Source organism: Cervus elaphus, chromosome 23, assembly GCF_910594005.1.
Source record: "Cervus elaphus chromosome 23, mCerEla1.1, whole genome shotgun sequence".
Classification (NCBI taxonomy): Eukaryota; Metazoa; Chordata; class Mammalia; order Artiodactyla; family Cervidae; genus Cervus; species Cervus elaphus.
The window spans coordinates 63,854,615-63,963,554 of NC_057837.1; the positions used below are offsets into that span (position 1 = coordinate 63,854,615).

The 108,940-nt window shown below is 44.4% G+C and overlaps 2 protein-coding genes and 1 non-coding gene across 6 annotated transcripts; 1 reads left to right on the plus strand and 2 right to left on the minus strand.

Moving 5' to 3' along the window:
* Window positions 1-469: 469 nt before the first annotated feature.
* On the plus strand, window positions 470-24,859 carry MYH7B (myosin heavy chain 7B). Of its 3 annotated transcripts, XM_043882868.1 has the most exons (41): window positions 470-834; window positions 2,088-2,194; window positions 2,351-2,494; window positions 2,971-3,127; window positions 3,435-3,462; window positions 4,736-4,832; window positions 7,073-7,096; window positions 7,244-7,336; window positions 7,475-7,538; window positions 8,648-8,746; window positions 9,419-9,522; window positions 9,610-9,748; window positions 10,041-10,159; window positions 10,252-10,401; window positions 10,584-10,754; window positions 11,878-12,057; window positions 12,152-12,284; window positions 12,369-12,445; window positions 12,914-13,001; window positions 13,171-13,288; window positions 14,931-15,054; window positions 15,156-15,292; window positions 16,297-16,552; window positions 17,506-17,748; window positions 18,428-18,604; window positions 18,694-18,839; window positions 19,154-19,244; window positions 19,322-19,711; window positions 20,560-20,686; window positions 20,777-20,895; window positions 20,979-21,175; window positions 21,291-21,640; window positions 21,810-21,934; window positions 22,035-22,150; window positions 22,611-23,007; window positions 23,086-23,211; window positions 23,297-23,467; window positions 23,567-23,671; window positions 23,753-23,848; window positions 24,316-24,453; window positions 24,527-24,859. In XM_043882868.1, exons 1-41 carry the CDS (start codon window positions 744-746, stop codon window positions 24,536-24,538), a joined length of 5,826 nt encoding a protein of 1,941 aa, XP_043738803.1. In that variant the 5' UTR covers window positions 470-743; the 3' UTR covers window positions 24,539-24,859. The 3 variants fall into 3 exon arrangements, with proteins under 3 accessions (XP_043738803.1, XP_043738801.1, XP_043738802.1); XM_043882866.1 differs by lacking the exons at window positions 470-834; window positions 2,088-2,194; window positions 2,351-2,494; window positions 4,736-4,832 and having other exon boundaries at window positions 3,039-3,127; XM_043882867.1 differs by lacking the exons at window positions 470-834; window positions 2,088-2,194; window positions 2,351-2,494; window positions 2,971-3,127; window positions 4,736-4,832 and adding an exon at window positions 3,153-3,301.
* Window positions 24,860-24,870: 11 nt separating this feature from the next.
* LOC122681144 (transient receptor potential cation channel subfamily C member 4 associated protein) lies at window positions 24,871-93,229 on the minus strand. 2 transcript variants are annotated; one of them, XM_043882870.1, is made up of 19 exons: window positions 93,023-93,229; window positions 79,396-79,524; window positions 76,942-77,058; window positions 68,594-68,651; window positions 66,538-66,593; window positions 62,173-62,301; window positions 57,129-57,336; window positions 49,952-50,137; window positions 37,746-37,888; window positions 35,395-35,526; window positions 33,800-33,858; window positions 32,137-32,238; window positions 30,692-30,775; window positions 29,582-29,672; window positions 28,444-28,584; window positions 27,751-27,859; window positions 27,025-27,137; window positions 25,953-26,159; window positions 24,871-25,788 (listed from the first exon to the last, which is right to left on the minus strand). In XM_043882870.1, exons 1-19 carry the CDS (start codon window positions 93,188-93,190, stop codon window positions 25,651-25,653), a joined length of 2,370 nt encoding a protein of 789 aa, XP_043738805.1. In that variant the 5' UTR covers window positions 93,191-93,229; the 3' UTR covers window positions 24,871-25,650. The 2 variants fall into 2 exon arrangements, with proteins under 2 accessions (XP_043738805.1, XP_043738804.1); XM_043882869.1 differs by having other exon boundaries at window positions 37,746-37,912; window positions 93,023-93,228.
* A 6,672-nt stretch (window positions 93,230-99,901) lies between these two features.
* On the minus strand, window positions 99,902-99,973 carry TRNAW-CCA. Its single transcript has one exon. It is a non-coding gene; the product is annotated as a tRNA-Trp (tRNA).
* Window positions 99,974-108,940: the final 8,967 nt, after the last annotated feature.

Sequence of the window (108,940 nt, forward strand, 5' to 3'; positions counted from 1 at the left end):
TCCTGTGGTTCCCGCTCTCTGAGTTTCCTTGCTCTTCATTTCTGAGCGTGTGGACATATTTCTGGGTACACCAGACTCCCTGAGACTTGGTTTCTCTCCCCCAGCACCTCTGTCTTCCAAATCTCCCCCTGCCTTGCCCCTGCCCCTGTCAGTCTGAATCTCAACCTCCCAGTCTCTGAGTGGAGTGAGTGTCTCTCTCCGCCTTTGTGATCCCTTGACAATGGGAGGTAAAAATAGCCCAGGGGCCGAGCTGGTGGAGATAAAAGGGAATTTGCCTTTTGTGTCCTGTGGCCAGGCTGGGGGGGCTGTGACACGTGGAGATTGCTGACATAGCTCTCCTCCGCTGACCTTGACGGCGGCAATAAAAGGGGGAGCTCAGCTCCCAGCCCTCACCGTGGTGCCGAGGTGGGTGATCAGGGCTGGAGTGGGAGCCCAAGGGAGGGCAGCCAGGCTGGTGGGTGAGGGTGCTTGTGGGTTGGCACAAGTCTCTCCATTTCTGTGGGAGAGGATGCTCTGGTGTCTGAGAGGGTGTGTGCGTGTGTTGGGGGCTCACCAGGGAGCCTGAGGGGGGACTCCAAAGAAGGACCTACTATTAGGTCTTGGGGGTTGGTTGATCACACCCCAGTTTGGGGCCCCTGCCTCCAGTCCCCTCTCCGGGCCAACTTCCAGTGCCTGCTGCCTTGGACCACCTTGAACCTCCAAGATCTCTGCTGCTGCATCCTCTGCCTCTCAGTGCCACTACCATGATGGATGTGAGTGAACTTGGGGAGTCTGCACGCTACCTCCGCCAGGGCTACCACGAGCAGATGAAGGTGCACACCGTCCTGTGGGATGGTAAGTGAGGGCAGAGGTGGGCAGAGCCACAGAGAGGCCCTTATGGACTCAGAACAGGAGTGGGGAGGGGCGGCACTCCGCTCGGGTCTGAAGGAGCACTCTGGCCTGACAGCTTTAGCCCCAGAAAGAAAATCCCAGGGACCTAGTACACCTCACTTGTGTGCCTGTGAGCAAGCCTTGGTTTGCTCCTCTGTAAAATGGGACAGCATCACCTGCCTCCTGTGACTGCAGTCTGTGGCCGGAGCCTGAGGCTTCTGAGATGAGAGTGACTGGTGTGTGTGCAGGCTGCCTCCACGTGTCCATAAAACCTGTGCTGGAGTTATTTTTAGTGCTTTCCCTAGAGCCAAACCCTCTGTTTATTAGGGACAGGAATAAAGGCAACTATTTATGACCCGGTTTGCTCATAGGACAATAATAACAATAGGCAATGTGTATCAAGCGCTTATTGTGCGCCAGGCCCAGAGCAGATGACTTTCCATGCATCATTGCAACAACCTGGGGAGGTGGTGACCAGGGCCAGGGCCAGCTTTGTGGGTGTGTGACCTCTGCAGCTGCCCTGGGGGCCTTTAACTCTTTGCTATCACCATCTTGAAATTTTAAATGATTTCTTAACAAGAGGACTTGCATTTTAACATTGGAGCCTGAAAGTTATGTAGTTGGTCCTAAGGCACTTGGCTAGTAGGTGACAGGATACCTGAGTCTTTAACTTTCATGATGCCTTTAACTACCATGAAATATGGGCTCCCTGGAGCTCTGGGACCAGCTGCCCGGGGAGGAAGGAGCATAAGACAGACATACAAGATGCAGGGCTTGAGTCTTGGGTGAAATAGGGAAGACAGAACCCACTAATATTAAGTGCCTGACTCTGAGTGTTGCTCCAGAGGAGAACTAAGGAGATGCTCACAATGTTTTGCCTTTAAGGGACAGGCCCAGAGAGAATGAGGGATTTTCCACAGGTTGCAGGGCAAATACAAGAGAAGCATGGATCTGAACCGAAGTGTGTAATCCAGGGCTGTGGGGGACCCTTACTTCAGTCAGAGGATCCTTTGAGGAGATCTCTAGGGAAACCTCCCAGTGCTGCCTTTCCAGGAAACAGGATCTGGAGGGATCTTTCCTGGGTACTCCTGTGTCCTGATAGAGGGGCTCCTGGAAGGTACATAGCTCTAGGGACAAGACAGGGGAACCCAGCTGGGCCCCCAACCCCTGGATGCATCAGCCTCTTTCAAAGCCCCAATGCTCTCCCGGAAACCCAGGGAAGAAGCGGGTCTGGGTACCTGATGAACAGGATGCGTACGTGGAGGCTGAGGTCAAGTCGGAAGCCACTGGGGGCAGAGTCAACGTGGAGACCAAAGACCAGAAGGTTTGACTCCCCCCTTTTCCTGGAATTAGCTCCTCTGCCTCCCCGAGGTGTAGCTCCTGGACGGCATGCTCTGTATGAAAGGGGGTCTGGGGGCGTACAGGGGTGAGAGACTGAGGTCACTTGGTTCCTGCCCCCACGATATGGCCTTCCTGGCAGGTGCTGACGGTTCGCGAGGCTGAGCTGCAGCCCATGAACCCGCCCCGCTTCGACTTGCTGGAGGACATGGCCATGATGACGCACCTCAACGAGGCATCCGTACTGCACAACCTGCGCCAGCGTTATGCTCGCTGGATGATCTATGTGAGCCCGGGACCGAGGAGGGGCCACGGGTGGGATGGGGCCGTGCGTGGTGGGGGCGGGGCCGTAGCATCAGGGGCGGGGCTAGAGCGAGAGCCACAGCTCGGCGGGGTTGGGACCGTGGGGAGGGGGCGGGGCTGTGTGCGGTGGGGGAGCAGGGCTAGAGGTAAGGTAGGGTGACGTCATGGGGCTGAGGGGCGGGGCCACCGGCTGGTGGGCGGGGCTGGAGGTTTGGTTACGGGACTATAGGGGCGGACCGGCAGCCTCCGAGTCGCTGGGCAATGGGCTGTGGAGGTGGGGCCACGGGCTGAGGGCGGGAGTGAGGGCTAGGGTGGGGCCAGGACGGCCACAGAGGTGTGGCGTCGCACCTTAGGCAGCTCCTTTTGGGGAATTTTTGCAAAGATCATAGTTTTGCGAGGGCTAGAGCTTGAGGATGGGAACTTGGCCTCCAATAACCCATCTATACTCTCTCTCCCCAGACATACTCGGGCCTCTTCTGTGTCACCATCAACCCCTACAAATGGCTCCCGGTCTATACAGCCTCCGTGGTAGCCGCTTACAAGGGAAAGCGCCGCTCGGAGGCCCCGCCCCACATATACGCGGTGGCGGATAACGCCTACAATGACATGCTGCGCAGTAAGGGCTGCCTTGACTCCTCTCCCCTTCCTGAGTCCTCTCTCCCTCCTGAGACCCCTCCCCCGGCTCCCGGATCCCCTTGCATCCACTCGCACTGCCCTCTTTTCGATCCCGCTGGACATTGAAACATAGTCGTTCTGTCTGTTCAAGTGGGAGCTGGCCTGCAGTCTGAAGGTTCCCACCTGGTCCTTCCCATTTCTGGCCCTGGGCGGAGGGGCTGTCCCAGCGCCAAGGATACCCCAGGTGTTCCACCTGTGGCTGGTCCCTCACTTTGGCTAACTTCTCTGTCTCCTCCCCTTTCTTCCAGACCGAGAGAACCAGTCCATGCTGATCACGTGAGTGTGGGGCTCTGAGGAGGGGGTGGGAAATGCTGGACATTTGGCAGGGAGGGAGGGAACTAAAATCATTTCCCGAGATTGAATAATTGAATACAAAGTGCTAAGGGCAGGGGTTTTACCACCTAGAGCCAGTGTCCCAGGTGAAGCTAAATTATAGCGTCTTCTCTGCCCCTGTTCTGAGCAGATAGGCAGAAAAAGGATGCCAGACTGATCGCCAGCCCTCATATCCCCTGTTCCTAGGGCCTGGAATCTTTCACCTTGATCTTTTGGGAGTTCTGATTCTGGCTCAAGGAGGGAGGAGGAGATCCCCTTCCCTTTCCTCTTTATTGTTGTTATTGTTAGGTCGCTCCGTCATGTCTGATTCTGCGACCCCATGGACTGTAGCCCACCACGCTCCTCAGTCCATAGGATTTCCCAGGCAAGAATACTACAGTGGGTTTCCATTTCCTCCTGCAGGAGGTTTTCCTGACCCAGGGATTGAACCCCTATCTCTTGCACTGCAGGAGTCTTCTTTACCACTGAGCCACCAAGGAAACCTTTCCTTTTTATTACCAGCTTCTTATTTCTGAATCTTATTTATAACCCTTTGTTTGCCTCCTTGGGAAAGTGGTAGAATTCTTACATACCAAGTTTAGGTCCAGCCAAGCCAATATGGACATCGGTTGCGCGTGAGTGTGTGTATGTGTGTGAGTGTGCAGCCTGCTGGTTAAGAGTAAGGCCTTTGAAACCAGAAAGACCTGGATTCAAGTTCTCATGGGTCCACTTCCTGGTGGTGCCCTTGGTCCTCTGAATCTCATCAGTAAAAACAGGACAGTCCTGCTTACCTACCGCAGAGCTATAGGAGTCAGCTGGTGAATGTTTGCATCTGGCACCCAGCAGAAACAGCTACATGACCTCTCTGAGCCACATCCCCTTCTCTATCAAAAGAGGGTGATGATGGCACCTGCCTTACAGGGTTCCTGAGGCCTCAATGAACCAGTTCAGGTGAAGCACTTGGCCCAGGGCCTGGCAGTAAGTTAGAGCTCAGTAAACAATGGCATCATCTGTTTTCTCATCTCACTGGGATGATCTATGCTGGTTTGTTTTGTAAACAATTCAACGCCTCTGGGAGTTGACCCATCTCTGAGGAGTTTTGGGTTGAGGGGCTCCTGAGATGGGACCTGGGTGTGGGGAGGGCAGAGGCACCCTGCTGGAGAAGTAGGGTGCTGGGGGGTGGGAGGAATTAGAGTAGCCAGATGGACATTGGTGACTCATGTTTGTGTCGTCCAAGGGGAGAATCGGGGGCCGGTAAGACCGTTAACACCAAGCGGGTCATTCAGTACTTTGCCATCGTCGCTGCCCTGGGAGACGGGCCGGGCAAGAAGGCCGTAAGACTTGCCCATGCGGGCACTGCTCCCTGCTGCTTCTCACTGTTTTTCTTTTCTTTTTTTTTTCTCCTTTTCTTCTTCTTCTTCTTTTTTTAAAGTTGATTCCCCAGAGCCTCTAGCCCTGCCTGAGCCTCCCACCCTGGTGGCAGACTCTGGCCCGAGCAAGGCTTGACCAGAGAGGCTGCGGCCATTCTCTGCCATGTGACGTAGTTCCAGGCTTGTCTCACTGCTCCCACCCCTAACACAGAGGGGCAGGACCACATTGCTAGTCCTCAACATTTCATGTAATTTTTCCCTTTCATATTTTCACGACCTTCATATTTTAGAAGTTTACCAAGCAGGCTGCTTTTACCAAGGAGTAATAATCGGTTTCTTGGTTTTCATGCTCCAGTTACCTGCTGTCAATCAAACAAGGCAGGTTCAGCCAGAGCCAAGGGCACTTGGCCTTCTCAACAGCCAAGATTATGGGTCAGTTTTATACCCTATGATTTCTTTATGGTTTTTGAAATTTTCTGAAACAACAGGGGACCAGTATTTTGGGGTTTTTTTAAATTTGTTTTCGAGGTACAGTTTTCCTTCCTAGCCCTATGGCCAGATGTTTAGAGATGTGTGGGCACCCCACACCCACCACCAAATGGATTGACTTTTCTTTCCAGAAGCCTAAGGCCTCCACCCACCCAGCCCTCACTCCTGGTCTTGTTGAGCCTTGCTTTTATTCTGGGGCATTTTTCTTTCTTCTTTTTCTTATCTTTTTTTTCCATTTAAAGTTTTTTTTTCTTTTTCTTTTTGCCTTTTCCTGTTTTCCCATTTGATTTTCTTGTTTTTTTTTGTTTTTTTTAATTTCAGTTTTGGTTTTTTGTTGTGGTGGTTGTTTTTCTTGTTTGGTTTTGTTTTTGCTGTTGACTTTTTTGATACTTTCCTCCCTCCCCTCCACCTCATTTTCCCAACTCCCAAAATGTCTCTGAGGATGCTACAGAAAGTTGGGGCTTGGTCCAGAAATAGAAATGGAGGGCGGGAGCTGATGGGGATGCAGCCAGAATGGGTGGGACTAGGGGGCACTTGGGCAGAAAGGAGCCCTGTATTGTGGATTTGAGGTTTGGGGGAGCTGTCAGGCAAGGGAGGTAGAGAGAAAGGCTGGTCCACAGGGGCCCTGGGTGTTGTAGCTTAAAGAACTTATCAACCTGCCTCCCCTCTGCCCCAAATTTGACCACATCTATCAGAGGGAGCCCTGTTTAAAAGCCCTGGAGCTGAATGTGTGGGGCGGAGCTCAGGGGAGGGCTCCTGCCATCTTCCTCTTGTTCCTGTCTCTCCAGCAATAGCTCAGGGGGATTTTTAAGTCTTGGGCTCCCTGGAGGTGAGTGAATCACCAAAATCTCGTGGCATGGGACAGATGGCATGGCACCTGTCACTCCAGAATCCATGCCTTCCTTTCCCCCTCTTTTTTCCCCAGGCTGCTGGGATCCATGGCAGGGAAGAGATAGAAAGGGAGATGGAGGGAAGATGAGGCTAGGAGAGCAAGTGGGGAAGAGTCCTTCAGTTCAGCAAGTCCCTCTAAATGAAACAGGTGGCTTTGGGTGTCGTGGGAAGCAGGATGCCTGGACTCAGCATCTGCCCTGCCCCTGATTTATTGTGTCATCTTGAGCAGATCACTTTCCAGCTCTGAGTCTTAGGTTCCTCATTTGCAAAGTAGGGCTAATAATATGCACCTGGTGGGGCTATTTTGAATAATACTCGATGTACAGTTGTACAGTGAAAATGCACCCAATCACAATACAAAGAAATGTGAAGAAGGGCCGTCACAGAGGGAGGTGAAAGGTCAGAAGGTTTGGGCAGGAAGAGTCTCTTCCAGCCTCAGAGAATCAGAGAAGACTTCCTAGAGGAGGGGGCTTTTGAGTTGGGCTCTAAAGGGGAGTAGACTGTAGTCAGGAACTTCTGGGACTTGGAACAGGGTCAATTCCGGGGGTGTGGGAAATGAAGGGATATGGAGGAGGCCAGAGACAGCTTTGGGGCACTGTGGGTAGGAGACACCCAGACGCAGCCCCTGCCTCAAGCACCTCCCTGACTAGAGCTCTGCCTGCTCCATTTCTTGCATTTCTCCATCTAACAGTCCCTGGAGGGTCAGGCATAGGGAGTGGGTGACTAACATTCAATGTCCTGCTAACTCACCCCACTCCCCCACCTCCACACCCCTTCCTGGTGAGACCTCACATCCTCTAACATTGTCTTCCTTCTCCTCCCAGCAATTTCTGGCCACGAAGACTGGGGTAGGTATGGGGCTGGTGTGAGTGGGGCAGGCAATAATTATGAAGTCCTGGGGACCCTCCCTCCCCTTCCCCTTCCCAAGCAGAGGTGGTCTGGGATGGGCTAAGACCCAGGACCACTGGGTGAGAGACCCCTCATCCTGCCACCAGGGCACCCTCGAGGATCAGATCATCGAGGCTAACCCTGCCATGGAGGCTTTCGGCAATGCCAAGACCCTGCGCAATGACAACTCGTCCCGCTTTGTGAGTGGCTGCGGTGGGAGACCAGGTGGGGTTGGGGCAGGAGGGCGGGGAGGCGGGGAGACACAAGGTCTGGGGAGCCCTGGGTGGATGGAGCAGCACTGCCCGGGCCCCTGACTGAGGCTGCTTCTCTGCCCACAGGGCAAGTTCATCCGCATTCACTTTGGTCCCTCTGGGAAGCTGGCATCCGCGGATATTGACAGCTGTGAGTCCAGGAGAGAGGGTGGGGAAGGAGGAGGATGGGGAGAGGCCCAGGCCTGCACCTTCCCACTCGGATTGAGCAAATTTCATCAAGTCCTTGGGGCTCCCACCTGTCCCAGATGCTGCTCTTCGTGCCCAGGCCACTGCCCAACTCATGCCACCTCACCTCTCACCTGGAACTTACCCACTGCCTCCACGCGGTCTCCCAACCTCCATTCCTCTGCCTGATCTTCTTTCAGCCAAAGTGATCTTTTTTTGGCTACTAATCTGACCACTTCTCATTCCTGCCTAAAAACCTTCTCCAGATCCCATCATCTTAAGATGGAGACCCCCACCCTTACCCCACGATGACCCCAGTCTTTTCTCTGGCCCTCCGTCTGGTGGACCTGTGCCCCTCCTGCCCGGTCTCATCTCTGTGCACCTTGAAACCCTGTCCTTCCAGGAAGGTCTCCCCCAGTGTGTCTCTGGGGTCATCACCCATCCCTCCTGACCCAGCCCTGCTATGCAGACACTGGGTGCCCAGGTCACATGCACAGAGGGACCCCCCGACATTGACTGCTCCCCATCTTGGGATGCAGGGCCAGATCCTGACGGACAAGCATAGGCAGGTGGTGATGGGAGGAAACATCGTCATTTACACCCTGACGGGCCCGTGTGCAAACACACGGAGGCTCTGCTCTCTGCACACAGTGACACACCAGCACTGCTCTGGGGGGAAGGAGCGGTCTGTGGGTGGAGGAATGACAGTCTAGATGAAAGAACAAACCAAGATCCACACACAGGGCATTCCCTGGCGGTCCAGTTAGGACAGTGAAGACGTGGCACTCGGTGCCAAGGGCCCGGGTTCAGTCCCTGGTCAGGGAGCTAAAATCCCACAAGTCACGTGGCCAGAAAGGAGACCCCCTACACAGACACCCACATTAATACACACGCACTGGTGTACAGACACACACATTCCCACACTGTGGCACATGTGCCAATGGGGAGACCTCCTGCAGCACATGCCGGGGTGTGTGCAGACACCCTTGCCCCCGGCCGGCCCCTTCCCCTGCTCCTCAGCCCTAGTGGGGTGACTCACTCAGGACAGTAGGCCAGCTCCTCCCTTTCCCCCAGATCTCCTGGAGAAGTCACGGGTGATCTTCCAGCTGCCCGGCGAGCGAGGCTACCACGTCTACTACCAGATCCTTTCAGGGAAGAAGCCAGAGCTGCAGGGTGAGGCCCAGCAGCCCAGTGGGGTGGGAGCCAGAGCGCGCAGGTCTGGGTGGCAGTGGGGCTGCCCCGCCCTGTCCCGGGCCCCCTCAGACCAGGCCCTGGGCTGCCTGTTCCCCCACTGCTCTGGGGTCTGTGACATCCCTTCTTCCCTGGAGACCCAGCATTCCTTCTATCCACCCACCCCGTTCCTGAGATTTCTGGTTCCTGCCGAGCCCGCTCCTCCTCGTGCTGGAGAACGGGCCCCTCAGCACCACTGCCCTGGCTAGGTTGTCTCTCCTGCTGTCCTGAGATTAGAGAGGTTCTCCCCAGCACCAAGCGGGGAGCAAGGGCTCCATCTGGGCCTGGCTCACCTCTCTGTCAAGCCCCTCGAGGGCCGAATCTGATCCTCCCTGGACCCGAGCACCCAGCACGGGGTCTGGGTCAGAGGGGTGGCTGTGAGCAAGGGTCAAAAGGTGAGTGAGATGTAGGGACCATGGCTCTTTCCCCAGACTCATAAAGAAAGAGAAGCCTTGGGCATAGGAGTGGAGGAGAGAAACTCCAGGTACAAAGTCTAGAGAGGTCTCTAGAGTCTCCTGCTGGACGAGCCCCCAGGACCCACCACACTGGGATCAGGGGAAGGAGGAGAGCTGGTGAACTCAGCCGACCCCCCCCTTCTCGGCCCGTGTCCCCCAGACATGCTGCTTCTGTCTATGAACCCCTACGACTACCACTTCTGCAGCCAGGGCGTCATCACCGTGGACAACATGGATGACGGGGAGGAGCTCATGGCCACTGATGTACGTCTGGTGCGAGGGGAGCAGATCCCTTGGCTCCACTGGACCCTGAGGAGCCCAGAGTTCTCTGAGTCTTCCCCTCCCCCACAGCACGCCATGGACATCCTGGGCTTCAGCGTGGAGGAGAAGTGCGCCTGCTATAAGATCGTGGGGGCCCTCCTGCACTTCGGCAACATGAAATTCAAGCAGAAGCAGCGGGAGGAGCAGGCTGAGGCCGACGGCACCGAGAGTGAGGCGCCCTGACCCTGACCTGACCTGACCCAGTCATTCTCTTGACCCTGATCCCAACCTCCAGTCCGTGACCATTATCCCTAAGCCTTGTCCACAACCTTTGACCTCAGTCTGGCCCTGATTGTAAAGCGTAACTTCTCCAGACCCTCACCCTTCTAAGCTGTACAGTTTGCTGACCTTGAACTTGACCTCGGCCAACCTCCCTCTCCTAACCCTAAGTTGAGACCAGTAGAACCCCCAAGAACCCCTATTCTTGGCCCCCTCCTCATCTCACCTGTGTGTCCTGCCAGGTGCTGACAAGGCTGCCTACCTGATGGGAGTCAGCAGCGGGGACCTCCTCAAAGGCCTTCTGCACCCCCGAGTGCGTGTGGGGAATGAGTATGTGACCAAGGGTCAGAGCGTGGAGCAGGTGAGCTGCTGGCAGGCTGGGGCCCACCTGGGGATGGCCGGGACAGGGTCGGCTTCTTGCCGGGTCCCAGCCCAGCCTCCCCACAACTCCAGGTGGTGTTTGCTGTGGGGGCTCTGGCCAAGGCCACCTACGACCGGCTGTTCCGCTGGCTGGTGTCTCGGATCAACCAGACTCTGGACACCAAGCTGCCGCGTCAGTTCTTCATCGGCGTCCTGGACATTGCGGGTTTTGAGATCTTTGAGGTGCGGGCAGGCCCACGCCCCTAGGCTCTGTTCTCTCTGGGGTGGAGGACCGTGGGGGTGGGTGCAGGAACCCTGGGGGTTTGCCTGGAAGCGGGGTGAAGTCCTGCACATCCCTGTTCTCTGTGGGCCTCCCTGTCCCAGTCTATAAGGAGGCCAGCTGAGCTGGGCGCTGCTCTCTACAGTTTAACAGCTTCGAACAGCTGTGTATCAACTTCACCAATGAGAAGCTGCAGCAGTTCTTCAACCAGCACATGTTTGTGCTGGAGCAGGAGGAGTACAAGCGGGAAGGCATTGACTGGGTCTTCATTGACTTCGGCCTGGACCTGCAGCCCTGCATTGACCTCATCGAGAAGGTGGGGCCTGGGGCCAGGTCACTCCAGGAAGGGAGTGCCTGTGTGCTTGTGTGTGATTGAGCATGTGCAGGCATGCATGTGCATGTGCATTGAAGTGAGCATGGGTATATGAGCATGGCTGTGAGCGTGTGTGTGTAATGTGTATATGAACAGAAATGTGTGCCGGTGTGTGACTAGGTGTATGAGCAGGGTGCATGTGTGTGTTGGTGAGCAGGGCGCATGTGTGAACATGCATCCCTGTTGCACTGCTGACAATAAGCCCTATTGCAGCCACAGTTTCATTGGACCCTCAAAACTGTCCAGAACTACAGGGCAGGGTAGGGTGTGTTTGTTTATTTGTTTATAAGACATTACACATATTTCCCTATGGTACAAAGACTAGAAGGAAAGAAAAATCAAAGAAAAATGGACAAATCAGAAATAGAGGGGAAAAATATTTCCCCCAATCCTACTACAGCGTGTATCCTTTCCATCCTTTATCCTTGGCATCTCTTTTCTCTAATGTACACAGACTGACTTCTCATCCTACCTTTTCTCTGAAAGTATATTCTGGGTGTGGTACTTTGTTGAAGAGGGCACAGTGGCTCACACAGCAGATGATGTCCATGCATTTCTGTAATCTCCTACCTGTGAACATTCAGGTGGTCAACAATTCTTTGCTGTTATGGCAGCAATGAAAGTATTTGTGTCCCCATTTTGCAGGTTAGAAAACTGAGGCTTAGAGAGGTCTAAGGGCCCCATAACCACTCAGTGAGGAAGCCAGAGTTTGACATCAACTGCATTTTTTTGACTGCACCATGTGGGAGAGTGTGAGACCACAAACGTCGGGGGTGTGTGGGTGCAGGGGTGCTGGTTTGAATTTGCACACTTCTTATAAGCAAAGAGAACAACTCAGAGCTGCGAATTGGTCAGAAGCGGGTTGAAAGCCAAGCCACAAACTTTCTTTCTTAGAAGACAGGGCTCCTGGTTGCAGATCCATTCTGCCTCCCTCTGGGCAGATGGTGGCTGAGGTTGGGGGGTGTGGGGAAGCTCCCAGAGAGAGGGGCTCCAGGAAGTGGGGGTCCAGCCCAGCCTGGATGGACTGGCTTGATGGAGACCCTTCACGCTTGTGCCCTGTCCCCAGCCGCTGGGCATCCTGTCCATCCTGGAGGAGGAGTGCATGTTCCCCAAGGCCTCAGATGCCAGCTTCCGGGCCAAGCTCTATGATAACCATGCGGGGAAGTCGCCCAATTTCCAGCAGCCACGGCCTGACAAGAAGCGCAAGTACCAGGCCCACTTTGAGGTGGTCCACTATGCAGGCGTGGTAAGTGCCTGTTGAAAGCCCTGCTCTTGACCTCTCTCCCCCGTTCCTGGGGTTCCCCCACCCCTCAGGTCAGCACCTGTCTGGTCTCTGGCAGGTGCCTTACAGCATCGTGGGCTGGCTGGAGAAAAACAAGGATCCGCTGAATGAGACGGTGGTCCCCATCTTCCAGAAGTCGCAGAACAAGCTCTTGGCTACTCTGTATGAGAACTACGCTGGCTCCTGCTCTAGTGAGTACCAAGCAGTGCAGATCTGCAGGGAACTCATGGAGGGATGTTCTCTGCAGTGAGTGACTAGCTCCATGTCTATCCTAGCTGAGCCCCCCAAGTCCGGGGTGAAAGAGAAGCGTAAGAAGGCAGCATCATTCCAGACGGTGTCCCAGCTGCACAAGGTGAGGCCCCGTCTAGGCCCCGTGCAGGCCCCTACCCTGCTGCCTTCACCCGGTCCTGGCTCCTTGCTCTGTCCCCTGCACCCGGGGCGGGCGGCCGTTAAGACTTGCAGTGATGTTTAACTCCTCTCCACGTGAACATCACAGCAAGTCTGTGCTGCTTCCCGTCCCCATGCTGCCTGGGCAGGGTTTAGGGGGGATGGGGTGGGAGCCACGGGGCCTGTGGGAGGGCTGAGGATCGGTTGGGGGACCCGCCTGGTCAAATGGAAGAGGGCCAAGGGTCACAAGGAGAGTCAAAGGGTGGCGCTGCAGAGACCTAGCACTGAGGTGCCCAGTTCTTAGCAGGCTGGTCCATCTTTGGCGGGCTGGTCCATCCTTGGCGGGCTGGTCCATCCTTGGCGGGCTGGTCCACTGCGGCTTCCAATCCTGCTTCTCTGCCCTCTTGTGCTTTCTCCCCTCTCCCTCCCCCAGGAGAACCTCAACAAGCTGATGACCAATCTGCGGGCCACGCAGCCCCATTTTGTCCGTTGCATCGTCCCCAATGAGAACAAGACCCCAGGTAGTCACCCCAGGGTGGAGGCTGCTTCCCCATGGGGGGACATGGGAGGGAGGGGATGGGGTGGACCAGAAGCTGGGTCATCCCTCTCCACAGGGCCTGCATGGCCTCGAATTCATGAAGGTGTGTCCCCTGACCGCTAGTCTTTTCCTTTAACCTCCACCGTGCCCAGGGGTCATGGACGCCTTCCTGGTGCTGCACCAGTTGCGCTGCAATGGGGTGCTGGAGGGGATCCGGATCTGCCGACAGGGGTTCCCCAACAGGCTGCTCTACACTGACTTCCGGCAGCGGTGGGTATCTCCGGGACCCAGCCTTGGCTTCTCCTCAGCTCCCCCGCCAGCCACCTTCCCTCTTACCTTCTTCCCAGGTGGAGGCTGAAGGCTGGCTGGGGGTGGGAAGGGCACCGAGGAGGATGCAGGGGGGTGGGGAGGGGGCTGGGGGGCATCCCAGTGGGAAATGCTAGTTGGTGAGACCTGAGGGAATGGGCTGGGGAAGAAGTGAACAGGCTCGGGGTAAATATTGCAGGTGCAGCCAGCAGGGTTTGCTAATGTACTAGAAGTGGAAAGAGAATGAAAAAGACAGAGGTGACTTCCAGGTGTTTGGCCTATCAACTGGGGAGTTGGTGGTAGATGTACTAAGAAACCAAGATAGATCTTTAAACTTTTGGTAGGGGGAGGTAGGTGGACAGTGGGTTGAACTCTCCTTGGAACATGTCAGATTTGAAATGTCTCCGGCAGGAAGCCCAGGAGGGAAGTCGGGCAGGCAGAGCCAGGTGTGGATTTGGGAGTTGAATGAGAGTTCACATGGACTAGGCTTTATGTAATGCCTGGCAACGAGCGCTCGGTCAGTGCTGTAGCCTCTCTGCCTTCCCTTTATAGGTTTGATTTTTGTCTGGCTGCAATTGTCCATGGGCCCCTCCCCCTTCAGAAGTAACTGGGGCCATCCATGCTGACCATTATACATGTGTGTTTGTAGAAATACTTTGCACATGGGTGCACACACACACATGCGCACACACACATATGAGAGCACACACACATGTGTTCTCTCTGTTTTTTCCCTGTAACCATATGTCTTGGGGATTGTTCCTTATTAATAGACATCAGTCTGCATCATCACCCTTTTTTAAAAAAATTAAGATTTTTTTTAACAGCAGTTTAAGGTTTGCAGCAGAATTGAGGGGAAGATACAGAACATTCCCACAGACCCGCTGCCCCCGCACATGCGCAGCCCCCCCCCCATTATCAGTGAACCCACCAGAGCGGGGCATCTGTTACGGTGGCCTCGTAATCACTGTCTATAGTCACCATCACCGTCCACTCTCGGTATTGTGCCTTCTAGGACTCCGGATAAATGTAATGACATGTAGCATCATCCATTTTGTTATGGAGTGAAGTATTCTGTAATCTAGTGACCTGTGCTTTGTTCATCAGTCCCTTAGTGAGGGGCCTTTTGTGTTTCCCGGGTTTTGCCTTCACAGTGTGGTCACTGCAACCTGACCCACACGGCCCTGTACACACGTGCAAGCATGTTCCTTTAGAAGTGGGTGTGCTGGAACCCTTGCTCTTGTTGATCACAATTCTCTCCCAATGCTTCTTCAGTTTGTGATATGCTGTAACGCATCACCTTCTTTATTTTTTTTTTTGCCGTCTCAAAAAACTGATAAATTATTAAAAATTATGTTAAAACTTTTAACAGTGCCATAGGCCTTCTGTAAATATGGCCGCCTCTTAAAGAACTACTGAAGCCATTTAAACATTACCTGAGCTTTTAAAGCAGAGTGTGCCCACTTTCCCAGTATCACGAGATTGTCAAGTGTCACTCGCCAGCTTGTTCCGTGGAGCCTCCACTCTAGCCTCCGAGACGCCAGCCTCTCCAGTCCTCTTCTCCCCGCCTAGCACCCTCCTTACCAACCCTTCCCCACCTGCTCAGGTACCGCATCCTGAACCCCAGTGCCATCCCGGACGACACCTTCATGGACAGCAGGAAGGCTACAGAGAAGCTGCTGGGCTCGCTGGACATCGACCACACCCAGTACCAGTTTGGCCACACCAAGGTCGGGGCACTAGGGAGTTAGGGTCCTGACGTGGTGTGAGCAGGTGCTCTGCAAGGGCTCATGCAGATGATTGAAGGTTATACCTACCGTGCCCACCCCAGGTGTTCTTCAAGGCTGGGCTCCTAGGCGTCTTGGAGGAGCTTCGCGACCAGCGTCTGGCCAAGGTCCTGACGCTGCTGCAGGCACGGAGCCGGGGCCGCCTGATGCGCCTGGAGTACCAGCGCCTGCTTGGAGGCAGGTGGGTGCGAGGAGAGGAGTGGGACACAGGGTCGGGGTACAGCCACTTGTCCCCCAGCTCACAGAACCTCTAGGCTCTCTGAACCTGGTCGTACTGTCCTAGAGGTCAGATTTTGCGTATGGCTGGTTGAGTGTCTCTGAAGGGGCAAGGCTCTGTCTGCTCTGTGCCCTTCAGCCCCCAGCTACCTACCACTTCCTCCCCTCAGAAGGTGGGGAAAGAGAGTCCATCTCTATGCCAGGCCATCCCAGAGTGTGGTCCTGAGTGGGAATAAAGGCAACTAGTGTTTTCGAAGAGTGTTATGTGCCAAGCCCTGGGAGAGATATTTTGTTTGAATTTATCTTAGTTAAGGTACAGGATGGGCTTCTCATGTGCCTCTGGTAAAGAGTCTGCCTGCCAATGCAGGAGATACAGGAGACACGGGTTTGGTCCCTGGGTTGGGAAGATCCCCTGGAGAAGGAAATGGCAACCCACTCCAGTATTCTTGCCTAGAGAATCCCATGGACAGAAGAGCCTTGTGGGCCACAGTCCATGGGGTCACAAAGAGGTGGAATCGACTGAGCACACATGCAAAGTACAGGACAGTCCTAAGAGGCAGATGACCGTCTCTGCTCACCAGAGGGGGTGTCTGAGCAGAGAGAGAGGCGTCAGCTGGCTCATGGCGGGAGGTGGGAGGCTGGGATGGGAGCCTAGGCTGTCTGACCTTATATGACAGTCGGTGGCTTAACCATCCCTGGTGTCCTGTCCTCAGGACCCTTGCAGGGACCACCAGACCATTCAGAGTTTGTGAGCTCCAGCCCTGGAGGCAGTCCTGCATGCCCTGGGCCTCTCCCTAAACCTCGTCTATAAAGCAGAGGATTAGGACCTATTTGAGAGGCTGTTGGAAAGGTTAATGTGATCGACCACACACTGAAGTGTTTAGTGCAATGTCCGGCCCAGGGGAGGTACTAGGGAGCTTCGGGGCTGTACGAAGGGGCAGCTGTGAGCCTGCGGCCACCCCTCCCCAGGGATGCCCTGTTCACCATCCAGTGGAACATCCGTGCCTTCAACGCTGTCAAGAATTGGTCATGGATGAAGCTCTTTTTCAAGATGAAGCCGCTGCTCCGCTCGGCGCAGGCTGAGGAGGAGCTGGCAGCCTTGCGGGCAGAGCTGCGGGGGCTGCGGGGGGCCCTGGCCACCGCCGAGGCCAAGCGCCAGGAGCTGGAGGAGACACACGTCAGCGTCACCCAGGAGAAGAACGACCTGGCCCTGCAGCTGCAGGCGGTGAGGCGGGGAGGGGCGGGCTTTCTTTCTACAACCTGGTGCCCCCACCCCCGGGCATCCTCAGGGAACCCCAGGCCGCTCTGAGGAAATAGCACAAGCAGAAACCCCCTCCACCCCGGGCCAAGGCCGACCTGGCATGTGCTGCGTGCTCAGGCTTCACCTGGGTCCTTCTTGCTCTTCTGGAGGCTCATGGGCTCACACCTGCATGCGGCCTCCTAGTACCCAACCTCCCCGCCCAGTCTGCGCACGTGCCCCAGTGCTCCCACACCCTGGGCCCCCATGGCTTCCTGCTAAAGCCTCCATGGAGCCCCATCTCCCCAGCTCTCTCCTCCTCTCCCTCCCTGAGACAGTGCCAGGCTCCCTTCTCTGGTTAAGGGTCACAGGAACCCAGGCAGCAGGTAACAGTAACAACCAGAGGGCAGAGATCAAGGGTCCCGATCTTCCCCCAAGTCCTAGAGCTGTTCCTTCCGCAAACACCTTGAGTGTCAGGCCCCACAGAAGCTCTGGAGACACATTGCTGGGAAGACAGACAGACCAGTGCTCACAAACCCACCTGCTAGAGCAGGAGATGGTTATCTGGTCAGGTGGTGAGGAAACAGCACGGTGGCCAAGAATCTGACCTTTTGGCCGCACAGGACCCTCCCCACCCCGACTTCAGTGAGGGCGGACGTGACCGTTGGCTTCTCTCCTTGAGCCCTTGTTTGGGCCTTTCTCTGGGTCGCCCCCCAGCTTAAGGTTCCCCTCTTGCCTCCCCAGGTTCACCCCTCCGCTTGCACCCTCATCCCACCACACCTGATTGCCTTCAGGGCCAAGGTCATCAGCATGGCATTCCTTGGTCCCAGAACCCAACTGAGCTTGTGTCAGGCCTTGGCACGGAGAAGTGAGCTTTCTATCCAGGACCTGGCCTGGGGTCTCTCAGCTGTCCTGACTCTGATTCCCATGTCCCCCTCCAGGAGCAGGAAAACCTGGCGGATGCCGAGGAGCGCTGCCACTTGCTCATCAAGTCCAAGGTGCAGCTGGAGGCGAAGGTGAAGGAGCTGAGCGAGCGGCTGGAGGATGAGGAGGAAGTGAATGCAGACCTGGCTGCCCGCCGCCGCAAGCTGGAGGACGAATGCACGGAGCTCAAGAAGGACATCGATGACCTGGAGCTGACGCTGGCCAAGGCCGAGAAGGAGAAGCAAGCCACGGAGAATAAGGTGTGGGTGTGGGCTGGTGTGGGCTGGGCTGGGCTGGGCTGGGCTGGGGTGGGGCAGAGCTGTGGGGCCAGGCACCTGCAAGTCCCACACCTGTGTGGCCCTGGGCAGGTCTCATCCACTCTGTGAGCCTCAGTTTCCTCCTCTGTCAAATGGGGCTAATAGCAGCACTTCCCTAATTAGGGCGGGTGAGGATTCAGTGTGCGAGCATTCGCCACCTAGCCTCGCACGTAGTAGGTGCTCAGCAGATGCTAGTGATTGTCATCCACCAGCTCCATGTACCCCAGGTGCCTTCCCTCACTGAACCTCCCAAGAGCCCGTGTGGTTCACACTCTGGGGGAACTGACTCCATTATACAGGAGGGGATAGTGAGGCTCTGGGGGAGGGTGAGCTTCTTATTCAGGTTCTCACAGGTGCTCCCTGAGGAAGCCAGGACTAGGGAACAGCTGCTTAAACACCCATGAATCCCCAAAGAGCTGGCATCTGTTGATCTCTCAGTGCTGGCCAGACACTGGGGAAGGGCTCAGTAATCCCTTGAGGACGACGCTACAACCATCCCTTAAGGATGAAGAAATTGAGGCTCAGGATGAACTGACTCGCCTAAGGTTCTCTGGCTGGAAAGGGCAGCTGCTCAGGCCAGAGTTGGGGGAGGCAGCCCCACGGTGACCTTGGCCCGACACAGGTGAAGAACTTGACGGAGGAGATGGCAGCGCTGGACGAGTCTGTGGTCCGGCTGACCAAGGAGAAGAAGGCCTTGCAGGAGGCCCACCAGCAGGCCCTGGGTGACCTGCAGGCTGAGGAGGATCGTGTGAGTGCGCTGGCCAAGGCCAAGGTCCGGCTGGAGCAGCAGGTGGAAGACGTGAGTTGGGGCCACAGCAGGGGGCTGCACAGAGGGGCTGGGCCAGCCAGGACAGGGGAGGAGCCCACACACCCTGTCCTGCCCCGCAGCTGGAGTGCTCCCTGGAGCAAGAGAAGAAGCTGCGCATGGACACGGAGCGGGCCAAACGCAAGCTCGAGGGGGACCTGAAGCTGACGCAGGAGTCAGTGGCAGACGCTGCCCAGGACAAGCAACAGCTGGAGGAGAAGCTCAAGAAGTAAGAGTGGGGAGGGCCCAGCCCGGACCTCCTGGCCCCGGGGGCCTCCTGAGCCTGCAGCCCGCTTCTCGTAGCCCCCAGGACTCCAGTCAGTGTTGCATCACAGCAGAGCTTGAACCGTAGGGTGAAGAGGGGTCACCTAGGGCCAGGCTCTAGGGCCAGCGCTTGAGAGGGAACATAGGGGAGGTCTCCAGGGCTACTCCTGGCAGCATGCCTCACAGGATAGCGTGTGTGCTGGGGGTGGTACCCAGGTGCCCCCAGCAGGTTGGCGGCAGTTAGGACCTGGGCCGGCTCATGCCCACCCTCTCTTCCAGGAAGGACTCGGAGCTGAGTCAGCTGAACCTGCGGGTGGAGGATGAGCAGCTCCTTGGAGCCCAGCTGCAGAAGAAGATCAAGGAGCTGCAGGTGTGTGAGGGATGGGGTCAGGCAGGGACCCGGGTCAGGGGCCCACGGAGGTGACCCTGCCGCCTGCCCATCCCCAGGCTCGGGCCGAGGAGCTGGAAGAGGAGCTGGAGGCCGAGCGGGCGGCCCGGGCCCGCGTGGAGAAGCAGCGGGCAGAGGCGGCCCGGGAGCTGGAGGAGCTGAGCGAACGGCTGGAGGAGGCGGGCGGCGCGTCGGCTGGGCAGCGCGAGGGCTGCCGGAAGCGCGAGGCCGAGCTGGGCCGGCTGCGGCGGGAGCTGGAGGAGGCAGCCCTGCGGCATGAGGCCACGGTGGCGGCCCTGCGGCGCAAGCAGGCAGACAGCACGGCCGAGCTGGGCGAGCAGGTGGACAGCCTGCAGCGGGTGCGGCAGAAGCTGGAAAAGGAGAAGAGCGAGCTCCGAATGGAGGTGGATGATCTGAGCGCCAACGTGGAGACCCTGGCCCGCGGCAAGGTGTCAGCCTCCTTCCTGACTCCGACCTCTGACCCGCCACTAGCAGCCCACCCTCACCAAACCCCTCCTGACTGCAACAGCTGACCCCACCCTCTGAGCCCCGAGCACCCCCTGCCTATCTGACACCACACTAGTGCTGACCCTGTACCCGATCCTGATCCCCGGCCCATTCACCGAGCACCAGCCCGAAACCCCCCATCAAGGTCCCGCCTTGATGCCAGAGGATTTTGACCCAGCATCCAGTTTCAACTTCTCAGTCTTTGACCTCTGAATTCTGACCTCATCCCTATCCTGTTTTGGCTTCCCTGGTGGCTCAGATGGTAAATAATCTGCATGCAATGCAGGAGACCTGGGTTTGATCCCTGGGTCGGGAAGATCCCTTGGAGGATGGAATAGCAACCCAGTCCAGTATTCTTGCCTGAAGAATCGCCGTGGACAGAGGAGCCTGGTGGGCTACAGTCCATGGGGTCGCAAAGAATCGGACATGACTGAGCAAATAACACAGACGTGTCCTGAATCCCAGCACCCAACCCTGACCCTTGACCTTTGCACCACCTAATCTTAACAACTGACCTGTGACCGCTGTCCCCTGCTGACTTCAGACTCTGGTATCCTAACCTCACCTTGACCCACTGGCCTTAGGACTGGTTCAGCCCACTCACTTCTGACACCCACGTTTTAAGCCATAGTCCAGCACTAGAACCTGTGACCCTGAACTTGGGGTTCTGTTCTCCCTTTGATTCCTTGGCACACACCTAGCTTTCCAGTTCTGGGCTCCAGTCTCTGATTGGCGGCCCTAGATCTTGCCTTGTGGCTGACTTGTTCTGATCTCTGACCCCGGCTCCCAGGCCAGTGCAGAGAAGCTGTGCCGGGCATATGAGGATCAGCTGAGCGAGGCCAAGATCAAGGTGGAGGAGCTACAGCGGCAGCTGGCAGATGCGAGCACCCAGCGTGGGCGGCTGCAAACCGAGAGTGGTGAGGCGCCGGGCTCGGCTGGGCCACGGCGGGGCCTCCGTGCTGCCCACCTGCCTTCCCCTGACTTGCTGGCTCCCCTTTGGCCTGCAGGGGAGCTGAGCCGCCTGCTGGAAGAGAAGGAGTCTCTGATTAGCCAGCTGAGCCGCGGGAAGGCCTTGGCCACCCAGAGCCTGGAGGAACTGCGGCGGCAGCTGGAGGAAGAGAGCAAGGTGGGCTGGCCGTGGGCAGCCACGGAATGGCGGGGGCGGGGCCACAGGGCAGCCCCACGCTGAGGTCACTGGGCTCTCTGCAGGCCAAGAGTGCGCTGGCTCACGCCGTGCAGGCTTTGCGGCACGACTGTGACCTCCTGCGGGAGCAACACGAGGAGGAGGCCGAGGCCCAGGCAGAGCTGCAGAGGCTGCTGTCCAAGGCCAACGCCGAGGTGGCCCAGTGGAGGAGCAAGTATGAGGCGGATGCCATCCAGAGGACTGAGGAACTGGAGGAGGCCAAGTGAGTACCCTGCTGGCCCGGCCAGCACCACCTGGGGGGAGGGGGCAGGGCAGGGTGGGGTGGGGGATGCGGGGCTCAGCTATGCGCCCACATCCCATCTGCTCCCGGGGCCCAGAAAGAAGCTGGCGCTGCGACTGCAGGAGGCAGAGGAGGGGGTTGAGGCCGCTCACGCCAAGTGCTCATCGCTGGAGAAGGCCAAGCTGCGGCTGCAGACTGAGTCGGAGGACGTGACCCTGGAGCTGGAGCGGGCGACCTCGGCGGCCGCGGCGCTGGACAAGAAGCAGCGGCACTTGGAGCGGGCGCTGGAGGAGCGGCGGCGGCAGGAGGAGGAGATGCAGCGGGAGCTGGAGGCGGCCCAGAGGGAGGCCCGCAGCCTGGGCACCGAGCTCTTCCGGCTGAGGCACAGCCACGAGGAGGCCCTGGAGGCCCTGGAAACGCTCCGGCGGGAGAACAAGAACCTGCAGGGTATGGCCCGGCCCGGGGCCAGCGCCGCCCTGGGGCTCACTGGGAGTTCCCTCTGAGTCACAAGGGCAGGATGCCCTTGCAGGGGCAGCCTGGAATTACGGGTGGGTGAAGTGATGTGGCTGCAGCATGAGCAGTGGGGTGGCCCCACGGTGCCCTGTTCTCTCTGCAGAGGAGATCAGTGACCTCACAGACCAGGTCGGCCTCAGTGGGAAGAGCGTCCAGGAGCTGGAGAAAGCCAAGAAGGCGCTGGAAGGAGAGAAGAGTGAGCTCCAGGCGGCGCTGGAGGAGGCCGAGGTCAGGGTCGGGGCAGACGCTGACCCACTGGCTTCCCCAGCCTCCCCCCTCAACACATGTTCACGGACCCCCTGGCTCAATGGCTTGCTCCGTACCCCAGGGGGCCCTGGAGCTGGAGGAGACCAAGACTCTGCGGATCCAGCTGGAGCTTTCCCAGGTCAAGGCTGAGGTGGACCGGAAGCTGGCAGAGAAAGACGAGGAGTGTACTAACCTGAGGTGCGGGGAGGGGGCTGGCCCTCCTCTCCAGGCTGACAGCCTCTCCCATCCCAACTGCATAAGAGCAGAGGGCAGGAGGTGTTGGCTGAGTCCCAGCGTGCACACAGACTGGCGTGACACCTAGTCCTCCCTCCCCAGGACTTTCTCGGCGGGGGGATTATTGTCCACAGTTCAGAGGTGAACCTAGGAGAGGCCAGAGGACTTGCCCAAGGTTACACAGTGGAGGCAGAGCCAGCGTTCAGTCCGTGTCTGTCTGCTCCAGAGCCTCACTCTTGTCTGTGAAGTTGCTCTGATGGGCGACAGGCAGGCATGAAGGGCTTGAAACCAGGGAGGGACGGGTCCCTTAGTCCGCAACGGGTTTACGTCTCCAGCGTTCCTTTTGCGTCTGTCAGCAGGTGTGGTGCCCTGGCCCCTGCTCCTCGCAGGTCACCATGCCTCTTTCTGTCCCTCCCGACCACAGGCGCAACCACCAGCGGGCAGTGGAATCCCTGCAGGCCTCCCTGGATGCAGAGACTCGGGCCCGCAACGAGGCGCTGCGGCTCAAGAAGAAGATGGAGGGCGACCTCAACGACCTGGAGCTGCAGCTGGGCCATGCCACCCGCCAGGCCACGGAGGCTCAGGCCGCCACGCGGCTGCTGCAGGCCCAGCTCAAGGAGGAGCAGGCGGGGCGGGACGAGGAGCAGCGGCTGGCGGCCGAGCTCCGCGAGCAGGCCCAGGCCCTGGAGCGGCGGGCCGCCCTGCTGGCCGCGGAGCTGGAAGAGCTGCGGGCCGCCCTGGAGCAGGGCGAGCGCAGCCGGCGGCTGGCGGAGCAAGAGCTGCTGGAAGCCACCGAGCGCCTCAACCTCCTGCATTCCCAGGTGGGCACAGAGCGGGTCACCAGAGCGTGCGGGGCGGGGGCCTGCAAGGCCCGACTCTAAAGCTCTGCTTCCCTGCAGAACACAGGTCTCCTGAACCAGAAAAAGAAGCTGGAGGTGGATTTGGCCCAGCTGAGTGGGGAGGTGGAGGAGGCCGCCCAGGAAAGGCGGGAAGCTGAGGAGAAGGCCAAAAAGGCCATCACTGATGTGAGGCTGGGCCGGGGCTGTGGGTGCCCAGAGCAGAGTCCAAAGGGACCGTCACCTCCTGACCAGGCCGCTGCATACCCCGCAGGCGGCCATGATGGCGGAGGAGCTGAAGAAGGAGCAGGACACAAGCACACACCTGGAACGGATGAAGAAGACTCTGGAGCAGACGGTGCGGGAGCTGCAGGCCCGGCTGGAGGAGGCAGAACAAGCCGCCCTCCGGGGCGGGAAGAAGCAGGTGCAGAAGCTGGAGGCCAAGGTGTGTGCGGCCTGCCTCCCAGTCTGCTGCCCTGGCGGGTGGGTCAGCCCCCGGGAGGGCAGGCCAGGGGCTCCAGGCCCACCAGCTGGCTGCTTGCAGGTGCGGGAGCTGGAGGCCGAGCTGGACGCAGAGCAGAAGAAGCACGCAGAGGCCCTCAAAGGGGTGCGGAAGCATGAACGCCGGGTCAAGGAGCTCGCGTACCAGGTGGGTGACCAGGACCATCTCGAGGGAGGCCCTGGAGCTGGCCTGCTTTGGACAAGACCTGAATCCCCTTTGCCTGCCCAGGCCGAGGAGGACAGGAAGAACCTGGCTCGCATGCAGGACCTGGTGGACAAGCTGCAGAGCAAGGTCAAAAGCTACAAACGTCAGTTTGAAGAGGCGGTGAGTGCACGGGGATCTGGGTCTTTGGGGCCCAGTACCAGTCAGGATGCCAGTGGTCACCCCACTTCTACAGCTGGCCCCAGTCAGTGGGGATGCCAGCAACGGTCAGACCTGTTCCACCTCTGGGCTGTGGTTTCCCCGCGGTGGCTTTGTGTCAGCTGGGACAGTGACCCCACTGCCCAGTGGGAAGAAAGACAAGTTTCTAACAGCTCCAGCAAGACACAAGACCTAGCTCTGTCTCTGGGTGGACCCCTCTGCTTTCCCCTTCCAGGCAGATCTGGCACCCGGGCACCTCTGGAACAAGTGGCTCCGTGCCCTTCCTTCCTGCCGTGGGGACTGGGGAGGGGTGGGGAGGGCCACGGGCAGTGGTGGTGAAGCAGACTAGCGGGCCAGGAGAAGCTGGCCCCTTCTGGGGCAGCTGACCCTCTCAGTGACCAGAGAATGAGCAGGCCTGCCTGTGCCCGCAGGAGCAGCAGGCCAACACTAACCTGGCCAAGTATCGAAAGGCCCAGCATGAGCTGGACGACGCAGAGGAGCGGGCAGACATGGCGGAAACCCAGGCCAACAAGCTGCGGGCACGCACCCGGGATGCCCTGGGCCCCAAGGTGAGGGGTGTGTGGGGTACCCTCCCTGCCCTCTGCCTGGGGGCTGCCCACTCAGGCACCCCTCTCCCCTTAGCACAAGCAGTGAGGCTGGAGCCCTGGGCTCTGAAGAGGGACACCTGCTCTCTGCCCCCCGATCCCAGCCTCTCTTCATTCACACCTGCTGGAGCCCTGGGCTCTGAAGAGGGACACCTGCTGTCTGCCCGCCCCGATCCTGGCCTCTCTTCATTCACGCCTGCTCTGTCCCCCCAATCCCAGCCTCTCTTCATTCACACCGGCTGGAGCCTTGCCACCCCAAGCTCTGCTCCACCCTGGATAAACCCTGCGGCTGCAGCTCTGACCGGGTTCCTGCTCATTCTTTGGGGTTCAGGAGGGGAAGGGAGCACATGGTCTCACAGACAAAAGTCAGGCCCACATCAGTCATTTAAAATAAATTCTTTAATAGTCTCCATTTAATTGGTTTATTTGTTGTTAATAAATTGGCAACACAAGAAGGGGCCGGGGGTGTGCTCCCAGGCAGGCTCCCTTGCGGGCAGGCTCAGGCAGGAGACGCTGCCTGGGGGTGGGTGGGGCACAGCCACCCTGTGCCCCAGGGGATTGAAGGAGAAAGCCCCCCACACTTCTGGGGGAAACCCCTGGGATGAACACAGCGGCCAATGAGCAAACAGAACCAGAGGAGCTAAAGGAAAACAAGGGAGGGAGGAAGGGAAGGACAGATGGGCAGGCCTGGGGGAAAGAAGCATTCTCTGGTATCCCCCACCCCTGCCCAGGGGCTCAGAAGCCTCTGCCTGGGTCCAAAGGCCAGGGCAAGCTCGGCTCACAGATTGGGGGAGAGGGCCCACATCTCCCTCCCCACGCCAGGACTGACAGTCAAGAGACTGGGCGGGAGCTCAGACAGAGCTGTTTTTAAAAGTCCCCTTAGCTCTAGGTGGGCCAGGGCCCCAGAGTTCTGAACGAAGGGTGGGCACAGCACCCCTGTCCTCATCATGGCGATCTTGAGGGAATTGAGGCGCCCCAATGACCCGGAGCCTCAGGGGCCAAGGGCTTCTAGATGCTCCCTCCCACCCAGCCTGTACCTGAAGACCCGGGGCAGGTGGAGCAGCAGGGAGGCAGGGAAGGGTGGGGGCAGGGCAGGGCGTGAGGCACGCGTACCCCGCTCACCCGCGCTGGCCCAGCAGCCACCCGAGGCCTGGCCCAAGTTCACTCCTCGGTGAAGTCCCTGTCTATGTCCATGTAGGGCTCCTCAATGTAGCTGACAAGGGCAGAGGGAGACTGGCGGTCCGGGTTCAACAGGATGGACACGGTCTCTTTCCAGTATGAGAAGCTGATGCAGGAGCTCTGTGCACAGAGAGAGGGGCCACGGGAAGGGCCCTGGTAAGGGGTAGAGAGCTGCCTTCCACAGGGCCCGGTGGGAATCAGGAGCCCGGACACCTGCCCCTCCAAGGAGCCTGGGCCGCCGTGCCCGCAGCCTGCCTGCCAGCCCTCAGGGGCGGGGCACTCACGTTCTCCAGGCAGGTGCTGTCCTTGTCCTTGTGCAGGTAGTGCTGCTGCCAGAAGCGCAGCAGGTTATGGAAGTTGTTGAGCAGGAAGCCAGGGTACTTCTTGCTGTGCTCCATCCGCTGCAGCAGCCGCAGGTAGAGGGGCAGCCGCTCTTTCCGTCGGGCCAGCATCAGGATCACCAGGCTGGTGTTGAGGCAGCTGACGTTCTCCTGCAAGGATCGGGCTGTGTGGGTCAGGTGTGTGCCGGCAGCCCAGGGGCCCTGGTGGACCGGGGCCGGGGGTGAGGGGGTGTAGTGGGCAGGGTGGAGGTGTCCATGGGCCTCACACGGTGGGGCCCCTGCATAAAGCCAACAGAGGACTGCGGAGAGAACGACGAGGGTCCTGCCCCCAGTGCCTTCCTGGCCCTCACTGCCCCCCTCGCCCACCCCAGAGTTGGGGGGAATGGCATTATTAGTCTAGTCAGTCCATGCCTCCTCCAGAATCAGCTCAGGCACGGCTTCTTCCTGGGAGCCTCAGTCCCTGGGGCAGCTGGGCGCATGCATCTCTCTCACTCAGCACTAGACTGGCACAGCTCTGCAAAGGAAGCGTCTTGGTCTGTTTATTCACTGTGCATCCCCAGCCCACGGTCTTGCCTTAATAAATGTTTGTTAGATGAAGGAACAAAAGAAAACCTCTGAGTATCACCCCATTTTAGAAAAGAGGGTGTGAAGCTTGGAGGAGGGCAGCTGCACAGTTATTTGTTGAAAGAGATGGGTGTCAACATCAGGTCCAGCCCCAGGTCTGTGCTGCAGGCGGGGCCTGGAGAGCACTTAACAGGGAGTCGGAACTCACTGCCCACCCAGACTCTGCCCAAACCACTTGTGACCTCGGAGCCTTGCTCCTTCCCCAGGCCCCTTCTGTAAAATGGGGAGCTGATCCCTTACTGGAACAAGTCCTCAGAATAGCTGGGAGGGTCTCCTAGGAATGAAGGGGTGGGTGACAGGAGAGGTACCTCTAGGGTGAAGGTGGCCCCAGGATGAGGGTAACTGTTTCCGATCCCCCCGTTCCCGGGGGGCAGGTCTGTAGGTCTCTCACCTGGGTCAGCGTCTGCACGTGAATGATATTGATGAGACGGAAGAGGAAGGACATCTGCGTGGGCACCTGGGATATGTAGGCGAGCAGGCGGCACTCGGACAGGACCTCCGCGACTGCAGACAGGCAGGCAGAGGCGTGAGCAGCAGGTGCAGAGAATGCTCTGTGGCTCCGGGGCCCGACACCCAGGCTTCTAGTCAAGTCCCCCCCCGGGTCCCGACTCTGAAGCTGGGAGCCCCCACTGTCAAAATGACTACAGAAAAGCTGGGCTGCAGCCGGAAACAAAGCTCCAGCTGCTCTGCCACCATGGCCAGGTCTGCATTCCCCTGAGAACCCAGCCAGGAGCACACCTTCACCTTGTCATTCAGTCCCATTCTGGGGCCGTGCCTCCCTGAGGCCCTCCCCAGGCTTCACCACTTGAATCCTTCTCATCCAGGCAATTCCAGGCCAGGAGAGGAAGGCTGTGTGTTGTTTTTGCATTTTGCTGGCAACAATGTCTTTTTTTTTTTCCAAACCTTTATTAAAATGTCACACATGCCCATCAGAGGAAGCATGGATGATAGAGAAAAATCATGAAAATCACCCAGAGTGCCACTGCCCTGACCCCAACCAAGTGGGTGTTTGGTGTAGTGACTTTCAGAAATTTCTGTCACCTTGCAAGAGGCTGGGTGTTTGATACCAGTGCAGCCACAATGGACTGACTCACGTCAGCATTTAGCCTTTTCTTACCTTTCATGTCCACCTGGTTTTCGAATCGGTCCAGTGACAGAGTGACACAGCGCACCAGCATGTTGGAGTCCACCAGCGAGCTGTTGATCTGCTTCAGGAACACCTGGAACTGGAGCGGGGGCCAGGCTGATGGGGGTGGTGGGCTCTCGGCTAAAGATGGCCAAGGCCAGGGTGCGCGGTCACTGCAGGGGGCACCCACCTACCCTGGCCCAGCTATTTTCAACAGAAAGATCAAAGCTCAGAGGAACTCGGTGCCCTGCCCTCCCCACCTAATAAGCAGCTCCAGCAAGAGCTGAACCAGATCTTCAGACACCATGTCCAGTGTTTTCTGCACCGAAGGGACTGCTGTCATTTTTATTAGTCTGGGCTGGGTTTCTACCACATACACCCTGAAAGCTTAATACATCAGGCCCAGTCCTGCCCTTCCGGGGCCCATCATGGCACCTGGCACACTGCATCAGAGTCAGTTCCAAGCTCACCTGCTCCCACCTGCCCACAAGCAGGTGAGACTTTCATCCCATGCATACCCATGGTCTAGCGCAGAGCAAGGGTTAATGAATGCTTACTGACATCTGCCCGCTGACCCCAGGACTCTCCAGTATAAAACCAGCAACTGAAGACTGGCAAGGACCAGGGCTCTGACATAACTTCTGGACAAGACAGTGAACTCATGAAGCCCTGGCTTAGACTAACCTTTGCATCAGTATTGATGTACTTATTGAACCTCTTGAATGCATCAACATTAAACTTCATCAGCTCCCCCAGGAGGTCAAAGTAACTCTGCAGCACATCCCGTGACTTGCATTCACTGTCCACGATGCAGTAGAGGATGTGCTGGGGGTGGGAGAGGACACAATGAAGGCAGGAAAAGGTGGCTGGTCCCTGGAGCCCCCAGGCTGTGCTCATCTGAGCTGCCCATCGCCTGCCTCCCCCAGCCCTGATACACAGCTCAGCCCATGTTGTGTTAGCTTCGAGCAAGCATCCAGGTTGATAGAATCTGCTCCCCTGTCTAGATTTTCATCGGAGGATGCTGGTGGCTCCAAGGGCAGGGCCAGGCCTGACACACCTAACCAGGAAGTGGGGCGGGTAGGGGTGAGGGTAGGTTGGGGTATGTAGCTACCACCTCTCTTGCTTGCCCAGGTCTGAGCTAAGTCTTTTCACGATTGCCAAACTCTCCAGCTCACAGGGAGGGAGCTGTCTCCACAGGTAATACGGCCCTGGCCTGAGCACTGAGGCCATTCAAGTGAAGCATGGGGTTTAAGGACAGGAGACACATTTTGACCCCATGGTTCATGTTAATAAATGGAAAAGTTTACAATGAGTGAATTTTTACAAGACAGTTATAGTGCTTCCTTTTCATTTTCTTGAGGTCATATATACTGATTTGGATGAATTCTTTACCTTATGAATTTTATTACAATTCATGGGTCAGTTTCTTATTTGTATCTTTTTTTTTTTAAACCAACTGTAGCTTTAGACATTTTGCTCTACCTCCTTTTGTAAATTTTGCTTTTTCTGGGGGCCATTTTTCAATAAAGGGAAATTAAATAGTCAGCAGCAAAGTATCCTTGGGGTCAAAAGGCCTTGCTGAGCAACTTCACAGACTCCTATAATCCTCCATGGCCACCCCTCAGATCCCTCAATCACCTGGTAAGCACCCACGGGGAACCCAGAGCTGAAAGCTCAGGGGAAATACCAGAGAGATGTTCAGGCATTTGAAGATAGAGTATGGTCTGCTTCTGCCAGCTCTCTAGGTCTCAGGGCAGGAAAGCAATGTATGGGGCTGGGGGAGAAGGGGACACCCGACACCCTGGCTCCTCCAGGCCATTACCTCTAGAAGGCCTCGCTTCAGCAGGAACATCTGGTCTGCATAGGAGGTGGTCCCTCGGAGGAAACTCTCCACAGCCCGGGCTTGCCAAAACCTGCGACCCAAATGTTGACCCCTGGCCCAGGTGGCTAAGGCTGCCCTCTTTTGGCCCACGTTCCATTCACCGAGGGGCTTGGAGATGTCTATTGCCCTTTTCACTGATCCAACACCCTGAACACTGGTACATGTTTACTGAACATCTATCAGTCCTTGGGCCTCATACAGGGCACTGGGAACACATGGCGAGTCCCCATCCTTAGGGAGCTGATGGCTCAGTGGGGAACAGTCCTCTGTAGTTCGTCTGGAAGGAGCATGTGGGCTCAGAGGACTGCCCCAGGAGTCACGTGTGAAAACATACTCTAGGCTCCGCTCCTTCAGAGGAACAGGAGAACATGGAAGAGGTCAGAAATGCATGAGGGACCAGATAGGCATGTGGATGGGTCACTGAACTCACTTCTGATAGGCTTTCCTAGAGAAGAGGAGGCTGATATTGACTGAGTGGCCCCAGAGGGCAATGCTTGGATCCATGAGGGGATGGAGGGACAAGGTAGGCTGAGCTGATAGGGGACCCTTGGGCGTGGAGCCTGCTCACAGTTCACACCCACGCTGATGGAATGCCTCCCTCAGCCACTGTCCTGTCCACAGCCTCTAAGACAACATGGATGAGTCTAAGGAACTGGGACACCCTCCCACAAGCGCTTCCTTCGCTCCCACCGTCCGCAGGGCAGGTCCTGGCTCTGAGCCCTTCCACACCGCATCCCCCGCATAGCAGTCTTCCCATGCTTATTTCCTGCAACCCAGGGACCTCCATATGGGTAGGGATTGTAGCTCCCATTTTCCCTGCCTGTCCAGCGTCAGCACAGAATAGGTGCTTGCTGAACGCTGGCTCAATTCCTGAAACACACTGCCAGCACAGAGCAGAAGCTAGTATGTGCTGAGTCAACACCAGGGAGCCGGCAGATTCCCTCGCCCTGACAGTAACCAGCTAAGTGGGGTGGAAGCTGGTGATGACAGAAGGCATTTCTAACAGCTTAAACACACCCTCAGAAGTGGGAGGTGTGTATCCAGACCTACCTGAAAGATGACTCAGCTGGTTCCTTCTTCATAACCTGCAGCAGACGTGTTAATAAGCCCCTCTTCCCATCACATACCAAACTCCTGAAAGAAAACAGACAAAAATCTTGATGGCAGATTTGAGAGGCTGACAGAGGCCAAATTCCATATGGCACAAGAATTATGTCTTGAGACCCTGGGGCTGGGTGTCTTTGCTGACATAGGTGGGTAAAAAGCAAAACAAAACAAAACATGAAGTCATTTCTAAACCTACAGAATGTCCTCCTGCTCCACCTGGGTTCAGAGCACCCTAAGGACTCCTGCAGTCTCAGAAATAAAAAGCCAAATGCATTCTCACATCTCAGGGCAGCCTTCCCTGCCCAGGCTCGCTGACAAGTGACCAGAGGCCAAAAACACATCCAGAGTCATATGGGACTCGGAACTGCTGGAGGGAGGGCTGCTTGTGACAAAAGTGGGTTTGAACCACCATGACAGAGTCTGAGACATGGGGAAAAGTCTGTGCCACTGACAGGGTAAGTAAGGCAGGGAGCACCCTGGGCCCCAGGTTCAGCTTCAGGTGGCCATGGACACAAACCCAAGTTTCTGGGCCTCTGCTTCCTGGTCTAGGAAGCAAAGACAGTAAATGAGAAAGGGACTCAGGCTGCATTATGGAGGAGAGAGGACAAAGCAGGCAGTGAGTCTAGGCCCTTAAACTTTCCCTTCAAATAGAGCAGTTCTACTATTCATCTACTACAGGCCTTGGGCTGTGTGCTTGATTGCTCAGTCATGTCTGACTCTTTGTGACCCCATGGACTGTAGCCCACCAGGCTCCTCTGTCCATGGGGATTCTCCAGGCAAGAATATTGGAGGGAGTTGCCGTGCCCTCCTCCAGGGGATCTTCCCAACTCAAGGATCGAACCCGGGTCTCCTGCACTGCAGACAGATGTGGGACTACATTCAATTTCATTTGAACAAAGATTTCTGCTGCTTTTAAACCAAAAATAACAACAAAAGACCAGAGAATTACGACTCCTGTTGCTGCTCACAGTCCTCCCTGCCCTGACCCCTGTGAGCCTGAGCCCTCCCTGCTTGGCTCCAGAAAGTGAGGCATTACTCAGCTAATGGGTTTTGGCAGAGGGCAGGAAAGGAGGAGGTCAACGAAGCTGAGTGACCAGGGAGGGGGCAGAGCATTTATGACCTTTGGCAGGTGACCTCGCTGAGCCCCTGCTCCCCAGTCTGTAAAGTGGGTGACAATGGCACTTCCCTCCGAGGCTGCCAAGGGGCTCCAATGAGACAATGCAGGTAGCGGGAGGACAGAGCCTGGTACACAAGAGCCCTTGGCACACCAGTTACACGTGGATGAGAAAGGACAAGTATGCAGACCCGGGTGCACCTGTCTGTGAGCCCCGGGACATGCAGGCAGCCAGGCGGGCTGTGGGCCTCAGCTGCACCCCATGCATGCTCACCTGTCAGTGTTGAGGACGGCTTCCACCTCAGGGATGTTGGCCTTGAGAGAGATGGCGCTGAGTTCATTCAGCTCTTGGTTGTTGAGCAGTAGATATTTGTTCCTGAAACAGATGTGTTGGAGGTGATAATGGACAGGAACTGGGGCTGCCGCATCCACACTGGGCCAGTCTCTTGCTGCCCACTTCTGTTAAGAAGCCCCCGGTAGCTGCCCTGAAAACCACTCACCCCAAGGTAGCATTCTGGGGGAGGGCATGGAGCCCACTGCTATTCAGCTGAGGGAGTCTCCCTGGCCCCAACGCCCACCCTCTGCCTGCATGTTCACTAACAAGGCCCCTTTCCTTAGTATGTCTAAGGCCTTTCTTTTGCCACTGAACATTTCTATTTAATTTCTCAAAGGCACTTCCAACTCCATGATGCCCAGATGCTCATCACTTTACTCAAGCCTGGCCCTATTCCAGCTCACCCACCAGAAGGCCCGAATGTGACACTCTTCCTTCCCCCTTCACACCTAAGCCTCTCGTCACCCAAATCATGTGGACAGAACCAGCTTCCTAAACGGTCTCCCACAGGAATCAATCCCACACACAGCACCCAGAATGATCTTCGGAAAACTGGAACCTGATCCTGCCACTCCCATGAAAAGCACTCCCCCCTTTTCCTGCTGCTTTAGAATATACACAATCCAAGCCTGCAAATGTGACCCATCAAATGATGAAAGCGAGGGACCCAGTTCCTCAGGAAAAAAAGGATACATTCAGGACATACTGGTGCCATTTTTCAGAGAGTTGACATACTTCCTGGGGCTTAAGGCCTTCAAACAGAGAACCTCTCGGAGAGGATGATCCACACCACCCACACAAAAGCTTCAAAGTGAAGGCCCCTGAGGCCACCTGGGTCCTCAGGCATGTTCTGTTAGCTTACACAAAGAATCTAAACCAGCACCTAAAAATCAGGACCTTGCACAGAAATCTTCATTTCTGGCTTTTCTTGGGGGAAAAATTCAGAAACTACATAAGAGTGGGCCCTGTTTCCTGTACCCAACAGGTGGTAAGAGCTGAGTAGCACCTGCTTCTGTCTGCCAGCTCACCAACGTCTTCCCAGTGTCAAGGTCAAGGGTCAGCTGCCATTTACTCCTCCCCTGCCTGCACTGTTTCCTCATAGCAGAGAATCATTCTCCTACACATCCTCCATCAAAGGCTGAAGAATAAAAAATGAGAGGGCAGAATGTGTTCCAAGGAAAATGGGAGACAGTACATCTCCTCGTACAGGCAAAGAATATCCCAACTGTTCAACATACAAATACTCAGCCCACTCTGCCCATCCGAGGTTCCTACAGGCCCCTGCGAATAGCCAAGCTGTCTACTCCTGGCTCAGAGGGACAGAGAGCCGAGAGCTGCATTGACTCCAGGGGTGTTATGGGGACAGCAGCTTCCGCACTCACTTCCGAGGTGGCTGTGGGGGTCCAGGGGAAGCTCAGGTAGTGCTGGCATAAAGGAAGGGCTGGACAAACGGCAGCTCTTATGGAAGTGCAGCCTCATGGTCACACTGAGGTGACACTGGCTCTCACGGCTCCCGCGTCCTCCTCAGCTGAGGTCAGTGACGAGACAAAGGGAGAACAGAGACAGCGAACCAAGTCTCCTCTTGGGGACAGCTTGTACTTACTCGTGGTGGTCGCTGAAACTCTGGAGGAGCCTCAAAAACTGGATCTTCAAGGTGATGTCCTAAAATACACGTGCATCCTCGATGTTAAGACCACAGTCACAATGTTCCAAAAGAAAACAAAAGGCTCTGGTGAGAGCCTGGGCATCCTGCTGCTTCTCTGAGTCCCTGTCCTGGCGCACAGGGAGGACTCCTCTTTAGTCAGAAAACCTTTTGTCCGCATCTGGCCAGCAGTGGATTAAGCTAAGGCAGAACCTTTCTGTTAAAAACACTCCAAGATACTGGATACAAAATAACTGAAATTATTTTCAATGTGAGGCTAAGTACATAGGAAAGAAAGGAAATTCCATTAGAATTAGAAATGAAGGAAGGACTGAGTTCAGAGCAGTGAGCACAAGACTGATGGCTGGCAGAGAAGTGCAGATGAGACTTATTTGGGCTAGGGGTTGGGTTTCAATGCTCTGTAGGGACCAGACAGGACCTTGGGCCTAGTAAAGCCTGTGGAGCTGATACATTTAGTGAAAAAAGGGTTAGAAAAACCCCACCTACCAGCCCAGGGAGCTGGCAAAGAATCCTGTCTGCAGGTGCTCACACGTCCAGAGGGGGAGGGCAGATGCTCAATGTGAAAACTCGCCCTGGTGCTCCCTAAAGCACCTGGCAGACAAAAGCCAAATGTTCTATGGGACTACTTCCAGTATCCCCAAGGAAAACAAGCCCCCCTGAAGGTGATCTTCTATAAATGGTACAAAACACAAGGCAACACTCCACCCCAAGCTGAGTCTGAAGATGCAGACACAAGTATTAGCATTCTGTGAACAATCCAAAAACAGACCATAAAGAAGTATGGTATGAATAATTAAAGAGATGAAATTAAAGACAGAAAATGCAACAGAAGAAGAAAATATTTAACATAATGAATAAAAGACGAAATACTTTTTAACAAAGATCCAGACAAAATGTCTAGAAACGCAAAACACATGAACTCAAATGGATCTGTTGAAAGGTAAATCTGACAAAGCCAAGGAGAAAAACAGCAAACTGGAAGACACAGCACTGAGGAAAGTCCCCAGAATGCAGAGGAGAGACCAAGCAGGACCCATGCACTGGGTCCCGACAGCCGTGTGGCACTGATGTGGTGCTGACGGCCGATGATCTAGACTCCCTGTTCAGGGCTCTTTAGGGCACTGTGAGGAAAACCAGGTAGACATGAGCCCTCAACCCTTAAAAAAAAAACTTCCTAAAGTCCTCTTGGAGGCCAACCACTGGCATGGTTCTGGGAGGCAAACCTCATATTAAGGATGTCGATTAGAATGAGGTAAGAGAACAGAACGAGGAAAAACCTGCTGCACTGGAGTGGAGTGGGTGGCCATGCCCGGAGGTGAATGAACAATGGGAGGCTGGTGGAGGGTCCCCAAAGGGATTCCTGGGTAGGTGGAGGGTGGGGGTCAGATCCTTCCCCAAGGTGGCTTCCAATTATGGGAGTACATGGGCTGTGATGTTTAGTTTCTGCTCTACCCTCAAAGAAGGAGATTTCAAAGGGCCAACAGCAGGTCTTGAAACAACCACTCCTGGCATCTGCTGTCAGGGTCCCTGCTCACCGGGCTACAGTCACAGTTCTGGTTGTGACCATGAAGCACGAGGGCAGATGCTGAATGCTTCCTCCAGATCAGTTTGTCAAACAGATTATTCAGCCCAGGGATCAGCTTGAACTCCGCAATCATTCTGTGAACCTGGAGGGGCAGGAAGGCAAAAAAGCATGAAGACACATGTGCAGTGAAGGTCTATCAAAAGCCCAGGCATATATGTACAAGAAGCCTTCAGGACAAAGAAAGCAATACTGAGCTTTAAAGAAAACATCTACACTTATTCTCACTATGCATCAATACACTTTCACACTCTCTAGAGACATTAATAATTGGTACAATTAGATGCCTCATGGAAGAACCTTGAATGTTCAGGATCAGAGGGGTGAAAGGCTTCATTGATACTTATTTATACCTCAATACAGAACTATGTAAATTACTGACCTATTAAAATAATCCATGTCCCGGTAGTACCTGGCACACAGTAGGAACTCAGTAAATGCTGACTGTGCAAATGAGGACACACCAGCATCACGCTGGCTCTCAGGAAGACAGGGTTGAGGCCAGCTGGAAGAGGCAGCTGTGATCAGTTTAACCAAAGACCACAAAGATTCATAGAAACTTGGTACCGGGGAGACTAAGGGAGCAGGGGAACTGCCACGGTGAAGGGACAGAAAGAAAAGTCAAAGCAGCAGGGTTTAAGTCCTGTTCTGACAATGCCTGGAGACTGAGAACATGGCCCTTATATGGGTCCTGGTTTTCACAAACATCAAGTGGGATGGAGGCCATCATCTGCTGTGTAACTTACCAAGTACCCGCAAATTCAAATATGATTACAGAAGTGTCTCAAAAAAGAAAAAGCACTCAACACAGGTAAGACATCATGACTAATGTTTTTTATATGAAATATATACCACATGGAAGGAAGGAGCCCCAGTGCTGTGGATGTCATGGCAGGATCTCATCCAGTGTGTCCTGGTTTTAAACACCAACCACAGTTTGACAACCCCCAAAGTTATAACTTCAGGCCCCATCTCACCCCTAACTCAGGTGCAGGTAACACCAGTGCCAATTCTAATAGATACCTAAACTTAACCTGTTCAAACTGAACCCTGCCCCTTCCTCCCTACAGACGTCTGCCCCTCCACTCCTTACCCACTAGTCTTAACCATCTCAATAAACAGCAAACCACTCCTCCCACCTGCTTGGAAAGAGGTCTCGAAGTCATCTTTACTTCCTCTCTCCACTTAAGTCCATACCTAACTTCTCAGCAAATCTTACCTGTTCTACCTTCAAAACAGATCCAGAACAAAAACACTGCTCACCACCCCTGCCATCAACATGTGGGTCCTAGCTACTGTCAGCTCTTGCACACAGCAGCTGGAGGATGGTTTTCCATTTCACTCAGGGTGAATGCCAGAGTCCTTAAATGGCCTATGAAAGCCAGAGGCAACCTGGCCCCCTGCGACTCCTCAGCCTGCCTCTCCTGACTGCTGGTTCCAGTCCACCCCCAGCTTTCTACTGTTCCACTAAACCACCAGGCCGGTGACCATTAGGGCCTGCTTCCTTGACCTAGTAGGCCACCTCGGGCGAAGTGGTCAGCATGCCCAGCTCCCTCGCTTTCTTCAGGACACTGCCAGGCCGGATGTCATCTTTTCAGCCAGTCTTTCCCCTTCTACCTTCTCTAAAATTTCCTCACTTGCAAACTTGTGATAACCGCATCCATCTCACAGAGAGGTGTGTGACAGAATAGTCTCTGACTCAAAAAGGTGCTCAGCAACTGCCGAGCTCCCAGCTCCCCTCAGGCCTCGCTACATCGCTAAGAGGTAGAGGGAACAGGAGGGGGCCACTTGTCCATCCTGGGGAGGAGTGGAGTGGGGTGTACTTCCAGAGCACCCCACCCCCAGCCCTCCCTCCTGGAACTGCTTCAAGACTCAGGGAACCTCCACACGGCTGGACCCCTGGTAGCTGCCCAGCTGTCATAACTTGACTTAGTTCTGGCCCAGCACTCCAAGCCCCCATCAGACTGGCAACTCCTCAGTGCATCTGCAGGGCAGACACCCACCTTTACTCTGTGTATTAAAAAGGTCGGGTAACATGGTTAAGCCACCCACTTCTGCCTGGGGCACCAGAGCTCTATCTAGAAATGTTGCCCCAGTAAGGTACAATGGAAAGACTATGGGCTCTGGAATCAGACTGGCTTCCTGACCTGTGAAGCAGGGCTAAGGAACCCAACTCCTTGCTTTGCTGGGCTAGGGACACAGCCGTTGTGAGAGGCTGCTGAACAGGATACCCGGCACACCACAAGCGCCCGGGAAGCGTTTGCTCCTGGCTCCTCCTGTTCTGAGATGTGGGGAGGGACTGACCTGGTTTCGCTGACGCCCCATCAACAGCACGCAGAGCACATAGAGCACTTCCAGTTTGTACATGATCTCATGCATGATCTTCATTGACTGAGGCAGCTGAGTCCTAGTTGAAGTGTGAGGCAGGCCATTCTCCTCAGAAGCCCCTGGAGGAGGGAACACAATGGAGGCTGAGACAGCCACCAGGAGAGAGGCTTCAGTCACTGCTTGTGAGGAAACACGTTTCTGCCCCTCAAACCTGCTCTGAACAGACTTGAGGTGACAGCCATTAGACTGGGCCCCAAGTCTGTGACAGAGACTCTGAAAGTCAGGCCACCAGGGGTCAGGGAAGCTTAGACATGTAGGAAATACGGACTCTGCAATTCTACCCCATCAGCTTTTAACACACAGTAAAAATACTCTGACACAGCCCACGCAGAACCCTAACCCATTCTCTGCCCTCATCTGGACCCCTCATCCCACCTCCACGCCCAGAAGGCACCCAGACAGATGACCAGCAGGAAATTGTGTCAAATTCTCTTCAGGTCACAAATGACTCTGAATATTTGGTCATTCTGCCGAGATTCCACAAGGGGGCACCGCCGAAGGACTAAAAGGGATCTTTTTGAAAGACTTTTTTCCTCCTATTGCTCAAACAGCAGCCACGGGAAGTTTCCTAAGGCAGACGAGGCGTCACAATCGATACTAGAGATGGAGATGAACCTACTAGCAGATTTTCATTTCCCCCGATTTCAATATTAGCAATGACAGCAACAGCTATGTAGCACCTATGGGACACGAAGTGTGTCAAGCACTGTGTTCTGGGCTTTAGATAAACCATTTACCCCACTACCTCATTAACAAAACAGTCTCAGTGAGTCACACAGTGCAGGGTACTCTCAGGAGCATGGCAGAGCAAAGGGATGAAGACTGAGGGCCGTGGAACGACAACCTGCTGGCTGTGGGACCCTGGGTGTGTCCCCTCCTCGTCAGGCTTTCAAGGGTTCTGTAAATGGGAGGACAGGAGTGCTGCAGCGGTCAGCTAGAGATCCTGTGCAGAGTGAAGGAGGACACGAGAAAGCCCGGAACCTGATTCCTGGGAGGCCTCACTCTTGCTGTGCTGTGCTCAGTCGTGTCCGACTCTTCGCAACCCCCAAGACTGTAGCCCGCCAGGCTCTCTGTCCATGGAATTTCTCAGGCAAGAATACTGAAGTGAATGGTCATTTCCTTCTCCAGGGGATCTTCCAGACCCAGGGATCTAACCTACATCTCTTGCATTGGCATGTGGATTCTTTACCACTGAGTGACCTGGGAAGCCCCAGTCTCACTCTTAGGTCCCTATTATTTTACATACGCAGAGCCAGGAGACCTTAGGATTTACTTCCCTTTAGTTTTTCTCATCTTTAAGGTGAAAGGATAAATCAATAAATACTGAGGTCCTTCATACTCCCACTGGAACTGCTGCCCTGGAGGCCTTTCGAAAAGGCCAGAAAATCTGTGTGTTACAAAGCAGTGGTGATAAGATATACTCAAGTGAGGCACTCACACTTATGATTTCTGTATGGTGATATCATGCCACAAGAACCTAACTTACTCCACCCTGTGGACTTGGAACTATTTTTCCAGCCATGTTAAACATCACTAATACATAAGCTGGAAGACGACCAGTCGCTGAGAGCAGCACGACTGCAGCACAGGGGCTAAAGACTTGGAGCCAGACTGTTAGGTGGCTTTGGGGAAATCTGCTGACATGTCCATGCTTCAGTATCCATCCTCATCGACAAAACAGGAGCAGCAGCAACAGTGTGTGGTGCTGTTGCTCAGTCGCATCCAACTTTTTGCAACCTCCTGGACTGCAGCCCGCCAGGCTCCTCTGTCCATGGAATTTTCCAGGCAAGAATACTGGAGCAGGTTGCCATTTCCTGCTCCAGGGGATCCTCCTATCCCAGGGATTGAACCCACGTCTCCTGCATCTTCTCTCTTGTGTCTCTTGCATTGGCATGAGGATTCTTTAATATTGTGACACCAGGGAAGCTTGATGGCAACAGTATCTATCTATTACCAATGTTGCAAAGGTTAAATGACTTAAAATGGCAACAGTATCTATCTATTACCAATGTTGCAAAGATTAAATGACTTAATATGTTAAAAGTGCTTCTAAGAATTGCCAAGCACATGTACCCTACATTACAAGTGTGTGTCAAACAGAAGTAAAAAACTAACTCTGGGATTTTCAGTTAATGCTTGCTTGCTACTTGTTTTCCTTCTTGTAATCTGCAAGCTCTTAATGGCAACTAAAGTGGCAGTGGGCAAAGAAAAATTTACTCAAGAAAATCTAATTGAGAAAAATGCTATTTATTGACATATATTTTCTTGCATGTTGGGAGAAAAAACATAATTACTCAATTTTATGTCTTGGGACTCCTTGGCCCAGCTCCCAGAACAGTTTCAGAGTCAACTGATTGGTACAGAGAATCTGATGCGTCATCACGCAGAACCACAGCTCCGCTGCACACCTGCCGGGTGCCGTGCAGCCCCTGGTGCCTCAGTGTCCTCGTCACCTAGACCAGGGGTCGGGGGGACCTGTGAGGGGAGGGCAGGTGCGGTGGCTGGCACACGAGCCCTCCTCAGTAATGAACGTGCGTGAAGAGACGCAGGCAGCTTGGACTCTTCTGAGTCACTGCCAACTTTTGCTGCCTGGTTTGCAAAGGCCTCCTAAGAAACTCTCTGGGATAAATATTTTCAACAAACACACGCCTCAAAGCAATAGCCAGTGTGCAGGAACAGGACAATTCCCAAGGATAGGAAAACTAGTTTAAGAGGCCTGGCCTTCCCTCCAAATCTTTTCAGTTCCACAATACTGATTAAAGTGGGTATGACCCTCCATACATCTGTACTGTACCCTGAAGCACACTAACTTAAAAATAGCTTTGAGCTATAATTCACATACCATACAATTCATCCCTTTCAAGGATATAACTCACTGGTCTTTAATATATTCACAGAATTGTGCAGTTCACAATCAACATTAGAGCACTTTTATCACCCCACAAAGAAATCCTATTTGCTTTAGCAGCCACTCCCCATTTCTCACCAAGCCCCTAGAAACCCAGGCATCCATTAGACCATGTTCTGTCTCTTTCTACAGATGGAATCATATAACTTGTCATTTTTTGTTTCCAGCACAATGTTTTCAAGGTTTATTCAGGCTGCAGTATGTATCAGTATTTCATTTTTTAAACTACTGAATAATATTCTATTATATAAAATATATCAATTTTGTTATCCATTCATCAGTTGATAGATATTTGAGTTGTTTCTGTATTTTGGTTATAATAAATCTGCTACTAAGAACATCCATGTGCAAGTTTTTGTGTAAACATATATTTTCATGTATCCTGGGTGTATACATAGAAGTGGAATTTCTAGGTCATACAAAAACTATGTTTAACTTTTTGAGTAACTGCCAGACTGTTTTCCACAGTGGCTGCACCAGTTTGCATGCCTACCAACAGAGAATGAGGGTTCTGATTTTTCCATCTCCTTAAGTTGGACACCTGCTACCTGTCTTTTTGGTGATAGTCATTCCAGTGGGTGTGAAGGGATATCTGATTGTTGGATGGGATTTGCATTTCCCTGATGGCTAATGATGTTGAGAATGTTCTCATGTGCTTGCTGGCTACTCTTGTATCATCTCTGGAAAAAGTCTATTCAGATATTTTGAATATAATTTGAAATGGGTGTCTTTTCATTATTGAGCTGTAGGTTGAGCTGTAGGAGTTCTTTATATCTTCTAGATACAAGTCCCTTATTCGATATATGGTTTGCAAAAATGTTCTCTTCTACCCTCCAAAAGTGTTCAGCCATTCCGGCTTTTCCCTGTCTTGATGTTGCTTTTTGAAGCACAAAATATTTTCATTTGAATGAAGTCCTATTTACCTAGTTCTCATCTGGTTGCCTGTATTAGGCATCTCACGTTAGCTCCCTCCGATTGCTCTCAGGGCATTCGGGCCCGCTCCTCTCCGTTCCGTCCCCACTTGCTGGTGGCAGATGCGGGCGTCTGGGGTACTTTTCTGCTGGGAATTGCTTTTAGGCAGGTGATCTGTGGATTTTATTTATTTTTCCTCCCAGTTAGATTGGCCTCCGAAATTCGAAAACTTCCTCCAGACCCGCCAGTGCGAGCGTTTCCTGGTGTTTGGAAACTTCCTCTATTAAGACTCCCTTCCCGGGACGGGTCTCCGTCCCTAACTCTATTGTCTCTCTTTTTATCTTTTATATTTTGTCCTACCTCCTTTCGAAGACAATGGGCTGCTTTTCTGGGTGCCTGATGTCCTCTGCTAGTGATCAGGAGTTGTTTTGTGAAGTTTGCTCAGCGTTCAATTGTTCTTTCAGTGAATTTGTAGGGGAGAAAGTGGTCTCCCCGTCCTATTCCTCTGCCATCTTGGCTCCTCCCCCCTGTATTAGGCATCATCTAAGAAACCACTAGGGTTTCCCTGGTGGCTCAGTGGTAAAGAACCCACCTGCCATTGCAGGAGATGTAGGTTCGATCTCTGGGTCAGGAGGATCCCCTGTGGAAGGAAATGGCAACCCACTCCAGTATTCTGGCCAAGAAAATCCCACAGACAGAGGAGCCTGGTGGACTACAGTCCACAGGGTCACAAGGGGTCGGACATGACTGAACAACAGCAACAAAGAAACCACGACCAAATCCAAAGTCCTAAAGAGTTATCCTTGTTTTCTTCTAAGTGTTCTCAAGGATTAGTTCTTACATTTAGGTCTTTGATCTTTTTGAGCTCATTTTTATATACGATGTGAGGTGGCAGAGGAGGGAGGTCCAGCTTCATTCTTTTGCAAGTGGATATCTAATGGTCTCAGTACCATCTGCTGAAAAGACTACACTCTATTTGTTTCCCCAACCAAATAGTCTCGGCACTCTTGCTGAAAATCAACTGACCATATAAGTGAGCATTTATTTCTGAATTCTCAATTCTATTTCACTGTGTATATCTCTCGAGGCCAGTAGCACAATGTCTTGAATATTACATCTTTGTACTAAGTTGAAAAATCAGGCAATCTAAGTCCTTCACTTTGTTTTTCAAGGCTGCCATAGCTCTTTGAGGCCTCTTGCATTTCCAAATGAATTTGAGGGCCTACTAACTAGTTCATTTCTGCAAAGAAGTCAGTAGGGATTGTAACAAGGACTGTGTTGAATCTTTAGACAGACCTGGAGATCAAGGCGTGAATTACTGCTACCTTAATAATATCAACTCTTCTGATTCAGCAACAAATGCTTTCTTTACAATTTTTTAGGTTTTCTTTTTTTCAGTAACAATTATGTTTTGTAATTTTCAGAGTGTAAGTTTTCTTTTCTTTGTTAAATATGTCACTAAGTATTTTATTCTTTTTTAATGCTCTTTTAAATGAAATTGTTTTAATTTCGTTTTTGGTTTGTTCATTGCTACTGTACAGAAATACAACTGATTTCTGTATACCTATCTTGTATGCTGTAACTGTTGAAACAACTTGTCTATTGGTTTAGCAGTTTTTTTAGTGGATCCTTAGGTTTTTCTATATAAGAGATCATGTCATTTGTGACTAGAGACAGTTTTACTTCTTCCTTTAATTTCTTTTTCTTGCCTAACTACCTAGCCAGAACTTCCAGTACAATGTTGGACAGAAGTGTTGAGAGCAGACATCTTTGTCTTGTTCTGATCTTAGTGAGGGAAAAGTTATCAGTCTTTGGCCATTAAGTGTTATAATGTTGGCTGTGGGTTTTCTCAGATGCCTTTTAACAGGTTGAGGAATTCTTTCCCATTCCCACTTGGAATGTTCTTACCTTAAAGATGGATTCTGTCAAATGCTTTTTCAGAATCTACAGAAATAATCATGTAGTTTTCATCCCTTTTCCATCATATTATATTGACTTTCATATACTGAGTCAACCTTGCATAAATTCCATTTAGTCATGTATACATACTTGATCAGGTATATAATCCTTTTGTTGCTATATTTGGTTTGCTAGTGTTTTGTTGAGGCGTTTTGCATATACGTTTGTAAGTTACGTTAGTCTGTAATTTCCTTGTGATGTCTCTGGTTTTGATATCAGGGTAATACAGTTTCACAGAATGAATTAAGAAATGTTCTTTCCTCTTCTACTTTATGGAAGAGTCTGTGATGTACAGGCATTACTTCTTCTTTAAATGGTTGGTAGAATTAACCAGTGAAACCTTTTGAGCCAGGACTTGTTCTAGGGATAGTTTTTCATCACTAATTCAATCTCTTGTTATAGGTCTGTTCAGATTTCCTATTTCTTCTTGAGTCAACTGCAGGAGTTTGTGTCTTTCTTATAATTTTTCCATTTCAGCTGGGATATCTAATTTATTAGCATACAGTTACTATAATAGTCTCTTACAGTCCTTTTATCTTTGTAAGGTTGGTTATAATATATCCTCTTTCATTCCTGATTTTAGTAATTTGAATCTTGTCTCTTTTTGCTTCATCATTACAGCTAAAGATTTGTCAATTTTGCTGATATTTTCAAAGAACCAACTCTTGGTTTTGTGGATTTTCTCTACTGTTTTTCTATTCTCTATTATTTTCCAATTCAATCCTATTATTTCTTCCCATCTGTCTGCTTTGGGAATGTGGTTTGCTCTTCTTTGTTCAATGACTTAAAGCAGAAACTTAGGTTATTTTTTTTTGAGATCTTATTAAATGTAGGCATTTACAGCTATAAATTTCTAAGCATGCTTTAGTTGAAATTCTGTAAATTTTGGAATGTTGTATCATCATTTTCATTTCATCTCATTCATCTCAAAGTATCTTCTAGTTTTCTTCATGATTTTATCTTTGAACCATCAATTATTTAGAAGTGGACTGCTTAACTCCCACACATTTGTGAATTTCCCAAATTTCTTTCTACTATTAATTTCTAATGTGACTCCGTTGTGACTGAAGTATATACTCCGTACAATTTTAATCCTTTTTTAAGTTTCCTGAATTTTTTTTAGGGCTTAGTGCATATATATATATATATATATATATATATATATACATTTAGTCTAGTTGGCTTACTGTGTTGCTCAAGTCTTCTATTTCCTTGTTGGTCTTCTATATAGTTATCCATTATTGAAACTGGGTTATTAAAGTTTCCAACTATTATGTTAAACTATTTCCTCTTAGAATCTGTTAGTTTTTGCTTCATTTACTTATTTTTGGCTCTGTTGTTAGATACACACGTGATTATAACTGCTAAATCTCGATAGATTTACTATAAAATCTACTTATAAATCTGATAACATTTTTTTGTTTTTAAAGTCTCTCTTACAGTACAGCCATTACAGTTTTTTATGGTTACCTTCTGCATGATACACTTCTATCGTTTCTTTCAACCTGCTTCTATCTTTGAATAGAAAGTATGTATCCTGTAGGATGCATATAATGGATCATTTTAAAAAACCCAACATGGCAATATGTTTTTTGAATGAATTGTTTCATCTATTCACATTTACTGTTATTACTGACAAAGTTGAATGTACTTCTGCCTTTTACTTTTTGTCTTGTTAAAGCTCACTTGTATTCCCCTAGGTCTTCTTTAACACTTTTTGTATTACCTAAATATTTTCTAGTGTAACAATGCAATTCCTTTAACTATATTTCTAAAGTTACTATGTCAGCAGATACTACAGGGCTTGCTTGCCATATACATCTTAACTTGACAGACTCTGTTTTAGATTTAAACTAACTCCAAGGCTCTTATAGGTCCCTCGTCTCCCTTTTTGTGCTATTATTATTATGCACACTATATCTACATATGCTGAAAACCAAACAATACAATGTACTATACAATACAATGTTATACAACATTGTGTAATTATTTCATAAAATTGTATGTCCATTAAAGAAGCTAAGAAAAGAAAGGAGAATAAATATTTATAATTTTCTATAACGACCCTCTTTATTTACCATTTTGATTTTCTTCAGATTCCTGTCAATTCCTGAGTTACTATCTTGTAACTATTTCCTTACTCCAACACAACTTTGGTCCCACCCACTTTCTTTGATCTGTTATTGTCAAATATATTACTTTTCTATTCGTTATAGGTGCAATAATATAATTATAAACATAGTTTTACACAACTGCTTTTGAAATTAGTTAAGGAAAAATATGCACTTATATTGTCTTTTATAATTATATATAATTACCTTGACTGATGCTGCATTTTTTTTGGTGTGTGAATCTGAATTACTGGCTGAGGTCACTTGCTTTCAGCTAATATTTCTCATGAGAGATCTGCTAGCAGCAAATTCCCTAAGTTCTTCTTTATCTAGCTGTTTATTTCACCTTCATTAAAAGAAAAATTTAATTGAAGCATAGTTCATTTACATTGTTGTGCCCATCTCTGCTATATAGCAAAGTGACTCAGTTATACATGTATAGACATTCTTCTTTAAAATATTCTTTTCCATTATGGTTTATTACAGGATATTGAATATAGTTCCATGTGCTATATAGTAGGAACTTTTTGTTTATTCATCCTGTATATAATAGTTTACATCTGTTAATCTCAAACTCCCAGTCCTTCTTCCCCCCAACCTTGACAACCACAAGTCTGTTCTCTGTATGAGTCTGTTTCTGTTTTGTAGATAGGTTCATTTGTGCCATATTTTAGATTTCACATATTAAGTGATATCATATGGTATTTGCCTTTCACTTTCTGCCTTACTGCACTCAGTAGGATAATCTCTAGTTGCATCCATGTTGCTGCAAATGGCATTATTTGCTCCTTTTTATGACTGAGTAGTATTCCATTATATGTACATACCACATCTTCTTTATCCATTAATATGCTGATGGATATTTGGGTTATTTCCATGTTTTTGTCTATTGTGAACAGGGGCACATGTATCTTTTTGAATTATAGTTTCATCTGGTTATACACCTGGAATAGGATTGCTAGATCATATGGTAATTCTTAGTTTCCTGAGGAACCTCCACCGTGTTTTCAACAGTGGCTGCGCCAACTTACATTCCTACCAACAGTGTAGGGGAGTTCCCTTTCCTTCACAACCTCTAAAGCATTTGTTATTCATAGGCTTTTTAATGATTGCCATTCTGACCAGTATGAGGTGGGACCTCACTGAACTTCTGATTTGCATTTCCTTAATAATTAGTGAGGTTGAGCATCTTTTCATGGGCCTACTGGCTATCTGTCATGTCTTCTTTGGAGAAATGTCTATTAAAGTCTTCTGCCCATTGTTTGATTGGGTTTTGTTGTTGTTGTTGTTAAGTTGTATGAGCTGTTTGTGTATTTTGGAGATTAAGCCCTTGTCTGTCGCATCATTTGCAAGTATTTTCTCCCATTCCATAGGTTGTCTTTTCATTGTTGTTGTTGTTGTTTATGGTTTCCTTTGCTAAGCAAAAGCTTGTAAGTCAATTAGGTCTCTTTTGTTTTTATTTTTATTATCTTGAGGGATTCACCTTCATTTCTGAAAGAAGGTTTTACTGGATACAATTCTTGGCTGAGTTTTTTTTCCCAGCACTTTGAGTATGTCATTTCACTCCCTTCTGGCTACTATCATTTCTGCTGATTTTATTGAGATAATCTTGGGCATGATGAGTCATTTCTTTCTTGCTATTTTCAAGATTTTCTCTGTCTTCCAGCATTTTCATTATGATGCGCCTGGGTGTAATTCTTTTGAGTTTATTTGCCTGTAGTTCTTTGAACTTCTTGGATGTGTACACTGATCAAATTTGGGGAGTTTTCAGCTATTACTTCTTTGAATATTTTTTTCTGTTCCTTTCTCTCAGTGAACTTTTCATTCCAGTTACTGTATTTTTCATCTCTGGAACTTTTGACTTTTTATAGCTTTTATTTGGTTATTAATATTCTCTGATGACTTATTGAGCTTCTTTGAGCATAGTTACCTTTAGCTCTTTGACCATGACGTCTCTGTTAATTCTAACGTCTGAGCTCTTTCACAGGCAATTTCTTTTGCCTGCTTTCTCCTATGTATGGGTCATATTTTCCTATTTCTTTCCATGTCTCAATTTTTGTTAAACACTGGACATTTTAGGTAAATATTATAGCAACTCTGGAGGCTAATTCCCCTTCCTCCTTTCAGGGCATGCAGTTGTTTTCTTGTTTGTTCAATGACCTGCCTAGCCACTTGTGGTAAAGTCTATTTCTCTGAGGACTGATTTGTTGTTTTCTTGTTATTTGTTTAGTGACTTGTCCAGCTACTTGGGGTAAAGTTTATTTCTCTGAGGACTGATTTGTTGTTTTCCTGTTTAGTGACCTGCCTAGCCACTTGTGGTCAAGTCTACTTCTCTGAGGACTGATAATCCTCTCTGCCAGCCTTGGGCATGTGTCCCTGGATGACAGTGTTTTAGCAAGGCTCTCTTTGTCTAGATCTTTCCCTCATCTCTCTGTTAAACTTTCTGCCTCATCTGATGTGAAACTCAGCTGTCAGGCTCCACTAATTGCCAGCTGACTGCTCTACTGTTTTTGACAAAGCCTTGAGGCATAAATTGCTCCAGAGTCTCATTCAATTAAATTCAGGCAGAGGTAGTTTTTGAGACTGAGGTTTCTTGTGACCTCAGCTTTAAGCTCTTCTCAGCCACCTCTTTCCCTGGTTCTCTGGGGAACTAGCTGGCATATGGTTTGACTTTTAATTCGCAATTAAAAATAAGTCCTTTTATTTTCTTAAAAAATTTACATTGTTTCTGAGAATGACCTTGAGCTCAAACTTCCCAACATTCTGTTTTTACCTATTACCTCTCCACCTAGCAAAATCTCAGTGCTACTACTCTGAGCAGGATTGAGAGCCTCCACTGTCTTCTCAGCTTGCCTCTCTCTATGTGGTGGAACCTCTGTTCCACAAGTGAACTGGGTCAAGGTGATAAGGGCCACAGAATTCTTGGCCTGCTGGGCCAAGCTTCTGAGCTATAAGTACGGTACAGAGGTGGATGGAAGGAAGGAGCCCCTGGCATTACGCTAAATAAAATAAGTCAGAGAAAGACAGATACTGTATAATACTAATTATATGTAGAATCTAAAAAAAAAGCTGAACTCAGAAAAACAGAGTGGTGGTTACTAGTGGTTAGGAGTCGGGAAAATGAGAAATTATTGGTTAAAAAACACAAAGTTCCAGTTATAAGATTAATAAGTTCTGGGTGTCCAATAGAGAAGATGGTGATTATAGCTAATAATACCATTATCATATACCTGAATGTTGCTAATACAGTAGATCTTAAATATTCTCACCAGAAAAAAAGAAATGTTAATTATCTGATGGGATAGAGGTGTCAGCTAAGGTTACAGTGGTAATCATTTTACAATACATAAATGTATGAAAGCAACACATTGTACAATGGGAAGGGAAAAGGGAGAGGGAAAGGAGTCCCTGCCCTCTTGGCTATATTTATCAAGAATTCAGCCTCTTCCACTTGGAGCTAGAAGGAATGAGAGCCTGTCCCTCCCAGTGAGATTCTGTATCCTTATCCGGGAGCTGAGGGAGCCCTGTCTTTCTGGCCACACCTGCCCAGAGTGGAACTTGCATCAAGCAGAAATTCCAGCGTCACAAGCTCTCAAGCTTCCCACTGAATTTTAGTAGATTCTTCTGGAAGAAATGTTTCCCTGCTCGCTATATGCTCTGAGAACAACTTCCACAGACTTTACATGGATGTCTGTTGCTGCTGCTGTTGTGTATCCCAGGAATGAAACTCCTCCCTTCACTTTTACCTGCATGATTTCAGTGGGAATTCCTGTGTTTGTACAATTTGACCCCAGAGTCAAATGCTTTGGGTTGAGCATCTCATCCAAAACAGAGCAGTTCACTGAGAAGCTAAAGCTGAGACTAGGAGTCCACACATTTCCAGGCAGCATGCCCATCAGAACAGAGAACGGAGAAGATTAAAGAAATGTGTAGAAAGAAGCAGGGACAGAGAAAGAACCTCTGGGTTGCTAAGAATGTTCTGGTAAGTTTTCCAGTTGGTCCCTTGGGTTCTGTAATAAAGGTCCTGTTCCTGAAATCAGGTCTGCTTTAAGGGAGCTCCAAGAAATTCTGTCATTTGCTATTAAACTCTGAACAATCATGATTCAGGACCACCCTGAGGGAGATTCTTTTTTGAGTCAATTTCAACTCATTCTCCTTGGAAAAGAGGTCAAGAATGGCTCTAGGAACCCACAGGAACACTCCCCACCTCTCAGGAGACCTGCCCTGGGTACCTTGATTGTGCTCAGATTCTTCATTAGCCACCCGCATCAGGGCATCTAGCACCAAAGCATTGTCCAGCCACGTGTACCACTCTTCCAACTCCTGCAAGAAGCTGGCTGTGCCCGTTGACTCTGACACCTTTCGAGTTGCCAGCTTGCAAAGCCGCTCGACAAAGCCAGGGATGCTGAGGAGGGCCGCTGCCGGGGAAAAACAAGAGAGGAAACGTGACCACAGAGACCAGTGCTACAGCTCTCCACAGACAACCAGATCCTCACCTGCAGGAGAGGAGTGATCTTTCTTTTTAAGTGAAAATTCTGTTTTTTTCTTTTATTTTTTAATTGGAATACAATTACTTTACAATGTTGTGTTAGCTTCTGCCGTACAACCTGAATCAGCTCTATGTATACATACATCCCCTCCCTCTTGAGCCTCCCTCCCACTCCCTGCATCCCACCCAGAGGAATGACTCTTAAGCTGACAGCAGTTAGAATTTCCTTTTAAAATGAAATGCCCACCCAAGATAAAATATTAATAAAGGTAGAGAAATAAGAGCCATTTTAGCAGGTGCGGGGATTCAGGCTCTCTCATATCAATTGGTGGGAATATAAATTGGAATAACCTTTAGGTCTTGTATCTCTATGTCTCTGAACTAGAGGTCCATTTCTGTGAATTCACCATGAAGAAATAATTAACTACATATAGATAGATAGATAGGTATCTGTACAGAGAGGTTCACTGGTGTTTCTATAACAGCAAAAGTCACAGATGACTCTATGTTCATTAATAGCATACCGATTAAATACAATACATCCATGCAGTGCAACACAAAACACAGATACTAAAAACAATGACACTTATGTCTTTATACACAACTCTAAAGAGGTGTTTAATTTATTTTTAAGTAAGTAAATTATTAAACAGTATTGGCTTAAGCCCATTTTCTTTAAATTTTAAAGTTTTCTTCTTTAAAATATGCACTATACACACACACACACACACACACGAAGAATGGAAGAATATATACCAAAGTATTTATTGTGGCTGTTCCTGAGTAGGAGAGGATACAAATACTTCTTTTAAAATTACTTAACTATCAAAAAAAAATAAATAAATAAAATAAATAAAATTACTTAACTATCTGATTTTCCTATAACATACACACCAGGAAGAAAAAATGATAGTCCTTCTATTTTTTTTTAAGGTAAAGAAAGAAACTTAATCACCCAACTCCTATTTCCACCAGTTCCATTTTACTCACAATGATGAGTAAGACAGAAATTCTGGTCAGCATAAGCAACATAATAAACTTTGAAGGCAGGGAATTCAGGTTCAAATCTTGGCTCCAAAATTTAACCCTCTTTAAAATAAAGCTAATGTCTGTGCCTACTTGCTTGTGGATGTACTAAATCTTGGAAGGACAGAAAAGAGTGGTTGCCAAAGGCAAAGAGAATATGGCCATTGGGAATAGTGTGAGGGGAAGTTTTCAGTGAACACCTTTCTGAAATTTGTAAATTTTCTGAACCATGAAAATGTAACATCTAATCAAAAATTAACAAATAGATATTTCAAAATATCAAGATATTAATATTACTTTGGGAGAGTATAATATGGTATTAAGAGTTATGTTTCAAGAATCACTATCTTATAGAAACACTGAAATATATGCAGGTGAAATCTTATAACGTGTGGGATCTGCTTCCAAATATCCAAAGTGAGGAAGGGAGGAGTAAAGGAGGGTAGAGACAAGGACAGGCCATCAATTGATAACTGTTGAAAGTAGGTAATATGTAAATAGGGATCATTATACTGTTATGTCTCTACTTTTATATGTGTCAAGATTCCCATAACAAAAAAATTTTAAATAAATCCTAAAAGAATACAACTTTAAAGAAAATTCTTTAAAAATAAAATAAATAAAATCAAAGTAACTAGTTAGGAGGATTGTAAGACGTCATATGAATTTAGCCCCAGCAAAAATTGGCAAATCTTAGCCCCCTTTCCATCCTCTACAAATTAGTGACTGACTATAAAATAGTCAGACTTTAATAGACTTTAATAATAATGAGGTTAATTATTAATAAGTTTAATAAAGATGAAATAATAAATCATTATTAATGAAGATGAATTAATAAATATGAATTAATATTCATTAATAAAGATGAAATAAAACTACATTTAAAATAACTTTTCCTCATGGAGGTGGCGGCTGCACAAACTGCAAATGTACTGTAAGTCACTGAATTAAGTGGTTAGTTTTTCAATGTGACTTTCACCTCAAGTAACAAAAATATACTGGGACTAATTTTTTGGTTTTGTTTTTACATTTGTTTTTTTGAGATATCATCTCTTACTTATCAAGTTTGACAAATATCAAGAAGTTTAAAATAGCCCTATACTGGGAAGGGTATACAGGGTGGGAAGATGAACTAGTAATTTCCATGGAAGGTAAATCTGCTAACATCTATCAACATTTAAAAGGCAAATATCCAGCACATTAAACTCTATACAAAAGGCTGTTATTCCTAGGAACAAAGATGAGGGAAACCAAATTTCCATCAACAGGGGACTAGTTAAATAAATTATGGTATGCCCATACACTGGCTATCCACTTGTAAGAAAGGAATCAGGTAATTCTACATGTACTGGAATGGGATGCTTTGCAAGATAAAGTTATCTGAAAAGAGTCAGAGACAGAACGGTGCTTATTTTACATCATCATCAGTACAAACAGGAAGGAGCCAGTCTTCTTTCATTTCCTCCTCTACCCCCGTGACTGGGCAAGCACAGATTCTCTCTGGAGGGACAGATGAGAAACTGGTAATACGTCACCACTGGGAGGAGAACTAACTTTCTGCTGTATATCTGCTATTCCTCTTGTAGTTTGTGAATAAAAACAAAACAAAGACAAAACTGTAGATATCACCCCACAAAAAATAAAAAAGGAAGAGTTTGAATTCTAAAAACTTCTAATTTTGAAAATTTTCAAAAACACTGGATTTTTTAGTCACACCTTCTTTCTCTAGGTAAACAGCTCCAGTTTTCCTAGCTGTTCCTCAGAAGGCAGTTCCTAAATACACCCTGAACACTAAACACAGCTATTCAGATGTGACCTGCCCAGTATTTAGGATTCTGAGACTGATTCCCACCCCACAGGGTCCTGAGCTTTTGCTAGTCACTCATCTTTGATGAATGTTATGGATTCTCTGATGATGAAAGCTGATCCAAGTTATGGATTCTCTTCTCAGAAAAAACTCACTGGCCTAATTTTACTCACCAACTTATCACAATCTCAGGGGACTGGCACCCCAGCACTGTACAATCTTTGTACTTCTCACAGCTTTACCAGTAGCTACCACACACACTGTTGGCTAATGTTAAACCAGTTGAAAATTAAAACATCCACAACTTCCAATAATTTCTGCAAAAACAGAACCTCGTTTCTCCTATTTGTTAAAACATCAGTATTTCCCAAATATTCCTGTAAATTTTTCTGCTGCAGTTGAGGCCCTGCTTTCCAGATCTCTGAGAGGATTCTGAATTCCATTCTAGCGTGTATGCTGTGTAAATTATCCCTTCTCATCTTGGTGTCACCTATAAATTGATAATTGCCAGGCCTGTGGCTTTCTTTACATCTGACTAAAATTTGAAAGACTTTTTTCCCCCACAGATGGGTCCATTTGTTCCCATCTGAATCAACAGAAGAGATAATTGGTAGTTTCTGAGCAGCCTATAAAATGCTCTAACATTTTTATTAACTGAGGGGCAGGAAGATAGCATAATCATCATTTTGCTGGTCAAGAAAACTGTTTCACAGACACAGTTGATTAGAAACAAAACAAAAACTTTCTGGCAACATCCTACATACTTTAGCCTTCCATACTATAGCGGAATGAACTGTATTCCCCCCCCCCCAAATTCTTGTGTTGAAGCCCTACTCCACAATATGACTGTATCTGGAGACAGAGTCTTTAGGGAGGTAATTAAATGAGGTCATAAAATGAGGTCCTAATCTGACAGGAATGGTATCCTTATTTAAGAAGGTGAGACACCAGAGCTCTCTGTGCATGTGCAGAGAGAAGGTCACAGTGAGGACACCTTGAGAAGGTGGCCATCTGCAAGTCAGGAAGAGAGGCCTCACCAAAACCACTGCTGATGGTACTTGCATCTTGGACCTATAGCCTCCAAAACTGTGAAAAACTCATTTCTGTTGTTCAAGCCCCTCAGTCTGTGCTATCCTGTTATGGTAGCCAAAGTGGACTATTATGTATACCTCTATTTCCTTAAGAAACTAAAAACAGAGCTACCAGTTGGATCCTGCAATCCCACTCCTGGGCATATATCTGGTGGCTTAGTCACTAAGTCTTATTCAACTCTTGCTACCCCACAGACCGTAGCCTGCCAGGCTCCTCTGTCCATGGGATTCTCCAGGCAAGAATACTGGAAAGGGTTGCCATTTTCTTCTCCAGGGTATCTTCCCAACCCAGGATTCAAACCCGGGTCTCCTGCCCTACAGGCAGATTCTTAACCAACTGAGCTACAAGGGAAGCCCTGCATATACCTGGAGAATACCGTCATTCAAAAAGATACATACACCACAACATTCATCGCAGCACTATTTATAATAGCCAGAACACGGAAGCAACCCAAATGTCCATTGATGGATGAATGGATAAAGATGTGGTACATATACACAATGGAGTATTACTCAGCCATAGAAAATGAAATAATGCCACTTGCAGCAACACGGAAGGACCTACAGATTGTCATACTGAGTGAAGTAAGCCAGAGAAAGATAAATGCCATATAATACCCCTTATATGTGGAATCTAAAGGGGAAAAAAAGGTACAAATAAACTTATTTACAAAACAGAAATAGAGTCATATATGGAGAAAACAAACTTACAGTTACTAAGAGGAAGGGGGGAGGGATAAACTGGAAGACTGGAATTGATATACACACACTGCTATACATAAAATAGGTAACTAGTGAGAAACTTCTGTACAGCACAGGGAACGCTATTCAGTATTCTGTGATGACCAATATGGGAAAGAATTTCTTAAAAAAGTGGATGTATGTATATGTATAACCGATTCACTTTGCTGTAAGCAGAAACTAACACATTGTATATCAACTATACTTCAGTAAAAAAAGAGACTGCTGAAATGACAAAGGATTTAAGAATATTACATAAACTTAGTTCATAAAACAACAGCAGGGTTTGAGAAGACTGACTCCAATTTTGAAGTAAGTTCTACTATGAGTCAAATGCTAACAAACAGCCTTGCCTGCTACAGAGAAATCATTCATGAAAGAGTCAATCCATGTGGCAAACTGCTGTCTTATTTTAAGAAACTGCCACAGCTACCCAAGCTTCAGCAACCACCACCCTGATCAGTTAGCAGCCCTCAACACTGAGGCAAAGAGATTATAACTCTCTGAAGGCTCAGATGATGGCTAGCACTTTAAGCAATATTTTAAAGTATGTACTTTTTTTTAGATATAGTGCTATTATTACACACTTAGTAAACTAAGTATAGTGTAAACATAACCTTATATGCACTGGGAAACTAAAAAGTTTGTGTGACTCTATTGCAGTATGTTTTATCACAGTGCTGCAGATACTGGAGAACTTCCAGTCTCTCTAATGTATGACTGTATATATCTTTGTGTGTGTGTGTGTGTGTGTGTGTGTGTGTGATACTGGAGAACTTCCAGTCTAATGTATGACTGTATATATCTTTGTGTGTGTGTGTGTGTGTGTGTGTGTGTGTGTGTGTGTGTGTGTGTGTGTGTGTGTGTGTGTGTGTGTGATACTGGAGAACTTCCAGTCTAATGTATGACTGTATATATCTTTGTTTGTGTGTGTGTGTGTGTGTGTGTGTGTGTGTGTGTGTGAGATACTGGAGAACTTCCAGTCTCTCTAATGTATGACTGTATATATCTTTGTGTGTGTGTGTGTGTGTGTGTGTGTGTGTGTGTGTACAGTCAGGCTCCTCGCCAGGCTCCTCTGCCCATGGGGATTTTGTGTGTGTGTGTGTGTGTGTGTGTGTGTGTGTGTGTGTGTGTGTGTGTGTGTGTGTGTGTGTGTGTGAGATACTGGAGAACTTCCAGTCTCTCTAATGTATGACTGTATATATCTTTGTGTGTGTGTGTGTGTGTGTGTGTGTGTGTGTACAGTCAGGCTCCTCGCCAGGCTCCTCTGCCCATGGGGATTGTGTGTGTCTGTGTGTGTGTGTGTGTGTGTGTGTGTACAGTCCCCATGGACTCGCCAGGCTCCTCTGTCCATGGGGATTCTCCAGGCAAGAATACTGGAGTGGGCTGCTGTGCCCTCCTCCAGGGGATCTTCCCCTGACACATACACACACACATATATATACACACACGAAGCATATAGCATCAGTCAGGATCAGTTCAGTTGCTCAATCATATCCGACTCTTTGCGACCCCATGGACTGTAGCATGCCAGGCTTCCCTGTTCATCATCAACTCCCAAAGCTTGCTCAAACTCATGTCCATTGAGTCGGTGATGCCATCTAACCATCTCATCCTCTGTCGACCCCTTCTCCTCCTGCCTTCAGTCTTTCCCAGCATCAGGGTCTTTTCCAATGAGTCAGTTCTTTGCATCAGGTGGCCGAAGTATTGGAGTTTCAGCTTTAGCATCAGTCCTTCCAATGAATATTCAGGACTGATTTCCTTTAGGATGGGCTGGTTTGATCTCCTTGAAGTCCAAGAGACTCTCAAGAGTCTTCACCAACACCACAGTTCAAAAGCATCATTTCTTCGGTGCTCAGCTTTCTTTATACTCCAACTCTCACACGCGTACATGACTACTTGAAAAACCATAGCTTTGACTAGACAGACCTTTGTCAGCAAAGTAATGACCAAAGATTTTTTGCATATAGCATAAAGACTCAGAAAAGGTATAGCAGAACAAAAGATATATGTACTTTTAATTTTGATAAATAATGGTGCTTCACTTTTTTGAAATTCTGGATCTATTAAAAAATCTGATGCCTATGGACTTGGTCTCCCAAAATAATGAACAGATACACACAAATTTTACATACTCTAAGTGGACCCAAGGAGCCCTCACATGGTAGTCAAATCTCTAGAAATACTTAAAGAGAAGATTTAGGAAGGGATCTCAGTGCTACAATGTAAAAATTCTGACAACTTAGAGAGTTTACCTTGGTTAATTTCAGCTGCAGAAGGCCCCAAGCTCAAGCTCTTCTTCTGCTGAGCATTTTTGGCAAGAAGCGTATGCTTGTCATCATTCCCTGTATCCATCTCTGAAATGGTGACAGCCAGAATCCGGCAGAAATTAGCAAGCTGTTGCTGATCAAAATTGGATACTAAGGAACTCAGATTGGGGACTTCATCTAGTCGGATCATTTCCTACAAAAGACACAAACAAAACAATTCCCATGCTCAGTTCATTTGAGATTGAATGTGCCGCTCCACTGCATTCCCCCAAGAATGGAGCTTGGTATCTAGACCACTTAGGTTCAAATCCCAGCTCCGCAATTTGCAGCTGTGCAACCTTAAGTAAGTCACGGAACTTAAGTCTTTGTTTTCTCATTTGTCAAACGGAACTAATCTACCTCACAGGCTTGGTTTGAGGATCAAACCCTTTGAGCGCCACTATTTGTATTCTCTACCTTTGCTCATATGTCCCATTTTGGCTTAAAAAAAAAAAAGTCTACCATTCAAGTTTTATGAATGAGAAACTGCCACAGATGTTCTCTTTTTAAGACATAAAATATTTTAAATATAGCTGAAGGCCCCTGTGTGTCCCTATCCAGTTGCCTTCACTTCTCTCCCCTCAAAGGTAACCATTACTTTGAACTCTATTTATTATTTCTACACATGTTCACACTTACAAATATTTCCACAAAAATGTTATTGTTCACAACCTACTAGGTATAAAATAAGCTACAAAGCTGTATCATATAGCACAGGGAATGCAGCCAGTATTTTATAATTTTAAATGGAGTATAACCTAAGGACTTTCCTGGTGGTCCAGTGGTTAAAAATCTTCCTTGCAATGTAGGGGATGAGGGTTTGATCCCTGGTCAGGGAACTAAGATCCCACATGCCTAGGAGTCACTAAGTCTGCATGCCGCCAACCATTGAGCCTACATGCCACAGAGAGTCCACGTGCCACAACAAAAGATCCCATGTGCCAAAACTAAGACCGGATGCAGCCAAATAAATTCTTAAAATAAATTATAACGGAGTATAATTTTTAAAAATTTTGAATCACTAAGCTGTATACCTGAAACTAATATAATTATACCTCAATAAACAAAAATATATGATTTTGTTCTGCATGCGGTGTGATTGACATATTATACCCTATTTTTCACAGTCAACAATGTAATTTAACTTTATTGATACAAGTAAGTCTGGTTTATTCATTTCTCACTGTTTTACCCTATAATTTATTCAATCTTTCTCCTTTTAAAATATTTGTATGTTAAACTGGACTATAATTTTTCACTATTAAATTTGCAATGAACATTCCCACAGGTGTCTCCTTGTGTACCTGCCTATGTAACCAATTATCAAGAGTAAATGATAGACATTCTCCCCTTTTCCTGTAATAGAAGTATTCCCAAAGTTTCAGGTTCAGTTTGATGTCTACTGTAAATTTTAACAGATAGTCAATATCACGTTAAGGAATTTTCTTTCTACTCCTAGCTTTTCTCATGAATTGAGTACTGAGTTTAATGAAATGCTTTTTGTTATTTGGTTATATTCTCATTTCTTTTCTTTCTTAATAGCCAGAAATGTTGCACATACATCACACGAGTTTCTCTCCTTGAAGCATTCTGACATTCCTCAGATAACACCTGTTACCCCTCATCCCATAAATTTACTCATCTTTCACTGGATTGGGTATTTCTCTATCACTGCACGTATCACATGAACTTGAAGTTTTCTATTCTTGCATCTAATTTCCCAAATAAACTGACACTGTCTTGAAGGCGAGGTGTGTCTCACCTTCTTTCCAGAGCTTCAGTGCATAGAACCTGGTAGTGATGGTCTCAATAAATATGTACTGAACAAGTGGATGACTCCTAGAAGCCTTCCTGAATCCTACTCCCACTTCTGGTTGTCTGTGGAGGGGTATTTGGGAACAACTTCTTCCACCTTTGCTTCTCAGTAACAACAGTAACAATAAATGTTGGCTATTGTTACTGAAAACTGGGACTCACAGCTCTCAGCTTGGAGCTGGCTAACTCAGGGTGTGGGTTACACCCCAGGCCCTCCCACTCTTCAGCTGCACTTCTTTGGGTTAGGTTCTAATTTTTATTTAATACTTGGTATAATATATGCTACAAAGTAAAACAAAGTGAACAGCTATGTGTGCCTTCCCTATCACATTTCCCTGTCTCTCTACCACAGGTAGCCACTATCCTGAATTTCATTGTTTTTTCAGTGAAAAAAGTTTTCTATAATTTGAGTTTGCCTATTTTTGAGCTTTGTAAAAATGATATACTATAGACAATCTTTTTTGACTGACTTCTATTAATAATTTCTATGATTTGGCTATGTTGCTGCTCATAGCAATATTCATTGTATAATATCCCATTGTGGGAATAGAGGACATTTATCCATTTTCCTGTTGATGGATCAGAGAAACCTGATTTCAGGCTCTTAATCAATAATGCTATAAACATTCTTATGTGTTTCTTGATGCACAGGTGCAGAAGTTTTTCTGGAGCAGTGGCTTCCAAACCATTCTGACAATATACAAGAGTAAAAAGTAAATTTTCCATCACAACCTAGCAAACATACATAGGTGAATGCATAAATATGTGTATAAACATGAAACAAAAACTTAGTACCCTTACAGAATACATTTTGATCTTTTCTATTAGCTGGTAGATCCACTGAATTGATTTCACACCCTCGTGGCTTCAATTTAGTGATTTTAATTCTAGAAATCACTGTTCTGGGGACTTCCCTAGTGGTCCAGTGGTTAAGAATCCCCCTGCCAATGTGAGGGATATGGGTTTGATCCCTGGTCCAGGAAGATTCCACATGCCATGGAGCACTAAGCCCCTGTGCCACAACTACTGAGCCCACGTGCCGCAACGACTGAAGCCTGTGTGCCCTAGAGCCCACGCTCCAAGAACGAGAAGCCAATGCAACGAGAAGCCTGTGCACTGCAACTACAGGGGAGCTCCTGCTCGTTGCAACTAGAGAAAGCCTGCACAGCAATGAAGGCCTAGCGTAGCCAAAAATAAATAAATAAAAGAATCACTGTCCTGGAATTAAGCTTCCCCACAAGTGTGCCTGGACATAGGTTACAGGTGATCTAGGCCACGATACTAATGCCTCAGTCCTCTAGGAAATGCTTCCGTAGGTGCTGGGTTACAGGGAAGGCACATATTCAACTAGAAAACAAAACAGGTTTACTCCACTGATACAAAAAGGTGTTCGCAGTAATGTGTTTGCAGTGATACACATTCTCATGGAAGTTAAGCATCTTCTCTTATATTTATGGATCATTTGTCTCTCTTCTGAAAAATGCTTGTTCCTGTCACTGCCCATTTTTCTACTGGGCCATTTGTCTCTTCCCTGCTGACGTGTAAGAATTCACGATAAATTCTATTGTTGCTTTTGGTCTTTTTTGTTGTTTGGCCATGCCACGAGGCATGTGGGATATCTGTTCCCTGACCAGGCATTGAACTCATGCCCCCTGCAGTGGAAGCTCAGAGTCTCCAACCACTGGAGTACCAGGGAATTCCTCATGATAAATTCGGAATACCAATCTTTTGTCAGTTGAATGAGTTGCAAATATCTTTTCCCAGTTTGTGGCTTGTGTTCCCACTCTCTTTACGGTGTCTATTCTTTCAAACTGCACTAACATCTAGCAGAACTCATCACTATTTCTGGCAAAACAGAAAAGTACGAGAGGGGCGAGAGCACATGACGGACAAGGGGGCAAAGTTATGAAGGAGCAATCCTAGAGTCTCATGCTGAGACTGTCAGGGAGTTTGGAGTTTCCGCCTTGGAAGCCCCTTCTCACAAACTGGAACATACAATTATTGGAAAAATAACAAAGCCTTTTCATCAAAGGGCACAAAGGGTCTGTCTGGGACCTGCACACATCTCCAGTGTGTTCCTACAGACAATGGGTCACTTGTGCATCTTTGGCCTGGGCAATGACAAGCAGAGCCTGGGGAAAGTGCAGCAGGATGACAGGAGTGAAAGCGGGGATCTCCACAATGCACACGGTGCTCTCTTCACTGCAACAGCAACTCCAAGAGCAATGCTAACTCCCACCTCCTCAGTAAAAGAAAGAAATCTGCCAACTGTAACTGACACGGACTGGGGGAAGAAAACCAGGTCCTAATAAGCATTACGCCAAAAATCTAACACAGTGCTTCTCTAACATGTCTACAGATGTGTTCTGGGGAGGTCTGTGAGTGCTTGATGACAAGTTTTTAATTTAGTGCTTTCAATTACAGTTTGCCTTTTTTTTTTAAAGCATATTCTGGATCATTTGAAAGTCCATCTTAAGACAAAGTAGCAGGAGTTCAGTGCTCATATTTGTTATTTCCTATGTTGGTGTCAATTAAAACTAACTGCTGAAGATTAATGAGAAAAATCACAAGTGAATATAACAAGTGAAAGTCAAACATCACCACAAGAAAGCTTCACAACAGTTCAAATATAGAGAAGTGATAGCAAAACGGAGTCCCTGCACAGCATATAGCAGAAGAGCTATGCTAAAAAGATCCTGCATCATAATAATTAATAAGGGACAATTTGATTTTAGCAAAGTAACATTAGCTAACACATTAAATTCACATTAATTTGTTCTTCTGAGTTTTATAATTAGTTTGATTTCAATCTGTTTTAAGTTTTAAAGTCACTTAAGACCCGTTATAAGGAGCATAACCTAGCAAATATATTTAAGCAACACAAAAAAATTATTTTTTTGTGTTACTTAAATATACTTAAGTATTTTAAAATATCTTTAAGTATTTATATGTTTACATAAGATATTCTGTTAGCATATATTATAATAAATATTATATATTTATAAATATATTTAAGTATTTATAAGGAATATGGTAAAACTCTTCTTTGAAAGAGTTCTTGTATATTACTCATGTTTAAGAATACAACTGTCGGGGGGGAGGAAAAAAAAAGAATACAACTGTCTGAGACATTCTGCTCCACCTGGTCATGCACCAGTTAGAGAACCCAGCTCACCTTTTTAACACCCAAAATATCTTCAATGAGGGTTGCTGTTTGTAAGAATGTCTTCTTACTCGTCATCAGTGTAAACAAGAAGATCACAAAGTCATTCTTTTCTGCCAAACGCTTTGTAACCCCTTCCGTCTATCAAGGGAGAAGAAAAGACAGAACAGGTTAAAACCACAAAATAAAATATGAAGGGCAAAATATCCCCTCCAGACACTGGAAAAGCAATTCCATGCTATACCAGGAATTGTGGCTGAGACCTTAAATTCCTAAAACTATATATAAAACACTGTGTACAAATGCATTTTTTTCTGGGGAGGAGTTTTTAAATAATATCCATCATAGGTTCTTAACCTAGTATCTGCCTAGTATTTAAATCAAACGCTAGAAGCCAGCACCTAGTAGGCCAAGTTTTATTTGGCCAGCAGCACCTTTTAAATTTTGAATTTAAGTCTTTAGACAGGACAATCTTACTCCAGGTTAGTCTCAAGTTCCCACTCCAAAACAGGCAAACCTTGTTTTCTACCTCATCCTTGGAGGCACTGGTGTTTGCAACTTTAAAAGCCCTAGGTTTCCATCTAACCTAGATGTAAATCAGATCAGCACAAGGTTGGACCATATCATCCTATCTTCTTTATGCTTTTGTTTCTTCTTCTTTCTTCTCTTTCCTTTCTTTGTTTCATTTTCTTTCTTTCCTTTTCTTTTTTTCTTCCTTCTTTCCCTGTCTTTCCTTCCCCTTCCTTGCCCTTTATTAAAACTGAACTGTGTTCTACTGGAGTATCATTAACATTAGGTATCATTATTAACAAACACTCTCGTAAGACTGCCCCATAAGACTATTAACAGCATGGAAGCTGTGAATGATGGAGTCTTTACATCATACATGCATCATCTTTTTTTTAATAAGAACAATTTCTTACTGGCTTTAGTTATAAGAATAATTGTGCACTACCTGAACAATTAGCTTATTTTTATCTTATTGGTCTGTTTGTGCCTACCTGTGCCACTAGCTACATGTGACTACTGAGGACTTGAAATGTGGCTAGTCTGAACTGAGATGTGCTGTGAGAGTAAAAAACATACTGGATTTTGAAAGTTAGAAAAAAAAAAAGAATGTCTCATTAATAATTACTTATACTGATTACATGTTATCTCACTAATAATTAGTCATGTTGATTATATGTTGGAATAGTATTCTTGATATACTCTGTACTAAATAAAACACACTGTTAAAAGTAACTTCAACTATTTCTTCCTACTTCTTACTTTCGAAAAAACTGGCTATGAGGATATTTAAAACAACCTAGTATGCTTGAGTGATGGGTTATTTCATCTGTTTTTGGAGTGTTTTTATATTATACTCTAATATTCTTGAAAGACCAGTATAATACATTTTTATACTTTTTAAAATGTGGTACACAGAAGCAAACACAAAATATACGCAGCCTAATCAGTGACTAAAAAGGCAGGTCAGGATGCATGAGACAAGTGCTCGGGGCTGGTGCACTGGGATGACCCAGAAGGATGGGATGGGGAGGGAGGTCGGAGGGGGGTTCAGGATGGGGAACACATGTAAATTCATGGCTGATTCATGTCAATGTACGGCAAAAACCACTACAATATTGTAAAGTAATTAGCCTCCAACTAATAAAAATAATTGGGAAAAAAAAATTAAAATGCAGGTTAGGTGCAGGTTTATTACATAACTCCTTTTTAAAAAAGAAAAAACAGGTGTGAACCTTCAGTTTTAAAATTCTCCATGTCTTTTACAATACATTTGTTATTTAAATGACCTCTAAATGGTTAATGTACAATGAATACTTTTTTTCTGAAACTGATATGATTGTTCTAAACAGAATAAGAGAGTATTGGGAAGGGCTGTGTGCTGCTTGGAGACCACCACCAGCACATGCCTTCTTCTAGAATCCAGGCATCCAATCTGTGCAAAATGCTTTTGAAGACTAATGATTATGGCTGATTTTAAAGTCAGTCAATGGAATTAGAATTTCTTTTTGTTTTGAAACATCAAAGGGCATTTAAAAAAATAAATGAAACAATTTGCTTTCGTAGGCTACAGAGGCAAACTCAAAATTATGATTATCTGCATGCAGTAACACTCCTTTTCAAATATTTTTGAAGAACTTATACATTTTATAAAGAATGTCTTAAAGGGTATAAGTTTTCTGATACTGGTTTCACAAAAGGACAAGTGTTGCTAACAATAACTAACAGTAAATATCTAAGTTCAAGCTAATGTATATGCAACAGGCAATTAAGGTGGCTAATCATAAACCACAAGGCATATTTTCCCTTTGAAAAAATGAACTAGTTTGATCCGCATTTCTAGAGTTACTTGGGTAGAAAAACAAAAACAAAAACCACTTTAATTCAGCTGAGAGTTTTGATGAATTTATTGTTCCTAAAATGTAACCAGGTAAACAGTAAATGATACGTACCACTGAACTATACTATTATTCTAATTTTTCTATAAAAAGATGGCCTGCTGTGTTGGAAGGGATGAATGAGCACTATTGCACAAATGAGGAAAATGTCACAGAATGTCTCAGTTTCTTCCATGAACTATATTTTCTTCTTCCATGACATATGTTTCACTCCATAAAACTTTGTCCCCAAAGGAGCTTTAAATCTGCTTTGTGCCTTTTTGGCCTGACAGTACTCCTTCTCCATCACTTTTCCAAGGACCCATGGTCTTTAAGATGCACCTGAAGTGTGGACTGGGACGCGGGTCAACCGGTGGGCACGGTGGCCGGAAGCTGGAGAGTGGGGACTGGAAAGCAGTCCCGGGGCCAGGACCCCAGGACCGCGGCCTACCACAGAGAGATGGCCCGAGGGAACAGGAGGGAGGAAACGTCTGGCAAGAAGTGCCCCAGAGGAGAGCTGCACGGCCGCGGAAGCAGGGCACCACTGCTGAGTCACACACAGGAGCGTAACTCCTTTTAAATATTTTATTTCAACTGATCAGTAGACTAAGCTTGCTTTAGCCTTTTTTGGTGACAGTAGTCTTTGATGAATCCTTCTGAACTCTGAACTTACTGACAGATTAGGCTCCTAAACTAATTTTCATTTGTATGTCCCTAAGACATACCTCTCTTGCTCAGGACCTCAGTTGTTATTTCCTGTATGTTTATAGTTATATCCAAAGCTTATCCCTGTTTAATTCTTTTTATTCAAATGGTCTATCATGTATGTTGTCAAGATCTTTCTGGATGCTGATTTTTACCTTAGGATATCAATCCTGAACTAATAAACACATTATTCCTAAAGGTAAAATAAAAAGAACCTGAATGTTTTGCGTTATATTTCTATTGCAGAACACTGTTATAATAGATGCTTAACTGTGTTAAGCACTGAAACATATTCCCCTATTTGTGTTGGTTGCTAAGAAGCTTAAACCCAAATTTGTACCCCATCCATGGTAAAGATGATTTTATGTTGAGCCCAATTCCTGGATACCTGCTTCTAAATTAATGATCCTGGTACATTTTACATGCTCCTAACAAGATGCCTGAAATCTTTCTTTGAATGAGGAAAGCAATGAAATGAAATTAAATATTCCTTTGTGCTTTCACTGCATATAGGTTTCACTTCTACAACAGCATCTGTTTCCTTTTGTTGTATATGATTCACTTTTTATAGTTTACCATATAAGCTCCCAAAAGACAGGTACTGTGTCTTACAAAAATTAACACTGTATATTGCTTTACAAAGTGCTTTCACATCTATCATTTCATTTAATCCTCACAATAACCCTATGGTGTTATTAGTATGATTACTAGCCACACTCTACTAAGAAATGAAACTGAAGCACAGGGAGAATGAATAAGCATGAAGACAAGAGCCAGAACCCCGAATAAACTCCCAGCACTAAGTGCTATGCTCTCTTTACCAAACCGCTTCTTCCAGTCACCATTTTTCTCCCTCAGTGATCAACCTAGATGAGTGTCCTGCTCAACACAAGGTGGGCCTTCTGGTTCTTGTTCTGTTTTCTAACAATAAAAATGAAGGAGTAGGCACAGTAGAGTTTAAAGAAATCCTAAAAGGTCATAGACACTCTTCCAATGCTTGCATCCATTTAACAAGTATTTGTTCAGTCTCTGCTTGGACTCCTCCAGGGCTAGAGGAGTTCAGTAGCTGTTGAATCAGCCATGGTTCTTAGCAATTACTATGAAATTTTGCCACCCCACAATTTCTACCTGTTGGTTCTGGTTCTCAGACACACATGAGTCCATAAGTCCAATTCTCCAATGTGTGAAGATAGCTGTCATGTCTACCACCCCCATTCAAATCTCCCTTCCTCAAGCACTGCAGATGTGGTAGGGAAATAAATGAGGTCCCAGTGGCAGGGGTACTTACACAGACACAGGTATTATACAAGATGCTCAAACAGTCCTTGGACATTTCATCACTTACTGAAAGTGAAAGGGGAACAGCTGGTTATTTTTCTCATTGGAAAGACAGTACAACAGAATCAAATTTTTGAACATAAGAACTATTCCCTCATAATCCCAAAATGATTTTTTTCTTTTCAGCATACCTCCTTCCAGTCCTTATTTATCCGAGTTTCAGGATGCCTATCAGAGCCTATTAACCAATTTGTATACAGCTTTTTGGTCTGATATACTATTATGCTTATTAGGCTCCACAGTCTTCATAATTTTAACCTGTTGTGGTGTTATCACTTAATAAGCCATGTTCCCTTTGTAGCTTGCTTAAAATCATATCCAGCTTTTAAAAAAAATTTTGCTATTTAAGTAGGCTAGAAATAAATAATGTAACATATAGCCTTAATTTTATGCTTGTGTTGAACTGGTTCCCTAAAACACATTTCCAAAAACAGAATTATAAGAATCCACTAAAACTAAAGTATCAGCACCATAATTGTTGTTATAAATCTCCGTTGAAAATTCTATTAGCAGCAAACAAGGAATTCATTTTTACTCCAGACTCAAAGTGTTCTGTTTTATTATTTGTGCTAAATAAAAGGCTTTAAATCCCTAACCTACTGACTCTAACAAAGAACTAGTTACCTCTCCGTGAGCAGGAACAGAAGAGTACAACAAAAAGGAAAATAAATTTTCATGACCTCAAAAGCAGGAGATAATACAGCTGAGTATGAATCACAGATAAAGTGTTTTGTTTGGCATCATTTTTTTATTTTTAAAAACTGTTTACATTCATTCCCATGCTGCCACAAACTCTAAAATGTTAGACTTCCCTTCACAATCCAAGTGGCCAGCCCTGCCAAGCTAGAGTGACCAGAGGGCTAACTGACATAATCTTGAGACAATGGAGATGTCCTACATCCCTCACCACCACTTTTCAACCTAAGGGGCTTTTTGGTTTACTTCATGACTTCAGAGCAGGCTGGAACATCAAATCAGTGTATTTCAGTACTTTTAGACCTTCATTTTCAAAGGGAATTGGAATTCACTCATTCATCAAATATTTATTCAGCATCCACTCTGGAGCAGATACAGAATATACAGAGGTTAGCAGGGAAAAAAACAAGACAAAGCCTCATGGAACTTATAAATTTAGAGGGGAACAGAGAATAAATAAGTACACCAACAGGTAATTACAAGATGCTACTTGCTACGAGGACCAAGGACATGAAGAACCAATTTAGACAGGATACAAAGGTATGACATCAAAGATGAGTATAAATCCTCTTAACTGCTACTGCACATATAAACAAGGCCTTCCTTATATACACTGTGTCATGCTGATTTTGTTTGGAAGAAAAATTTCTCATTAAAAAAAAACCAAATTGATGTTTGTAGTAAACATTCATCAAATGTTAACTGATCTCTGGCTTTTAATGTCAAAGTAAGTGTACTTACAGATTTTTTAAAAATTATAAAAGGACTACCTAAACATATTATTTGCAACATGTGTAAGTTATAAAGACTAATAATAGAACAATACCTACATACCCACCACCCAATTCAAGAAATTATGTGCTACTACCTTAACACTCTGACTTTTCACCATTCACATTCTGGTAATAACGGAACTTTTTACAAAGAGCATGAATAACTTCATAACAACAAAAACAAGACAATAATTAAAAAAAATAAAATAAATGATCTTGCCAGTTTTTTCCTTACTCTCTCAATTAATGATATGAGAAATAAGAATTTGCAAAGAAAACATAAAAGCTGAACCCAAAGACTGTTAGAAACTACAAAGATGCAATTCTTTTAGTCCAGTAGTTTTCACACTTTTTGTTTTAAAGCACCAGATTTGTATTTTCTCCTGAGTATAAAATAAAGAGAGCAGTTAGGCAGAGAATGTTCTACAGCTGAATGTAAGGCAAGTCCTCAGTGTTAAGGGAAAGAAGAGACACTCCTGGGGATCACCACAACAGCAGGTTAGGAAATGAGCACCAGTGGCTGCCGAGTATACTTACTTTTTAGTTTCTGTCCCCGAATAGAGATTGTAGGCCTCATAAGAATTTCTACAAGGAGCTATTTAAAAAAAAAAAAAAAAAAGGATAAAACCTTCAAAATTCAAAGCACAACGTATAAAATAAACTTTGCTGTGGTAATTCATGGCCCAAATATCTGTCATGGTACTGCAAGACCCTTTCGTTCCCAACACGGGGAGAAGGCAGTGAAGTTCAGGGAAATGAGCACTGTACCAAGAGTCAGGAAACCTGGGTTCTAGTCACATCTCAGTCACCTACTCTCCATGTCAACTTGGGCAAGTCAGGGTCCCACTGTGGTCTCAGCTCTCATTTCAAATGATAAGAATGTTAGATTAGTTAACCTCTGGGATCCAATATGGCTTCAATTTTTTAAAAGCTGTAGAACATTATAACAATGACAACTCTTGCTTTAGAATATTTATGTTCTTTTATAAACACAAGTTTATAAAAAAGAATCACAAAATATACACCATAAACTGTTAATACTGATTTCCATAGGGGGCTGGAGAGGATATGCATTCATTTATCATTTTACATACTTTTAATACAACATATAACTGTTTAAGGGCTTTCCTGGTGGCTCAGAGAGTAAAGAATCTGCCTGCAATGTGGGAGACCCAAGTCTGATCCCTCAGTCAGGAAGATCCCCTGAGAAGGGAATGGTGCACCCCATTATTCTTATATACTGCCACATTATATTCTTATATAATGCCACACTTATACTGACCCACTCCAGTATTCTTGCCTAGAGAGTCCCATGGACAAAGGAGCCTGGTGGGAGTTCATGACATTACAAAGAGTCAGACATGACTGAGTGACTAACACTTTCACTTCATAACTGTTTAAACTGTTTATAATAAAAATGAATTTAAAAACTCATTCTGAAAAAAAAAAAAACCCATTTTGTTGAAACGAAGAAAGAGTTTATAATGATAAAAGGGTCAATCCACTGGAAAAGATATAACAATAATAAACATATATGCATCTAATAACAGAGTCTCAAAATACATGATGCAAAAACTGACATGAAGGAAACAGACATGTCAAAAACAGTAGCTGGACAATACAATACTCCACCTTCAATAATGGATAGAAAATGAGGTATCACCAAATAGAAGACCTGAATATGATAAACCAATAAGCTCTAACAGATAGCTATAAAATTCTGCCCAGCAAGAGCAAAATACATGTTCTACTAAAGCACACATGGAACACACACACACACACACAGACACACACAGACACACACAGACACACACACACACAGAGGAATACTACTCATCTATAAAAAAAGAACGAAATTTTGCCATTTGCAGCGACATGAACAGACTTGGAGGACATTATGCTAAATGAAATAAAACAGAGAAAGACAAATACTATATGAATATCACTTGTATGTGGAATCTAAAAAATAAAATAGTGACTATAGCAAAAAAAGAAGCAAACTCACAGATGCAGAGAACAAACTAGTAGCTACCAGTTGTGGGGAAGGGCAACATAAAGGTGGGGGAAGTACAAACTACTGAGTGTAACACAGGCTACACGAATGTATGATACAACATGGGGAAGATAGCCAGTATTTTATAATAACTATAAATGGAGCATAACCTTTAAAAACTGTGAATCACTATGCTGTACATTTGTAACTTATAGAACATTGTACAGCAACTGTACTTCAGTAAAAATGCAAAAAATTTCTCTTAAAAGAAAAAAAAAGGAATTATCTCAAACCAATAGCCTCATCTTTTACTTCAATTCACTGGAAAAAAGAGGTGTAAGCCAAACCCAAAGCAAGCAAAAGAAAAGAAATAATAAGGATTCTAGAATGGAAACTAATTTAGCAGAGAACAGAAAGTAACAGAGAATATCAACGATATCACCACTGACCTTATGGAAAACAAAAACTACCTTCCTCCTGATGAATATTTTTAACTATTATATGTAATGCCACACTAAGCATTTTTGTATACAAAGCTTTATCTCATTTTGACTTATGTCTTCCGAAGAGATTCACATAAATGCAAACAGAGCAAAACCGGTAACGATCTTTAAGATTTTGAGATATATTACACAAAAGCTTTTCAAAGAGATGCCCTGCTTTTCAGTCATCCCAGCAAAGTATGAGGAGCTTATCCTGCATAGATTATTATATTTAAAATAAACTGTCTTCTAATAGATGATGTACTATGTCAATGAACAAATTAAAAGTCCTTGAATGCCAAGCATGTATTACACCTGGCCCACAGACATAATTCATGTGGTTCATATCTTCTGAAAAGTTGTGATTCTACTTAAGAATCTAGATTTCCTACATCCCTGAGGGCAAAGGTCAACAGAAATGGAAGTCATTTCCACATAAAAGCAGGCATGCACTCCCCAATTCATCTCAGTCCCTGCAGTCATTTAATTTATGCAGATCATCTTACTTTGGGCCTGTTTCACTATATGCCTACTTGATCCCACAGGTGTCTAACTTCACGAACTCTAGGATACACTTTCCAGAGTTCCATTAGGGGTTTGTTCAAGTTGACGAGGAATGGTCTAGCCACCATTCCACTTCAGCTAAGCATTAGGCAGCATGTTGAAAAGGGAATTACTTTGGAGCCTTTCTGGGGATTGGCAGAGGAAGAAATAAAAGATCTTTGAAAGATACTTTTAGAAGCAAGATGACAAGAGAATTCAGCAAGAAGAAATGCACCCAAATAATGGTTAGTGAAGAACAAAATGATCCAAGCAAAAGCCTCTATCTGTAAACCGACTGAGATTCTTAGAGAAGCTAACCTAACTCAAAGCAGGGAAGAAAAACTCCACAAAATCAAGAACTAATGATCCGAAGATGTCCTAAGATGGGACATGTACCTGCAACAGAAAAGCCTTGTTCCCACTGCAAATAAGACGCCAGGCTAAAGACTCCTATCTTATTTTTCCTCCCAGGAACACACTGGTTTCTATTAAGCAAATTCTTTGATGAACGATTCAGAAGTGAAGGCCCTTCAAACTGGCCAGTAAGTAAATGCAACAGGACCACTGGCATTGCTGAAGAGGGAATGCTGAGCAACAGTTAAAGGAATACAGTCTATGGCTCATGCTATGAATGTAAATGTTCAACACTCAATTTTTGCTTTGGGGAAAATGGCATCTTTAAGGAAAGGAAATGTTTCTTCAAATTGAAGTAATAACATGATAGGAAACACCCTCTTCCAACAACACAAGAGAACACCCTACACATAGACATCACCAGATGGCCAATATCGAAATCAGACTGATAATATTCTTTGCAGCCAAAGATGGAGAAGCTCTATACAGTCAGCAAAAACAAGACCAGGAGCTTACTGTGGCTCAGATCATGAACTCCTTATTGCCAAATTCAGACTTAAATTGAAGAAAGTAGGTAAAACTACTAGACCATTCAGGTATGACCTAAATCAAATCCCTTATGATTATACAGCGGAAGTGAGAAATAGATTTAAGGGACTAGATCTGATAGACAGAGTGCCTGATAAACTATGGACGGAGGTTCGTGACATTGTACAGGAGACTGGGATCGAGGCCATCCCCAAGAAAAAGAAAGGCAAAAAAGCAAAATGGCTGTCTATTTGTAAGGCGGCCTTACAAATAGCTGAGAAGAGAAGACAAGTGAAAAGCAAAGGAGAAAAGGAAAGATACACCCATTTGAATGCAGAGTTCCAAAGAATAGCAAGGAGAGATAAGAAAGGCTTCTTCAGTGATCCGTGCAAAGAAATAAGAAAACAATAGAATGGGAAAGACTAGAGATCTCTTCAAGAAAATTAGAGATACCAAGGGAACATTTCATGCAAAGATGGGCTCAATAAAGGACAGAAATGGTAGGGACCTAACAGAAGCAGAAGATATTAAGAAGAGGTGGCAAGAATACACAGAAGAACTGTACAAAAAAGATCTTCACAACCCAGATAATCACAATGGTTTGATCACTCACCTAGAACCAGACATCCTGGAATGTGAAGTCAAGTGGGCCTTAGGAAGCATTGCTATGAACGAAGCTAGTGGATGTGATGGAATTCCAGTTGAGCTATTTCAAATCCTGAAAGATGATGCTGTGAAAGTGCTGCACTCAATATGCCAGCAAATTTGGAAAACTCAGCAGTGGCCACAGGACTGGAAAAGGTCAGTTTTCATTCCAGTTCCAAAGAAAGGCAATGCCAAAGAATGTTCAAACTACCACACAATTGCACTCATCTCACACGCTAGCAAAGTAATTCTTTGCTCCAAATTCTTTAGCTCAAAATTCTTCAAGTCAGGCTTCAACAATACGTGAACCATGAACCTCCAGATTTTCAAGCTGGTTTTAGAAAAGGCAGAGGAACCAGAGATGAAATTGCCAACATCCACTGGATCATCAAAAAAGCAAGAGAGTTCCAGAAAAACATCTATTTCTGCTTTGCTGACTGTGCCAAAGCCTTTGATTGTGTGGATCACAATAAACTGGAAAATTCTGAAAGAGATGGGAATACCAGACCACCTGAACTGCCTCTTGAGAAACCTGTATGCAGGTCAGGAAGCAACAGTTAGAACTGGACATGGAACAACAGACTGGTTCCAAATAGGAAAAGGAGTACGTCAAGGCTGTATATTGTCACCCTGCAGTATACATCATGATAAACGCTGGGCTAGATGAAGCACAAGCTGGAATCAAGACTGCCAGGAGACATATCAATAACCTCAGATATGCAGGTGACACCACCCTTATGGCAGAAAGTGAGGAAGAACTAAAGAGCCTCTTGATGAAAGTGAAAGAGGAGAGTGAAAAGTTGGCTTAAAGCTCAACATTCAGAAAACTAAGATCATGATATCCGGTCCCATCACTTCATAGCAAACAGATGGGGAAACGGTGGCAGACTTTATTTTGGGGGGCTCCAAAATCACTGCAGATGGTGACTGCAGCCATGAAATTAAAAGACGCATGCTCCTTGGAAGCAAAGTTATGACCAACCTAGACAGCATATTAAAAAGCAGAGACATTACTTTGCCAACAAAGGTCCGTCTAGTCAAGGCTATGGTTTCTCCAGTAGTCATGTATGCACGTGAGAGTTGGACTATGAAGAAAGCTGAGTGCTGAAGAATTGATGCTTTTGAACTGTGGTGTTGCAGAAGACCCTTGAGAGTCCCTTGGACTGCAAGGAGATCCAACCAGTCCATCCTAAAGGAAATCAGGACTGAATATTCATTGGAAGGACTGAAGTTGAAGTTGAAATTCCAATACTTTAGTCACCTGATGTGAAGAACTGACTCATTTGAAAAGACCCTGATGCTGGGAAAGATTGAAGGTGGGAGGAGAAGGGAACGACAGAGGATGAGATGGTTGGATGGCATCACCGACTCAATGGACATGAGTTTGAGTAAACTCCGGGAGCTGGTAATGGACAGGGAGGCCTGGTGTGCTGCAGTCCATGGGGTCGCAAAGAGTCGGAACCGACTGAGTGACTGAACTGAACTGAACAACCTAACAGAGCTAACAGTATAAATTGTAAACACACAGCTCCAGTTTTCACAAAGTGAATCTCATTCCAACACAATCAACACCCAGATCAACACAACCACAACACCCTGAAAGCCTCCCTCATGTTCCCAGGGACAGGGGAAAGGACAGATATCTGAGAAAAAAGAAGCAGGATTCCAGTACCCTCACTCATTACATCAAAATGAATTTCAAGTGGTGCAAAAATTAATCATACATGATAAAAACTTTGAAATATTAGATGGAAATAAAGACATAGTTTACAATTCAACAACGGGAAAAGAAAAACTCTGAACCCATGGAAGGAAAGACTGATCAGTTTGACAACCTAAAAAGTAAACAACTTTTACTTTTTAGTAAACCTAAAAAGTTCCACATTAAAACGTACCATAAACAAAGTCAAAATTCAATATTTAAACTAGGGGAAAAAAATAGAACACTTATGACAAAGGATCTTTAAAAACTGAGTACTTACAAGTTACTATAATCTGCACGTTAGTGTCTCCTGAAAGTCATGCTAAATCCTAATGCCCAATGTGATGCCATTAGGAGGTGGGGCCTTTGGGTGGTGATTAGGTTATGAGGGCAGAGCACCCATGAATGGTATTACACCTTATGAACGAGGTTCCAGAGAGATTCCCTAGCCCCTTCATCATGTGTGGACACAGGAGAAGCTGGCAGTTTGCAACCCAGAAGAGGATCTTCACGAGACACCAAATCTGCCAGTGCCATGATCCTGGACTTCCCAGCCTCTAGAACTTTGAGAAATAAATCTGTTGTTCATAAACCACTCAATCTGTGAATATTGCTATAGCAGCCTGAACTAACACAAAAATCAATAAGAGAAGGGCTTAATAAATAGGAAAAAAAAAAAAAAGGAATTACTTATAAACACATGAAAAGATATTCAATTCCACTCATAGAAAGATATAAAATTTTAAAACTATGCATAATTCATAACTCATATTCTTAGAATTCATAATAACAATATTTTCCAAAGAAGACAAAAAAATGACCTAGAAGCACATAAAATAATGTTCAATAGCATTAGGCAACAGGAAAATGCAGGTCAAAACCACAATGAAGTAACACTTCACACTCAGTAGGATGGCTGTAATCAAAAGCAGAGAGAATAGCCAGTGCTGAAGAGGATGTCGAAAAATTAGAACCCTTGTGCATTGCTGGTGGGTATGTAAAATGGTGTGGCTGCTTTGGAAAACAGTCTGACAAATCCTCAAAGAATTAAATACAAGAGCTACTATATGATCCATCTATCCCACTTTTAGGTATATACCCAAGATTAATGAAAAGGTATTTCCACACACAAACTTGTACACAAATGTTAAGAGCAGCATTATTTGTAATAGTCAAAAGGTAGAAATAGCCCAAGTGTCCACTGACGAATGAACATACAAAATGTGGTATATTCACACAGTAGAGTATTATTCAACCATAAAATAGAAAAAAGTGCTGAAACATTCACGATATAATGGGGATGAACCTTGAAAACATTAAACCAAGTGAAACACACCAACAACAAAAGATCACATATTATGTGACTCTGTTCATATGAAATGTCCAAGACAAGGTTATCTATAAAGACAAAGTGGAGTAACAGTTGCCTATGATGGGGCTGGTGGTTGGAGGAGTGCGAGAGTGATAGCTTAAACATATGGAGTTTCTTTTCTGGGTGATAAAAATGTTCTAGAGTGACTGTGGTGGTGGTTTCACATATCGACAAATACACTAAAAACTACTGAATTGTACACTTTAAATGGGTGATGTGAACTATATCTCAATAATCTAACTTCTAATAATAACTATATCTCAATAATCTAACATATAATTAAATTATATGATGTGAACTATATCTCAATAAAATTTTAAAAAACTATGAAGAAATATCATTTCTCTCATATCTGCTTAGCAAATATTTAAAATACGTAAAACATACTGTTTAGTGAAAGAGGCTACTATGTGTTGGTAATGTTCTATTTTGTGGTTTGGCAAAGGTGAATTTATCCTCTCGTAGTTACTGACATACTTCACTGTATGCAGGTTATACCTCGATAACAAAGTCCATAAAAATACACATAAACACACTGTGTTGGTGATGGAGTGGATAAAAAGACACTCTTCTTCTTTGTTACTGGGGATGTTAGTTGATAAAGTCTTTTAGGTACATAAATTGGTAAGTTTATAAACAATAAAAGACATATGCTTTGATCCTAAAAGTATACAGTACACACATGTACAAAAAACTTACTGCAACCTTGTTTGTTATAGGAACGGTGCTGAGAAAGCTAAATGTCCATCAACTAAGGCCTGGGTAAATAATGGTAAAATCATACCAGGGAATACTATATAGCTGTTAATAATAATGAGGCAGATTTACACGTACTAAAATGAATCTACCTCCAAGTTACAGAATTACACGAAAAAAGCAAGCAAGGTACCTATATATGATATGCTACTTCTATATGGGGAGAATATAATCCTAAGGTGGGGACAGTCAGGGTAACTATTTACACACACACACACATATATATATATATTACATCTCTGGAAGGACAAAAAAAAAAAAACTAGTAATCACAGCTGAACTAGGAAACATTAACTCTGTGCCTTAAAAAAGTTGATATTATTATCAATTCACATAAATAAACTCTTTCAATGTAAAAACTATGGTACTTCAACACAGGTGAATCCCATGGAGCTTCTAAAGGAGAAAATTCTGAAATGCTAGCTATAAATTCTAAAACGCTTCCTAGTTCCCATTTCAAAAGTTCCCAAGCCATTAAATTAGCAGTAGTAATAATAAACAATGACTTACATCAACACCTCCAAACAAGTCAAAAATATAAGTATTTGGATAAGTGGTTTCTTGGGTAAGTTTCCTCTCTTCAGTAACAAATGCCATAGCCTCCATGGAGAGAAGAGGAGAAATTTCCTAGTGAAAAGGGATACCGAGACATTGAGTTTTAGTATCCAACACAAACCAGACACCAAAAGAACAGTTTGCATTTTAGTCACAAATTGAATTCCCATGAGGCCAAAGACAGCCTCCACAATGAACAAAAAAAAAAAAAAAAAAAAAAAGCCAACTTACAGAAAAGCTGATATGATAAAAGTTGTTGTAATCATAGTAGAAGCTAACTTATTAAATGCTTATTATGTACCAGGCATGGTTCTTCATATGTTACCTCTTTTAATCCTCACAACTCTGTGATGTAACAGTAATGTATTGGCCCAATTTTACAGATAAGGAAACTAAGACACAAAGAAGTTGTCAATGTCAAATAGGGTATGTGATAGAGTCAGGACTTAAACCTAGGATGTCTGGCTCCTGAGTCTGTGCTTACAAAAGAAAGCATACCTATTGTGGGTCAAACAGGAGAAAGAGCAGGAAGAATACACTCCTGCTCATTATGCTCTCTTCTCAGGAACCTCAAGGGAGGATGGGACACACCGGATTAGAGCAGCAGTTCTCACACAGTGGTGAGCATCCAATCATCTGAAGGACATGTTAAAACCCAGACTGCTGGGTCCCACCTGCAGTTTCTGATTTAATAGGTCTGGGCTGGAGCCTGAGAATGTGCATTTATCATAAGTACCCAAGTGATGTTGATGTTGGTCCAAGTACCACTCATTAAGAAAAAGCAGAACTCTCTCTTACAGATAACCTATTACATGACAAGCACCGGATTTCTATACTTAAGTACATTTAATCCTTAAAATAATTCAATGAAGTGAGTATAGTTTGACCCATTGTACAGGTTAAAAAACAAAAATTACAAAGTTGTACAAGGTCACATAATTAGTGGGAGAACTACTTCCTCTGGGTTTCATTTCTCTCATTTATAAAACTATAATGTAATTCTGCTGGCAACACAGTACAATGGAAGCTGGTTTCAGGAGTAGGACAAATCTGGGCTCATCATAATGATAACCATATGATGGTGGGTGGATTATGCTGAGTCTGTTTTCTCAACTGAGAAAGGAAATGGAGAAGACATCTGGATTTTCCTGCTCTGTATCTCCTTTCCTCTTCTTCAGGTAACAGCCCTACTTCTGTGAAAGAATACGAGGCCACACACAGATGTCAAGAAAAGAAACAGACTGCCTAACTCTATTTGGCCCCTGAATTCACATCTGCACTTTCTGAAGATGTGACACAATAAAGAATCTTTTTAGCTAATCTGGGTGGGTTACTGTTACATGCAATCAAAGTATTTTGGACTAATCCACTAATACCACCCATCTCACAGAGTTTTATCATAAAAATTAAATATGCCTGGTCCATGGTAAATTTCATTGAATGCATAAAGAAATAATGATAGCAAGCACTCACAGAGATTAATTTCCCTCTTTCATCTACCTCATATCTCAGAGATTTTGCAGGAATCAAATGAAATAATGTATAATTCTTCACAAAATGTTTTCAAGCAAGCATAAGACACTATAATTATTTCTATCCTAAATCAAACTGTGAGAAAATCAAGAACACAAACATCTTTTTATAAAGTTTTATTTGGGAATAATCTTCAATTTACAAAAAAAGTTGTGTAGATAAAACATCTCTTCTGAAAGGTAAAGATTAAACTTATTTGGCCCTATTAGTATTTAAAAAATGATTTATGTAAGATAATAAACAGAACTTCACATCTGAAAAACATATTTTATTATGATCAAATATAACTTGCATAGATTTTAGCTACATTAGAGCCAGTAATCTAAATTCAAAGTTGGACCTGCTTTCCCAATATGAAGTTTGACCTACTAAATCAGAAATTCTACTGGCAGGGCCCACCGTTAACAAGGCTTCCACATGACTCTGATACACACTTTAGATTGAGAACAACTGCCCTGGATGTCTCTGCACTCTTTCCAAGTCCCTTCACCTTCAGATGCCAGTCATACTTATCAACAACCACAAGGCCACTTCCTTGAAGTCTCACCAAAATGGGATCTTTTAAATCCCATTGAAAAAGAATGTATCCCAATCCCAGAGCAAGGCCTGCTTAATTAGGCAAGTACTAGGACAAAACAAGTGTGAATAAAACCCAGAAGTATATACACCAGGAACTTAATGGTGATTATCTCTGGGTGATGGGATTATAGGTGATTTTTATTTTCTTCTTTGTGCTTTTTCTTAACTTCCCAAATTTTCTACAGCTTACTCAATACAGGCTATTTTAAAAAGCAGACTGAAGAAGGGGAATAACCCAGATGTCTAGTATCACCTGCAGGCCCCGAATGCAGCCCCTCCAACGCCCCCAACAGTTACCTTGAGGATGTTCTGGCATTCAACAAAGTCACTGTGGAGGTGGCTGGTCGCATACAGCTTAAGGAGCAGCTGCGGAATTCCACTCCATTTGGACTGTTTGTCCCGTTCCATCAAAAAAGTTTCAGTGAACTGTAAGTCCAAAGGGAAAAAAAAAAAAAAAAAGAGGAAACTATTACTGGTGAGGAAAGAACCACTAGCACACACAGCAAAAGAGAGCAGCTGGCTCCCAATCCCACCCAGGACAAGTAAGTCAAAGGTCTTTCTAGAAACCTTCAAAAGTTCCCCGACAGCCTGTAAGGTCAAAGTCCAGCTCCTTGTTTATGATACACCCCCTTCCTATTCTATGACCTGCTGTCCTCTCTTAACTTCTTCTTTGCCCAATGCACACGCTAGGCTCCAAATGTATGTGTTCTCTCTCTATGCATCTTTGCACGTGTTCCTCCCCTGTACATGGCTCTAGTGTACCTGTATATAGGTATGCCACCTGTGTGGGGAGAAAATAAACCTAAGTTGGGAGCAAGAGGGGTAATAATTTACACACACATATATACAGGTTTGAACTGCATGAGTCCACTTACATGAGAAATCTTTTTCAATAGTAAATACTACAGTACTACACAATCCATGTCTGGTTGAATCCGCAGGTGCAGGGAAACTGTGGGTACAGAGGGCCGATTCTTAAGTTATACAAGAATTTTGACTGTGAAGCGTCAGCACTAAGCCCCTGTGTTGTTCAAGGGTGAACTCTATGCCACAGAACATTTTTGGATGTCTTTTCTACCTGGAAAGCTCCTTCCCTGCTCCCTGTCTTTTCTACCTAGAAAGTTCTTTCTCCTTCAAAATGCAAGTCAAAAAAACAGAAAATTTCCTTGATAGGACTTCCTCTCTCTCCTTTCTAAGAGGGTCTGGGACCTTATCTAACATTGATCATCCTGTATCATAATTACTCGTTCATTTGCCCTAACCACCACCCACCCCCGCCCCACTAGAGAGTAGGTGCCAGGCTGTGTTTATTATGCAAACCTTCTTTCTCGCAAAGAGCGCCAGGCACAGAGCAGGGACTCAGTAAGTGTTGGAAGGCATGAGCAATAGCCTAGTCTAATGACAGGTTCATTAATCATGGCAGTGTCTATTTTGGGGATATGGCATTATCGGTGCCAGGAGTGAATTATTTTCATGTAGACTTGTCCCTCAATTAGATCAAAAGCTCACTGCAGCTTACAAAGGACGTGCAGGTCTTCAGCAACAGCTTGGCCTATCCTGATGCACATCAGTACTCTGATCTTGGACAAGTCCCATTACTCTTCCTGAGCTCGTTTTCTTAGATTGTAAACATAAAATAATTCAAGGGTCACGAAAGATAATGAAATGTTTCTGAGTATTTGTATTAGGGTGAGCCGTAGGAAATTACCATTTCTGTAGGTCTAAATGATTATCAGAAATGTTATACTCTTCAAGCAAACTCAAATTAAGGCAAAACCCAAAACAATGAAAAAAAGCAAAACAAAACAAAAACACCTTTCCCTTCCTTGAAAGGATAAAGACAGAAAACTACAATGGTTTCATGGGACTCAGCAAAAGCAGTGCTTACAAGTTTATAGCTATAAACATTTATATTAAAAAGGAGAGCAATCTCAGATTATCTTATCTTCTATCATGAGAAACTAGGGGGGAAATGGAGTAAACCCAACCCAAAGCAAGCATGAGGAAATTAAAAAGATCCTTGCAAAAATAAGTGATAGAGAGAAAAGAAAAATAACAGAAAAAAAAAATCAACAAAATCAAATTTGGTTCTTTGAAAAGACCAACAATATTGAAAATAGTTACACTGACTAACTTACATTGACTCAAATTACTATATATTCAGGAATGAAAGAGGAAACAACTACCAATTTTAAGGAGATAAAAAGGATTACATGGAAATACTAGGAGCAACTGTATGCCAACAAACTTACATAAATTAGATGAAACATATAAATTCTCAGAAGGACACAAATAACAGAAACTAACTTAAGAAGAAACAGAAAATGTGATATACCTACAACAATTAAAGAGATCAAATTAGTGATTTAATACAAAAGGAGGAAAAAGAGGGAGGGATGAAGGAAGGAAGCAACCCATAAAGAGAAGCCCAAGTTCAGATGCTTCACTAGTAAACTCTATTGAACATTTAAAGAGAAATCGGCAAATACTTCATAAATTCTTCCAAAAACAGAAGAAGGAACACTTCTCAACTCATTCTATGAGGCTAGTATTACCCTGATACCAAAACCAAAGACATTAAAAGAATACCTAGAAATAAACTTAATCAAGGAGGTGAAAACCTCCTGAAACTGTAAAACTCTGAAAACTGTAAAACAATGAAGTAATTAAGGATGATACATAGAAATGGAAAGATATCCTGTGTCTTGTATTAGAAGACTAGTTAAAACATCCACACCCTCAAAGCAATCTACAGATTTAATGCAATCCCTATCAAAATATCCATGGCATTTTTCACAGAACTAGAACAAATTCCTAAAATGTATATGGAACCACAAAAGATCCAGAACTGCCACAACCATCCTGAAAAAAAAAAAGAACAAAGCTGGTGGTATCACGCTCCCTGATTCAGACTATACTACAGAACTACAGGAACCAAAACTGCACAGTACTGGCACATGGATGCAGACACATAGATCAATGGAACAAAACAGAAAGACCAGAAATAAATCCACCACTTATGGTCAATTAATTTACAACAAAACCAACAAGAATATACAATAGTGAAAAGACAGGAACTTCCCTGCTGGCCCAGTGGTTAAGACTCTGAGCTCCCAATGCAGGGGGCCCAGGTTTGATCCCTGGTCAGGGAACTAGATCCCACATGCTGCAACTAAGACCTGGTGCAGCCAAATAAATGAATAAATATTAAAAAAAAACAAAAACAAAAAAAACAGTGAAAAGACAGCCTCTTTAATAAGCAGTGTTGGGAAAACTGTACAGCTATATGTAAAACAATGAAATGTATAACACAACATTGTAAATCAACTATACTTCAATTAAATAAATTTTTTAAAAAAGAAATTTGAACATTTTTTCACACAATATAAAAAATAAACTCAAAATAGATTGAAGACCTAAATGTAAGACCAGAAACCAAAAAACTCTTAGAAGAGAAGAGAGGCAGAACACTGACATAAATCACAGCAGTATGTTTTCTGTATCTGCCTCCTCAGGCAAAAGAAACAAAAACAAGTGGGACCTGATTAAACTTAAAAGCCTTTGCACAGCAAAGGAAGCCATCAACAAAATGAAAAGGCAGAACCTACTGAATTATAGAAAATATTTGCAAATGATGTAACTAATAAGGGATTAATATCTAAAATATATAAACAGCTCACACAACTCAAATCAAAACTACAAAAAACTAATTAGCACAAATTAGCATAACATTATAAATCAACTATACTTCAACAGAAAAAATAGAGGAAAAAATAGTAAACAATCCAATTTAAAAACAGGCATAAGACCTAAACAGACATTTTTTTCAAAGGAGACCAACACACAGACTTAGAGCTAATAAATGAGCTTGGCAAGGTTTCAGGATACAAAAAGGTTTCAATATACAAAAATCACCTGAATTTCTACGCATCTGCAATCAACAATCCAAAAGTGAAAATAAGAAAACAATCCCATTTGTAACAGCATCAAAAAGAATACTTATGAATAAATTTAACAAAATATAAGATCTGTACAATGAAACACAAAACATCACTGAAAGAAATTAAAGAAGTAAAGAATGCCTAAATAAATGGAAAGCCATTCAAGCTCAGAGACTGGAAGACTTAATATTTCTAATATGGCAATATTCTCCATATTGATGAGATGGCTGGACGGCATCACTGACTCAACGGACATGAATCTGAGTAAACTCCAGGAGTTGGTGATGGACAGGGAGGCCTGGTGTGCTGCAGTCCATGAGGTCCCAAAGAGTCGGCCACAACTGAGCGACTGAACTGAACTGACGAAAATTCCAGACGGCTTCACTGCAGAAACGGACACTACATTTAACAGCCACTCTCTACATTCTTTGCAAGTACACAGAACATTTACAAAATGCCCAGTTGGTGGGCCATGGAGCAAATTTCAATACATATCTAAATGAATCAAAACACAAACTATATTCTCTGACTGCAGTGCAATCAGCCTAAAACCTGTAACAGAAAGATTATAAAACCCTGATGTTCATAAATTTAAAAATATACCTCTTAAAAATGCATAGGTCAAAGAAGAAATCCAAGGAGAAATTTGAAAATATTCTGAAATACATGACAATGAAAATACTACAGATCAAAATTTGTGGGTCCAACTAAAACTATGACTAGTGGCCAGGATAAACTTATACCAAAACCTGGTGAAAGGAAAATTATAGGCCATTCTCATTCATAAACACAGAAGGAAAAAAATCCTAATAAGAAAATTAGGAATCAAATTTAGCAATCTATAAAAAGGATGAAGTTCTGAAGGAGAAATTCAGATTTGGTTCAATATTTGAAAAGTTTACTCAGTGTAATTCATCATATTAATAACACAAAGGAGAACAATTATATTAACATCTCAATGCAGAAAAAGCATTTTGATAGAATTCAACACAGAAACTCAGAAAAGAAATGAACTAATAAGAGTATCTACAGATACTCTTATTGGAAAATATTCAACAAACATCATACTTAATGGTTAAATGTTGAAGGCTCTACCTCTTAGATCAGTAACATGCCACTTCAATTCACTGTGCAGGAGCATCCCAAACAGCAGTTAGGTAAGAAAAAAAAAGATGTAAGATAGGAAGGGATAAAATAAAAGCTTCATTTGCAGATATACTTGCAGATGACTGTACACATACACAATCCAAAATAATCTAAAGTATTAAAATACAAGGGCAATATAAATGCTGCAGCAATACACAAACCAATCTTGTTTTTATATTTCAGCTACAGTTAGAAAACGTGATTTTAAAAATGCTATTTACGATACCATCAAATCACGTCAAATGCCAAGGAATGAATCTAACAAAGACCACTACATAGAAAACTATAAAATATCATCAAGAGAGATTAAGGAAGATTAAATCAGAGAAAAAGAGATGTAAGGGAAGGAGAGAATGAGTGTGCTGCATTGAACAGACTGAAAGCAATCCCAATCAAAATTCTGTTGTAAAAATGTACACACTCACTCAAAAATGTATATGGAAATGGCAAAGGACCAAGAAAAGCCAAGGAATTCTTGAAGAAAAGTAGGAGAAGCTGCTCTTCTGATTCAATATTCTATGAACAAAATCAGCACATAAAATTACAGAAAATAAGACAATGTGATATTAGCACAAGGGTAAATGGACAAATCAGACAGAGGAACAGAACAGACATGAAACAGATGTGGAAACAAACACTACAGAGCACTGGAGGGGCAAAAAAGACTTTTCAATAAATAACTAGTCAACTTGATATCTCTATGAAAAGCTCACACCACACCCAAAAATAAATTCCAAGCAGAATATATATTTCAATGGCAAAGGCAAAACAGTAAAGCTTCTAGAAGATAAGCAGAGTATCTTCATGACCTTAGAGTAGGTAAAGATTCAGTAAACAGAATACAAAAAGCACTAACCATAAGGGAAAACAGTGGCATTAAAATTAAGCACTTCTGTTTATCAAAAGATCTTTTGAGAGACTAGAAAGGCAAGCCACCAAATAAGAGAAGATATCTGCCAAATATAACTACAAAGGGCTCATATCCAGCAAACAAAAAGAACTTCAAATAAAAATTTATTTTAAATGAAAAACCCCACCAGAAAAATATGTAAAAGATTTAGACAGGTAATCCACAAGACAGAAAGTCCAAATGGCCAATAAACTCCTGAAAAGATGCTTAACTTCACTAGTCATGAGGGAAACACACTGAAATCATGAGATGCCACTTCTCACACACTAGAATGACTAAAACTAAAAAGACTGGCAACCCCACAGGTTAGTCAGAACATGGAATAGGAACTCGCTCGCATACACTGCTGGTGGGACTGTAAATTAGTACAACCATCTGGGAAACTGTTTAGCTGCTGATGCTAAACCCATGTATACCCTATAACCTAGCAACTCTACGTCTAAGAGTACACCCCAAAGAAATTGCACAGATACGCTTCAAGAGACAAGTACAAGAATGTTCACATAAACATTATTCAAAACCGCCAAAAACAGGAAAGATCCCAAATACTCATCAAAATTACAACAAATTAACTGTGGTTTAATATTATATAGCAATGAAAATGAATGAACTACAGCTTTACCTGTCATCACGGATGAATCTCACAATGTGGACTGAAAAAAGGCAGAAGGCAGACTTAGTACATACCGTTTGATTCTATGTATGGATGTATGTATGCATGTGTGTGCTCAGGCGTGTCCAACTCTTTGCGACCTCATGGACTATAGCCTACCAGGCTCTTCTGTCCATGGGATTTTCCAGGCAAGAATACTAGAGTGGGTTGCCATTTCCTCCACCAGGAAATCTTCCCAACCCATGGATTGATCCTGCATCTCTTGGATTGGCAGGCAGAGTCTCTACCACTGTGCCACCTGGGAAGCCCTGATGCTATCTGTATGAAGTATAAAAACTAGTATGACTAAATGCAAAGTTAGAAGTTAGACTAGTGATTTCATTTGAGGGGAAGAAGGGCAGAGAGAGAGGTTAATAAGGAGTACAGAGGTAATGCTGTATTTGCTACATAGCAGATAATTTTGAGCTGTTCATTTATCTTTGTGCATTTTTATTTGTGCATTTCAACACAGAAAGTTTTATAAATGCCTAAAATAAAATAATCTTATGTACTGATTATGGAAGGATCTCTAAAATACATTTTTAAGTGAAAAAAGCTAGCAGCACATGTATGTGCTAGAAGCTAGTATGTATACATACTACACAATAGTATGTATAGTACAGTATCACTTGTGTAAGGAAGAATAGAGAGACATATTTGTTTACTAAGCTTAGACAGAGGGATCCACAAGAAATCAATAACCAGAGTTGCATCTGGGAGTAGAACTGGAGGCTGACAGTAGAGGCGGTAGTAGGCCATCTGTAAGGCAGACTTACTTTTCTCCCTTTTGTACATGTGTATATGTTACTTCCTCAAAACAAATGTTACCTCCGGCAGAGAGGGACTGACATGAAAGGGGCATTAAATATATTAATAACTTCTCAAATTTGGCCATGGGTACATGTTTACTGTGATAATACACTGGTATTGCTTATGACAGCTTTTTAAAGGTCAAATATTTAACAATAAACTTAAAAAAAAAAAGCCAACTATATGCACAATGGCACACTGTGGACGTTCAATAAATGTTAGTTACGTTCCCCACCTTAATCCCAAATATCTAAACTTATGTCCCACCGATTTCCCACAGGAGCACTTCACTTTCTGTTCTGTCTTCTAATGGCCAGTTATGAGGACTTTCTGAATGGTGTTCCTGAGAAATATCTATGCTACTGTTAAAAGTCTACGCATTCTTCAGAACCAACTCACATCTCACTTATTCCATGAAGTTCTCCAAAGCAATCATAGCCCAAACTTCAAAGGAGAGAAAATGTCTTTTAAAAATAGGAAGATCCTAAGAGAACACTTAGTGCAATCATTTTGCAGAGGGCTTAGTCAGGTGATAGACATGACTTCATTATAGTTGTTACACATTTTAATGTACATTTACCAAAGTGTACCCACAATGAATAAGAAGACTTTCATCAATGCATATTACAGCTAAAATTACAGAAGACCAGAAAGAGAGACGACCCTAAAAGCTCTTAGGAGGTAAGGAGTGGGAATATAGGTCATGCACAAAGGACGGAGAATGACAACAGAACCTTTAGACAGTTACACCAAATGCTTAAAGATAATGGAATAATATGTCATTAAAACTTAAAGGGAAAATAACTTCTAAGTTAGAATTATATACCCAGCTGAACTAAATACTCAAGTACAAGGAAAAAAAGACATTTTCAGACATACAAGCTTAAAAGAAAGTATGCTTTCTTAGGTGGCTACTAGAGAATGTACTCCAAGAAAAAGGAACACAGGATTCAGAAAACAGAGCTCCAAAATACGAGAAAAAGAAATAAAATGTCCTGAATTTGGTGAAGGGAAACCCCCAAAATTCAGCTACTCTAGCAAGTAACTAATCCAAGCTGAAGCGGGCCAGAGGGTTCCAAGAAGAATTTCTTTTTAAAAGAAAAAAGTAGGAGCTTTAGAATTTGGTAGTAAATTGTAACAAAAAGTAAAGCAAATTTTATAAGGATGATTATAGTGAAATAAGTCAGACTCAAAAGTCTATATATGGAATGATTCCATTTCTGTGACAGTCAGTAAAACAGTATAATAGGATAGACAACAGATGAGCAGTTGCCAAGGGATGGTGGTGGGGAAGGGACCAACTACTACAGGGGAACTTTCTGAATCTTAACTACAGTGGTGGTCACACAACTGTATGTGTTTGTCAAAACTTATAGAACTATACACTGAAAGGGTGAATTCTACTATACACAGGTCTCAAATGAAAAAGTAGGGGAAGAAAGGGCAGCTTTTAACTAAGAAAAACACATTACATAGAATATAATTGTTGCATACATATGGCTCTGCCGTAAACAATTGTATCTTATCACTATCATCATAATGAAAATACCAATGGCCAAAACTGACATAACCACATTAGGAGAATCACGGAGACCAAATGTGTGGCACAGGGTGCTGTGAATTAAACCCTAATCCTCTACAAAAGGAAGAGAAGAGAGGAAGAGAACTCTTTAAAACTGTACAGTCAAGTATTAGCCTTATGTCATTTAGAATATTGGCTTTCCTGTTTCCTGGACTCTTCACCTGCAAAAGAAAACAGCCAGTGTGGACAGTGACTGCCTGGCAGGGGGTGGAACTTGGGGTGAAAAATGGGGGCACTGCTGTTATTTTTTACAAGGTTCATGATACCCAGAGATTCTCCAAATCATATTCAAAATATTCAACTTCACATGGAATTTCTTTTACTACTACCAGTTTGTCTTACAAGGCATTTACTCTCATTTAAAAATAATCATATGGATTTTGTTTTCCTTGTGAACATCTGAGTAGTATGATGAAAAGAGCCACCATCCAGGCATCTTCAAAGCTGAATTTTTGGCAGGTGTTGTATGGGTTTTTTCTCTTGGAGTACTTGTGGTTTGACAGTTTATAGGAGTGATAATCTCTTACATCATCCTGCCTAAGCTGTCAACCTATTTAGTAAATGTGACACGTCCAGACATTTACAGTTTTTATTGACTTATTTTTGTCTTTAGTGCTTTTCTTTTTAAATAATTAAATGTTAAATTCCATAAACATAAAATGTGTATTTTATTTGTTTAGTTCTAAGTGTAAGATATCAAATGCCTCGAAATAAATTAAATGCAAGTAAATAGCCTTATTAAAGATTAATTAAGATTAAATACCTTTAATTAATGAAGATAAAAGACATTGTTAGATTATTCTGATAATATTAACCAATGAATGCTTTCATCCACTTTAATGGAATCTGTTATGTTTTAATATAATTAAAAGTGAATTTTAAGGTTTGTGAATATAAAAACCTGTTTAAATATTATCCATATTTTTAATTAAAAGAATTTATCCTACCGGGGGAGTTTCAATATCAAATTATCCTTGACAGGCAAAGAAGACAGTATTTGATTTGAACCTCAAGATTTCAAATGTTAATGCTTAGAACGAGGCTGAAAGAGGCAGTGCCAACTGAAAAAACAATTTTTTTTAAAAAGAGGGGTCAATCTAAAAAGATACATATGAAGCAAATAACACTCAAGTAGAATTTAGATATACCAATAATCATGAAGGAAGTGATGAATGGAATTTGGGAAACAGAACAGGATGCCATAACCCAGCCTGTCATCAGATCTCCAAACTGAAGTGGTATCTCTAGGTGTGGTGGGTCATGACCTGTTGAGTTGGCTTGCCTAGTCTATCCCTTTCCTGCAATTCCCACTGACCATGCAGGGTCCTGTGCACCCCAGGGAAGGAACCTGAATTTGATACCAACTGCCATGGGATGCCACTAGAGGGTTTTAGGCAAGAGATTGTAAGATCTGATATGTTTTAGGGATCAAATGTGCTGATAAATCTGGACAGGCTCTGTAAACACTAAAGCATTATACCAGCATATTTTATTACCTTGACAGAGGACAAACTGAAAGGGAGAGATGAAAATAAGGCACACTAAAATCCAAGTAGGATAGGCCCATTTTAAATCATTCAGCCCGGAGTCTTCGCCCAGGCTCCTCTCAAGTTCCATTTGGGACTTGAGGAAGATCAGGTTTGTGGGCTGTATTTGCCATATTAAGTTTTCGAGGTGCCTATTAGATGTCTGTGTGGAGATGCTGAGAAAGTATTTGGATGTATCCAACTGGAACTAAAGGGGGAAACCAGGATGGACATACAGATTTAGGATCTATCAGAATATAGTTTTGCTAAAAACAATACTTGCTAATCTTTATAGCGTGCCCACTATATTTTAGACACCATTTTAAGTGCTTTACATGTATAAATGCTCTTGGTGCTTACCACAGCCTTACCAAGCTAGAGCCCATGATTATCTCTATTTTATAAATGAAGAAACTGAGGCAAAAAGAGATTAAACTACTTGTTCAAAGACACACAGCAAGTATGTACCAGAGCTGGAATTCAAATCTAAGTAATCTGACTCTAGAACTCTTTAAAGCCATGGGACTGTGTGGGATATACAAAGAGACAGCACTGAGAAAGACAAAGCTCTCATATACAGCATTTCAAATCAAAAAATTTCCTTAGTCCTGAGGGTCAAACAACTGGTGCTGTTTCAGGCTCTGCAGACACATAAAAAAATAAAACACAGTCTTTCAAGAGGCCCAGTCTCAGATCTATGAGCTGATGACAACTATTTACTGAGCATCTACTATATGCCATACACTGGGCAAGCTTTTTAGATATATTATTCTACTTACTCCTCCCCCAACAGCATTGCCATTTTAGAAATAATGAAACTGAGGTTAAGAGAGGTTATATAATATAATCTAGCAATAATGACAGAACTAGGGTTCAATACAGGTCCATCTTACTTCAAAATCTGGTTTTTCCCAAGTAATTCCTGTTACATACTACAACACGGATGAACCTTGAAGACGTTGTATTAAGTTAAATAAGCCAGGCACAAAAAGACAAACAAAGCATGATTCCACTTACGTGAGGTATTTAAAGTAATCAAATTCATGGAAACAGAAAGTAGTAGAACGGTGGTTACCAGGGGCTATGAGAAGGGGAAAAGAGTAGTTTAATGGCTCAAGTTTCAGATTTACAAGATGAAAAAGTTCTGGAGATCTGCTTCACAACAGTGTGAATCCTTACTGACCGCACACTTAAAAATGAATAAGATGGTAAACTTTACCTCATGTGTTTAAAACGCAAAGAAGAAAATTTTAACCTGGTCTTTCCAAGTATTCCACAGGCCATAAGAGAATATACTCACTGTGTCATGAGGAAATAATTTACTCTGCAATGTGGGGGAGGAAAAACAGTGGAGCAAGGAAGAGATCAAAGAAAGTTACTAAGAAGGGACACATTGGAAACATGAAGATCCCCACCTCACTATAGTTTTGGAAAGGAACCTCCGTCTTAACCTCTGAAATAGCTCCCACACTTGTCTGTATACAACTTGATTACCATACTACTGGTGGTAATTAATGTGGTAATCAATTATTACCACAGACTATAAATGGGGCTCAAGAACATTCCAGCACCTTCTATCCGATGAGTTTCTCCAGTCTCCTTCCATTCCAAGTCATCCAGCATTGGGTACAAATTAAATGTGAAGAACTTAATTTTCTTTCATTCATTAAGTTAAAGAACTTTGGTGGCTCTCTATTGCTCTCGAAGATTATCAAGAAGAGTGCTTAGGAGCAAATTACCTAATCTTTCTGAGCCTCAGTTTCTTCATTGGTGTTAAGAGATGAGTCCTGGCACTTGATTCAAAAGACTTGAGAATGAAAAAAAAAAAAAAAAAAAGACTTGAGAATGAAATAAAGACACTGTATAACTTGCACAATGCTTGATCCAAAGTATGTACTCAATAAAGGTGAGTTGAGTTCCCTTTCTGCCCGTTCCTACCTACCTAGGTCAGTAAGTCTTTGGGTTAAAGGACAGAGCAAGTATTTCCAGGATCTTAAGGCAGATAGAGAAGAATGCAAAGGGGAAAAAGTTGCTGATCCATGGTTATCTTACGGCAAGGAAAATACTGCTCACCCAGAACTGCTTCTTCATCTGTAACCCATACAAACACACATATATATGTCCTTTTAACCATATAATATTAAAATGGCTCAAAACTAAGTTACTATGAAAAATTTCTCTATCATTCTCTCATCTACCCAATTCCCACTCCAGCAATCACTTTATTAGTTTCCTGTACATACTTAAAAGTTTCTTTATTTGACCAAAAAAAAAAGTTTCTTTATGCAATAGCTGTCCTTAAGTTAAGCTAATGTTTTACAGGTGTGTTTACAAGGTACGTTCTGGGAACAAGATGAGGGAGAAGGGGAGGAGCGAGCAACCTTGGTCTTATTCATCCTGATTTACCCTAAAGCAGTGTCCTTCATTCATTAAAAAAAAAAAAAAACTAATCATATAATAGGCACGTAGCATAAGCTAGGTAACAAGTACTGTATTAATATTAACTGATTATCCTTCAGCTTTTTACTATACACCAGAAACGCATTTAACGCTTTACACAATTGTCTTTGATCCTCACAACACCTTAACATGTTGGTTACTAATTATCATCTCCATTTCACAAAAGAGGAAACTGAGGCACAGAAAGGTAAACTTGCCCAACCAAGAGACAGCAGGGTTCTGAATCCAGGCCTGACTCCGGAACCCTAGTTGTTAACCATGACGCTTTACACACGCAACACAGATACAGTCCCTGCACCCGTTGGAGCTCAGCGTAATGTAAGATACAGGCGAGAAAAAGAGTAGACAACAAAGAAATATGTAATTAGAGACTAAGAAAGTAATGTGAACGAAACGAATTCCGGGCTGTAACTGACTAACAATGGGGACCTACTTTAGAAGGGGGGGGAGGCGTTATGTCAAGGAAAGGCCTCTCCGAGAGAATGACATTTATGACGACTTGGGAACCGTTTGGTGGCTGCAAAGATGACCCACCGCCCAGTTCATCGCGGAGAAACTCGCGGCCCGTAGAGGCTAAAGCAAACTCGCCCAGGGTCCCCCAGACGTGCAGACGTGGCGCAAGGAAGGGAGGATCCAGGAGCTGGGCCCAGGACTCGTACACGCCATCAGTGCCCGATGCAGCCCAGCCCGGCTCGGCCCCTAACCCGGAGCCTCTAGCCTGCCGCTGCCCATTGCCCTTCCGCGGCTGACAGCGTCGGGACAGCCTACAGAGAGGCCCCGCGACCGGCCAAGAGGGGTCAGGCCCGTACTGCGGCGGCCTGGAAAGGCCTCTTCCCCGGCCCCCCGCCAGCTCCCGCCCGGTCCACCCCGCCCCGCCCCTCCGGGCCGGCTTCATACCTGCACGGCCCGGGCCAGGCCCCGGCCGGTCAGCTGGCCCTGCCGCAGCTGCAGCAGAATGTTACCCGGCCGTGGCCGGCCGCCCCATCCGCCCCAAGCCGCCACCGTTGCCGCCGCCCGTCGCCCTCGGCCGGCCCCAGACCCAGCAGCCGCCGGCGCCGCCGCCATGTCTCCTCGTCCGACAAACAGGAAGCAAGCGGCCCCGGGGCCGCGGAGATTTCTACGGGGCGGCAGAGGGGTCGCCGCAGCGCCCCCAGTGGGCCGACGGCGGAGGCGCAGGCCGCGTGGCAGGGGCTGTGCGTGCCGCTGGGGCTGCTGGGAAATGTGGTCTTGCTCTCAGGCGGGCAGATGAGAGAGAGCGATGGGGCGTTTCTTGCGCCACTTGTCCTCCTGGCCCCTCGGTCCAGCATTTCACTGAGGTCCCTCGAGGTCGAAGACAAGTCCCTGCGTGCGCAGTCTCTCATTTCTAGCCAATTTGGGGAGGTTACAATCAAATGACTAGGAAAAGATCTTGGGTTCCAGACCAGGAATCAGGCCGCCTGTTCTGATTCCCACCTGCTTCTTTCTGCTGGGACTCGCCACGGACCTCCCTGAGCCTCCTTTTCCCGAGTTCATTCAATCGGTAGTTCCTGGGAGCCTGTTCAGCCAATACATAGTTCCTTGGAGCCAGCTCTGCGCTCAGCACCGAGCGGTCCCTGGAAAAGCAGTGGTGAGCGGAGAAGATACCTAGGTCCCTGTTTGGAATGCGAGTTACAGGGGAAGACAGCACATCCCTACTCAGACGCACAGTAGGGTAAGTTGTGTAACTTGGTAGGTTGCTGTGAAGTTAAATGAAATAATGGAAGGGAAAATGGTTGCTAAATTGTGACATCATATTCACTGTCAGAGGAAACTTAACCTGATTTCTCCCCACCAGTATGTTCTTACTCTACTCTGAGCCCACATAATCATGGTTTTGGCAAACTTCTGTGGTAGGATCGTGGCGTCTCCTTGCCTTTTTTCTTCCTGGGAGGGGGTCTTGTATTAATAACATAAATGAAAGAGGAATGCTGGGTGTGGTGCAATAAGGAATGGTGGAGATTGTAACTCATAATTTATTGCCCAGACCAGAACGTTTTCAAGAATGAAAGGGAGCTATTAATTACAATAGGACAGTAGGCATATAAAGAGACTGTTTCTGGTAAACTGGAATTGTGGTCACCATCCTCATTCCCATCTGCAGGGAGTGGGCTCTACTCACCTCCAGCAGGTTGCTGCCAAATTGTCTGGTTTTTTCCAGAAAGGCCAAAAGTCTGAATTTTTATGTGAAATTACCCAATTTTGAAAACTCCATGGACCAAATAAAACCCTATTTGTGACCTCTGAAACAAGGAGATCAAGATCAGATTCAGGTATACATGGAAGTTTAGCATGTGGTAAGGGAAACATTTCAAATCAATGGGGAAAGAAAAAAAAAAAAGTTAGGTGTTGAACTTTACACCAAGAGCTAAAATGAATCTCAGACATACTAAAAGCTGTATGTAAAGAAATCAAAGTACAGTTTTAAAGCTGGATTGTGCTAATGGTTATACAACCATAAGTTGGCTACAAATCATTAGACTGTACATTCAAAGTGGGTGAGTTTTTTGGTATGTAAATTATAAACCTCATAAATTTATGATATGTAAATTATATATGTTAAAAATCAAAGTATAAAAACAGTAGAAGTGAATCTATGGGACTACTTTTATGATTTGGGGGTAAAAATGTTCTTCTCAATCATAAAACCCAGAAGTCATGGGTTTGACATGAGGAAAAGGTTGACAAGTTTGACCGTAAGAACATTAAAGCCTTCTGTATAAGACACTATAGTGTTAATCGCTCATTTGTGTCCAACTCTTTTCGACCCTTTGGACTGTTGGCTGCCAGGCTCCTCTGTCCATGGGATTCTCCAGGCAAGAATACTGGAGTGGGTTGCCATTTCCTTCTTCAGGGGATTTTCCCGCCTCAGGCATCGAACCTGGGTCTCCTGCACTGCAGGCAGACGCTTTAACCTCTGGGCCACCAGGGAAGCCCATAAGACAGCATAAACAACCATAAAAGGCAAGGAATATTCTGAGGAACAGTCTGTATCCAGAAAGTGTGAGGAACTTACAGTGTGCTCTCAGCCAAAACTCCTCATCCCCAGGAAGCTTTCTGAATGGCTTGCTTTCTCAAGTACTCCAGGTTTCTGTTCAAGGAGAGACCTTCCCTAACATCCATATAAAAACAGCACTTGCACTCCTTACTTAGGCTCTGCATCTTATTACCTGCCTTGTTTGATCTGACATGGTTTTTCACTTTCTGCACCCCTACCCCTGCCTAGAGGATAATTCTGGTCTTTGCTCATTGCTGCATTTATATCCCCAGCACAGAGAATAGAACTTCACACGTAGTAGGTGATCAAATATGTTTATTGGCTCAGTAAATTAATGAACAGATGCATTAACACCTACAAAAATCAAGGAAAACCAAACAATAGGTATGGTGGACTATACTCTCATCTTTGTCACAACTGGGAGACAGGATCCTGACAGATCTTACAGTTCAAATGGCCCTTCAGGTTTCCCTTGGCACTCATCGTGCTGGAGGCAAGTCTTCCCATCTCAGCTGTGACCCAACCACAAATGTCACTGTCCATTCCTAAATTTGTACATTCCTCAGCCCAGCCTGGCCCAGGCATTCCCCAAATGTGTCTATTCACGGAGTCAAAAATGATCACTTCAAGTTCAGTCCCAAGGTCACTACCAACTAGGAAATAAGGAGATAGGTTTCCAGAAAGTGAAAGTGAAGTCGCTCAGTCCTGTTCAACTCTTTGCGAACCGCTGGTAGCCTACCAGGCTCCTTAGTCGATGGAAATTTTCCAGGCAAGAGTACTGGAGTGTGTTGCCATTTCCTCCTCCAGGGGAATCTTCCCACCCAGAGATTGAACCCCCAGGTTTCCAGAAGCCTCTGGGTAAAGGCACTCCTTCCACTTCATCTCTTTTCTGCTGGCCTTTTCCATAGAAACCAGACAAGTGGCTTTCACCACCAGAGGGCCCCACCATCCCACCAGAGGGGCTTTTACCACCCCTTCCAAAAGAGCCCAGTTGATGTCAATTTGGGCCAGTGTTAGAAAAACTGAAGCTTCTTAACAGGCTAATTTCCACCCCTCCCCCACATTAATCCCAAATGGTTGAACCAAACATGCTGATACTACTCAGAGACTATCACTTCTTGTAAATGAATTACTCAACTGGACAGATGGATTTTCTGGGGCAATTTTTAAAATTTTTCAACATAGAAAAGTCATTTTAATCAAAGCAACTGGCACAGTTATATTCAGACCATAGAAACAGCTGTTCATATTATCGTCCTTTGCTGTTATTTCCAATGATTATATTTTACACGTTACATTTCTAATGTACAACTTTTCAAGGATTTGTTTCAAAAAATGTTTGCTGGGTAGTTTCACTTGCCAGGCACTATTATAGGTGCTCGGGATACAGTGCTAAATAAAAGAAACAGTGGGATGTTTCAAGAGAAGAGCATCGAAACGTGTATATTATCTAGGGTGAAACCGATCACCAGCCCAGGTTGGATGCATGAGACAAGTGCTCGGGCCTGGTGCACTGGGAAGCCCCAGAGGGAGCGGGTAGAGAGGGAGGTGGGAGGGGGGATCGGGATGGGGAACACATGTAAATCCATGGCTAATTCAAGTCAATGTATCACAAAAACCACTACAATATTGTAAAGTAATTAGCCTCCAACTAATAAAAATAAATGAAAAAAAAAAAAAAAAAGAAACAAAGTCTCTGCCCTTATGGAGCTTATATGCTTATGTAAGACCCACCCTTTTCTTTTGGGGGGGGGGGGGCCGGGGGGGGCGGGGCGGGCATTTACCATTGGCCAAGCAGTTTATTTGCAGTATTTTATTTTCCCTCCAGTTTTTTGGGGGAAATTTTCAAATCTTCAGAAAAGTTGAAAGAATAACACTATGAATACTCAGATATGCTTGCTTAAACTCATCAATTTTAACATTATTTTATCTTTATTTTTCTCTATCTGCATATATATATATATATATACACACACACACACATATACACATCACACTTGTCCCAAACCATTTGAAAGTAAATTATAGATATCATGATACTACACCTCAATACTTTAGCATATTATCTCCCAAGAATACGGACCTGCTTCTAATAACTATGACGCCATCACATCTAAGAAATTTAATGTTGTATAATATCACCTTCTATTCAATTGTCTGCAATTGCCCCCAAGATGTCCTATAGGCTCTTCCCCCCTCCACCCCCCAACAGGATTCAATCAAGGATCATGCCTTGTTTTTGAATATCATGTCTCTTTAGTGTCTTTTAATATCTAAGAGTCCTCTCATTTGTTCTGTCTTCATGACACTGACAGTTTTTAAGGGTCTGGGCCAATTTTGCTGAATGCCCTACTATCTGGATTTCTTGATTAGGGTTCAGATTTTCTAGCAAGAATACTATATAGTTGATGGTATCTTTCCCACTGCTTCACATCAGGATGAAATAATATAAATTTATCCCATTATTAATGATGCCAAGGTCGATCTCTTGGCCTAAGTGGTATTTGCCAAGTATCTTATTGGAAAGGTAGATTTTTTTACCTTTGTAATTAGTAAGTAATATGTGGCCTTAAGACTGAAGCTATCTTGTTCCCCCCACCAACTTGTTGTTTGAATTGCTAAGTCATGTCTGACTCTTTTGAGACCCCGTGGATTGTAGCCTGCCAGGCTCCTCTGTCCATGGGATTTCCCAGGCAAGAATACTGGAGCGGGTTGCCATTTTCTCCCCCAGGGGATCTTTGCAACCTAGGGATCGAACCCACATCTCCTGCACTGGCAGGTGGATTCTTTACCACTGAGCCACCTGGGAAGCCCAACCTTTTCCCTAGGATGATAGTAATTAACCTTTCCTCTGTTGTCAAAGGGGCTTCCCTTGTGGCTCAGCTGGTAAAGAATCCACCTGCAATGCGGGAGACCCGGGATCCATCCCTGGGTTCGGAAGATCCCCTGGAGAAGGAAATGGCAACCTACTCCAGTATTCTTGCTTGGAGAGTTCCATGGACAGGGGAGCCTGGTGGGCTGCAGTCCATGGGGTTGCAAAGAGTCATACACAACTGAGCCAGTAACACACACATACACATACACCCCTGATTCCCATCATTCTTCCAAAGAGTCTGACACAGCTGAGCCACACACACACACACACACACCCCACCCCACCCTGTTTCCCACCATTCTTCCACATCCCCTCCATGTTCCAGGCAGACTCGGATCCTTAGAGACCTCCTGTCCTACTAAGGATGAGAAGACCCAACTCCTGCAAATCCCACATTTTCTTTAAGACTAAGTTCCTACTCTTTTCAGAACTCCGGAAGCATTTCTGGTCAGACTCTCACAACCTAACCCTTGCTCACCAACATTTTTACTATTGTTCTATACTTAGTTCTTGTGGTTTCTTTCAACTTCCTGGTAGGCTGCATCTGACAGAAGGATAAAGTAACAAGATTACTTCCCCTCCTCCTAACATACATATAGTTCAAAAGACATTCAAAACCTTATTTCCTGCAATTGTATAATTATCCCTTTTTGAAACTCCTTTTTGGAAAGAATAAAAAAAAAAAAGGTCTCTTTTGGAAAGAAAGAAAAAAATCTAAGTAAAAACCACTGCCTCTGAGTCTTTCCTATAATTCTTGGGAACTTCTTGACAGGCGACAAATTTGACTTCTCTGGTGAATTCGAGTCTCAGAAACAGCCCAAAGTCCTTGAGTGAAATGATGAATAGTGGATGATTAATACCATTTTTTTCTGTTCTTTAAAAAAATTATTTTAATTTGGAATAATTTTAGATTTACAAAAAGAGTTGCAAGAATAGTACAAACAGTTCCCTTACACCCATATCTCATCTTTCTCCAATATTTACATCTTACATAACCCATCATTTTTCTGTTTGTTTTTTTAAAGCTTCAGTACAAGGAAAAGAAGTCCCAGATTGACTGTTGTGCTGCAATCCTAGAAAGCAATCAATCAAATTAGAAGAGCCCCTATGAAGAAAACAGAATCAATTCCCACCAGGAATTAGTGTCAAAAATTGAAAGATTCTTCAGCATTCAGAAACTCATAAGAGGATATAATTACAATTTGATGCCTAGACATTTGAAAATTTAGATGGAATAGAATTCCTAGGAAAAAAATCTATACCTAAATGGACACAAGAAGTAATAGAAAATTGGAATAACCCCATAACTATTAAAGAAATTGAATCTATAATTTAAAAACCTTACCACACACACACACAAAAACTTCAGCCCCAAATGGCTATGAAATCTACCAACCTTTTAAGGAAGAAATAATACCAGTAATATATAATTTCTTCCAAAAGCCAGATAAAGAAGTAATATTCCCTGTTATTGTGAGGCCAGCATAACACTAATACCAACCATAAGAGATAAGGGGCAATGAAAATCTCTAATTTTATTTCACTTAATTTGAGCTGCTTTCATTAATAAGGTTTCATCGATTTGTTGCAACAATGATGGGGACATCGAATACCCTGGTTCTGAAACGTAAGCTTACACCAGAATCACCTGGCCAAGTTGCTTCAGTTGTGTCCACTTCTTTGTGACCCTATGGACTGTAGCCCACCAGGCTCTTCTGTCCATGGGATTCTCCAGGCAAGACTACTGGAGTGGGTTGCCGTTTCCTCCTCCAGAAAGAAAGAAAGTGAAGTCACTCAGTCGTGTCTGACTTTTTGAGACCCTGTGGACTGTAGCCTACCAGGCTCCTCCGTCCATAGGGGAATGGGATTCTTCCTTCTCCAGGGGATCTTCCCAGCCCAGGGATCGAACCTAGGTCTCCAGCATTGGAGGCAGATGCTTTAACCTCTGAGCCACCAGGGAAGCCCAGGATATTCTCAAATCAGGGATCAAACTCTTACCTCTCCTGTATTGGTAGGCAGGTTCTTTACCACTAGCACCACCTGGGAATCAGCTGGAAGGCTTGTTAAAACATACTGCTGGCCCTCCCTTTTCTGAATCAGAAGTTCTGGGGTGGAGCCCAGGGGTTTGCGTTTGTAACAAGTTCTCTGGTGATGCTGCTGCTTCTGCACCAGGGGCCACACTTGAAAACCATGGAACCAGTGGCAAGTATTAGGTTGGTACAGAAGTAATTGCAGTTTCAGACCATGAATTTTAAATCATTATAACGAGGATCAGCTTCAATGATTGCTGTCAGTTGGTCGTTCTCAATTTCCAACGACTGGCCACCACGCTCCTCAGCTTTAAGGCTCTTGTCTCCTTTGCAAAACTTCTTGAACCACCACTGCACTGTACAGTTGTTAGCAGTTTCTGGGCCAAATCCACTGTTGATGTAGCGAGTTGTCTCCACTGCTTTATGACCCATTTTGAACTCGAATAAAAAAGATTGCTCAAATTTGCTTTTTGTCTAACATCATTTCTATAGTCCAAAATAAATATAAAATAAACAGCAAGTAATGTCATTAGCAAAAAAACATAAAGTGAGAAATGCAATTAAAATGATGTATAACATAACCACATTTAAGAATGTATTCTAATACCAAACAGCAAAGTTCAAAAGTGCAAAACCGCAATTACCTTTGCACCAACCTAATATATTGAAATTTTGCTTGCCATTGCAGTAATATCATTTGAAATGCTTGGATAGGCTTGAAATGTTGGACTGGGTTTCCCAAGAACTTTCTAATTCAATTCACTAAGAACGTTAAAAAATATATCAGTCAAATAGGCCAACATTGTTATTCCAGAAAAACAACTTTGAAGAGATTTTCCAAATGAGATTGCTTTTTGGCCAGAAAAATAGGCATTTTATTCTTGTATTCTTGTAATGTGCTTTGGACTTTCCCTTAAGACCACCAACTAACTCTGATATGATAAAATAAGTGGTAGGTCACCTCTAATCCCTGAAGAATTTTTTTCCAAAAATTGGCTATTTTGTTGACTTCCTTTAATAAAATGAATAACTTCCACTGTTTCTGCCCAACATACACATGAATTTCAGCAAAATTTGTTTTCCAAAGATTTACAACCTATAAGAGTATGCCAAGTAACATTGTTTTCAGATGCTGCTAACATTTTTAAAATACCTTTGTCATATTTTAACTTTTCCAGACTAATTTATATTGACCCAAATTGCACTTGTCAATTTTGTAAACATTTTTAATCCAGTTTTGTGTGAGGAGAATAACTAAATACATAACAAGACCCTCCTTAAAATGGCCTTACCACTCATCTCAGGCATAAACTAAGCATTGTGCAATATCCAACTTGTCTTTCTCAAGTTAGATCACCAAATTGATACCATAATTAACTACTTCTAAAATTCTGCAAAGACTCAAGGAGAAATCATATTATTGCTAAGACTATGTTTATTGATTTACCATAAAAACAGTACACACCAAAAAATATACCAGAAGACTAAAAACCTTTAGCACAGGGAAGGAAAGCATCAACAAAACGAAAAGGCTACCTACTGAGTGGGAGAAGGTATTTGCAAATTTCATATCTAGTAAGAGGTTAATATCCAAAAGAGACAAAGAATTTACACAACTTAACATCAAAAACAAAACAAACAAACAAACAAAAAACCTAAGTAACCCAATTAAAAAAACAGGCAGAGGATCCAAATAGACATTTTCCCAAAGAAGACATACAGATGGCCAACAGGCACATGAAAAGATGCTCAACATCACTGATCAACAGGGAAACACAAATCAAAACCACAATGAGATATCACCTCTCACCTGTCAGATGGCTATTATCAAAAAGACAACAGATAACAAACGTAGGTGAAGATGTGGTGAAAAGAGAACCCTGTTGCACTACTGGTGGAAATGTGAGTTGGTGCAGCCACTATGGAAAACAGTATAGATACGATATAATTATGGTATCAATTTCCCAAATATATATTACTCAGCCACAAAAAAGAATGAAATATTGCCATTTGTGACAACTTGGATGAATACCTAGAAGGTATTATGCTAAGTGAAGTAAGTCAGAGAAAGAAAAATGCTCTATGATTTTACTTATATGTGGAATCTAAAAACCAAAACAAAGGAACATAACAAAACAGAAACAATGATAGATATGGAGAACAAACAGGTGGTTGCAGACTCAGGGATGGGGGGAGGAAAGAGATGAAGGAGATTGAGAGTTACAGAATTCAAGTTACAAAAGAAATGAGTCAAGGGTATGAAATGTCCAGTGTGGGGAATATAGCCAATAATTACGGGGACTTGCCCAGCAGTCCAGTGGTTAAGACGTTGTGCTTCAAATGCAGGAGACACAGGTTCAATCCCTGGTCCGGGAACTAAGAGCCCGCATGCTGCGCAGCAAGGCCAAAGTAAGTTCTTTAATAAAATAAATAATTATGTAAGGTCTCTTACAGGGACAGACTGTAACTAGACTTATTGAGGTAATCATTTTGCAATGTCTAAAAATATCGAATTACTATGTTGTGTAACAGAAACTAACACAGTGTACACAGGTCAGTTGTACTTCAAAAAGAAATTCAGAAAAAGAGATCAGATATATGGTTACTAGAGGCAGGGGGAGGGGACTGAGAATTGGATGAAAGTAGTCAAGAGGTATTAACTTTCAGTTATAAGGTAAATAGATACTAGGGATGTAATGTACAACATAATAAATATAATACTGCTATATATATGAAAGTTAAGAGAATAAATCATAAGAGTTCTCATCATGAGGAAACATTTTTTTCTATTTAATTTTGTATCTATATGAGATGATGGATGTTCACTAAACTTACTGTGAAAATCATTTCATAATGTTATGTAAATCAAATCATTATTTACATGTGTGTCAATTTATATCTCAATAAAACTGGAAGAAAAACAAAAGCAAAATATATATATACCAGAAGAACAGTTTCTTATTTTTTCAGGAGCCTTGTGAGCAGTTTTCCCTTTTGGCACCAAATATACAATCCAATACAATGATAATAAGGATTTCTCATTGATAGCTACATCATGGCTTAGAAAAATCTGTCCCATCATATTATATATACTTTTCTTTTTTTGAAAATATTCAAGGGACTGATTCAACATGTCATGTTTCCAAGTATCTTTTTAATATTGCTGGCTTATTGATGCTTTCATTGGCAAGAGTATCATTACAAATAATGCATTAGTATATGTCACTTTTGGTTTTGCACATTTGATAGTCTTTTAAAACACTGTCTTACTAAGCTTATCCTTTTTTTTTGGCTGTGCTGGGTCTTGCTTGAAGTGTGGGCTTTTCTCTAGCTGCAGAGAGTGGGGGCTACTCTCTAGATGCGGTGAAAGGGCTTCTTCTTGCAGTGGCTTCTCTTGTGGAGCACCGGCTCTAGGGCATGCGGGCTTCAGTGGTTGTGGCGCAAGGGCTCAGTAGTTGCAGCTTCCCGGCTCCAGAGCACAGGTTCAATAGTTGTGGCACACAGGTTTAGTTGCTCCAAGGCATGTGGGATCTTCTCAGACCAGGGATCCAATCCACGTCTCCTGCACTGGCAAGTGGACTGTTTACCACTGAGCCACCACGGAAGTCCCTACCCTTTCTTCTTGCTGCTGCTGCAGCTGCTAAGTCACTGCAGTCGTGTCCAACTCTATGCGACCCCATAGACGGCAGCCCACCAGGCTCTGCTATCCCTGGGATTCTCCAGGCAAGAATACTGGAGTGGGTTGCCATTTCCTTCTCCAATCCGTTCTTCTTAATGAGGCACAAATAAAGCCATTGTCTGCTAACTAATGTTAAGTACTTCCCCCAATATCACTATTCATTCTTCCTATATTTTCACCTTCTCATTCCCAATTTTTGTAGCATGAAAACAGTCCATTTAAGGACAATTTGAACTATTTCAATAAAAATGCTACATTTTTCACACGTTCAAGACATTCCTGATTATGAACCGTCTGAAAAAACCACACTGCAAATTCCTAACCAAAACTCAGTTGAAAGTCATGGCAATGTTGCCAAAAATGAATAAAATTCTCCCACACTTTCATTCATAACTAACTTCAAATTAGTTTGTGGTATCTTGTTATAGCAGCCCAAACAGACTAAGACACCATGTCCTAGTGGGCATGAAGTGGTATCTCATTGTGGTTTTGATTTGCATTTCCTTAACGACTAATGATATTAATATCTTTTCAAGTGCTTGTTGGCCATCTGTATACTTCTTTGGAGAAATGTCTATCTCCTTTGCCCAGTTTTTTTATTGCATTGTCTTTATTGTTGAGTTTTAAAAGTTCTTTATATATTCCGGATATGAAACCCTCACCAGCTATTTGATTTGCAAATATTTTCTCCCGTTCTGCAGGCTGTGTTTTCATTTTAGTTATAGTGTCCTTTGAAGCACAAAGTTTAATTTTTAGAAAATCCAATTTATCTGTTTTTCTTTGTTTACATGTGCTTTAAGGTATCTTCTAAGAAGCCACTGCCTAATCCAAGGTCACAAAAATTTATGTTTTCTCCAAAGAATTTTATAGTTTTAGCTCCTATTTAGGTCTTTGATTCATAGAGTTTGTTTTTTATATGGTGTTAAATAGTGGTACAAAATCTTTCTTATGCAAGTAGATATCCAGTTGTGCCAGCATAATTTGTTAAAAATGTTCCCCATTGGATTGCCTTGGCACCTTTTTCAAAAATCAATTGACCATGAAGGTTTATTTCTGCATTCTCAGTTCTATGCCATGAATTTGTATGTCTACCCTTATGCCAGCACCACACTTTCTTGATTATTGTCTCTTTTTAGTAAGTTTTAAAATCATTATGCGTGAATCCTCCAGCTTTGTTCTTTTTTCAGATTATATTGACTATTCCAGGTCCCTTGCCTTTCTATATGACTTTTAAGATCAGCTTGTCCAATCCTCTAAAAAAGGCAACTGAGTTTTGATAGAGATTCCATTGAATCTGTAGACTAATTTTGGTACAAATGCCATCTTAACAATATTATGTCTTTTAACCCATGAAGATGGAAATATTTTCCCATTTACTTAGGTCTTGAAACGTTTAACAATGTTTTATAGTTTTCAGTGTACAAATCTTCTTGTATTTTTGTTAAATTTACTCCCAAATAATTTATTCTCTTTTATGCTGTTATAAGTGGAAATGTTTAATTTCATTTCTATATTGTTAATTGCAAATGTACAGAAATAAATTGATTTTTGTATATTGATTTTATATCCTGCAACCTTGTTAATCTAATGTTTTTCTCTTATTTGGGAGAGGTATAAAAAGAATGATTAACTTTAGACTTTAAATTAAAAACATGTACCAGTCGGAATGGTCTCTAGATTTAACAGTTAGGCACCTGACAGGAAACATACAGCTCACTCAAATTAGAAAGATGAGAGGAGGGTTTAGTAAAAAGACTATTTACAAAGGTATATTACATATATATGTGTGTGTATATATATATATATACACATATAGATATATATACATATATATAAAATATATATATATATACACACATATAGATATATATACATATATATAAAATATATATACATATATATTACAAAGGGCAGAGTATAAGAGAACCTCAAGGGATAGCGTAGAAATCTGGGGCTAGTACTAGCATAGCCATTACCATACCTAGCCTGAAAGAATAAGGGAACGGAAAGGTTACCATCGCCTGAAAAGAAGTTGAGAGAAACAGTGACCTTCAATTGAGAGACTAGCTAGCCTGAAGCACCCCCGCTGGAAGAAAGTCATGGGAATAAATATCATGACCTCATTCAACTTCCTTTCCCCAATCTACTGCCCAGACACCCCACTGACTGAACCCAAGTAGAAGCCAGGGAAAGAGTGAACCTATTGGCGTAGTTCATACAGGACCACAAGAGTACAGAACAATCCACCCTCATGGGGGAGAGAAGGTGGAGAGGACATCCAGAGAAGCAAATGGAAGATACCCTCACACGAGGTTATGTCACAGTGATAGACCACCTCATCAGAATCACTCAAAGAAAGTATGAGGAAGAAAACAATAAAAAATACTGAATCACTATGTTGTACACTTGAAACTAGTATCATACTGGAAATTACATTTCAATAAAAAATAAAGTACCTGATTAGTAATAAAATGTGAAAGAATTTTTAAAAAAGAAAATAATAAAAGTCAACATTAGGATAGTAGAAAATAAACATAACAATTGACAGAAACAACCAAGTCAAAAGTTTGTTCTTGAAAAATGAATAATAAAATTTAAAATCTCTGGCAAGACTAATCAAGGCGTCGGTAAGTAGTATTAGGGATAAGAAAGAACAACTTTATGCTAATAAATTCCTGAAAAATACAATTTTCTTTGGTGATCACTTTGTGATGTATAAAAATATCAAATCATTATGTGGTACTCCTAAAAATATTAAATATCTCTGTTGTACGCCTAAATAGTATAAGTCAATTATACTTTAATTTAAAAAATGCCACTCTGTAAATTGGGGAAGAGAATAGGATTTAGGAAAGGACTTTCCTTCTTCTCTCTGGTCTAGAATCCAGTATGTTGTCTGATGATCAAGGGTATCCCAGAGTGTGGGGTGAGTTAGCCTTGGCCACAAAGAAGCTCTGAATAATGAGTGGGGTGGGTTGTGGTTCTATGAGCAGCCATAGCTAATGGTAGTTATTAGTTTCTAGATGCTGTCATTTCCCCAACTTTCAGTCAGATCTTATTAAAAGTTCATACACCATGATGAAGTGGAATTTATCCCAGAAATGGCTCAATATCCATAAATCAGTGTGATACACATATTAACAAATTGAAAAATAGAACCATATGATGATCTCAATAGATACGGGAAAAGTGTTTGACAAAATTCAACACCTATCTGGCTGCTCTCACTCTCTAAGACTGCCCACAATCTGTCTGTGGGGTGTGTTTCTCCCAGGGCTTCTCTCACCTTTTGAGATGGACTGTATCCTGTCTATAGAGTGTGTATCTCTTTCACTTTATGGTTCACTCTTGAATTCTTTCCTGTGTGAAGCCAAGGACCTCACTTGGTGGCCTGTTCCAGGAACTTACCTGGGACCTAGGACATGACCACCCTCTTGTGCATCATTTTCCTGAAACATCTTTACAAAAGAAGAGGAATAAGGTGGTCTTCTCCCCCTCCCCACTTCTCCTTAGATTATAAAAATGTGGCCCACTTAGTTCTTGGGGTAGAGCCCTCTTGCCTATCTGTATCCTTCATAGGGTCCTATATTAGTAAGTCTATTTCTTGCCTATCAAAAAAAATTCAACATCCACTCATGACAAAGACTCTTAACAAAGTGGGTATAGATAGAACATATCTCAACATAATAAAGGCTATATATGACAAATCTACCATCAATATCATATTCAATGATGAAAAGCTGAAAGCATTTCCTCTAAGATAAGGAAAAAGGCAAGGATGCCCGCTCTCGCCACTTTTATTCAACATAGTATCAGAAGTTCTAGCCACAGCAATCAGACAACCAAACAAAAGGAATACAAGTTGGAAAAGAAGTAAACCTGTCACTGTTCACTGATGACATGATATAGAATCTATTTATAGAAAATTATAAAGACACCACCAAAAAACTATTAGAAATAATAAATGAACTTTATCATATGATATAAACATAAGACTAGAACCATAAAGCTCCTAGAAGAAAACCTAGTATTCTCTTTGATATTGGTTTTAACAATATTTTTTTGGATATGTCTCAGGCAAGGGAAACAAAAGCAAAAAAAAAAAAATGGGATTATATCAAACTAAAAAGCTTTTGTACAGAGAAGGAAACTATCAACAAAATGAAAAGGCTGTCTACTGAATGGGAAAAGATATTTGCAAACAACATATATGATAAGGGATTAATTATCCAACATCAACTCAACATCAAGAAAACAAACAACCCAATTAAAAGATGGACAGAAGACATGAATAGGCATTTTTCTAAAGAAGACATATAGATAACACACAAACACATGAAAAGATGCTCAGCATCACTAATCATCAGGAAATGCAAACCAAACCCAATGAGATATTCCCTCATACCTGTCAGAATGGCTATCATCAAAAAGACAACAAATAAATGTGGGCGAGGATGTGAAGAAAAGGAAACCCCTGTGTACTGTTAGTGGGAATGTAAATTGATGTAGCCACTATGGAAAACAGTATGAAAGATTTCTCAAAAAATTCAAAATAGAACTCCCTTAAGATCTAGCAATTCCATTTCTGGGTATTTATTTGAAGAAAACAAAAATGCTAATTTGAAAAGATATATACATGCTGATATGCATGCCTATATTCAATGCAGCATTATTTAGAATAGTCAAGATACAGAAGCAACCTAAATGTCCATCAAGAGACGAATGGATAAAGAAGATATGGGGGTGTGTGTATGTATGTATATATGTGTGTGTGTGTGTATATATATATATATATATGAATATTAGTCACACAAAAGAATGAAATCTTGCCCTTTGTAAATATATGAATGGACCTAGACAGTATTATGCTAAATGAAATAAGTCAGAAAAAGACAAATACCATATGATTTCACTTATATGTGGAACCTAAAAGAAAAAAGAAATGAACAAATAAAACAGAAACAGACTCATAGACACAGAGAACAAACTGGTGGTTGCCATGGGGGAGGTGGGGTGGGGGGGAAGACTAAAATAGATGACAGAAGCTAAGAGGTACAAAATTCCAGTTATAAGATAAGTGAGTCATGGGGATGTAATATACAGCACAAGGAATATAGTCAATAATATTGTAATAACTTAGTATGGTGACAGATGGCAACTAGGCTTTTTGTGGTAGTCATTTTGTAATGTATAAAAGTATCTATTTACTATATTCTAC

Coding starts and splice junctions, on each gene's coding strand:
- MYH7B (XM_043882868.1), top strand. CDS start 744: ATGATGGATGTGAGTGAACTTGGGGAGTCTGCACGCTACCTCCGCCAG. Junction 3,128..3,434: donor CTACAATGACATGCTGCGCA/GTAAGGGCTGCC, acceptor CCTTTCTTCCAG/ACCGAGAGAACCAGTCCATG. Junction 10,755..11,877: donor GCATTGACCTCATCGAGAAG/GTGGGGCCTGGG, acceptor CCCTGTCCCCAG/CCGCTGGGCATCCTGTCCAT.
- LOC122681144 (XM_043882869.1), bottom strand. CDS start 93,190: ATGGCGGCGGCGCCGGCGGCTGCTGGGTCTGGGGCCGGCCGAGGGCGA. Junction 66,594..68,593: donor TCGGGGACAGAAACTAAAAA/GTAAGTATACTC, acceptor TTTCACTTTCAG/TAAGTGATGAAATGTCCAAG. Junction 29,673..30,691: donor CCAGCTGAGTCATCTTTCAG/GTAGGTCTGGAT, acceptor TTTGGGTCGCAG/GTTTTGGCAAGCCCGGGCTG.